Consider the following 143711-nt stretch of genomic DNA (forward strand, 5'->3'; position numbering starts at 1 on the left):
AACTCTCTTTGTTTTTTTAGGTAGATAAGAATATAATTTGCATGTGCTGATAATTTCATCTTTCTCTTGTTGATAACTACACCTCATTCATTTTTGTCTCTTCCATCAGCTAGGACCTCCAGCACCATGTTTAACAGTGGCAGTGATGACTGGCATCTTTGTCTTATTTCTCTAGTGGCTCACTAGTGAATATGATGTTGTCTGATGGCTAGATCTAGATGCTCTTTCTCAGGGGACTGATTGTGCAATGTGACAGTTCTATTCTTATCATGTTAGTTTAGTAATAACATGGTTTTTAAAGTCTTGTAATATTCTGTTGGATATGATTTACTGTTGTTTTATTAAGGACTTGTATGTTAATATTCTGTGTTTTGCTTTTGGTGGCTATCTTCGTTAGATTTAAATATTAGGGCTCATGAATTTCATAAAATAGATGAAGAAATCTATCTTCTTTTATGCTTTGGGGTAGTTATATACCATGGGAGTCATTTGTTCTTTAAAAATTTGAAAGAGGGTGGTGCCTCGGTGGCTCAGTCGGTTGAGCATCTGCCCTCAGCTCAGGTCATAATCCCAGGGTCCTGGGATCGAGCCCTGCATTCGGCTCCCTGCTGAGCAGGGAGTTTGCTTCTCCCTCTCCCTCTGCTCTTGCTTTGTCTCTTGCTTTCTCTCTCTCTCAAATAAAAAAAATTTTTTTGAAAGAGGCCCTCAACACAAGGGTTTGTAAAAATGAAAAAAAAAAATTACAAATAAATAAGAAAAAACCTATCAAGCATATGTTTTTTCAGGTAATCCTTGTGTATCTTTAAAATTTTCCTCCCTTTTTCTACATAGGAGGCTCTTTTATTGTTTTTGTAATTTTAAAAAAGATTTTATTTATTTATTTGACAGAGAGACATAGCCAGAGAGGGAACACAAGCAGGGGGAGTGGGAGAGGGAGAAGCAGGCCTCCTGCTGAGCAGGGAGCCCAATGTGGGGCTCGATCCAAGGACCCTGGGATGGTGACCTGAGCCGAAGGCAGACATTTAATGACTGAGCCACCCAGACATCCCTGTTTTTGTAATTTTTAATCAATGATTTTAGTCATTCTAATAGGTGTACCACTTCTAGGAATTTAAATTATATACATACTTCCACATGTGTGGAATGATAGATGCATACAAAGATAGTCATTGCAGTATTATTTATAATAGCAAAAGACTGGAAACTACAGTCTAGTATTAGGACATTAGTTAAATAAATTGGGGTACATCCAGACAATGGAAGACCATGCAACCTTTAGAAAGGATGATGTGTCAGTTGGGAACCAAACCCTAAGATGTACAATGAAAAAAGCAAGGTGCAGGGCTGCATGTATAGTATGCTATATTTGTGTAAAAAATAAAAAAATATATACTTACACACACATACACTCATATATTAACAGAATATCTTTGCAAGGATACACAAGGAACAGTGGTTTTCTCTAGAGAGAGGTGAATGACTAGGGTATTAGTTTATGTGTCCTCTTGTAACTTTTGGGTCTTTCACTTTCTATTCAAAATTTGCTAAAATTTTTCTCTATGTCTGGGTCCAACCTCAGACTCTTAACATACGAGAAAACTCTATACCTAAATATTATAAAAATCATAGAATCAGGCTCACTGGTTTCATTTGTGTTATTTTTGTGTGATATTCCTGAGCTACATTTCATATCATACAAGCTTCTTTGTAGCCTAAAATCTGGACAGCTGTGGAACATAGTCCTGGTAAAATAAAGTTAAGCGGTGTAGACGATAAGACATGCAAACTGTTCAGAGTAGCCTGAATAACTCAGTTGCTTATTTGGCTAAACATGAGTTAAATGGACAAATACTGAGCATTTGGACTTTTTTTTTTTGTCTCAGAATTAATACACAGCCTTTTCTTGCTTTTCTGTGATATTTTATATTAGTAATCCATTCACATCTAAGTGTTTGAGTCTTACTTTCCCAAACACAGTTTAGAGTATTTCTTGCCTTTTTCAGTGGCGAAAGAACTTTTAAAAAGGCAAAGAGAAATTATCCTTATTTTTAAATGGGAAGAGGTCCTAGTAATGCAAAACAATAAAATACATATAACATATATACATATGCAAAACATATATTTATTGCTTTGCATTACGACAACCTTCTCTTCTCATATGAATGTATATTGAATATACACACACATATTTAGAGTAGCTCTTTTTTTTTTTTTTGGTGTGATGACTTTGTAAGTCCTAGTGATTGTTCTGCCAATATTTATTCCCTACTCCATTTCCCCAACGTATATATATTTTTAAGAGCCATGGACATTTTCTTTAGAGTCTACGGAAATAATTCTTGCCTTGTATATTATATGATGGCTGGGAAGGATTTTTATTTTTAGCATGACATTTTTGTCAAGGTTAATTGTTTTCCTATTACCTGCCTGATTTTTATTTATTTATTTATTTTATTTATTTTTATTTATTTTTTTTTTTTTTAAAGATTTTATTTATTTGACAGAGAGAGATACAGCGAGAGAGGGAACACAAGCAGCGGGAGTGGGAGAGGGAGAAGCAGGCTTCCCGCGGAGTGGGGAGCCCGATGCGGGGCTCGATCCCAGGACCCTGGGATCATGACCTGAGCCGAAGGCAGACGCTTAACGACTGAGCCACCCAGGCGCCCCTATTTTTATTTTTTTAAGTATTTTATTTATTTATTTGAAGAGAGAGAGATAGCGAGAGCAGGAACACGAGCAGGGGGAGTGGGAGAAGGAGAAGCAGGCTCCCCGCTGAGCAAGGAGCCTGATGAGGGACTCCATCCCAGGACCCTGGGATCATGACCTGAGCCCAAGGCAGACGCTTAAGGACTGAGCCACCCATGCGCCCCCTGCCTGATTTTTAGAAATGCGAACAATCAACAATTGTTTTGTTTTTTAATCAACTACACTCGGGGGAGTTATTTTTCTGTAGACTCCAGGCACCAGAAAGTGCTTGTTGAATAAGTCTAGTGGACATCACTCCAGGGAAGGAAGAAAGCAAAGGATGGTCCTGCCTTCCCCAGCCCTTGAAACAGGAACTGTTTTCTGAAAAATGGGAAAAAGAAAGTCAGAGGAAGGTTTGATTTGACTTAAAATTGTCACTTTCCAACTGGGAGAATGTCATTTTTTTTACATTGCTTCAGCTGGGGCTTAAATGGGAATGTATAATGTGGGGTATGAGGCACTATCTCCTGGGTTTTTAAAAGTCACCTACTAAAATCTTTCCAAAAAGGAACACGCCTACTCATAAATCAGTGGAGTTGATTTCAATCTGTACTCTGCATTCTAGAATTTAGACACCAATGAGATGCTAACATAAGCCGTGGTTATCAAGTCTCAGTAATCAAGATAAGTAACATTTTAACGCAAAATTTTTTAAAAAATTGGTAAAGTAGGCCAGCTGCTAACTGCCTATTTCTGTAAATAAGGCTTTCAGGGGTGGGATTAAAATGGGAAAAGAGAGGCAGGATCGTGCAAGTGCAAAAATGCATTCGAAGTTTTGATATATTGCTTATCATGGATTTTTTGCATTAATTTTGATTTTTTTGAAATTAATTTTGACTTTAATAATATTACATTAAAATATTTATCTTGATTATTGAAGTGTGGGTTTTTTTCCGAATCCATAAATTTTGCAAGTTTGCAAAATTTTGCAGTGAGGCACGTGTCACTCACTAGCCTTACCCTAGTATCGGCCCTGTAAAATTACGAGTCAACAAAAATCTATCCATCTTGTCCAACCACGACTCTTACATGTGAGAGAATCAGGCTGCTCCCCTCCCCACTCCCCAGCGTAGAGATGCCCGCACCATGAAGTTTCCTTGCGGCCCCGTGGGTTTTAGGATCCTGTCCTCTGGCTTTCCTTGCACGTGTACTAAAATACTACATTGCATTTGGATTTGTCTTCTCGCCCTGAGCAGCCGGAGTGCCTTGACCGTGTCTGCTTTTGCACTTTGGCTCAAGTTATGAAATGATCCGGTCCTCTGCTCAAAGTTATCCAATTTCACTGCTCGCCAACCACTTCCTCCACAACACCTCCCACAACTGCGCTGACCCGCAGCGATGTCCTCTCCACCAGTGTTCTGCGTCTCAGTCCGGTGCTCGGCACTGGGACGCAGGGTGACGGGACCAGCCCTAGCCTGGGTCGCCGGGGCCGCGGACCCGCCCCAAGCCCAGACCAGCTCTCAGTCTGGCCGCCACATCCTTTCACCGGTCATCGTGTGATCTCGTCTGTGCGCTCCGCTGAGTGCTCCGGCGTGAGAAAGGGCTCCCGCCGCTTCCAGGTTTTTACCGGAGGAGACTGAAAAGCGCGAAAAAGCTCCCCGCACGGTAGTGCGCAGGCGCAGCGGCGCCCGGGGCTTTCTTCAGCCCGGTCCTTGGCGGCGCCGGCTGCGCGCCGGACCCTCGGCAGCCGGGTGGGGGCGCTGCGGGAAAGGCGCCCGAGGCGGGAGGGGGCTTCTTGGAGTGGGTGGTGCAGGGCCCGGGTCACCGTCCTCGGGGGCGGGGACCCGTGCGGGCGGAGGAACGGGGCTAGGACCGGTATGGGGCGGGCGCTGCCCGGGGCGTGCGCAGGGGCCGCGGACCAGATGAGACGGGTGACGGCGGGTGACAGCGGGCGGGGCGGCGGGCGGCGCCGCGTTCACGCCCTCTGCTCGGCCGGGCCGGGAGGGTCCTCGGACTCGGTGCGCGCCTGGCCGGGCGGGCTGAGGCGCACGGGTCGGACGCGGCGCCATGCACGGCCCCCCTGCTTGGCCGCTGCGGCTGCTCGTGTGGCGAAGCCCGGCCGCCAGCACGTGGACCCTGGGCGCCGGCGTCCCGGGGCCCCGGCCTCAGCTGACGGGCCTGTGGCCGGCGCGGCCTTGGGGCGTGGGGCCGAGGCTCCTCCGGGATGCCGGAGCCACGGGAGGCCCGCGCCGCTGGACAAGCGGCTGCCCGGGCGGGCGTCCCAACGGCGCCGGAGGTGGAGCGGGCCTCGTGAGGCTCCTGGGGCTGTGGGCGCGCCCCCCCGGCGCCAGCAGGTGCGGGGCGCTTGACCTGCTAGACGCTCCCCGGCTCCCGCGCGCTGGGCTCCGCGGCGGCCCAGCAGTCGCAGCCCGGGTGGGGGGCGAGGCCTGGCAGCGCGGGCCGGCGTTGCCTGCGGCCGCAGCAACTCCCGAAGACAACCCGCGGCTGCGCCCGGCGGTGGACAGGCGCTCGGAGGCCCAAAAGCTCTTGGGGCTGGCGTATCCAGAGCGCGGGAGGCTGGCAGGTGAGGCTTTCTCTGTCCTCTTCCCCTCCTCTGCGGGTTAGCACACCTTACAGAGCACGTGGTCCCGGGACACAGTGGGGGCGGCAGAGACCCCGGGCCACTTGTAACACTGTGAGGAGGGACGGGCTGGCTTTTTACGTGGGGATCTTTACCAAGAAGTGCTGAATGGGGCGCTTACCTCTCGGTAGCATTGTCAAGCCTTTCAGGTTGGCTGAGAACCTGTTGTCAGTTGTCTTTTATGTTTGTTTTCCTAGCTTGACACACATTATACAAGTGGAGCAGTATCTCATTATTGGAATCCTCGGGTCCGCTCTGCTTTGGCATTGCCAGCTTTCTCAGAATGAGCTGGGTTCCCCCCCCTTTTACATTTTAAAATTTATTCTAGCCAAAAATATACCTGTTTTGTTTTATGCAGTTATAGTACTTCTTAAAAACATTATGTATTACGCTAAGCGAAATTAGAGAAAGACAAAAACCATATGAGCTCACTCATATGTGGAATTTAAGAAACAAAACAGATGAACATAGGGGACGGGAAGGAAAAATAAAATAAGATAAAAACAGAAAGGCAAATCATAAGAGACCCTTAACTATAGGGAATAAATGGAGGGTTGCCGGAGGTGAGGTGGCTGGGGAATGGGGTAACTGGGTGATGGGCATTAAGGAGGGCACTTGATGTAATGAGCACTGGGTATTGTATGCAACTGATGAATCACTAAATTCTACCCCTGAAGCTAATAATACACTATGTGTTAACTAAATTGAATTTAAATAAAAATAAATAAAAACATTATTTGCTTTAGGCAAGTTTATTAAACAGTCAACAATTTTTTGCTATGTGAAGCGAAACAATGGAAACCTTTCAGGTTTGTTTCAGGTGCTTTTTGCCTCCCTGAGTGGTAATCAGGAAGTTACTAGCTCTTCAAAAAAATCAAACACTGGCATGATCAGTGATCCGTGAACTCCAGAAACTATGAGAAACTGTAGATCATAACCCATAACCCTAAATCATAATTGAGTAATTTTTTAAAGAAATCGAAATGAATGTATTTAGAACTATTTTCTATAGTTCCTCATTTTTAACCGTAGTTGGGGAGATGTTTACATGCAAGGGCCTTTTAAGATCTAAAAGTTTTTGAGATTCCCCTAAATCTTCATTTCTTTAATAAATACTTATTGAGCCCGCTCAATATATGGTAGGCCATGGGTTACATTGGCGAGCAGAAAGAAACATGGTTCCTGTTCCTGCTAGAGCTTCCAGCTTTGTGGGGAGGAAACAAATGAAATAATCATATGACTAGAGATAAAACTGCAGCCATGATGAGGGCGAGGGCCTGTGAGGTTGTCAGATGCAGCCCTTGAAGCAGGTGAGAAGCCCACATGCCTTGCTGCAAATCTCTTGACTTAGAAAGGATTTTCTTAGGGAGTCATTTGTGATGTGGAGGAAGGCAGGTGGGGTAGGAATGTTTTACCTCTCGCTGACTGTTGAAGCTTAGGGCAATACTTGGTATCACCGAGGTATAAAGAGAATTTATTTCATTGCTCAGTTGGGCATATGTAGATTTTGATGGATATAAAGATCTTTTACTCTATTAAAAGAAAATTTTGAGACTAGATGATCTCACTGGACTGTGCGCTGCTTGAGACAGGCACTGTGTCTGATTCTGTCCAGTTCTTAGCATGTGTGCAGCACAGAGCAGGGGCTCAGGATGAAGGAATAAATAATCGTCCCACCAGGCCCAGATTGAGGCCCAAATTTAGAGACCCTGAGCACTACAGGGTATGTCTGCCATTCCCATATGCAACTCAGAATGAGTGCAAGGAAAGCCAGTTGTGTTTTATCTCTGAAATATCAAATGCCGAGAAGGTGTTTTAGGTATCAGACTTTGCTGGTGCCCACATGTGCTCAGCCCTATGGGTAGCCCAGCCCTGCCTCTCTCATAACCATCATCCCTGTACCTTCCTTCCATTCCCACACGTCCTACCATGCTAGTATGTTGAGAAGACAGCTTTAAATGAAGCAAGAGCTGTACCTCCTTTTATTTTAAGAAGAGCGATTTTGATCGGCCTCATTGAATAATTGTGAACATATAATCTGAGAAAATAAGTCCAAGCTTGATACACTAATTTATTTTAGACAGATAATAAATACTTATTGTATCTTATGAGGAAATCTGATGAAAAACCCTTACTAGGACATATGGTTTCCTTAAAAGTCATTATATATGATATATTGAAGCCAATGTGGATGTAGACATTTGTGGGATTAAAAGGAACTGGGGTGTCATCATTAATTTGTAACTTATCATAAGAGCAGCCTCAGATGTTGGCACATCTCTCTGAAATGCTGTGGACAAAGAGCTGCGCGTGTGTGTGTGTATCAAGAAACAAAAAAAAGCTGAGCTGAAGAAAAGGAATTCCAGTGTTAATTTGCCAATTTTTAGAAAAACAAATGCAAAAATCCTTTTTCAACGATTCAGCTATACATTTGATTAACAATATTTTCATCTGTCTTCAGCAATTTGCTGAGTATGCCACTTGAAGTCTGTGACCAGAAAACTTTGATCTGAAGTAATTTATATCAGAAACTTTAAAATCAGGGTCTACCATTTGAAATGTTTCCATATGTGTGCAGAGAAGAGTTTTAGCATCGTTCCCGTTCTTCTCCCAAAGGCACTGCAGTCCCCTCACCTGCCCCCTGCCCCTCTTCCCTGCGGCTCACTTGGTATAGGAATTCACGCCATCTTCCTATAGCCGTGGCCTACGAAGTTGCTCTCCAGTCTCTCTCTCATAATTCTTCATCTTATCGCCTCGGCCAGAGGAGTCTTAAAAGACACAGGAGCTCATTGAGGAGCCCCTGTGGATGGACTGCTAGGATAAGAAGTAATTTGTCCGAGCCCCTTGCTGCATCTGGCAGATAGAGGGAGGCCGTGGAGGGCTGTAGCCATCCCACTGAGTTAGGGGCAGGGAACACTGCATAAATTGATACCAGGAGTGAGCTGTGGGTCGTTGGGGAACTGAGGTTATAGTGACAATGCCAACCTGGAGGTGCACACAGAGCCAGCTTGCCTTCCCTACACTTCCCAGGCAGGTTCCTGGTTACAACTGTGCAAGCAAGGTACACCCCCACCCCTCCACCCACACTGTTTGGTTGAGGCCTCTGGAGAACTGGGGAGGGTGCCTCTCATTTAAAATACTGATAAGGACTTGTGTGGTTTGAGATTAGGACCGTTCTTAGAACCTGATGCCCACCAGGAGCTTTTGCTGAATGTATAGTTAGGTTTTATGAAGTGACCAAAAAGAATAGAGTGATAAAACCAGTGAATGCAGTAAGCAAAGAGAGGGTGAGCAGTGCTTAGAATGGCTGTTTCCTGAAGCCCAGATCAGGACAGAGGCTCTACCAAGGACAGTACTGCTGGCACAGTGAGGCTGAACCTCTGAAATTGAGACTGCTCCAGAAAGCCGAGGAGATTTGTTTGCTCTGGATTCTGTAGCTGTGCTATGAAACGGGTTAGAATTGATTTAAGCAGACAATGCATACCATCTTTTATTTTATTTTTTAAAGATTTTATTTATTTGACAGAGAGAGACACAGCGAGAGAGGGAACACAGGCAGGGGGAGTGGGAGAGGGAGAAGCAGGCTTCCTGCCGAACAGGGAGCCCGATGCGGGGCTCGATCCCAGGACCCTGGGACCATGACCTGAGCCAAAGGCAGACGCTTAACGACTGAGCCACCCAGGCACCCCAATGCATACCATATTTTAAAAGAACTTGGTATGAAAAAAAGTAGGGTTCGTTATTATTTTTATGTTGATTACAGGTTGATTAATATTTTGGGTATACTGGATTAAATATATTGTTAAAATTAATCTTACCCACTCTTACTCTTTTAATGTGGCAGAAGATTTGAAAGTACATAAGTGGCTGCCATCATATGTCTACTGAACAGCGAGCGCTGGAGTCAAAGGCAGGCCTCCCACTATTGCACATATGGCCCAGATGCCTCAGTCTTCAGCACATGCTGACAATCTGGAAGATTTTTTTTCTGCAGATTACTCCATGAGCCTGAGCAGTTTCCTAAACTCTGTTTCCTGCTAGTCTACCAGCCCCTGATGTCTTCACTTCCTTCCCTATCCAGCTTAGATGCCAGGTTTCTTCACCTCACCCTCTAACCTGCAATACCCTCTCCTCCTTTGTGCCCCATAATACCCACCTTGCATCCGTGGAGATGTCTCCTAGACACTTGAAAACTCAACATGTCCAAAAACCAAAGTTGCCTTCCTCCCTAAAGCTGCCTTTTCTGCTCTGTCCCTTCTCTCAGAGAGTGGACTGCTGTGTGAACCCCTTTGCCAAATCTGGAGACATTCTTTTTTTTTTAAAGATTTTATTTATTTATTTGACAGAGAGAGAGATAGCGAGAGCAGGAACACAAGCAGGGGGAGTGGGAGGGGGAGAAGCAGGCTTCCCGCCGAGCAGGGAGCCCGACATGGGGGCTCGATCCCAGGACCCTGGGATCATGACCTGAGCCGAAGGCAGACGCTTAACGACTGAGCCACCCAGGCGCCCCTGGAGACATTCTTGGTTCCTTGTGATGGTAACAGCAATGAAGATAATAGCTAATTATTGTTTGCTAGATATTGGGCCCTGTATCAGATGCCTTACATATATGCACTTAATTTACTCCTTGTAATATTTCTATGAAGGAGGTATAACTTTTATTGCCATTTTATAGATGAAGACACTGAGGCACAGAGAGGTTGAGTGACTCACTGGAGGTCAAACAGCTAGATGGCAGAGCGAGGTCCAGTTTAGAACCTGTCCTCCTAACATGCTCCCTAAATCCAACCAATCCTCAGGTCCTGTAGAGCTTAGTTCATAAAAATATCTCCAGTCCTTGTCACCCTCCTTGTCCTCTCTGCCCTTGCCCTAGTTCCTTCCAGTCCCTCTTGCCTGGAGCAGTGGAATAGCGTGTTCTAAGGAGTCTCTGTCTGCAGTCATGCTGGCCTCCAGCCCTCCCCTTTCACTCTGCAGCCAGAGTGGATCATTTAAAATGCAAAGCTGGGTATCACGGAGGGCACACATTGCGTGGAGCACTGGGTATGCAAACAATGAATCATGGAACACTACATCAAAAACTAATCATGTCCTGTATGGTGACTAACATAACATAATAAAAAAAATAAGTTAAAAAAATAAAAATAAAATGCAAAGCTGGGGACACCTGGGTGGCTAAGTCAGTTAAGCGTCTGCCTTCGGCTCAGGTCATGATCCCAGAGTCCTGGGATCAAGTCCTACGTCGGGTTCCTTGCTCAGCGGGGAGCCTGCTTCTTCTGCCTGCCGCTCCCCCTGCTTGTGCTCTCTCTCGTTCTCTGACGAATAAATAAAATCTTTACGAAGATAAATAAAATGCAAAGCTGACTGTAGCACTACCCAACTTAAAGCCCTCTTAGCCTGCCATTCTGCAAATTCCCTATTCCACGTTATAATCAAGAACCCACTACCTCTCCACTTTGTTTCTTAGTACTTCTTCCTTTGCACCATGAGGTCCCAGTTCCAACTCTGTCCTGCAGCCATTCTCCTTCCTGGCCTGCCCCAACCTCCAGGCTCGTGCCCTTTTCTCTACTTCGAATGTAGTAAGATGAAGGCTTTGTCTCAGTGTGGTTCTGCATTATATGATTTGGGTGACCTTGGGCAAGCTCCCTTGCCTCTCTGTGCTTGAGTTACCTTTGAAAATGTGGATAAGAGGGTTTGGGGGAGGATTCAAGGAGATAGTACCTACCAAATGCTTCAGACAGTGGTGGGTACTCATTTTTCTGTTTCATCTTTAGTCCTGGAATGGCACTGGGCTTAGCTGTACCTGCCAAAATTGTCAGATGAATCGTTAAAAGATGGGTACAATGTCTAGCAGGTGATAGGCATGCTGTGCAGCTTCTTTCACCCATCCCAAACCTTTGTTTTTTCATGAGTTAACTGCATTTTAGGGTTTCTGTCCCCCTTCTTTTGAAGAATATTTCTTTCACTTTTTGGATGCCATGATTTAGTAGGATGAGGATAACAGAAAGATACCTGAAGATATCTGTCAAGAGATACGTAACAGTTGCTAGGGTCCCATCAGGCAAGGATATGAACAAGCAAGAGGCTTAACCACAGAAAAAAGTTGGAGAAGGATTTCAGAAGGATTGTAGTATAGTTAGCATGTCAGGTTTAGGGAGGAATCTGAAACGATAGGGTGCAAGTCTAAATTATTCATTAATGTCTAAGACAGTGGTATGTAGTAAAACCTCCATTCACAGGAATCCATCTAAACAAAAGCTGAAAAAAAATCTTTTATTTTACTTTTGTTTATATTCAGTTTGTAGGAAAAGGACACAAATGGCAATAAAACAAATGGATAATCTTTTTTTTTTTTTTAATTAAAAGGCAAAAGGGGATATGCTGGAATGAGTTTGGATTCAACTAAATTCCTTCCTCTTTGTAGTCATTATCATTACTGTGTAAGAACTAGTGTTCAGAATCAAAATCATAGGGCATTTTATTCACAAACTACAGATTCTGATTTGGAATCAAAACTTTGAATTAGAACACTGGAGGAGGGAGGGAGAAATGGACCCTTCTAGCACTTCACATACATTATATTCTTGGAAGCATTTGCCAGAGTGAATGAACAGACTGGAGAGACTAGCTACTGATGAAAGATGAAGCAGAAAGGCTTCTCGGGTTGATCCCTTGTTCCCCAGGACACCTCCTTCTGGAGCATGCCTGTTCACCACAGTCATGTCGTGCGGAATCCCAAGTTAGTTCTGCATGCCTTGTGGGCTTTCAGTCCCTCTGGGCCCTATTGTCAGGAGCGTGGCATTTTGAAACAAGACCCCAGGTCTTATATCAAAATGAAATGGCCCTTGGCCAGGTTTACATTATTCAGTTAAATTGTGATTATGGGATTTTAAGCCAGACACAGGGACTTTCTGGCTCTGTGCAAAGAGTCATTTCCATCTGGATTTTCTGAGGCGCCAGATCTTACGTTCCTATTTAGGCAACTGAGGAACTTTGGTCTGATACTTTTGTGCCTTCTTTGCCAAAGTTCAATTTATTTGTTCGTTCATTCAACAGGTGTTTATTGAACTTCTACTATGTGTCTGTGGGGTGGGGATATAGCAGTGAACAAAGCAGACAAAAATCTTTATGTCCTGGGGCACCTGGCCGGCTCAGTCAGAAGAACATGTGACTCTTGATCTTGGGGTTGTGAGTTCAAGCCCCACGTTGGGTGTAGAGATTACTTAAAAATAAATTCTTAAAGTCTGTTATGTCCTAATGAAGAGATAGACAATAAACAAGTGAAACGTTTAGAATGCCAGAAGGTGGAGGGTGTTAGGAGAAAAATGAAGAGGGAATGAGGCAGCCAGTGTTGGGTATCTGTATTTTAAATAAGGTTGTCAGAGTGGGTCTTCTCGAGAAGAGGATGTCAGAAGGCCTCGAGGAAGGAAGAGCGTGATTGTGTGAAATGTTCCTTACTTAAAAGGCTCTCCTTTCTCCTAGAGCTCTGCCAACTGAAACTGCTGGCACTGAGTTTGCTCTATACTCTTTTTTTTAAAGATTTTATTTATTTATTTGACAGAGAGACAGAGCATAAGCAGGGGGAGGAGCAGAGGCAGAGGGAGAAGCAGACTCCCGTGGAGCAGGGAGCGGGATGTGGGGCTCGATCCCAGGACCCTGAGATCATGACCTGAGCCGAAGGCAGACGCTTAACCTACTGAGCGAGCCACCCAGGTGCTCCGCTCTATACTCTTTTTAAATATAAAAACTATTTTTTAATTGAAGTATAGTTGATGTTCAATGTTATATTAGTTTCAGGTGTATGATATATTGAATTGCCAATTCTGTCTGTTACTTAGTGCTCACCACGATAAGTTTAGTCACCATGTGTCACCAAATAGCATTTAGTACTGTATTATTGACTATATTCCTTCCCTATGCTGTACTTTGGTCTCTGTGACTTACTTATTTTATAACTGGAAGATTGTACCTCTTAATCTCCTTTATCTATTTCTCAGTACTCCCATCCACTTTCCCTCTGGCAGCTACCAGTTTGTTCTCTGTATTTAAGAGTCTAAAACTTTTTATTCATTTGTTTTGTTTTTTATATTCTACATATAAGTGAAATCACATGGTATTTGTCTTTCTTTGTCTGACTTATCTCACTTAGCATAATACCCTCTAGGTCCATCCATCTTACAGCAAATGGCAAGCTCTCATTCTTTTATGGCTAATAGTCGTGTGTGTGTGTACACACCACATTATCCAGTCATGTATGGGTGGACACTGGGGTTGCTTCCGTATCTCAGTATTGTAAATAATACAACCTACACTCTTTTTATTAAGATTACCTAAAAGCAATACCTTTAATTGCATGTTGGCATTAGGCAAAACACAAAGAGAAGCAACTGCTGTTTGCAGGGTGTGAGAGCTCCCCTCTCCCAGGGGTCAGTTCATGTTGTAATCATCTAGAGCCTCACCATGGAATCTGGTGGTGGCACTAGCTGGGTTCCTAATAGGACCAAACTCAAAAGGGATGCAGTGGCATGTCCCCTGCCCCCAAACACCCCAATCTTCCTTTTTTTAAGATTTTATTTATTTTAAGGAGAGAGAGAGTGGGGGGAGAAACAGAGGGAGAGAGGGACAAGTAGACTCCCCTTTGAGTGCAGGGCCTGATGCGGGGCTCGATCTCACGACCCTGAGCTCGTGACCTGAGCCAAAATCAACAGTCAGACGCCTAACTGACTGAGCCACCCAGGCACCGCAACCCCAGTCTTACCTGTTTCTTATTACTCCCCCAGAGATGTTCTGTGTGTATATGAACTTAAGAGCCAATGAGCAAATGTTAACATTTGTGTCTTAGGCTGTTTTCACTTACAGTGTATCTTGGTGATGTCTATACCTGGAGAATTGCCTCATTCTTCTGAATGACTGTGTAATACGCATAAAGTAAATGCTCCTTAATTGATTAACTTGTTTCCCACTGGTGGTGGTTTGCATACTTTGAATCTTTCGCTGGTATAAGTAATGCTGTAATGAACATCCTCGAAGGTACATGTTTTGTGTACACATATGGGAGTATATGTTAAGTTAAAATCTTAGGGGTAGAATTGCTGGATCAAAGAGAATGTACTTTCACATTTTAGCCAAAATGATCACATCACTCTCCATTGCAGTTGTACCACTTTGCACACCCACTGACAGTGTAAATGCCTCTTTTCCCACAGCTTCACCGACACAGTGTGTTATCGAACTGTTTGATCCTTGTCAATCCAATAGATGAAAACTGGTGTATCTTTGTAGTGTAAATTTGCATTCCTCTTTTTGTGAATGCACTTACTTGCCTGGGGTATGTGTTGTTCCTGATTGGATTTTCTCAGTATTTTCCTTTCTGATAAGACTCTATTCCCCTGTTTTTTAGATGTGTGAACAATTGTGTTATTATCTGTTTCCATATCATGCAGGTATTCTGGTGCTTTATTCCCCAAAGCAATAAGATTAAGAAGGAACATATCACATGTGTAATGGATGCCAGGAACAGTATACTATTTCAAAACTTTAAATAGCCTTTGGAAATAGTATACATAATCAAGTGCTTTACCTGCATTGTTTGATCTTCAAGCAAAGACACAGTTAGATGCCGGAGAATGACAATGGATAGCATGAATGTAGGAAAAATGTCATCTGAGCTGAACACCCAGCGCACGAGGCAGGGAGGGAGGTCAGAATGGATCTTCAGATTTTCATAGTTAGTTCTTGTTATTCTTGTCTTCACATGATCAGACCTGGGTAAAGCAAAAGTCGTTTTGTCTGGGTACTTGGGTATGATCAGTGCCTCCCTACAGTCACCCTACTCGTTGTGTCCCTAGAACCCCCTACGTTCTTGCCTTTAGTCAAGGGTCCAGGAGCCAAAGGAAGGAAACTCCCAGCCCGCGAGAGCAGCGTGTGCTCTGGACGGCAGCTCTGGGAGAGAAGCGTGGTGAAGTTGGCCCCCTCCCCTTGCCAAAGTGCCCACGGACCTGAGAGCTGCTTGTGGTTTTTTTTTTAAGATTTTATTTATTTGACAGAGAGATAGCGAGAGCAGGAACACAAGCAGGGGGAGTGGGAGAGGGAGAAGCAGGCTTCCCGCTGAGCAGGGAGCCCGATGTGGGACTCGATCCCAGGACCCTGGGATCATGACCTGAGCTGAAGGCAGACGCTTAACGACTGAGCCACCCAGGCGCCCTCCCTGCTTGTGTTTTTCTAGCCGCAGTTGGGTTTCTGGCCGTGTCCAGTGTCATCACCATGTCTGCCCCCTTCTTCCTGGGAAAGATCATCGATGTCATTTACACAAACCCCACCGTGGACTGCCTCTCCAAGCTGACCCGCCTCTGCCTGGTGCTCAGCGGCGTGTTCCTGTGTGGTGCTGCCGCCAATGCTGTTCGCGTCTACCTCATGCAGACTTCAGGTAAAACGGCCCCCGCCTTGCACGAGCGAGGCATTCCAGAGCACTCGAGTGGCGTCACGCGGGGCTGTCCGGGCTCGAGGTTCGTGTGCTCCAGGCCGTCTGTTCCTCTTTTCCTGCCATCACATTCAGCGGGGACAGAGCCCCTTGTATGGCCAGACGTTGGAGCTACGAATTGTTTTAGGTCAAGCACTCTCTTCTCAACTCTCCCTGTACACGAAGTGAAGTGAGGGACGGAGCCTGTCTGATGGGAGGTTTGCAGACACGGCCCGTGGTCAGGAGGCTGGAGTTCTGAGCCTCCTCCAGGGAATTGTGGAAACCTTATCTGCTCCATGTTTGTGTTTCCCCTTCAGTAGGCACTGGGGCAGGGATTTTTTACAGCATTTCCGTGGTGAGTCCTGGTTGTTAACAGGTGGGGGACTACCACAGTAATCCCAGAGCCCGGGATGCCAGACTCTAAGTCGCTTCTCAGTATTCAGCTAACAAAATACTCTGCAGATAATTAACCAGCGCTTGCCATATGAAAGTTCAATACAGAAAAGGATTGCCAAGGAGGAACAAAATTAGCTTTTGAGAAGTTAATGTAGTAAAGCTTATTTGTAAATAATATTTTTTAAACATCTCTCAGAGATCCTGTATTTTATCCCTGTATCCCCTCCTCCACATCCGCAGTCTGTGTATGGTTGCTAAGAGAAAATCAGTGCTTGTTACCGGTGCACGTCTGCCAATATGCCAGGGCTCAGGTGAGTCTGTTCCCACCAGGTGGATGCAGGCACCAGACATGCCTCAGAGGCTGTGGTGCTCAGAAGAGGTTGATGACCTCGGGCCAAGGTGGCTGCACCCCAGCTGATGCCATTCCTTTTTGCTTTTGCAGGTCAGCGCATTGTGAATAGGTTGAGAACTTCATTATTCTCCTCTGTTCTGAGGCAAGAGGTTGCTTTCTTTGACAAGACTCGCACGGGAGAATTGATTAACCGCCTCTCCTCAGACACCGCACTCCTAGGGCGCTCGGTGACCGAAAACCTCTCAGATGGGCTCCGGGCCGGGGCCCAGGCTTCTGTTGGCATTGGCATGATGGTATGTTGGCCTGGCTTGTGTTGGTACCTTCTAGTCAGGGCTTTGGCCTGTGCCAGGCCTCTCAGTCATGAGATAAGCTCAAGCTGAGCTGTTCTCATCATCCTGTAAGCCACTTAGCCAAGAGTGCTGTCACAGAGGCTGCGCACATGTGGAGATGGCTTCTTCCCGTGTGGCCCCCTGCAACCTTCGTTTCTCCAGAATGACTTATCAGGAGAGTGGACCATTACATTTAGCAAAGATTACATTATTGCCTGGCTTTTCTTTCTTTCTTTTTTTTTTAAATTTTTTATTGTTATGTTAATCACCATACATTACATCATTAGTTTTTGATGTAGTGTTCCATGATTCATTGTTTGTGCATAACACCCAGTGCTCCATGCAGAACGTGCCCTCTTTAATACCCATCACCAGGCTAACCCATCCCCCCACCCCACTCCCCTCTAGAACCCTCAGTTTGTTTTTCAGAGTCCATCGTCTCTCATGGTTCGTCTCCCCCTTCGGTTCCCCCCCCTTCATTCTTCCCCTCCTGCTATCTTCTTTTTCTTTTTCTTAACATTTATTGCATTATTTGTTTCAGAGGTACAGATCTGTGATTCAACAGTCTTGCACAATTCACAGTGCTCACCATAGCACATACCCTCCCCAATGTCTATCACCCAGCCACCCCATCCCTCCCACCCCACCCCCCACTCCAGCAACCCTCAGTTTGTTTCCTGAGATTAAGAATTCCTCATGTCAGTGAGGTCATATGATACATGTCTTTCTCTGATTGACTTATTTCGCTCAGCATAACACCCTCCAGTTCCATCCACGTCGTTGCAAATGGCAAGCTCTCATTCCTTTTGATGGCTGCATAATATTCCATTGTATATATACACCACATCTTCTTTATCCATTCATCTGTCGATGGACATCTTTTGCCTGGGTTTTCTAAGGCTGTATGAAAGAATGTTGCAGAAAAGAGCAACAGGTGGAGGGAGCCCTTTGGGTGCCAAGCAGTTGGGTTAAAGGAAAGATTATAAGTTACATTCTCTCCCTGCCCCCAAAAAGGCAGTGTTATCTTGACAAGACCAAGGAATCATTGCCTTTCCTCTTCTTGTAAGGAGGAGGGTAAATTCCATCCTTCTGTACACAGAAGTAGATCTATATTCCACTGAAGTGAGCTCTCTCTACCCCCACAGCCTCTTTCCTGCCTTAACTGGGTGGCTTGAGTACTGTCCTGTCTGTTTGCCTCACTCATCAGACCTGTGCTGCTGGCCAGGAGAAATGTCATGCAAGCCACATAGGTAATTTTAAATTTTCTAACAGCCACATTTTAAAAAGCAAAAAGAAAGATGAAATGAGATTAACTTTAATAATATATTTTACTTAACCCAATATAAACAAAGTATCACTTCACCATGTAATTTATAGAAAAAATTATTAATCTGATATTTAATATTATTTTTTTCATATTAAGATTTCAAAGTCCATTGTCTTTTATACTTATGGAACATCTCAATTCGGATGCTAAATTTTCATTGGAAATATTTCATCCTCATTTAGATTTATAAAACTTGCCATTGAAAAAGTAGACTGACGTACCAGGTTTTCCAGACATACCTAAAACCTTACCAATAAATGAAGAGAAATAGAGTATTCATTTTTAAGTTTAAATTTTAATTAAAACTAAACAAATTTAGAAATTCAGTTTCTCAGTCACACTAGCTACATCTGAAGTGCTCAGTAGCCATGTGATGCAGTGCATTTTCAGCATTGCAGTTCCAGATCCCTAGAACGAGGACTGTAATTTATCCCATCCCCCAAGTGGAATAGCTTGGGCTTATGTCGTCTTTGCTTCCATGTAGCACTCAATCCAGAGCAGAAGGATGTGTTGCAGACTGAGCTGGTAACATCAGATTATGGAAAGGAAAGGGACTGATACACTTCCTGCCCCACCGCAGAGGGCACCCCATGCAGATGGTTTGCTTGAGCTCCCGTGTAGTCAGGCCCCAGAACCATCAGGCCTGCCCTGATTGCATCATTCCCCCTGCGTGTGTCCTGCTGGCAGCCATCATCCCGAGGCCCTGCTGAACTGCATGACTTGTCTGCTCAGGAGGGATCATTCCATAAATTGAAGGTGCCAAGCTCATTCCTGCTTCAGGGCCTTTGTCACTTGCTCTTCCAAGACCCTATTACACCTGAAATTGTTCTCTCTGTCCCTCTTTTACCCATTTGCTATCTAGCTCTCCCCTTGGATAAAACTCCACATGGGTCAGTTATCTTCCAGGTACCTGGAATAGCGTGTGCTATGTGTAGGCATTCAGTAACGAGCTGTTGAATGAGAAAATGAACGAATGATTGGTTGATCCATCTATTACTGTACATTTCCATGTGCAACTTTTCCTCAGCTTTTGAAGAAAGCCTTTTGCTGATTATACTACTTTCTGTGCAAATGAGATTTGGCAGATTTTAACAATTTGTTGAAAAGATGCTAGTGCCATTAAAAATCCAGTCACCAAATTGCAGGGTTGACAGGAAAACCCACTATGTTATTTCTATAGAAGTTGATTACTTCCTCTTCGAGCAACTCCAGTTGTTGAAACTCCTTATGTTGAGTCCACATCCATCCTGCTGAACCGTCATTCCTCTGAGCAATGGAAACAGCTCTAACTCTTCTTCCACTTGTTAGTTCCACCCCCTGCTGAGAGTCCTCTTTCATCTGTCATTTGATAGGGGTTTTTGTGGTGTCTTTGCCATCTCGGCCATTTCAGTGAGACACATTGCTCTGGTTCTTCAGTGCCTTCGAGGGGATCCAGACTGGAATAAAGAATTCCTGGTGTGGTCTGGTCAGCATGGAGCCGCGTGGGCCTCCTTCCGTTACTCCTGTCCTGCCTTCCTCTCCTCTGTGGTTGAGCAGCGTCGCCTACTGTATACAGCATTGTATCAGCAATGGTACAGGGTTGGAGGGGAGAATATTTCCATCCTTCCTTCAGCAGCTTTGCCATGTTACCCCTGTGTGGCATGCTGAATTTTCATGGAGTTTTATGAAGATTGAAGATGTCCGAAAAGTTCCACCAAAACAGGGTGTACAACTTTGAGACAGCACCTTAAAACCTGCCTGTTAATTTAAACACACACACACACACACACACACACACCCCTATAGTAGGTAATGAGAATGTCTTGCTACTCTGTGTAACAAACACCTTTTGGCTTTTGTTTTTGACAGTTTTTTGTCTCACCTAATCTGGCCACTTTTGTTTTGAGTGTGGTGCCTCCAATATCCATCCTTGCCGTGATTTATGGACGTTATCTACGGAAACTAACCAAAGTTACACAGGATTCCCTGGCACAAGCCACTCAGGTAAAGGCCACTCCCCTGTGTGGTCTCCACTAGAATGAACTCAGAGCCAAGGTACTAGTGGGCACACCCTAAGAGATGTACTTCGGCTTTTCAAAAGCGTACTTACTTTTCCTTAAGTTAGCCCTCAAGATCCTAGAAACCGAAAATACTCTGCCTTCTAGACTACATTACTACCTACATCTTGGTGTAGATCCCACCTGACTGAACATGTATGAACTCCTTAGTGCTTTACCATCACTATTTCTTATAGGATGGAAAAGCTAATTATATTTTGAAAATAGTTTCTGCATGACACTCTGTCCTTTATTAATTAATAAGTGAAGCTTTGTAATGCTATCCAATACTGTATTTTTTAAAAATTAAAATTAACTTACATTTTCATGTTACAAAAACCAAGTGTGTTTGTAATTGAAAGCTTGAAAATATAAAGAGGGAAAATAACACATACAACCCTGTCTCTCAGAATGAATGTTATTAACATTTTAGAGCCTATCCTTTTTATCTATCTTTTTTCTCTGCATAAAAATATATTTCAGTGTCTGTTTATTAGCCCTCCTGTTTGTCTTTCTATCTACTTATATATGGTATGTATAGATAAATATGTATCTGTATGTTTGTATGTATAGATAAATATTTGTTTCCAAAAATAGGATTGTTCATATATTCTGCTTTGTAACCTATTTTTGACTTAGTCATGTATCCTGAGCAGCTTTCTATTGATAGTGTCTTAAAAATGAGAGCCCTGGGGCGCCTGGGTGGCTCAGTTGGTTAAGTGGCTGCCTTCGGCTCAGGTCATGATCCCAGGGTCCTGGAATTGAGCTCTGCATCGGGCTCCCTGCTCTGCGGGAAGCCTGCTTCTCCCTCTCCCACTCCCCCTGCTTGTGTTCCCTCTCTCACTGTGTCTCTCTCTGTCAAATAAATAAATAAAAATCTTTAAAAAAAAATGAGAGCCCCATTTTAACTTGCCTGTAGAAATCTTGAAATGTGACTTTCCTTTCCCTGAAATGTATTTATTATTCTCCCAGCTAGCTGAGGAACGTATTGGAAATATAAGAACTGTTCGAGCTTTTGGTAAAGAAATGACTGAGATAGAGAAATACACCAGCAAAGTGGACCACGTGATGCAGTTAGCAAGGAAAGAAGCATTTGCTCGGGCTTGCTTCTTTGGAGCAGTAAGTAGATCATTTTATTTTATTTTTTTAATTAATTTATTTTTTCAATTAGCAATAATCGCACCTCAGATAAACCTCATTGGCTACGATACTGCCACTGCGCAAAGCTGGTAAGTAGATCATTTTAAAAAGACTGCAAAGGGTGGATGTTATGACTGAAAGACATTTTTATTCTGTGACTTTGCCATGAGTAGAAAATAATTCTATTCCACTTCAAGACTAGGTGTGAGCATTCATAAACTATTTCTGTGAAAGAAGAGGAAAACCGCTACATACAACAAAAGGCAGTGGGTGATGAGACCAAAACAGCATGGGATCAGACAGCTTCCCGGTGTGGTCCAGACCACCTGCATCCGCTTCATCTGGGACCTGGCTGGACGTGCAGATCCTCAGCTTCACTCCAGACCTATGAATCAGAAACTCTGGGGCGGGGGCCAGCAATCCGTTTTAACAGGCCTCCAGGTCATTCTGATGCAGGCAGTTTGAGACCCACTGAGGATTAACCAAAATAACTTCAGTGTATCTCAAGAAAGAAGCATGAAAAAATTGATCACATTGATCAAAACTCAAATACGAAACTGAATAGAAAATCACCATGAGGGGAAATCCATAGCGTATTCAAATTGGAAAGAACTTCAGGTGATTCAATAATGATCATGATTTAGGGACATGGAGGAAGCAGAGGCCCAGATAAGGCAACATTGACCAGAGACCACGCACCTAACAACGCTCAAGGCAGATAAGAGAGACAGGACTCCAACTGCTTATCCAGCTTTGCTCGGGGTGTCACATTAGAATATATAAACACACATATTAACTATATATTCATCTCCTCCTTACGGAGGGAGTTCTTAATATTGTTCTTTCCTTTGCAAACTGACTAGATTGAGTAAAATAGGAATCAGATGGGTGTCTTAGCTTCTAGTTTTCCTATTGATGAGTATATTTTCTTCAGTACTATAATATTTCAAAAGTATTTTTTTATTTGAAATTCAGATTAAAATTTACTATTTGGAAAAATCTTGTTGTGATAGTTAAATGCAAAAAGGAAATTATAGGCCATGTTAATCCTTGTAGCATTTAGGTCTGTGGTTCCCACCTGACATCTCTGTTTTCTTCATTTGACAGACAGGGCTCTCTGGGAACCTGATCGTGCTTTCTGTCTTGTACAAAGGAGGGCTGCTGATGGGCAGTGCCCACATGACCGTGGGTGAACTCTCGTCCTTCCTAATGTATGCTTTCTGGGTTGGATTAAGCATTGGAGGTATATAATTTAAATAGGCTTGAGATTTACAAATTAAAAATCAGGTTATTGTTTCTGAAATAGAAATTTAACTTTCCCATTATACCACCTCTCATCCATTAATTTCCAACTGAAAAAACATTTCCTAGAATGTTAGTCCAACTTGACTTTGAAAGAAGAAATAAAGATATGAATGTGATCCCATGTAGATGGGCGGTTCCTTGGCTGGGAAGTTGAGGATTTTTACAGGCCTCTTGTGGCTCACTGAGCTCAGGGTCATACTGGAGCCGTATTTTCCCACTCGCATATTAAGACCGCTTGTTTGCTTTGGCCCTAGGAGGTGGGGAGGAGGAAGGACAGTGCTGAACAGGTGTGAACACAAACCCACAGTCCTGTGGTAGTGGTAGTTTCCCAACTGACAAATCACTGGGGAATAAAATTCCTTTTGTAAGAAGTCAACCATGTTCAAAATTGATGAACAATCAAACGGTATAAATTAGAAAGTTCATGAAACAGAGTTGCTTGCTTTTGTCAGGAATTTCTCAGAGTTCAGCTTTTGTTGTCCATTCCTGGCTAAAGGGAAGCAAGGTCCATGGAGGCAAATCTGTGGGAAGTCAGTGAGGTTTTCTTTTCTGTACCTCTCCAGCATGCCCAGCCAACAAGGGGCAAGAGATTTCCTGCTTTTTGTTTCCTTTCTTTGAAGACTGAGATAGAAAGGTTAGATAAATAGCCTGAGGTCTGGTCAACGGAAGTCTGGTATCCCACAGTGTCACCTCAACCTGAGATTTTTATTGTCAGGGTTTAAAGATAGAGGCTTTTCCTTAGACATCTGCAGGCAAGTGAGAATATATATTTTCTGGACTGAGATTTCCAGAGATCCCTGAAAATAGCATTTTAGTTCTGCTGGCTGCTCTTTTTTTTTTTTTAAGATTTTTATTTATTTATTTGACAGAGAGAGACACAGCGAGAGAGGGAACACAAGCAGGGGAAGTGGGAGAGGGTAAAGCAGGCTCCCCGCCGAGCAGGGAGCCTGATGCAGGGCTCGATCCCAGGACTCTGGGATCATGACCTGAGCCGAAGGCAGACGCTTAACGACTGAGCCACCCAGGCGCCCCTCTGCTGGCTGCTCTTGAAGAAAAACCTGATTAAGACGGTTCAGGGTGCTGAGTGGCTTGGGAAGTGAGAGGGTCAGTTCAGGAGGAGCTGGTGATGTGGTTAGGTCTTCTCTCCACCCCTGGGTTGAGCCTGCTGGATTGCAGGGTCTCAAATCTGGGCGGTCACGTTCCTTCAGGTCTTCTGGCCTGCCTCAGAGTGGACTTACCTACTACCACGTCCCCTCCCTGTGGCCTTTCTGTTCACATTCCGTGCTTGACCACAGTCAGCTTTCCTCCCCTTTCCTGCCACAAGTTGACTTGATCTTTCTCACTGACACATCATCCTCACCCAAAGTCCATAGTTTATATTATGTTCACTGGTGTTGTATATTCTATGGGTTTGGACATGTATCTATCATCACAGTATCATACAGAATACTTTCACTGCTCTAAAAATCCTCTGTGCTCTGCCTCTTTCTCCCATCCCCTTACCCTTCACAACCACTGATCTTTTTACTGTCTCCATAGTTTTGCCTTTTCCAGAATGTCCTATAGTTCAGATTGACATCTTTCATTTAGTAAATGGCATTGAGGGTTCCTCCATGTCTTTTCAGGGCTTAATTAAAGCTCATTTCTTTTTAGGACTGACTAATTTCATTGTCTGGTGTACCACAGTTTATTTGTCCATCCACATATTAAAGGACATCTTGGTTACTTCCCAGTTTTGGTAATTATAACTAAAGATGCTATAAATATCCATGTGCAGATTTTCATGTGGGCATAAGTTTTCACCTTCTCTGGGTAAACACAAAGGAATGAGATTGCTGGATCATATGGCAAGAGTATGTTTAGTGTAAGAAACTACCAAAGTGGCTGTCCCATTTTGCGTTCCCGCCAGCAGTGAATGAGGGTTCCTGATGCTCCACATCCTCACCAGCTTTTGCTGTTGTCAGAATTTTGGGTTTTCGTCATTCTATTAGGTGTGCAGTGGTATCTTGCTGCTGTTTCATTTGCATTTCCCTGATGACATATGATGTGGAGCATCTTTACATATGCTTATTTGTTATCTGTATTTCTTTAGTGATGTCTTTGAGTTCAGGTCATTTGCCCATTTTTAAATTGGGTTGTTTGTTTTCTTATTGTTGAGTTTTAAGAGTTCTTATATTGTGGATATCTGTCCTTTATCAGGTACTTCTTTTACAAATATTTTCTCCCACTCTGTGGCTTGTCTTCTCATTCTCTTTGGAGAGCTCAAGTTTTTAATTTTCATGAAATCTAATTTATCAGTTCTTTCTTTCATTGATCATGTGTTTGGTGTTTATCTACAAAGTCATCACCAAACCCACAGCCATTTAGGATTTCTCCTATGTTACCTTCTAAGAGTTTTACAGTTTTGTTTTTTACATTTAAGTCTATGATCCATTTTGAGTATTTTTGTGAAGGGTGTGAGGTCTGTGTCTAGATTCTTTTTTTTTTTTTTTTTTTGGCATGTGGATGTCCAATAGTTCCAGCACCATTTGTTAAAGATTATCCTTTCTTTTTTTGAATTGCCTTTGCTCACTTGTCAAAGATTAGTTGACTATATTTATCTGGATCTATTTCTGTCCAGTGCATTTTTAATTTAACCTGAAGAGTTTAATCCACTGTATTTTGCACAAATTTCCACAAATATATGCATGCACAAAAATACCTTAGAAAGAATATTTGGATAGTATTTTTGCAGCATCCTTACTAAGGGAAAGTATTACAAGTATATGTTCTTGCAGTTGACATGGCCTAGTGTACTTGGAGTTTGTTTAAGTCATTAATTAATTCATAGTTCAAAGGTGACTTTAAAAAGAGATGGTTGGAATATTTAACATTTCCAAATTCCTTTTCAGTTTTTAGCCTAGTAAAAGTTCTATTTGTTGAGTGACTGAAAGGGGGGGTTTGATTTTGTGGATATGAATTTAAAATGAATATTGAGATGTTTTATATTCCTTTTAAGTGTTATATTTTATTTATATTGTTATGTTTTTTGACTAGGTAGATTTTCTCTGTAACATTGTGATTTTAATTCAGTTGTTGATTACTATGGCTATATGCATTTGTAAATTCCCAATCAAACATTTAATCTTCTTTAGAAATCAATGAAATTGGAGGAGAAGCTGAGGGCAAACAAGGGTATGAGAGGGAATTTTGAATACGGTAGTTGCCTCAAATCCTTTTTTGAAAGGTAACAGATTTTATATTAAAAGCAAGTTATTGTGACTGTCCGCAGAGGTCTGGGAGTAGCAGATTGTCATTTCCTGGCATCGGTGACAGATATGTTTGCTTCTTGTCCTCAGGTCTGAGCTCTTTCTACTCGGAGCTGATGAAAGGGCTGGGTGCCGGGGGACGCCTCTGGGAGCTCCTTGAGAGAGAGCCTGAGTTGCCTTTTAATGGTGGGTCTCCCATGCGTTTGTTCTTTGCTAGGATTAAACAAATGTGGCTTTGGACAGTTAGACCAACTCCCTGCTCTACCTGCAAAGGACAAGCATGGCAAGGATGTCATCCCTGCCACACAGCAGAGAAGGGTGATCAGAGGGGCAGGCAGTGAGAGAGGAAGGATGGTGCCAGGCCCTGCTGCTGGGCAGAGGATGGCCCTGGAAGCGAGGGGGCTGACCATGCAGTGTGCCTTCCTGCAGGTGATTTGTTACCACCACAGCAGGAAGGAAGTGAGTACCACCCAGGGGTGCACATAGGAAGGGCCCTGGCCAGTCCACCAGATTTGTCTTCTGTAGTGATTCTGATGTTTGGGCGGCGGGGAGGGTGGAGGAAAGGAAGACAGATCACACATATAAAAGCCTCTGAATTTCTTGGCTTTGGATAGTGAGCTAGGGGATGCTGGTGTTAATTGGCTAGAGCCATCTCCTTTATTAGCTCCTTTCCTGGAAGCTAGGTCTGGGGGAGCTGTGTGGCCCGGAGCAGTAACCACTCCTCACTCACTGACTCCCAGGACATTGTGGCTTAGCCCCAGATCATGAGTGAAAGCCCAGCATTCTCCAGTGTGACGGGCTGGAGGAAGTAAACACAGCTAAAAGAGATTGAGCAGCTTCTCCCAAGTCATTAGCAAGGTAATATCAGGCTCTGAAGCTGTTGCACAAGGCGCACCCATTTACCGTCATTCTCTCAAAATATTTATTTAGAGTAGATAAGATAAACCCTGGCCCTGGGGAACTACAGAGGCAGTGGCACAGAGGAAAGGCAATGGGCTTGAAAGCAGACTGCTCCACAGGTGAAAACGAGCTCCACTACCTGTTGTCTCTGAGAGTCAGTGCCTGGTCCTCTCTGCCTCTCAGGGCTGTGAGAATCAGACAAGCGCATATGTAGAGTGCCTTGGACAGAGTGAGTGCAGGGCAGGCTCAAGGTAAGTGTTAGACAGAGGCCTGATCCTGCCGTGGCCAGTAAGAGCTCCTCCTGCAGGTGAGCACAGGAGCTGTGGGCGGGGGCCGTCTGTAGGCAGACAAGTGGGAGAACGGAATTCGGCTGTCAGCTTGATCTTTGCGTTACGTAACTAGTATTCTATCTTGTTTCAGAAGGGGTCATTTTAAACAAGGAGAGCTTCCAGGGCACTTTGGAGTTTAGGAATGTGCATTTCGCCTATCCAGCTCGCCCAGAGGTGCCCATATTCCAGGATTTCAGCCTTTCTATCCCATCAGCATCGGTCACAGCGCTGGTTGGCCCAAGTGGTTCTGGCAAATCAACAGTGGTGTCGCTCCTGCTGAGGTTGTATGACCCCGTGTCTGGTGAGTGCTTCATCACATGGTAGGGTGAGAGGACTCTCCACAGCCCCTCTGCTCTCATGTTCTGGGAGAGGACCAAATTATGCAAAGACCTTGTATGTGAGAATTCTGAAATGCCAGAGGGCTTGTTTCCAGGAAAGAAATCCCTTATACGAAGGTGCCACTTTCAAGAGTATACAGAAGTCCTGTCAGGCCGTTTGTGTATTTCATGTCTGACCTCCTCACCTCTTTGTACTTGGAGCTGATGAAAGGGCTGGGTGCCAGGGGACGCCTCTGGGAGCGAGTGACTTCCTGAATTCTACCTCCTCATCTCCCGTGCTGGTGTGCCCTTCTGATGCCCCCTCTCCTGGGGCGGGCAAGGCTGCTCCACATCTCCAAAAGGGTGCCCACGTGTGGCCGAGCAGCACCGCCCGCCAGCAGCACCGTGGAGTACGTGCTACTCTGTGCCGGCCACTCAGCTTGTAAAGCTCTCTGGAAGCCTTCAGGCTGCGTGCGCCCATGAACTGCCCTGTGGCTAGCGTGCAGACGGGTGATTTGGCAGCCAGGGACTCCCTTCTATGTGACTGCTTTATTGAAGCTATTTTGAGGTAGTAGGGATTTTCTTAATGGGTTTTTCTTGTTCTGGTTTTTACTTTTAACTGGATTATAGCATCTTTTAGAGCAAAGAATATGTTATTTTACTTCTTTATATCCTTTGTTAATTAAGATGTAAGTGACATATAACATATCAGTTTCAAGTGTGCAACATGATTCAGTGTGTGTATATATTGTGAAATGTCTAGTTAACATCCATCACCGCACATAAAGTTTATATCCTTCTTTATATCAGAGCCTGGACTAGATAGTCCATATTAATGGATTTAATTTTGGACTGAGAAAACAATGGTGTTTCTCGGCAAGAAAACAACTCTAGGTAAAAATCACATCATTAATTTAAAATCAGTATGTCTTGTGATCTTTGTATCTGTGCTTTTTGGTTAAAACCATGAGAGAGCTGGTTATATGCCAGATAATTATTTGACTTGCAGATCCTGATCCAGGGAATCACCAACTGTGTTAAAGTGGGTGTTAACTATACTGTTTGCCTCTGGAATCCCTGTTTTGATTCACTCTACTTGCTATAAAATTCTGAATTTAGAAAAATCCTAGCAAGTCAAAATATGAAGCCTCTAGTTTCTTTATCATGGTGAATAAATATCAAGGAGAAAAGAAACTACATGTAAATTCCAGCCTTCGCAGACTGTAGAACACTTGTACTTTTTAAGTCAAAGACCTCAGGTTTTTGCCAGTGTATGAAAGTTTACAGCTGGCTTGTATAATTCCACGCCCCTGACAGAGAAAGCATGGTGTTTCTTAGTCAACGTCATCGTCATCCCCAAGCATTACTGAGTTCCCTGCGTGTTGTAGAATTAATTCTGTTAGCTAGGGTCACGGAATTACACCTGATTATTTAAAAGCTCTGCTATGGTATCAGATTCGTGGCTGTGGATGATGAGTCTCCTCCAGCTGCATTTATGCAGGAAGGGATATTTTAAGGAGTAATAAATGAGCTAAAAAAATCACTGGCAGGATTGAATTTCCAGGACACTCCTCAAAACTTCGCCGCAGAACCAGGCCTTCACGGTAGTTGCTGACATGGTCAGCAAGCTCCAGAGTTAGGCGGCCACTGTCACAGGTGCCAGCTTCAGAATTCCACCAGGACTGCCAGTGTTGGTGCCAGTACGTGGGCATCTCACCGCGTGCCCCTTCCACGTGACTCGGCTTCTGAATCAGCATGGCACAGGTGAATCTTCTCGGGGAGCCGAGTCCCTCCGGAAGGGAAGCCACCGCAGCAAAGCAAGCTGGGTGGATGAACTAGTGGGTGGGCTAGGCAGACTGGACCACTCCTCACCTCTTTCTACTTGGAGCTAACCACTGCAGGGGGACAGTAGACAGGGAAAGGCCGTGAAATACGTTGACTTTAGATGCTGTTTGGAGATTTTGAACATACTTTGAATCTTTAAAAGAACTGAATGTGGAATTTGTCCACCAGATCCTTTCTGTGTTTACATTAGTCATTGGCCCCATGACACTCCATGACTTTCCTCTCCTTTCTACAAGGAACTATCAGTCTCGATGGCCGTGATATCCGTCAGCTAAATCCAGTCTGGCTGAGATCCAAGATTGGGACAGTGAGTCAGGTAAGAAGAGAGGTTTCTATTTTTATTACACTGTCTTTTATATTCGCTTTTATTATGTATCTTTTCCTTAGACTTGAACTCCTCAAAAGAGAAGGAATGGAAGTTCTCCAGATGTGCTAAACTAATCTCCCATCGCATGTTTTTTAGGTTTGTTTTTTAGTGCTGTATCCTCAAGACCTTTAACACTTGAACCAGTTGTAACCGACTTTTGATCCAAAGCTGGGGACTAGTATAACTTTGTAATGCAGGTAGTCCAGAGGATGGGGAGGAAATGATAGAACTTTTTAGCTTTTCCTGACTCTTCCACAATTCCCATTCTCATCACCAGCACAGTCTACTGTTTTATATAATGGGTTTCAGGAATAAGCAAGCAAAGATTATGGCAAGAGCCAGGGTCTCCTTGCAAAGAGGTCGCAGATTTTAAGGCAGAATGTTAGTGTAATATGGTCACTTTAATGAGATCATTTGGTGCAGGAAAATTTTGACACAGCTGTTTATATTTTACTACCAGGCTATGTGCACAGCAGACAAACCTGAGGTTTCCCTCATTTCTGAGCCTCCCCCTCTAATGAACTTCTCCTCAGACCTTACCCTCACCCCACTCCACTAGGTGAGGAGCGGGAGGGGCAGTGATGGGGGCGGCTTGGTAGTATATGGATAGCAGCAGCGCATATTGTTTAGGGATGGAGAAAAGAAGCTGGAAGTTTATTTGCTTTTTTTAGGACTATTCCACAAGGTTCTGTTAAAATGTCATGTTCCCACCTGGTTTGTGTCTATTTCAAAAAGTAATGAATAGAGATGGATTCCCCCTCGATCCTTAGTGGGAAGCCCACAGCTGGGAAATATAGATGGACCCGGCGCCTTCCATACCTGCCAATTCCTAAGGGAGGGAGCTTGCATTTATGAAGTATCAACTATGTGCCAGGCACCTGCCATGGGATCTCATTTCCTATGGTATCATGATGAAATCAATCCTGTTCATGGAAAAGCGTGAATTTTTTAAAGACAGCTGGGCGAATTTATGGAGAATGAGGAAATAAAATCAAAATAGTATAAAGTTGGGTACCTGGGTGGCTCAGTTGGTTAAGCATCTGACTCTTGGTTTCAGCTCCAGTCTTGGGATTGAGCCCTGCGTTGGGCTCCATGCTCAGTGTGGAGTCTGCTTGTCCCTCTCCCTCCCCTCTCTGCTCCTCCCTTACTCACTCTTGCGCATGTGCAAGTGCTCTCTCTCTCTTTCTCTCCAATAAATAAATAAATAAAAATCTTAAAAAAATAGTATAAAGTTGACCCTTGAACAACATGGGTTTGAACTGCATGGGACCACTTATACGTGGTTTTTTATACCACAGTACCGTAAATGTATTTTCTCTTATGATTTCTTAATAATGTTTTCTTTTCTCTAGCTTACTTTATTGTAAGAACACTGTATAGAATATATATAATACACAAGGTACGCGTTAATCAATGTTCATGTTATCAGTAAAGCTTCCAGTCAACGTAGGCTATTAGTGGTTAAGTTTTGGGGGAGTTCAAAAGTTATACTCAGATTTTCAACAGCATGGGGTCAGCACCCCTAACCCTCATGTTATTCAGTGGCTGACTGTGTATTCTTTGAGAGCAATTTAATAGTTTCTTAGATGTAAGTACTGTAGTAAGCTTCACTATATTTCCTAGATATGCTTGAAGTCTATTTTGAAATTTGCAAGAAATAATGTTTTGTTTCCAATTTGCAGGAACCAATTTTGTTTTCTTGCTCCATTGCTGAGAACATTGCTTATGGTGCAGACGACGCTTCCTCGGTGACTGCCGAGCAGATAGAGAGAGTGGCTGATGTAGCCAACGCAGGTGCTTTCATCCGAAACTTCCCCCAAGGATTCAACACTGTGGTCGGAGAAAAGGGCATTCTCCTTTCAGGTACCTTTTTGTTACTGCTTGGCAGCAAAAACTCTTGCTCCAAAGAACTCTGCAGCATTTCATACAGCAGTATTAATTTCTAATTAGGCTTTTGTCCTTAGAGTTTATGAGATTGGACTTTCCCCTTTCTGAAATCTCTTTTGTATGTGGATAGCTCCCCAGTTTCCTTCACTTTGTACCTCAAAGGTGTTCCCAAATTCCCGCGGAGTGTCCCACCGAGTAAGAACTCAGCCACAGCAGCTTTTTTCTCATCTGAGAAAAGAATGTGTTTTGCAACTTGAGATCCTTGAAAATTGCAGAAAATAAGACAGATACAGGGTGGCGGGATGATTTGTCCAGGGAGGCAGGGGCTGTGAACATAGAGCAGAGCTGAAATTGAAGAGTTCTCTGTTCCCCACTTTGTACTTCTTCACATGTTAGACCAGCGGTCCACAGACTCTCCTATAAAGGGCCAGAGAGTAAATATTTTAGATTTTATGAGCCACATGTGGTTTCTGTCACATATCCTTTGTTGATTTTTTTTTTTTTTTAAACAACCCTGTAGGAATGTGAAAACCACTCTTAGCTTGAGGGCCGTGCACAAACAGGAGCTGGTCCTGATCTGGCCCCACGGCACAGTGTACCACGCCCTGTGCTGGACACGGGCAGGACTTGCGGCTGAGGCTCAGTCGCTGTTCCCTGGGATGTTAGAGCACCTTAGAGCGCATCGCATTCTGGGTACCGTATTTTCAGGAGGGAAAGAAAAGACTTGTATTCTATTGCCTTAGAATACAGAAGTGAGACCAATGAGTAGACGTAAAGGGAAATACATTTTTGGGTAAACACAGATAATTTTTTCGTTACAGTTATTGACACGTGCTGCCTTCCATGGAATGAGCGCTCTGTCCCCGGAGGTGTCTGCCTCCGTGTCAGAGTGAAGGTGGCCGGGTTGGACTGGAGCAGTTGTCCTTTCCAACTCAAAACTTTTTTTTTTTTTAAAGATTTTATTTATTTGACAGAGAGAGACACATCGAGAGAGGGAACACGAGCAGGGGGAGTGGGAGAGGGAGAAGCCGGCTTCCCGCTGAGCAGGGAGCCCGATGCGGGGCTCGATCCCAGGACCCCGAGATCATGACCCGAGCCGAAGGCAGACGCTCAACGACTGAGCCACCCAGGCGCCCCTCCAACTCAAAACTTTTTGTTTCAGGTTAGACCACAGAAAATTTAACACAGACATGTTTTGATTCTGTATGATTTTTTTAAACAATAGGCAGTGGATGAAAAAATGTTTTGGATAGATTTGCAAGACTGCAGCAGTAGAATCACACATGGCTATGTAAAAGTGACCTGCTCTGGCATCTCTGAAACACCTCCTTGGGTAGAAAACCAGTTTCAGCTGCTCATGGTGACATTATTGAGCGTCAGGGGGTGGAGCCGGGAGCTACCTCACTCCATCCAACAAGCGTGTCACCTTCTCTCTTGGAACAGATTCTACAAGTCCTTCCCTCTACCCGGATTCTCAAGCTCCCATTTCAGAGTGAAATAACCAAAGGTTTCAGCCCATGCTAATTTTCTGGGGGGAAGAAAGGACATCTAGTGACAGATTCCCAGTGCACTAATTGGCACTGAGGATTTCTCAGAGCTGACCCAAAGCCCTCAGCTGGCTGCTGAGCCAGCCCACCTCAGAGCACTCCGACACCCTCACCAACTTCAGAGGTTCCAAAAAAAAGGGATTTCCCTGGTTCCCTTGTTGTGAGCACGGGGCTGCCTATTTGAGGACAGCTTTTAGGAGCACCACACATTTCAGTTGTAATTTGATTTCAGTTCATCATTTGATGAGCTTCTTTTAAATGAAATAATGTAATGTCCAGTAAGTACTATTAATAAGTATTTCATCCAATAAAACCAACCAAAAAGGATTGTTTTCATCACCAAAAATGTAGGTAGTGAGTTTTCCAAAATGAAGTAAGTCGGGAGACGTCCTGAGTAGTGTTCTCTGAGACTACCAGTTGTAACTTGGGAGTCCCGTCTCCTAGAGTAAAGGAGAGAAGGTGGTGTGAGGCAAAGAGGAGGAAAGGGATTATCATAGATGTTCTTCTGCCTCCCTCTGTCTGTCCCATCTGCATTTACCCACTCCTACCCACCCGCACCCCAAGTTTCTTCCCTTGCTTTTAGTAGAATTTGAGTTCTAAGAGGGCAGATTAAAGTGGCTTACTCAGACCTTGGTTCTGCCACTTACCAACTATTAGACCTGGGACTGGTTATTTTGTGCCTTGGTTTTTCATCTGTGAAAAGGGAATAATTACAGGATCTACTTCATAGGATTTTTTTTAAGATTGAATGAGATAACACCATAATGCTTTTAGACAATGCCTGGTACATAGGAACTCCTCAATAAATGTTAGCTATGATCATTGTTATTAATTTTGAAGTTGATGAGGAGACAATATATTTAAAAAATAGGCCTTTGTTCTACTGTCTATCTCAGATGTGACTAACCAGAAGAAGCTATCTTCAAATTGCCGCTTAGCTTATCAGAAAAACCTGTTACCAAGAATTTTTGTTAAGGCTTTCAAGTTTTAAAAAAAATATATTGTCATTGTCAGGTGGGCAGAAACAACGGATTGCAATTGCCCGTGCTCTGCTTAAGGTAAGCTTGAAGCCATTTGGCCAAAATTTTTTTATTATCATTTTTAATTAGGGACCTTATAATTTGTAATTTACTCTTCTTCTTCCTTTTGTTTGGTTTTTTTGGACGGGAGGGTAGATATATGGTTGATAGTTCTGGTGAAAGATGAGTTGGGAGTTCCACTGAGTACATGTTGTTCCAATTTAACAAGGATTTCTTTGGCATTAGCAGCCCAGTGCTGTGCTAGGGTTGTTGGAGGGAGAAAACTTTAACACATGGACCTTCTGTGAAGAAGTATATGGTCTAACAAGCGAAACAGTGATTATATAAAAATATCAAAACAATACAAGTATGATTCTTTGTATAAACTATAGTCAACTGGTAAACTTAGTAGTATAGACTGGAAATACTTACCCAAGACTCCTAAGAGGAGAGGGAAAGCCATTTTAGCTGAAGGCCCCAGACATTGTAGTTTGCAGGAAATGATAGCCTTCCCCTTTGTTATATAACTACTCTCCTCAGATTTATAGATGATGTTTTTAAAAAACAGCTTTATTGAAGCATACCATAAAACTCACCAGTTTGAAATGTACTCTTCAGTGACTTTTAGTAAATATACAGTTGTTCAGCCATCACACAGTCCAATTTTAGAACATTTCTGTCACCCCAGATAGATCCCTTGTACCCACTTACAGTCTTTCCCCACTCCTGGCCCTAGTCCCAGGCTGCCACCAATGTACTTTCTGTCTGTTCTCATTTGCCTTTCTGGACATTTCAGATAAATGGAATCAGACAAGATGTGACCTTTGCATCTCGCCTCTTTTACTAGTATAATGTTTGTTTTTTCAAGGGGAGAGGGGCAGGGGGAATGGGAGAGAGAGAATCTTAAGTAGGCTCCACTCCCAATGTGGAGCCTGACACGGGGCTCGATCTCGCGACCTTGAGATCATGACCTGAGCCGAAATCAAGAGTTGGAGGCTTAACCGACTGAGCCACCCAGGCGCCCCACGAGTATCATGTTTTGGAGGTCTGTCCGCATCTCCGCCTATATCAGTCCTCCTTTACTCCTTTCTCTTGCTGAACAGTATTCCTCTGTGCGGGCACAACACGGCTCGAGTACCCACTCGCCAGTGCTGAACATTGGGGCTGTTTCCAGGCTAGGGCTATTGTGACTAGCGCTGCTGTGAGCAAGCAGTGTCCAAGTTTCTGTGTGAACATACGTTTTCATTACTTGTCAGCAACTTCCTAGGCACAGCTAGAATTTAATGTGTTAGAGACATCAGCTGACTCTTACCTTGTCTCAGTTTTATGTGATGCTCCTAACTAAACTACAAGCAGGACCTTGAGAGTCTAGACTCTGTCCTACTCACTTTAGATCCTGCCTCACACTGCTGGTTGACTGGCCAACAGGGTAAAACTGCACTGTAAACAAGGTCCAGTCCAGCAATGCCCGCGACAGTGGCTCAGAGAGTCACCTCTGACTCTTCCATTTATGTGCTTACCTCACACAGTTAGGAGTCCGTGCTTTTCTTTTTTGTAGCAGCTTTATTGTGATATAATTTACATCCTATACAGTTCACCCATTTAAAGCGTGCAGCTCAGTGCGTTTCAGTGTAGTCCGAGTTGTGCATCCATCACCAGAATCAATTTTAGAACATTTTCGTCACCCCAGGCAGAGACGCTAGATTCTTTACCAGTCACACATGGCCTCCTCTCTTATTTCTCTATCGACCTCAGCCCCAGGTAAACACTTACCTATTCTCTGTCTCTGTGGATGTGCCTGTTCTGGACATTTCATATAGATGGAGTCCTGCAATATGGGGCGTTTTGTGTCTGGCTTCTGTCACGTAGCAGAATGTTTTCAGGGTTCATCCATGTTGTATCGTGTATGAGTACTTCATTTCTTTTTATTACTGGGAGTTTGTGTTTTGATAATAAAATTGTGTTCCTTTTCAAAGGAAAAGAACATTAAAAACATTAAAAACAATTAAAAATGTTTTTCTTTTTTCAGAATCCCAAAATTCTTCTCCTAGATGAAGCAACCAGGTGAGCATATCTTAATACTCTGTGTGATTGTACAAGCCAAATTCTTCCTTTACCAAAAACTTACTATTCTGTACTTCAAAGCGGTACAACTGAAAATGCAGTTTTTCCCGCTCCCACTTTAAAGTGAACAGGTCTGAATTAATAATGACAGCTGGGAGGCAGTGGACGGGCCGGGTGGGAGGCAGTGGACGGGCCGGGTCAGAAGTGGAGGGTTCTTGGGCACCTGGGTGGCTCAGTTGGTTAAGCGACTGTGTTCGGCTCAGGTCATGATCCTGGAGTCCTAGGATCGAGTCCCGCATCGGACTCCCCGCTCGGCAGTGAGTCTGCTTCTTCCTCTGACCCTCCCCCTTCTCATGCTCTCTCTGTCTCATTCTTTCTCTCTCAAATAAATAAATAAAATCTTAAAAGCAAAAAGAAGAAGTGGAGGGTTCTAGTCTCAGTTCAGTCCCGTTTGTGATGAGCCCCGGGTCACACTCAGCAGCAGCTCCACAGAGTGCTTTCTACTTCTGTGACAGCAGGTCTATGGAAATCAAGGGTCCCAAGTTTCCTTTTTGTAGTATTTTTATAATATAAAAAAATAAGATAGTAGAAGTGTATATATAGTAGAAGTGGTGATCTTGGTCGCGGTGAAGATGCGCTGCTCCTGTAGGGTAACTGCGTGTGTGACAGGAAGCACATGAGCGCGCGGCGTGCGTGGGACTGACGTCTTTGCTTTCTCACACGGTTTCCTGTTTGAAGTGCCCTCGATGCTGAAAACGAGCACCTTGTGCAAGAAGCTCTAGACCGACTCATGGAAGGAAGAACAGTGTTAATTATTGCCCACCGTCTGTCCACTATTAAGAATGCTAATATGGTGGCTGTTCTTGACCAAGGAAGGATTACAGAATGTGGGAAACATGAAGAACTGCTTTCAAAACCAGATGGGACATACAGGAAATTAATGAACAAGCAAAGGCTTAGTTCGGCATAAAGGAGCAATTACTGATAAAGTGAACATGAGAGGCTTTAGAGCAAAACATCGTTGCAGGAAAAAAACTTAGAGATGGTATCTAATCTGTAAATCATACTTCAGGTTATTTAAAATACGCCTATTTTTTCCAAGGTGGGTAAAATATCGTTTTGAGATGTACCTGTTCTCAAGACCTTTTTATTCAAAGTTTTAATAGTTGTAACTTTCTAAATGTCTATAGCACTGAAGTTATTTTCAGGTTTTTTACTTTCTTTTATCCTGGAATACTTTAATTAATATAACATGGCACCTCATTTTTATTTTTTACCCGCTGCTACAGGTTGAAGCTGTTGTCCAATGACAACTTTGAAAAGGGGATTATAAATAAAAAGCTTAATTATTTTAGGTGATTTGCCAACCACTGTGTAATTCTCTTGGTAGTATTCTGCCTACATTGTGTCTCATTTTACTAGAAGATGAAAATTGTCGCTTTTTTTATTCTGATAATCTCCTGAAGTGAACCTGACATACAGACATAGAGGAATAGTTAGCATCACATAGCGAGAAGGGAACATTTATGTTCCCACCTCCTGTGTCTTCAGGGGTATGAAACTTCAGGTATATGTGTTCCTCTGGGATGAGACCATGTTTGGATGTGTGTGGTTTTCAACATTTTTAGCATGTGAAAGCCTGACGAGTTTTAAAAAGGGAAGAAGCCCATCCTTTGAATATGGAAACTTCTATTTTCATTATTCACACATTTCTTACTGTGGAAAGTCAGGCATGAACTGCTAGGTACTATCAAGAGGTAAAAATGAATTTTACATTTAAGTCATCCGAAGGCATTTATTTTGAAAGTTATCTTTTAAAAATTTATAATTCCTAGCCAGATTTTAGGTTTTATCCATTAAGTACTTTTGAAATTTCATTCAATGAAGCAAAAACCTAAATAACTGTAATTTTCCACCTTAAAACATTTGAAGAAAGCTTAGTTCTTCCTATTCTACAGAATATCAAGAAACTTTCAGAACTTGTTATTCTTCTGACAAAAGGACAATAGCTCTTTTTATTTATGGTTATAGTTTTATTCACCCAAATGCCTCCAAATTCTGAAAGCAATGCTGATAACCATTAGATTTGCCATATTTCAAATCAGTGCTGTTAATTTGCTGTTGCCTCAAGAAAAAGTGCTTCTTTTACATTGATGATGCCAGAACCTAAGAAATAACTGTGTTGATGTAACTAAAATGGAAGTTTGCCCGTGTTCTAAGTATTGATGAGTTCACTGATTATGCTGGAAGGAGAAACCACTACTTCATGATAAGCGTGTGGTATTATAATTCATTCTACATAAGGGAATTTATTATTGAATAAAATGAACTCAGTGAATGAATGAACTCCATGTTCTTTGTATTAGGAAACAATACATCTGTGACAATCATTTTAACAAGCTTTACTTGTATTCTTTATACAATTTGCTATTATGATGTGGTTCTCAGAAAGCAGACAAAACACAATTACAAGGTTGGATCTGAGGGAAATCTCTTTGTGCCATAGAAGTATTTACAAAATTGAATTTGATCATTATATTTTTTTTTCTAATACAAAATGTTCAATTGTGTCTTTAGGGAACATTTTATATCCTGGATTAAAATTTATAGAGAACTTTATGTGTGTCTGTCACTTCTTATAAAACTTCATTACATTCAGTTTCTTACTGGAATTTGGCTGTGGAGATTCAGGAATAAAGAAAAAAACTAACATTATAAATAAATAAAAGTAAGTAGTAATTACAAGTTCCTTTCATTTCCTCCCTATCTGATTGTTAATGTCCTCATTTTTGTTTTTATTTAAAAAATTTTTTTTGCTATTTACAAACTGTTAGAAGGTGGGGGAGGGACAGTAAAATATCCCCCAAACTGAGAAGGTACTTAGAGACTGGAGAATGAAGCAGGTGACTCCATCCAATTTACAGAGTTTTATTCAGGGTAACTTGCTGATGGGGGGTCGGGTGGACGACGATCCAGGCAGCTGCACAGCTATTCTCCATAAAGTCCAGACCTTGGTCTACAGATTTCATAGAGCAAGGAGATGTGTGGGTAGGGAGGGCACTGTAGTGAGATCAAAGGGCTTGCATGCACCTAACTGACAACTAACCTTTAATTAGATATTGTGGCGCCATCCATGTGTCGGGAAGGGTAAAGACTCTTATCTCTGACATTCATGGGAGGCCAAAGCAAGCCTCCACACATCCCAGCCTTGGTGGGCATTTCTGAAGTATGTATATTAATCTTCAAGGGGCCTGGAACACAAGAGAGGTCATTGAGCAAACATGAACAAGATGGAGGGCTAAAGATAGAGTCAGTATTGTCAATACTCCTACATAAACATTCTAGTTGCTTCAGTGCAATAAATAAATATCCCCTGCTCCCACCTTGGACAAGGAATTGTGCTGTCGAGTTGATGACATAATGATTATCTGCCCTCAAGGAGCTTCTAGCTTATTTAGAAAGATAAGGCAGATAAAAATCAATTACAAGAAAATAGCTAAATAGTACAGAGGTGGTGTTGCTAACACTGTCACTGTGGATGGCACCACTTTGTTTCCAGAGTGTTTATACATGTTACCATGTTTGATACTTTGACAATCCTATAATTTATTTATTTTTTATTTATTTGACGGGGGGAGGCGCACAAGCAGGGGGAGCAGCAGGCAGAGGGAGAGGGAGAAGAAGGGAGCCCAATGCAGGGCTCGATCCCAGGACCCTGGGATCAAGCCCCACATCAGGCTCCCTGCTCAGCGGGGAGTCTGCTTCTCCCTCTCCCACTCCCCCTGCTTGTGTTCCCTCTCTCACTGTCTCTCTCTCTGTCGAATAATAAATAAATAAAAATCTTAAAAAAGAAAAGAATAGGCAAGTTGTAAATTAATTCAGCATTGATGCTTTATACAAGGAGATATTCACGAAATGGGAGCCAGATCATGGGGGACCTTCAATATCATGCTGAAAATCTTAGCTTTCATCCTACATGCATGGAGAGCCATTGAAGGATATGTATGTTCATATAAGCAATTTAGAAAATAAGCAAAAAAGAAAAATTTAATCACCAGAAATTCTACCTGTGAAGATAAAATTTCATGTTAATGAGCTTAGTGTTTTGTTGCCCACCCTCCCAGGCTCATCTCTATGTGCAAGGCCTTCTCTGACCCTGGACCTGACTGGTTCTCAGGAAATAATCATAAGCTAAATAAACCATTATAGGCTAAACCCTTGTCAGTACATTTTTATAAGCTAAGGCTCTATTTTGGGAAATTAATTTTATTTCATAAAAAATGCCAAAGCTGTTAGAAAATAAATGAAAATAAATGTAAATGTTACAAAACATTAAGTATATTAATGAAAGAAGTATGTGAGAACTACATTGTAAATGTTCCTCTGGGGATGTTTTACGTGATTTTTACGTCTGAGGCATCATGGCAATCTCTATTCATTCAACTCATTCAAAAAACATTGAGCATCCTCTTTTATTTTGTTAGGTCCTATGCCAACAAAGGACCTGTGCCTCCCTCATGAAACTAGCCCATGGGTCAGCAAACTGTGACCAGTTGCCTGATTTGTATGGCCTGTAAGCTAAGGATGGTTTTTACAGTTTGGTTTGTTTGTTTGTTTTTAAAGATTTTCTTCATTTAGTGAGAGAGAGAAAGAGTGCGCAAGCTGGGGGAACAGTAGAGGGAAAGGGAGAGAATCCCAAGCAGACTACATTGAGTGTGGAGCCTGACTTGGGGTTTGATCCCACGACCTTGAGATCCTGACCTGAGCCAAAACCATGAGTCGAATGCCTAACTGAGCCACCTAGGTGCCTCAGTTTTTACAGTTTTAAATGATTTTTAAAAACCAAAAGAAAAATATTTCATAACACATCAAAGTTACATGAAATTCAAATTCCAGTGTCCATACATAGAGTTTTATTGGAACATAGCCACACTCATTCATGAGCAGTTGCAACAGACTACAGCCTGCAAGCTAGAGATATTCTCTGCCCCTTGACAGTTTGCTGACCACAGAACTAGTGAAAACGATATGCATTCTTCCCTGCTCAGAGGACTTTTAAACTACAATGAAATTTAGAGTTATCTCAAAAAGTTCCATTGCCATTAGAGGCAATTAAATGAATGCCTTGAAAATGATTGGGCATGGATAATTTCCATGATGAGTTCTTTATTGTTTCCCTGCCTTTCCATTTTAATAATATCACCATTAATATGTTGGTGATAGTGGAATTCTAACAATTCTACCACAGCTGCAGGAAATAATTCTGGCTACTATCCCATTGTCGATTGCAGTGATTAGTACCACAGAAATCAAAGTTTGGTCTTAACTGAAAGGCAGTACTTTAGGAAGGGTATATAGAAGGGAGGCACATGTTCAAGTTGAGCTTCTCACATGTATACATGTGTCTATGAGACATTTTTTTATTTCAATAAAAAATGGGCTCATAGTGGACATACTGTTTTGTGACCAACCTGCTTTTTAAAATTTTACAACAATATTTTCCTATATCCTTAAGTATTCATTACACACAGCTACATGTATTCTTTTTAACCATATACAATTTTATAATGTGAATATACTATAAATCTATCATTGGACATCTTTATTTTGCTATTATAAACAATACTATTTATTATGATTTTTTCAGATAAATTCTAAAAGTGAATTGCCACCTTTAAAGAGCATATACAAGTTATAAGGCTTTTTGATAGATTATCCTCTCAAAAGACTGTACTAATTTATAAAAATCTCGCCAGAAGTGTATACATCAGCACCTATTTCTCCACAGCCTTTCAACATGAACTATTTTCATTTTTTATGACTTTCCAGCTAATCCAACAGGCAAACAATACTGATAGGTGGTTTGATTTGCATTTCTTTAACTATTAGTGATGTTGAAGATCTTTTCATGTGTTTTTGGTCATTTCTAGTCTTTGACTTAATGCTAGTTCATGCCCTTCATGCATTTCCATTTTTTTCTATTGGGGTAGCTTGCTTTCTCTTACTGATTTTCTTTAAAGAGTACTATTTTATTGGAAATACTGTTTTTCTTCAGTTTGTTTGCCTTCATTCTATGTTTGTTTTTTGACATTCACAAATACAGTCACATCTATATTATCTAATTCTCACAAGTGAGTACTATTAGTAATTTAATAGAGGCTCAAAAAGATGACACAGATAGTAAATAGCAGAGGTGAGATTTGAACCAAGTCCCATTTAATTCCAGAGTCTATACACTCAATTACTACGCCAGTAGTTATCAAAATGTCCCCGGACGGCAGCATCACCAACACCTAGAAACTTGTTAGAAATGCAAATTCTCAGACACTGTGGATGGGCAGCAACGCAGTTTAACAAGCCCTCCTGGTGATGATACATGTTCGAGTGTGAGAGCTACTGCACTACACTATCCCTTCTTCTAGATGTCCCGTATAAGGGACTATATTATTTAAAATGAGGTCAAAGGATAAACAAGGAAATGATTTTTTTTTTTTTTTTAAGGAAATGGCAGCCACTAGGAAAATGTAGAACCCTGGGTAGTGATAAAGAAGTATTTGGGCTGCCCCCAAGGCATAGGTCCTGATACTATTCCACGAGCTGCGGTCTCCGGTCTCCACTGCAGGAGGCTGACATCCATGGACTGCATTCAGGAGCTACAGTGTACCAGGATATTGCAGTGGCGGTTAAGGGTGAAGAATGACTCCAGGATAGAGCTCTTCTTTTTGACTGGGGTAGTTGGCCAGTTTTACCAAGTGGGGCAAGAGGTGGTAGGACAGGGGTCCGTCCCAAAGGAAAACAAGAATTCAGTTTTTAACACGTGGATCGTCAGGAGTCTGAAGGACATGCAGGTATGCAGGTCGAGGTGTCCACTAGGGAGCTGTTTAGAGCCTACAGTTTTTGAGCAAGATCTGGGATAAAGATGTGGACTTGTGGCGTCACTAGCGTTCCCTAGCGTGGATGAGACAGTGTGGAGTGGGGAATGACAAATGTAGAGAAGAACAAATATAACAGAGTGTGAAACCACTGGCAGCTTTTCCGATTTTCTCCCTTCTCAGCGTGGACCAGGGAACCGATACTTCCCAGTTCCCAAGAGGCTCAGGAAAGACCAGCACGCAAAGAGAGGCTCTGCGTTCAGGCTGCTAGAGGGCCAGTAGAGAAGGGCGCCTGTCTCTCCAGTTTCACTTTCCTGAGGTTCCGGACACCCGCCAGCCCCCTAAAACTCTCCACTGGCACCCTCTACTACCAAATCCCGCGGCTGGAGGCAGCACTCTGACGTCATTACCGCGCGCCCTGCCCCGCCACCCTACACACACCGTTCCGACCACACCCCGCGCCTCGGCGCTGCGCTTTTACGTCTGATCGCTCGCCCTCCCCCGCCTCCCCAACAAAGCCCGCCGCTCGGCGCTGTGCTTTTACGCCATTACAGCGCGCTCTCCCACGTCTGGTGTTCAAGCTCCGCGCGCGAGCCGCGCTTCAGCCCCACGGGCGGAATCCGCGCGCCCTGTGTCGCTTCTGCGTTCCGTCATGTTCCCGGCCGTCTCCTCTCCGCGGACACCGGGGCCTGGGACCCGAAGGGGCCCGCTGGGTGGAGTCGGGCCGGGCTCCACGCCCCGGGCGACTAGCAGGAAAGGTCTGTCCTTGGCGTCGGCAGTCAGCTCCCCGGTGCTCTTTTCGCCGGTCGGCCGGCGTAGCTCGCTGAGCTCGCGGTAAGTGATTGTCCCCGGTTCAGTCTGGTGACGGATAGGCTTATGTGACTCGGCGGGCCTGATGGCATAGTGTCTCCAGAAGCCTCCGGAACCGGGGGCGGCGGGTAAGAACGCCAGAATTTGGGGGAAATAGATCTTCTCCATCTTTGCGGGTAGTTATTTAAGCCTCGTTTTAATTTATCGAGCCTTCACTTTGCACTTTTCATGGAATTAGCTTTGTGTAGAAGTGAACAAAATGGATTTCAGTCAGTGGTTACCTGCCTCCTTCTTAGTACCCCTGTTTTCCGGTGTCAAGTCAGTCATGAGTCTTTTCATCTGTGAAAAGGCGATAGCCTGCTTCACTTAAGGCCAAATCAATATGAAATCCTTCGACGATGGTGACAAGGAGCATCTCCAACCCAGGAAAACCGTATAATGCCTAACATAGTTATTGCCATTAATATCTGCTGATTAATAGTTAAGGGAGTTTTGGCCACACAAGTTAACTTTGTAGCTAAATTAATAGGTATAAGGCTTTCCATAGCAGTGAGTTAAGAGTAGTTTTGTTAGCAAATAGAAGCGTGGCACATCAGTCCACATCACCTGTTAAATCATGCTCTGCACCCACCGTTTCATAATTAATCTAGAGCTTTAGAAGGTAACATGTTTCTGGGTAGTTTCCTCTGAATTCGTCTACCAAAAAAGAACTTTGTTTTGCAAGAAAACTTACATTTTGAAAGTGCTCTTCAAAGTGATGATCTTGTCAGTGTTTTCTACTCCTTTTGAAAAAAGTCAGAATAAAAGTTATATTTAATGTGTGGTTTTTAAAATCTTTTCTTACTTTCTAGTGATTATTTAAAGAAAAATCTTTGTTATAACAGTATGTCAACAAACAAAGCTCACTTAATCCTCATGATAAGAATAAATTTTATACTGGTAGCTTTACATTATTTTTTGAATGTTAACAAGGTGAGGAGATACAGTTTCAACTGCTGTATCTGCTGTTGAAGAACAGGTAACAGCAGATACTCATGGCTCTAATACCTTGGTTGCACAAATCTGGGGGTGCCTGAGTGGCTCAGTCCGTTAAGCGTCTGCCTTTGGCTCAGGTCATGATCCGGGGTTCCTGGGATGGAGTCCCGCATCAGGCTCCCTGCTTCTTCCTCTGCTTCTGCCTCTCTCTCTCTATTTTTTTAAGAATAAATAAATGAAATCTTTAAAAAAAAAAAAAGTCTGGTAGATTTCATAAAATTTGCCTGATGAGGGCAAAATGGGTGAAAGGGAGTGGGACGTACAGGCTTACAGTTATAGAATGTATAAGTCATGGGGATGAAAAGTACAGCATAGGGAATATAATCAATGATACTATAATAGGGTTGCATGGTGACAGACAGTAGCTGTGCTTCAATCACTGTTTTGTACATCTGAAACTAATGTAACATTATGTGTCAACTATACTTCAATAAAAAAAAAAAAAGTTCCAGGATTGATGAGAGCTTAAAGATAATCTAACCCAGGGCGCCTGGGTGGCTCAGTCGTTAAGCCTCTGCCTTCGGGTCAGGTCATGATCCCAGGGTCCTGGGATCAAGCCCCGTATCGGGCTCCCTGCTCAGCGGGAAGCCGGCTTCTCCCTCTCCCACTCCCCCTGCTCGTGTTCCCTCTCTCGATGTGTCTCTCTCTGTCAAATAAATAAAATCTTTAAAAAAAAAAAAAAAAGATAATCTAACCCAGTGTTTGTAAAGCTTTTTTGACCACAGTGTAGAATAACTCTGGATTATATTCTGTTTTTCGAAAATGTTGATTGAGACCCTCAAAATGACCCACAATTTGGAAAATACTGATCTAGTCCAACCTTCGTATTTCACAGCTAAGGAAGCAGTTATAAATAGTTTAAGTGAATAGAGCATGCGTCTGATTCCTAGAGCATAAGAGTCAGAAGCCATTTTTTAGATCCTATCAGTTTTTTTTTTTTATTTTTAAAGATTTTATTTATTTATTTGAGAGAGAGAGAATGAGAGAGAGCACATGAGAGGGGGGGGGAGGGTCAGAGGGAGAAGCAGACTCCCTGCCGAGCAGGGAGCCCGATGCGGGACTCGATCGAGGGACTCCAGGATCATGACCTGAGCCGAACACAGTCGCTTAACCAACTGAGCCACCCAGGCGCCCAGTTTTTTTTTTTTTTTTTTAAACAAAAAATATATTATACAGTACACATGAGCCAGAGTTGTTTTTTTTTTTTTTTTTTTTTTTTTTTTTTTTTTTTTACTGTTACACCTAATCATTCTTCTTGTTTATCAGAGATCTTCTCTTTATGTGAAAATATGTACCTTAAAATTAGGATAATGGAAAAATTTTTTTTTTAAAGATTTTACTTATTTGACAGAGCACAAGCAAGGGGAGTGGCCGGCAGAGGGAGAGGGAGAAGCAGGCTCCCCGCTGAGCAGAGAGCCTGATGTGGGACTTTATCCCAGGACCTGGGATCATGACCTGAGCCCAAGGCAGACGCTTAACCGACTGAGCCACCCAAGCGCCACAAGATAATGGAAAATTTTAAGTTATGGTTCAAGGAATGTGGTCTCTTTTCTTTAGAGGAACACCTACACGAATATTGCCACACCACTGTGTAACTGAGTCTATGAACTACGATGTGAAAACATTTGGATCTTCTCTTCCTGTTAAAATAATGGAAGCCTTGACATTGGCTGAAGGTGGGTATCATTTTCCATTTGCCTCTATTAAGCAATTCAGAATGCAGCCTGGCTCTGGCTCAGATTGAAATTTGTGCTTTCTCTGATATACCTTCACTTAAATGGGGTAGAAACAGGTAATGTATTTGGTAATGTATTTGGTAATGAATTTGAGAAGCAGAATGAGTTTATTTTTAGCACAATCACATTACTTCTTTTATGGTTGTAAACTGCATATGCAAAACTCGGTCTGATTTCAAAAGTTGATCGGGTGTATGAAGTTTAGCTTTAAAAAAAATCAAAACACTGCCTCACATTATTGGGTGTGATAATACAGTAAGGTCAAGTCTTACTACCTCCATTTCTGGATCCTGTGTAGTATCCCAGAGGTTATATGTACACATTAGTGTTATCAGTGTGGTGTATCTTTAAAAGATTCTGTTGGCAGAGAATTAGAGTGGAAGTTTGAAAGATGCAGTCACACAAGTGTTAGAAAGGCAGCGGTACGGTTGAGGGGTTGGGTGACTTGAAGAGCAAAGTTCAGAGCATCCTCAGTGATGTTCCCAAGGCATTTTTATTTATGATGCAATTATAGATTTTTGTGATTTTCTGGAACAGTGTTTTTCAAACTGCAGGTAGTAACTGAAATCAGTTTAGTGGCTCATGGCCAGCACTTAAAAAAACAATGCAGAATATCAGAGTGCATTTCATATAATAATGCTTGATAACTTGTTTGTTTTATTTAAATTGTATGTGAATGCATCATGATATAAAATGTAGTTCATACTGTGAATGATAATCAAAAAGGGTTAAAGTACTCCATTCTAGAAAGGAATATTTCTCATCAACTTGAACTTGCCTATCTTCCCTATGAGTCCTTGAGAACTCAGGTACAGTGGTTTTCAGACAACTAAACTTCCACTAACCTCTGTCATGCACTGTTTTTGTTTTATATATTTATTTTTAAGATTTTTTATTTATTTTTGCGAGAGGGAGAGCGCACGCAAGAGAGAGCATGTGCATGCACAGGGGGAGGCGCAGAATCGGAGACGCAGACTTCCCACTGAGCAGGGTGCCTGATACGGGACTTGATCCCAGGACTCTGGGATCATGACCTGGGCTGAAGGCAGACACTGAAGGTGACTGAGCCACCCAGGCGCCCTGCACTGTTTTTGTTTTAAATATATATATTTTTCTTTACTTTTCTAAAAATTTCAGCTTAAATTATATTTAAACCTTTTAACATACTCCTGGTTCATGCCACCAGACTTTTTTTTTTTTTTTTTTTTAAGATTTTATTTATTTATTTGACAGAGAGAGAGATAGCGAGAGCAGGACCACAAGCAGGGGGAGTGGGAGAGCGAGAAGCACGCTTCCTGCCGAGCAGGGAGCCCGATGTGGGACTCGATCCCAGGACCCTGGGATCATGACCTGAGCCGAAGGCAGACGCTTAACGACTGAGCCACCCAGGCGCCCCCACCAGACTTTTAATAACAAGTAGTACACATACTCAGAGGAGAGAGTCCCTAGAAATTAGGATGTTTAAACTGAGGGGTGTGTAAACTGAAAGAACTTTTCCCTATATGGAAACCTACCAAGTGCTGTGTGTTAAGTCAGAGACCTCAAGGGCTTACCAGTAGAGTATTTGGAGCTGCTTTATTGCTTTCAGGAAAAGAAAATATTGAGCAGATATGCTTATTCAGCAAAAAGCCCACACTTAGCCTAGGCACGATTTAGTATTTTAGCTTGTACATTATTGATACCTTTTATCTTGCCCTTCTTTAGGCAGGCAGAGCTCAAATTAATTAAATTTCTAGGGCTAACACACTGAGGTTTACTACCATTGCTTACGACAGCAATATACTAATTTAGTTTTGTCAGTTAATATGGGATGTAACCCACGTGGTGTCTAGGTGGCTCAGTCGGTTAAGCGGCCGACTCTTGGTTTTAGCTCAGGTCGTGGGATTGAGCACTGTGTGGAACTCTGCGCTTAGTGAGGAGTCTGCTTAAGATTCTCTTCCTCTCCTCCCTCTGCCTCTCCCTCGTGCTCTCTCTCTCTCTTTCTAAAATAAATAAATAACTCTTTAAATACCTCTTTAAAAAATATGGAATGTAACCCTTGATGTCTCCATATAGTGAAGTGATTTATCATACTTTTAAAGAAAGTATTCGAAAATCACATTCTTTTGAAGGAACAGTTTTTCCTTGAAATTTTTAATATATTTAATGGGAGAGATTATTATTTCTGTTGCTGTATCAAAATAAAATTACATATGTTACTAAATATTATAGAAAGTAAGATACCTGTTTATAACCAATATTAAAAGATATTAAACCTAAGTCCAAAATATACTGTTTGCCTTCAGATACATTTCTAAATGTGGTTATCAAAGTTAAATGGATTTCTTGTTTTGGATATTTATGATTCTTGAATTACTCGAGAGCATTTTTGATGAGAATGAATCTTTTTTTATGTGGTAATTACTTTTTTATATATATAGACACACATATACACACATATATATAAAGAATGTAGCTATAAAGAAGATCTTGGTATAAGGAATTATAAGGTTTTTTTTCTTCTTTTTGTTTTTTTTAACAGTTTTTCTTATTAATGCTTTAAGTTTAATTACGTACTTTTTTTTAAGTTGATGATCAGCTGACTGTTCACATAGATGAAGGTGGATGGGCTTGTCTGGTCTGCAAAGAGAAACTCATTATTTGGAAGATTGCTCTGTCACCTATTACTAAGGTAATTGCTATTTAGAAAGCTATAAGGAGATAGAGGAGAGGATTACCAACTGGCTCTTAGTTTTTACCCTAAAGCTCTAGAGTTGTTAGAGGACAGTAATCTGAATCTACTCAAACATTATGGATTTGCATTTTTGTTATGATATGAAATACTGAGCATGCATATACATTTTTGTATTGGGAAAAAAAATTTTCTCCCATTTAATTTTAAACTAGATCCATCTTATTTACATTTAATAACATTAGAGACTTCAAAATTTTTAATGAATGTTATAAATGTCATGTCAGTCTACCTAATGAAGTTTAAGGCTAAATGCCATCCACATAAGCTAATGAATTGAGTTTTTTTATTTCTGAGATAGGACTGTTTCACTAAATCTGCTGAATAATGCTTAATAGGGAAAAACAGGGGCATCTAGGTGACTCAGTCAGTTAAGCAGCTGACTCTTGATTTTGGCTCAAGTCATGATCTCGGGGTCCTGGGATTGAGCCCTGCGTCGGGCTCTGTGCTCAGCTGGGAGTCTGCTTCAGGATTCTTTCTCCCTCTGCCCTTCCCCTCCCACCAAATAAGTAAATAAGTCTTTTAAAAATAGGGAAAAAATGATACCAATTTTAGTAGTTATTAGTTTAACTTTCGGTTGTCAAGTTTCTCACATAGGATTATCGTTTGTGTTTCCAAGAACTTATTGTCAGCAACCTAATTTTCCTGTGTGTTCCATATCAGGCATCCTTCCTTCATCAATCACTGATCTGTTGTTACTGGGCCATTGTTCTATTGGAAGGCACTAGTTCTGTTGGAACTGGGGTCTTGTGCTTATCTGAACTCTTGACATCTGTGGCCTTTGTACTGCTGCTGCCTAGAAAGTAGTATTTGTAGTTGAGAGCATAGGCAAGGAGACGTCCTGGGGGCTGTGATGAGTTAGCAGAAGGAGCCTGATACCTGGCTGAGGCTAAGAAATATTTCTGGACAACTTGGTATAATTAATTATTCTGTGGTCATGCTGATTTTAGATGTCAAATAAACAAATCAAGACTAGCCTGGGAGAATTCCATACATACATCTCTTAACCAGTAGACTCTTTTTAGTCCAGAAAGGTATTGGGCTAGTTGATATTCAGTGTCTGGTCTACCTTTTAAGTTTTCCTGATTCTGCATCTCTTAAGATATTTTGTTTTGAAATTACTGAAAGCCCTGATGAAAGCCTGATCAAAAAGATGTGAGAAGAAAGAATATTTATAGAATGGTATTTCCAGCAGTGAATCAGAATCTGAAATATGCAGGGAAAGAAAATAGTGAAGTCAAGTGCATATTCAAAAAACTTGGATTTGATGTGAAAGATTTTTTCTTTGGGTTTCTCCTTTAGTTATCTGTTTGCAAAGAACTTCAGCTGCCGCCTAGTGACTTCCACTGGAGTGCTGACTTGGTGGCTCTCTCTTATTCTGATACTGCAGGTGAAACACATTCTACTCAGGTAGGTGACTTAAATGCTTATTGAAATATATTTTTTTTAAATAAGGGAGTTGTAATATTAGAGGAATCATCCAACCTGATTCGGAGACATAACTGTAAAGCCACAGGAATCAAGGCACTAGTATTGGCAGATAGACACATAGAGAATGCAGATACAGAGGTGGCCCTTTGATCTGTGACAGAGCTGCAACAGCAATTCAATGGAGTAAGGATAGTCTTTTCAGTAAATGGTGTTGGGACCATTGGTCATCCTTATGCAAAAAAAAAAAAAAGAGAGGGGCTCCTGGGTGGCTCAGCCGTTAAGCGTCTGCCTTTGGCTCAGGTCGTGATTCCAGGGTCCTGGGATCGAGCCCCGCATCGGGCTCCCTGCTCCACGGGAAGCCTGCTTCTCCCTCTCCCACTCCCCCTGCTTGTGTTCCCTCTCTCGCTGTGTCTCTCTCTGTCAAATAAATAAAATCTTTAAAAAAAAAAAAAAGAGAGAGAGAGAGGAAGAAAGAATTTCCCCCTAAACCTCCTATCTTATACAAAGATTAACTCAAAAGGGATCACAGATTTAGATGTAAAACATAAAACTATAAATTTTTGGAAGAAAACAGGAGAAAATCATCATGACCTGGGGTTAAACATAGAGTTCTTGGAAATCACCAAAAGCATGATTCATAAAAGAAAAAAATAGATAAATTGGACTTCCTCAAAATTAAAAACTTGGCTGTGTCAAAGACAATGACAAGAACAAGAGACAAGCTACAGACTGGGAGAGAATATTCATAAGCCATATCCTACGAAGAACTTGTATCTAGAATGTAAAATGAACTCTCAGAGTTTAATAAGAAAACAACCCAATTTAAAAACAGGGCACAGGACTTGAACAGATACTTTACCAAAGAAGATAAAAGGTATTACAGAGATGTTCACATCATTAGCCGTTAGGGAAATGCAAATGGAAACAATAGTGAGATATCACAATACACCTATTACAATGACTAAAATACAAAATACTGACACCACCAAGTGCTGGCAAGGATGTGGAGCAACTAGAACTCATACATTGCTGATGGGAATGCAAAATGGTACAGCTACTTGATTTTTGCTTTCCAATGAAGTTGAAAGACACTTGCCATTATGACCCAACAATTCCATTCCTGGCTGTTTACCTCATAGAAATTAAAACTTAAGTTTACACAAAAAACAGTATATGAATGTCATAACAGCTTTATTTGTGATAGCCAAAGGTGGAAATAACCCAAATGTCCTTTAACAAGTGAATGAATAAACAAACGGGTTTCATCCGCAGAATGGAATACTACTCAACAGTAAAAAAGGAGTGAACTCTTAATACAGCAACAACCCAGATGCATCTCAAAGACATGCTGAAGTGAGATAAGCCAGTGCTTAAAGGTTACATTCTATATGATTTCATTTGCTTGACATTCTCAGAAAGACGAAACTATAATGATGGAAACTGGTTACCGGGGTTAAGATGGGGGAAAGATGTGATTATTAAGGGATAGTTAGCACTAGGGAGTTTGGGATGTTTACAGGACTGTGCTGTGTCCCTATATTGGTGGTAGTTACATGGGTCTATACAAGTGTTAAAATTAATAGAACTGCACAACAAAAGGAAAAGAAAGTCAATTTATAGTCTGATAATTTTTAAAATATAAAAAGGAGGGGTTTTGTCCCCCCTAATTTATGTTAAATAGTAAATTCCCCTAGTTTCTTTTTATCAGTGTCACCAGACTCCCAGTTTCAGGGTCCTTTTTACTGTGATTGCCGAGTGTTATGATCTTGTTTCAAGGCTGTTGCTGTCATGGTTGCCACCAGAGAAGGATCCATCCGCTATTGGCCAAGCCTTGCCGGTGAAGATATCTACACAGAGACCTTTGTAGATTTGGGAGGTGATAAGACTTACAGTTTCCTGACAGCAGTGCAGGTATATGATGGGTTTTCTTTCATATTTATTGGAAAGCTGTGATTTGGCTTGGGAGTGATATGTGAATGACTAAAAATTGTTTTGGATAGACCACACAGGCCAGAGAGGGATCAAAAAGAGGCAAGAGAAGAATGTAAGGGTCTAGGAGTTGAACAGTTTGACAAAGGAAAGCCCTTCTAGGACTCTGAAATACCAATATTAGGTCGTAGCCCATGGTATTCATTTCTTTCAGAAACATTTTCTGACAGTGACTTAGAAACCCTTAGAAACACTTCGCAAGTTTACCAAAGAACAAAATGTGATACTTGATTTGTTGAACCTGCAATGTGGTGAACCTACAGTTAAAAATCAGAATTAAAAAAACACCACTCAATTAAAAAAACAACCAAAGTTTCTCTATGTAGAATTAATAGTATCACGTATTAGTATCATGTAATAGTATTCATAATTAAATCATTTTAGTAAAATGACTCTTTTTTTATTCTTTTAGATTTGTTTTAAGGTACAGATGATAGATGATTTGTTTCTGTATCAAAGCATTTTGTGTTAATGTTCTTTATCTTAGTTATAGATGCATAACCTATTTACAATATTTGTTCATAGGGAGGAAGTTTTATTTTGTCCTCATTGGGAAGCCAGCTGGTTCGGCTGATACCTGATAGTTTAGGAAAGATTCATCAACACGTTCTGCCTCAAGGACAAGGCATGCTTTCAGGAATTGGTCGGAAGGTCTCTTCTCTTTTGGGAATTTTATCTCCAAGTAGTGATCTCATCGTAAGTTGATAAAATGATTTTGTTTTACAAGCTTGTTTCTTCATGAAATCAATAAGTTGGAAGTTTCCTACGAAGTTGGTATTGCCTCCGTATGAACACTAGTGTATATGAAGTAAAACTTTAGATCTTTTCAGTGAAGCATTTTTATCGTGATCAAATGAGTTCATACTAATCCTCTCACAAACCCTGTAACTTTAATATTCTTAAATCATACAGATTCTCTTATATGTACATTCTTTGAATTAAAACTGTTATATAAAATTACAAATGTGTTTAAGGACCAGTTTTGCTTTTTGACTTAACCAAAAGTGTGTTCTCCACTCCCATGATTCTGGCTATTTGTGTGGACGACTCAAATCTAGATCTGTCAGCTGGGCTTCTGCCTCAGGCTCTGGAATAGTGAAGGGAGGCAGATGGGAGTGAACCTGGAGCATCTACTCTCTGCTAGGGGCTCTATATTTGTTATCTCGAGTAATATGATGACCTGTAACGTAGAGCGCTTTCTCCCCAGTTTGCAGATGAGGAAATAACCTCAGTGACATTTATGTAAACTGCCTGCGGTTGCACAACTACTCCATGGCAGATACGTGCCCAACCTCTTTGATTGAAAGCACATTTTCTTCTCACTGTGCTGTTTCCTTCTTTTTTTTTTTTTTTTAAGATTTTATTTATTTATTTGACAGAGAGAGATAGAGAGCCTGAACACAAGCAAAGGGAGTGGCAGAGGGAGAAGCAGGCTTCCTGCCGAGCAGGGAGCCTGATGCGGGGCTCGATCCCAGGACCCTGGGACCATGACCTGAGCTGAAGGCAGAAGCTAAACAACTGAGCCACGCAGGCGCCCCTGTGCTGTTTCCTTCTAATTGAGGTTGCTCTCATCATCTGCTTTCTTGATGGTCTTCGAACCTACAGCCTAACATGTCTGAAAACAAATTGCTCATATTCCCTCTTCTCTCACATTTTCTACACCAAAAGTGTGTATAAAACTCATTTCTCTTTTGGCCTGTTTATTTCTGTTCATGACCTGTCACTTTTTTCAGTGACCCTGGTATAAACTCTTCATTGTGTATGTGTTTGTGTGTGTCTCCCCAGCTATAGCAAATTCCGTACTTACCAGGCACTATAGATTTGACTTCTGTCATGTCTCATTTTCATCCCTATCCTTTACTTCCATTGTTAAGCCCTAATCTGCACTCTTGGTAAATTTCCCCTAAGCTCTTGGTGCCAGTTCAATTTACTCTCTGTTGGCTCCCTTATCCCATTAGTGGCCAGAAACATGGTGACAGGAGAAATGGAGAAGATTAGAGCTTTAACTCAAAACAGTCGTGTGCCCAACTAAAAACATAACTGTATTTCATAACCAAGTATATACTTGAAAAGGTGAAATAATCTGTCTACAAACTTACCATTTTCGTTTTCCTATAACACAGCTCTTGAGTTCAGAAGCCATTGATAATATCTTGTTTACTGGGTTTACAAACTCACATTCAGGACTTTGCTCTGTGTCCCTAGTTTTTCATTTGAGCATTATTTCTACTTCTTTTCTAGTTATAGTCTACATTCCAATGTAACAGGACTACTTGTTGTTCTCTGAAAGACCTTATAACTTTCCCATAACTATACTCTTTGTGGGCTGTCTGCTTTTGTATTTCTGCCTATGGAAATCTTACCTTGCCCTCAAGGTCCATTTTAGGATCACTCCTTTATTTGAATACTAAACAAAGTATTCCGCTAGGATTACTAATGGAATACTTATAAAATATATCAAATTTGAGTTTCAGAAAAGTAGTTCATTCACATTAGAACTTAAAAATCTATAAACGTAACTTTTTTCTTCTCTCCTCTCCATACAGCTTTCAAGTGTCCTTTGGGATAGAGAGAGAGCAAGCTTTTATAGCCTGACAAGTTCAAACATCAGTAAATGGGAATTAGATGATTCTTCAGAAAAACAAGCACATAGTTGGGATATAAATAGAGCCCTTAAGGAAAACATTACTGATGCTATTTGGGTAAGGAAAAATAATATTCATCTTTGTAATTCACACTTTTGAGTATATGAGAATGCTCGTTTCTTTAATTGTTTTATTTATTAGAACATATTTCAATGCAGTGTAGCTTTTAGCAATCAGATAAGCAGAAATAGGGCGTTCAACCCCTAGAAATATTGGAGCTCACTGATTTACTTAGTAGTTTTTAAAATGCATATATTATTTATTCAGTAACTATTTGAACTGTTCAGTAGGTGCTGGGAATACAAAGGTGAAAAGAAATGATCCTTACACTCATGGAGCTTATGTTATTGATATTTTCATATAGGGATCTGAAAGTAACTACGAAGCTATTAAAGAAGGGGTCAACATTCGGTATTTGGATTTGAAGCAAAACTGGTAAGCAATTAGTTTGTCATCAAGAATATAGGTAGTTGTTTGGAAAAATAATGTTTATTGTAGAATGATGAGCAATCTTGCTATCTGTTCTTCTAATGCTATTCTCATCATACTTTTATACCTTACTAAATGGTTTTTTGTCCTTTTCTAGAGATGCTGGTTCCTTTGAGAAATACAGGCAGTTCTCAGCTTTCAGCTGCATATTCTTATATTAGTTGTCTGCCCTAGTTCGAGACTCATCTTTCCTGCTCTCATGGCTGGAGCTTCTCTTTCTTCACACTGAGAGATGCCCTCCCTGCTGCTGTGTGTACTCCATGCTGCCATCCTTCCCTTCTCAGTGGAGATACCAGACATACTTCTCCAGCCCTTTTGCTTTAGTAAGCCTATGTTTGTGGTGATATAGAAGAAAGGAAGGTAGGGTGAGGTTTTGTCTTGGCAGTACAAGTGAGAACTCACTCAGGGTTTGTATTCACAGTGAATTTCCTTTTAGAGACAATGCTCCAAGTGGCGCTTAAGATCCTAGGTTAGTCTGATAAAGTTAATTTATCCTGTGTTATTATTTAGTTTTAATACCAAAGGTCATATGGAACTTAAAAACCATTTGTAACATGGCTTCCATGAGAAAGTTCATAATGAGTACAAATATATGACTTGTCATTCTTCAAAACACAACTTACTAGAAGTTAAGAGCAATTTTTATGTGTTTTAGAGTAGTTTATTTAGTAGAACAAATTCTACTTGTTTTTTGGAAGGATATTGCAGTTCTGCTGTATAATTTTTCTTAGGCTCTTGAGAATGTCAGTAAGATCCTTCTTTATAGTTTCTGAAAACCTTATAGGAACTATCAAAGAGGTAAAAATAATAGTATATATTTAATTTCCAGAAGTGGCTTAATTAAATATAGTTTATGTGTTTTCATGTATCTTTACCATACTTTCGGAAATTTAGAACTGCTGCTAGGACACAGCCCACGTGGGCATATGATGCAGACATTTTCACATAGTTTTCAGAATGGAGATGTGGACTGAAAAGAGAAGAGAAGCGTGCTTAAGAATTGCTGGACTGGGTCAGAGACCAGGCTCCTCTCCCTCATTGTTGTCATGCTAACAAGATGCTTGTGGGGCTTATGAGACACAGCTCTTGTTCTCCTAGTGATCCATACAGAGTGTCCATATCTGCATACCTTTCTTCTATTTAAAAATAGAGTTTGTCTTCCTGATGCTCACTGATGCTCCTTGATCTTTTGCTCGTTTTGGCCTGGTTTGCAACCTAGGCATATATTTTCAGGGGACAGGCTTATAAATTCTTTTACTAGATTATTACTGAGCTCAGATAGCCTCGTTTTAGATGTGAAATTGGATTTTTTACGTCTTAAGTATATTATCTTGTATATAGTCATGTAAAAATTTATTGTTAAATTTTTACTAGTTTGCAAAATTTAGATTATCTACCTGTCATCTCTGCTACCTAAAATTGCTTCATGTTTTTTTTTTTAAATGTGAAGATGTTTTTATAAAGATGTCAAATAAAACTGGTCTAGCACCACTCTCTAAGGAATTCTATTTGTTAGACATGTCTCCATGACTCAGTGGCACCCCAGTGATAGTCTTTAGAGTAACTTCAATACAGAGCCTTATCCTAGGTATAATCAACTCTGCCTCTCTCCTTGGTACATTCAAGACCACATTCTCTGGGACCTCACTTGGTTTCTTTTTTTGTTTGTCTTTGTCTTTTTGGCTGTACTTTTCATCTCTGACCTGTTTATTTTGTAACTGGAAATTTGTACCTGTTAATCCCCTTTATCTATTTTGCCTATCCCCTCAGCCATCTCCCATCTGGCAACTAAGAGTCTTTTGTTTTTCTGTTTGTTCATTTGTTTTGTTTTTAAGATTCCACATATAAGGGAGGTCATATGGTATTTTTCTTTCTGTGTCTGATTTATTTCACTTAGCATAATACCCTCTAGTTCCATCCATTTTGTCACAAATGGTAAAAATCTCTTTTTTATCGCTGAGTAATAGTCCATTGTGAGTGTGTGTGTGTGTGTACACTATATCTTTATCCATTCATTTCATTGATGAACACTGGGGTTGTTTCCATGTCTCAGCTGTTATAGATAATGCTGCAGTAAACATAGGGGTGCATATATATTTTCAAATTAGTGTTTTTGTTTTCTTTAGATAAATACCCAGTAATGGAATTACTGGATCGTATGGTATTTCAATTTTTAATTTTTTGAGAAACCTCCATACTGTTTTCCACAGTGGCTTCACCAGTTTGCATTCCCACCAACAGAATGTGAGGGCTCCTTTTTTCTCCACATCCTCACCAGCACTTGTTAATTCTTGTCCTTTTTATTTTAGCCATTCTGATAGGTGTGAGGTGATATCTCATTGTGGTTTTGATTTGCATTTCCCTGATGAATACTGATGTTGAGCATCTTTTCACATGTCTGTTAGCCATCTGTATGTCTTCTTTAGAAAAACATCTATTCATGGCCTCTGCCTATTTTTAAATCAGGTTGTTTGGGGTTTTTTTGTTGTTGTGTAACTTCTTTACGTATTTTAGATATTAACCACTTATCAGACACATCACTTTTGAAATTCCATTCAGTAGGTTTCCTTTTTGTTTTGTTGATAGTTTCCTTTACTGTGCAAAAGCTTTTTATTTTGGTGTAGCCACAAGAGTTTGCTTTTGCTTTTGTTTTGCTTGCCTGAGGAGACATATCCATAAATAATGTTGTTAAGGCTGATGTCCAAGAGATTACTGCCTGTGTTTGCTTTTTGGAGTTTTATGGTTTCAGATCTCACATTTAGGTCTTTAATCTATTAGTTCCTTTTTATGCAAAACATTCTTCTATATCCTGTATTAGCTCTTTAGGTCACTGCCAGTATGTTACAAGTTTGGGCCAGTATTTTTGGATTCCTTTCAAGAGTCCAAGTAGAAATGATAAGAGTCCAGGAGCTGGGTGAAGATCACAGTGGAAAAAGAAATGAGAGCCATGTTAGGATTGCTTGATTTGGAGTGATGTCATTTAGTCACTAGCTGGGTTTCATTTTTTTTCATTTTTTTTTTTTTCTGTTTCTTGTTTTTAGTTGTCAGTAGAGGGCGCTTGCCCCCCATTAATACTTCTGAGACTTGAATGAAAGTTGCTGATAATAAATACTACTGAATGTTTTGGAGGGGTTGAGATTAGAGACCATTTAATTCTTTGTTGAGGGCAACAGGTTTGTTTTTTTTTAAAGATTTTATTTATTTGACAGAGACACAGTGAGAGAGGGAACACAAGCAGGGGGAGTGGGAGAGGGAGAAGCAGGCTTCCCGCGGAGCAGGGAGCCTGGTGTGGGGCTCGATTCCAGGACCCTGGGACCATGACCTGAGCCGAAGGCAGATGCTTAACAACTGAGCCACCCAGGCGCCCCGAGGGCAACAATTTTGATAGACTTAAGAGAAACATATAAGCTTTAAGATAGAAAAATGTTTGTTTTCACATTGAAGTTTCTATAACTGATTGTTAAAAGTAGAAACAAAATGTTCCTCCGGACCAAAGTAAGCTTTAAAGAACAGATTAGGCCAGGGTTTGGCAGCCTTTCTTTGAAGGGCCCCAAACTATTTTAGGCTTTGAGGGCATGTGGTCTTCACTGCAGCTATTCTACTCTTATCAATAATAGCATGAAAGCATCCATGGACAATACAGAAATGAGTGGGCATGGCTGTATTCCAGTAAAGCTTCATTTATAAAACCTCACTTGGGCACAGTTTGGCCTGAGGGCTATGCTTTGCCGGTCCTGCATTTGATGATTTGTTGATCTTTTTTTAAAGTCAGATTTATTGAGCTGTATTTTATATACAGTAAAATTCACCTGTTTTAGTGTATAATTTAATGAATTGACAAATGCAGACTCATTTGATTGTAAGACACAATCACGATATGGAATAGTTCCATCACCCCCAAAATTTCCTCATGTCCCATTGTAATCAAACCCTCCTTCACTTTCAACCCCTGGCAACTATTGATGTGTTTTCAGTCCCTGTAGTTAAACTACATTGCCTTCTTCTGAATGCCCTATAAATGGGATCATACAGTATAAAGTCTTTCGAGACTGGCTTCTTTCACTTAGCATAATGCATTTGATGTGCCTTCAATAGTTTCTTCCTTTTTACTGCTGAGTAGTGGCACACTCTGTAGAATTACCAGAGCTTGGGGCGCCTGGATGGCTGAGTCAGTTAAATGTCCCGACTCTTGATTTCAGCTCAGGTCATGATCTCAGGGTCATGGGATTGAGCCCCGCATTGGGCTCGTGCTCAGCTCAGAGTCTGGGATTCTGTCTCTCCTTCTGCCCCTCTCCCCACTTGTACTCTCTTCTCTCAAATAAGTAAAATCTTTAAAAAAAAATTACCAGGATTTATCTATTAAGCAGTTGAAGGATATTGGGCTTCCAGTTTTAGGTAATTATGAATAAAGCCACTATAGCTATTTGCACACAGGTTTTTGTGTGAACGTAAGTTTTTATTTTTAAATATCTAGGAGTGGGATTGCTAGGTCATATGGTTAGTATCTGTTTATAAGAAACTGACAAACTGACTTCCAAGAGGCTGCAGATCTTTCTTTTTCATTGATTAGTGATGGGCTCCTGATTTTGGCAGCCGCATGGCACCCAGCAGACAATCCATGTCTCATCTATTACTCTCTGATAACAGTAGAAGATAATGGCCACCAAATGTCTGATGCGGTAACTGTAGAAGTCACTCAGTATAATCCACCTTTTCAGGTAAGATTTCTATCTGTAAATTAAATTACAAATGACAATAACATACTGAATTGTTTGTCCTAACCGTTGTAGGGTCAGGTTCTTTTGAGAGATTCACCTGTAGGGCTTGGAAATATTTTTAAATAGCTGGTTTTTAGGCATTGCATTTTGTTTGCCATCTGAGGCTCATTCCTTTGCACAGCCTTAGCTAAAGAGAGATGAGAGTGGAAGCAGCTGATAGCAAGCAGTTGTTTAATATTGTAAATATTGTTGAATAATGATGATGTTCATAAGGAAAAGCTTAACTGTAAATTCATTTCATTTAGCCTTATATAGTATAGTATGTAATTTTGTTAAGTCTTTATTCTTAATATGACTGTAACTAAATACTGTAAGGAAATCGTTTAATTTGTCCTTTTGTTTCAAACAAACCTTATAGTTCTGATTATGCAAGAAAAACATGCTCAGTGTTAAGATTTGTCAGGCAATGCAAAAGAGGTGTAAAGAAATAAAATTACTTCTTTAATAACAAACAGTATATATTTTTAACATTTGCTGATTTCATTTAATTAGGTCATATTTCTATTTCTGCTTCTGATTTTATCTATAAACAAATTAACTCAATTTTCTTGTGCTTGATATCTTCACAGTGAAGTAAGAACCAAAATGTTCACCAGGGGTCACTTATAAAGTATTTGCCAATTTTAAATCAATAATAAATTAATCTTTTTTTCTGACATTTTTTATAGGCTTTTAGTTAAAATCTTAACCACCATGGAATTTTCAAAATTTGCTGAATATTTACAACTCGACAAATGATTTCTCTTAATTGATGTTTATAAACTTACCCTGTCATATTTTGTAAATCATCTAGTGTTTCGGTTTTGACAAGGACAGTCTGAATTATTTTATCACTTTTATGAGATAGTGTATAAAAATATAAATTACAAAATTACACAAGCAAGTATTTTTGTTTTAATTACCATTAAATGTAATCTGACGTTTTTCAGTCTGAAGACTTGATCATGTGTCGGTTGATGGTCCCAAACTTTTCAAATCAGACTGCCTATCTGTATACTGAAAGTGCTGTCTATGTGTGTGCCACAGGAACTGGGAAGTTTTCTCTCCCTCGGGAGAAAATTGTCTTTAATACACAAGGTACAGTATCAGTTTCAGAAAGGATGATTAATGACTCGTTAGTCATTCTTAGCAGTTTTTATTCTCTTTCTGTAAGTGTTGTTTTAAACATGCCTCCAGGTGTTATTGAGACAGTCAGTACCAGAGCAGTAGTAGCTGAAGTCACAACCCTACTGAAATACCAGTTCCCAAACTGTTATATTTATGGTCAAAAAAATAGTAATGTTTTCCCCCATAAGAGGCCAGGAAGCAAAACTCTGACACTAAGAAAAGTAATTGCTTATTCCTGGTTAGGCTAATTTATTCTGAGATGATGTTCTTTAAGTAAGTTTGTCCAGACCCCTAGCTAAGAAGAATCCCAGGTGCTGGACTCATGCAAGGGGGCTGGAATGATGGCAGAGGGTGGGGGGAGTCAGCCAGGAGTGAAAAAAAAGCCAAGCAGACAGTTTAATCAGGATTTTTATCTAAAGAGATCGGACAGAGGGCAAAATCCAAGTGAGGCAACAGGGTGGAACCTAGATTTTCTAGTTTCAACGCAAGAGCCTTGACTTTGGGTAGGGAGAATGTTAATAAGGAATTGAGCAAGCTGAGACTTTTCTTCCCTTCTCCATTGACCTACTTAATACATAAAGATAGAAAGAGGGCAAGAGGACTCCATTGGATTGAAAAAGCTGTCATTCTGAGTTTTGCAGAATGAATAATTTTCTTTTTTGGTTTATTATACTCACTGCTATTTGGAAGGCTAGTTTTTATTTCCCAAACTGAAGGACACAGAGCCTGCTATTTCAAATAGCAACAGGTTCTTGACATTTGATTTGGAATTAAAAAGCTGAGTTCAAAGTAGGAGGAATATTGTAAAGGGAAAAAAAAAGTTCTTAGTGTATCAAGATGATTCTCTGCTTAGGGCAGTAGATTTTAGAAAGCATTTTTTTGTTATGTATGTCTGTGTATTTTTCTTTCTTTTAGGAGATAGTATTTTAGGAGCTGGTTCCTGCGGTGGTTTTCCTATCCTTTTTTCTAGAAACAGTGGGTTGGTGTCTATTACTTCAAGGGAAGGCGTGTCCATATTAGCAGAAGATCTTGAAGATTCCCTAGCATCTTCAGTTGCTGGACCCAGCAATGAGGTAATGTGGTTCCATAAGATTTTAAGATTTTTATCAGGGTTATTTCCCACAAATGTTTTAGTTTAACAGTTTTAAAAGAGTTGTGATGAAAACATAATTCTTTTACCTCCCTCATCTCCTTTGTCCTCCTTTCCAGAAGTAGCTCCTTTTAAGTCTTGTAGCTGTTTCTGCTGGTATTTTTCTCCATATGTCTAAGTAATATCATGTGTTGCCATCTCTTAATTCACCAATATTAGACATCTGTTGATTTCCTATTACAGAAGATAAGGATTTAGGGTAACTTATAGTCCTCCCTCTGCCTTTATCATCCCCCTATAAATTTTTTTCCTTTAATGACAATGTGAATATTACTTATGGTTCACTGAGTCAAGTAATATGCTGATTACATTTCCTTCATTACTCAGCTTTATGTGACTCTTGGAGTGTTTAATGGACTAATTTTATATTTGCTTTCACTCTTCTTTAATATCTGGCCCAACTTCTCACAGCCTCCAGGAGCTCTTTAAATGCCTGTCAGTATGGTTTTCCCCATAGTCAAATCTCTAGAAACTCTGCGTCTACTGTCATCTTGGAACTTTCCTTTTCATAGTCCACAAATCCCCACCAGGACCTGTCCCTGCACCACACACACCAGTTTGCTTGTCTCCTCTCTGCTCTGTCATTGCCATTCCTTCTGGTTTCCATCTTCATGTGTTGTAGTTGGAATCACAGGTGTTCAGGTGGTTGCACTTCTTGCTATTGTGGGATGATTTTGACAGGGAGAGTGGGGAAAAAAAACATTTTTTTTTTTTTCTCTCATCTTGAAAATGAAATACCCTGATCTGGAGATTTGTATCATTCTCTTACAGGAGACTAAAAATAATATCATTTGGGGTAATTTACACTTGAATAGAATGTGAACTATATAGACTATTTCTTTTTTTTTTTTTTTTAAGATTTTATTTATTTGACAGAGAGAGACAGCGAGAGAGGGAACACAAGCAAAGGGAGTGGGGGAGGGAGAAGCAGGCTCCCCACTGAGCAGGGAGCCCGATGTGGGGCTCGATCCCAGGACCCTGGGATCATGACCTGAGCTGAAGGCAGACGCTTAACTGAGCCACCCAGGCGCCCTATATAGACTATTTCTATAATTCAAAATTAAAATGATAGTTTCAACAGAAAGTAACAATTTTTTTTACTTTTATTCCTTTGTAGTCATGTGATTTTTATAATATTGCCTTATATTCTGAAGCTATGTTATTCTTCTTTAAAATTTTTTCTAAATCCTTGTTTGAGTTTGAAATCAACCATTATTCTTAGTAATACACAATGAAATGAATTGTGTAAGAGCAAACCTATAAAAGGTTGTGCGGGTTATGATGAAACCCCCAGATAATTTTACTCAAAATATAATCCCTGAATTATATATATCTTTTTAAAAAAAATTGTATGTCAATCCATATTATTTATTTTTATTTTAATTTTTATTCCAGTGTAGTTAATATACATTGTTATACTAGTTTCAGGTATATAATATAGTGATTCAATAATTGTATAAATTACTTAGTGCTCATTATGATAAATGCACTCTTAATCCCCTTCACCTATTTCACCCATCCCCCACTCACCTCCCCCCTCTGGTGACCACCAGTTTTTTCTCTATAGTTAAGAGTCTATTTTTTACTTTGTCTCATTTTTTTCTTTGTTTACTTTGTTTCCTAAATTCCACATATGAGGGGCGCCTGGGTGGCTCAGTTGTTAAGTGTCTCTCTTTGGCTAAGGTCATGGTCCCAGGGTCCTGGGATTAAGCCCCGCATCGGGCTCCCTGCTCCTCGGGAAGTCTGCTTCTCCCTCTCCCACTGCCCCTGCTTGTGTTCCCTCTCTTGCTGTGTCTCTATCAAATAAATAAATAAAAATCTTTTAAAAAAATAAATTCCACCTATGAGTGAAATCATATGGTATTTGTCTTTCTCTGACTGACTTGTTTCACTTAGCCTTTACTCTCTAGATCCTTCCATGTTGTTGCAAATGGCAAACTTTCATTCATTTTTATGGCTGAGTAATATTGCATTGTATGTATATATCACATCTTCTTTATCCATTTCATCTATTGATGGACACTTAGGCTGCTTCCATAATCTAGCTATTGTAAATAGTGCTGCAATAACCATAGGGGTTCATAATATATTTTTGATTTAGTGTTTTTGTATTCTTTGGGTAAATACCCAGTAGTGGAATTACTAGATCATATGATAATTCTGTTTTTAATTTTTTGAGCAATCTCCACACTGTTTTCCACAGTGGCTGCACCAGTTTACCTTCTCACCAAAAGTGTACAGTGGTTCCTTTTTCATCCATATCCTTGCCAACACTTACTGTTTCTTCTGTTTTTGACTTTAGCCTTTCTGACGGGTGTGAGGTAATATCTCGTTGTGGTTTTGATTTGCATTTCCCTGATGAGTGATTTTGAGCATTTTTTCGTGTGTTGGCCATCTGGATATCTTCTTTGGAGAAAGTCTGTTCATGTCTTCTCATTTTTAAATGGGTTATTTGTCTTTTGGGTGTTGAGTTGTATCAGTTCTTTATGTATTTTGGATTCTAACCTTTTATCAGATATGTCATTTAAAATGAGATTCAGTAGGTTGTCCTTTAGCTTTGTTTCATTTATTGTGCAAAAGCTTTTTATTTTGATATAGTCCCAATAGTTTATTTTTGCTTTGGTTTCCTTGGCCTTAGGAGACATATCTAGAAAAGTGTTGCTGCAGCCAATGTCAGAGAAATTATTGCCTTTGCTCTCTTCTAGGATTATTATGGTTTCAGTTCTCACATTTAGGTCCTTTTGTTTTGTTTTGTTTTAAAGATTTTATTTATTTGACAGAGAGACAGCGAGAGCAGGAACACAAGCATACTTTGTAGTATAACTTGTTATCTGGGATTGTGATACCTCCTCCAGTTTTTTATTTTTCAGGATTCCTGTGGTTATATATACCTTTTTTTTTAGCTTTGTTTTTTATTGTTATGTTAATCACCATACATTTCATCATTAGTTTTTGATGTAGTGTTCCATGATTCATTGTTTGTGCATAACATCCAGTGCTCCATGCAGAACCTGCCCTCTTTAATATCCATCACCAGGCTAACCCATCCCCCCACCCCACTCCCCTCTAGAACCCTCAGTTTGTTTTTCAGAGTCCATCATCTCTCATGGTTCGTCTCCCCCTTCGGTTCCCCCCCCCTTCATTCTTTCCCTCCTGCTATCTTCTTTTTCTTTTTCTTAACATTTATTGCATTATTTGTTTCAGAGGTACAGATCTGTGATTCAACAGTCTTGCACAATTCACAGCGCTCACCATAGCACATATGCTCCCCAGTGTCTATTACCCAGTCACCCCATCCCTCCCACCCTACCCCCCACTCCAGCAACCCTCAGTTTGTTTCCTGAGAATTCCTCATATCAGTGAAGTCATATGATACATGTCTTTCTCTGATTGACTTATTTCGCTCAGCATAACACCCTCCAGTTCCATCCATGTCATTGCAAATGGCAAGATCTCATTCCTTTTGATGGCTGCATAATATTCCATTGTATATATGTACCACATTTTCTTTATCCATTCATCTGTCCATGGACATCTTGGCTCTTTCCACAGTTTGGCTATTGTGGACATTGCTGCTATAAACATCGGGGTGCACGTACCCCTTCAGATCCCTACATTTGTATCTTTGGGGTAAATACCCAGTAGCACAATTGCTGGATCGTATGGTAGGTCTATTTTCAACTTTTTGAGGAACCTCCATACTGTTTTCCAGAGTGGCTGCACCAGCTTGCATTCCCACCAACAGTGTAGGAGGGTTCCCCTTTCTCTGCATCCCCGCCAACATCTGTCATTTCCTGACTTGTTAATTTTAGCCATTCTGACTGGTGTGAGGTGGTATCTCATTGAGGTTTTGATTTGGGTTTCCCTGATGCCGAGCGATATTGAGCACTTTTTCATGTGTCTGTTGGCCATTTGGATGTCTTCTTTGGAAAAATGTCTGTTCATGTCTTCTGCCCATTTCTTGGTTGGATCATTTGTTCTTTGGGTGTTGAGTTTGGTAAGTTCTTTATAGATTTTGGATACTAGCCCTTTATCTGATATGTCATTTGCAAATATCTTCTCCCATTCTGTTGGTTGTCTTTTGGTTTTGTTGACTGTTTCCTTTGCTTTGCAAAAGCTTTTTATCTTGATGAAGTCCCAATAGTTCATTTTTGCCCTTGTTTTCCTTTCCTTTGGTGATGTTTCTAGGAAGAAGTTGCTGCAGCTGAGGTCGAAGAGGTTGCTGCCTGTGTTCTCCTTTAGGATTTTGATGGACTCCTGTCTCACATTGAGGTCTTTCAACCATTTGGAGTCTATTTTTGTGTGTGGTGTAAGGAAATGGTCCAGTTTCATTCTTCTGCATGTGGCTGTCCAATTTTCCCAACACCATTTGTTGAAGAGACTGTCTTTTCTCCATTGGACATTCTTTCCTGCTTTGTCAAAGTTTAGTTGACCATAAAGTTGAAGGTCCATTTCTGGGCTCTCTGTTCTGTTCCATTGATCTATGTGTCTGTGCTTGTGTCAGTACCATACTGTCTTGATGATGACAGCTTTGTAATAGAGCTGGAAGTCCGGAGTTGTGATGCCGCCAGCTTTGCTTTTCTTTTTCAGCATTCCTCTGGCTATTCGGGGTCTTTCTGGTTCCATACTAATTTTAGGATTATTCCATTTCTTTGAAAAAAGTGGATGGTATTTTGATGGGGATTGCATTGAATGTGTAGATTGCTCTAGATAGCATTGACATCTTCACAATATTTGTTCTTCCAATCCATGAGCATGGAACGTTTTTCCATTTCTTTGTGTCTTCCTCAATTTCTTTCATGAGTATTTTATAGTTTTCTGAGTACAGATCCTTTCCCTCTTTGGTTAGATTTATTCCTAGGTATCTTATGGTTTTGGGTGCAATTGTAAATGGGATCGACTCCTTAATTTCTCTTTCTTCTGTATTGTTGTTGGAGTATAGGAATGCCACTGATTTCTGTGCATTGATTTTATATCCTGCCACTTGACTGAATTCCTGTATGAGTTCTAGCAGTTTTCGGGTGGAGTCTTTTGGGTTTTCCACATAAAGTATCATATCATCTGCAAAGAGTGAGAGTTTGACTTCTTTGCCAATTTGGATGCCTTTGATTTCTTTTTGTTGTCTGATTGCTAAAACTATGTTGAATAGCAGTGGTGATAGTGGACATCCCTGCCGCGTTCCTGACCTTAGGGGGAAAGCTCTCAGTTTTTCCCCATTGAGAATGATAGTCACTGTAGGTTTCTCGTAGATGGCTTTTATGATATTGAGGTATGTACCCTCTATCCCTATACTCTGAAGAGTTTTGATCAAGAAAGGATGCTGTACTTTGTCAAATGCTTTTTCTGCATCTGTTGAGAGGATCATATGATTCTTGTTGTTTCTTTTGTTAGTGTATTGTATCACGTTGATTGATTTGCGGATGTTGAACCAACCTTACAGCCCAGGGATAAATCCCACTTGGTTGTGGTGAATAATCCTTTTAATGTACTGTTGGATCCTATTGGCTAGTATTTTGGTGAGAATTTTTGCATCCATGTTCATCAAGGATATTGGTCTGTAATTCTCCTTTTTGATGGGGTCTTTGTCTGGTTTTGGGATCAAGGTAATGGTGGCCTCATAAAACGAGTTTGGAAGTTTTCCTTCCATTTCTATTTTTTGGAACAGTTTCAGAAGAATAGGTATTAAATCTTCTTTAAATGTTTGGTAGAATTCCCCTGGGAAGCCATCTGGCCCTGGGCTTTTGTTTTTTGGGAGATTTTTGATGACTGCTTCAATTTCCTTAGTGGTTATAGGTCTGTTCAGGTTTTCTGTTTCTTCCTGGTTCAGTTTTGGTAGTTGATACATCTCTAGGAATGCATCCATTTCTTCCAGGTTATCTAATTTGCTGGCATATAGTTGCTCAGAATATGTTCTTATAATTGTATTTCTTTGGTGTTGGTTGTGATCTCTCCAGTTTCATTCATGATTTTGTTGATTTGGGTCATTTCTCTTTTCTTTTTGATAAATCTGGCCAGGGGTTTATCAATCTTGTTAATTCTTTCAAAGAACCAGCTCCTAGTTTCGTTGATCTGTTCTACTGTTCTTTTGGTTTCTCTTTCATTGATTTCTGCTCTGATTTTTATTATTTCTCTTCTCCTGCTGGGTTTAGGCTTTATTTGCTGTTCTTTCTCCAGTTCCTTTAGGTGTAGGGTTAGGTTGTGTACTTGAGACCTTTCTTGTTTCTTGAGAGAGGCTTGTATTGCTATATACTTTCCTCTTAGGATTGCCTTTGCTGCATCCCAAAGATTTTGAACAGTTGTGTTTTCATTTTCATTGATTTCCATGAATTTTTTTAATTCTTTAATTTCCCGGTTGACCCATTCATTCTTTAGTAGGATGCTCTTTAGCTTCCATGTATTTGAGTTCTTTCAGACTTTCCTCTTGTGATTGAGTCCTAGTTTCGAAGCATTGTGGTCTGAAAATAGGCAGGGAATGATCCCAATCTTTTGGTACCGGTTGAGACCTGATTAGTGACCTAGCATCTATTCTGGAGAATGTTCCATGGGCACTAGAGAAGAATGTGTATTCCGTTGCTTTGGGATGGAATGTTCTGAATATGTCTGTGAAGTCCATTTGGTCCAGTGTGTCATTTAAAGTCTTTATTTCCTTGTTGATCTTTTGCTTAGACAATCTGTCCATTTCAGTGAGGGGGGTGTTAAAGTCCCCCACTATTGCTGTATTGTTGTCAGTGTGTTTCTTTGCTTTTGTTATTAATTGCCTTATATAATTGGCTCCTCCCATGTTAGGGGCATAGATATTTACAATTGTTAGATCTTCTTGTTGGATAGACCCTTTAAGTAGGATATAGTGTCCTTCCTCATCTCTTATTGTAGTCTTTGGTTTAAAATCTAATTTGTCTGATATAAGGATTGCCACCCCAGCTTTCTTTTGGTGTCCATTAGCATGGTAAATGGTTTTCCACCCCCTCACTTTCAATCTGGGGGTGTCTTTGGGTCTAAAATGAGTCTCTTGCAGACAGCATATCGATGGGTCTTGTTTTTTTACCCAATCTGATAGCCTGTGTCTTTTGATTGGGGCATTTAGCCCATTTACATTCAGGGTAACTATTGAAAGATAGGAATTTAGTGCCATTGTATTGCCTGTAAGGTGACTGTTACTGTATATTGTCTGTGTTCCTTTCTGGTCTATGTTGCTTTTAGGCTCTCTCTTTGCTTAGAGGACCCCTTTCAATATTTCTTGTAGGGCTGGTTTCGTGTTTGCAAATTCCTTTAGTTTTTGTTTGTCCTGGAAGCTTTTTATCTCTCCTTCTAATTTCAATGACAGCCTAGCTGGATATAGTATTCTTGGCTGCATATTTTTCTCATTTAGTGCTCTGAATATATCCTGCCAGTCCTTTCTGGCCTGCCAGGTCTCTGTGGATAGGTCTGTTGCCAATCTAATGTTTCTACCATTGTAGGTTACATATCTCTTCTCCTGAGCTGCTTTCAGGATTTTCTCTTTATCTCTGAGACTTGTAAGTTTTACTATTAGATGTTGGGGTGTTGACCTATTTTTATTGATTTTGAGAGGGGTTCTCTGTGCCTCCTGGATTTTGATGCCTGTTTCCTTCCCCAAATTAGGGAAGTTCTCTGCTATAATTTGCTCCAATATACCTTCTGCCCCTCTCTCTCTTTCTTCTTCTTCTGGGATCCCAATTAGTCTAATGTTGTTTCGTATTATGGTATCGCTTAGCTCTCGAATTCTGCCCTCGTGATCCAGTAGTTGTTTATCTCTTTTTCTCAGCTTCTTTATTTTCCATCATTTGGTCTTCTGTATCACTGATTCTCTCTTCTGCCTCATTTATCCTAGCAGTTAGCGCCCCCATTTTTGATTGCACCTCATTAATAGCCTTTTTGATTTCGACTTGGTTAGATTTTAGTTCTTTTATTTCTCCAGAAAGGGTTTCTCTAATAACTTCCATGCTTTTTTCAAGCCCAGCTAGTATCTTTAAAGTGATGATTCTGAACTCTAGATCCAGCATCGTACTAATGTCTGTATTGAGTAGGTCCCTGGCAGTCGGTACTACCTCTTGTTCTTCTTTTTGAGGTGATTTTTTCCGTCTTGTCATTTTGTGCAGAGGAGAATAGATTAATGAGAGAACAAAATGCTAACAGGGTAACAATGGCCCCAGAAAATATACTCTAAACAAATCAGAAAAGACCTGAAGCCGGGGGAAAAGAAAGGGAAAGAAAGAAAAAAGAAAAAGATAAAAACAAAAACAGAACAAAACAAAAAAAACAGAATATGATCAGGCTGGTGCACAGATCAGTGCCACATACTAGATTTTGGGTGTATTTTGGTCTGTTAGAAGAAAGTGCCTCCCAAAATTTTAAAGAAAAACTTACGTATGTACAAAAATAAGGGTTGATATGATGAAGGGATGGAATATGACTGTAAAGATGAAAATTATAAAAAATTTTATAAATGGAATTGATAAGTTGTTTGAAAAAAGAAAGAAGAGGATTTTAAAAAAAGAAAAAAGAAAAAAAAAGGGAGAGAATGTGATCAGGCAGGAGAGTAGAACAAAACTATACACTAGAGATTTAGGGTATATTTTGATCTGTTAGAAGAAACTATCTCAAAATTTTAAAGAGAGAACAACTTATATATATAGATGCCAAAAATAAGGGTAACTACTATGAAGGGGTAGAATATGACTCTAAAAATGAAAAATAAAAATGTTTTTTAAAAAAAGAATTGATAAGATGTTGGTTGAAAAAGGGAAAAAAAAATTCAAAAAAAAAAGACAGTTAAAAAAATTAACTTTGAAAGACTAAAGAATCATGGTAAAAAAGCCATGGATTCTATGTGCATTATTCCCCTAGTGCTAGAGTTCTGCTATTCTCATTGATTGGTAAACTTGGTCTTGGCTGGCTGTTCTTGCTGATCTTCTGGGGGAGGGGCCTGTTGCCGTGGTTCCCAGTGTCTTTGCCGGAGGCGGAATTGCCCTGCCCTTGTCCTGTCCTGGCTAAGTAATCTGCTGGGGTTTGCTCTCAGGAGCTTTTGTTCCCTGCAAGCTTTGTGTACAGCTTCGGAGGCTGGGAGGACGAGAGTGAAAATGGCGGCCTCCCAATCTCCACCCCAAAGGAGCTGAGAACTCGGGGCCCCGCTCCTCAGTGAGCCCCCAGAGAAAAGCCGTCAGTCACTCCCGTCTCCCCGGTCTCCGGCCGCACTCTGTGCTCACCCGGCCTGTGACTGAGCGTTTCTATCTCTGGCATCCGACTCCATGTGGAGTCTCCAAACCCAGCAGATCCCTGCAGTGCGCTCCCGCGCCGCTCCTCCCAGGGGAGGAAGGGGAGTCTCCCCGGATCTGCTGCTTGTTGGGTCCCTGCTGGAAGAGCAGTGGCCTGACTGTGCTGCGGATCACAGTTTATAGCAACCCCGAGCTGAGAGCCTGCGCCTCGGCTCCATCTGCAGCCGGCTTCTCCGCTCCGATACCTGGGCGCTCTGCCGCACTCAGGCACCCTCTGTCTTTCTGTGATCCCAAGGGTCCTGAGACTACACTCCCACGAGGGCTCCACGCCCCCGCTTAGCCACTGGAGCGACGTCCCTTAGCAGAGCCGACTTCTAAAAGTTCTAATTTTGTGCTCCCCGGCCCTATCACTTGCCAGAAGTGGCCGATGGAGGCCCCCCCCCCCCCCCCCCCCCGCCATCTGTCCTCCCAAATATCGCCTCGGATTCACTTCTCTGCACATCCTACCTTCCAGAAAGTGGTCGCTTTTCTGTTCAGAGAGTTGTTGCTATTCTTTTCTTCGATCTCCTGTTGAGTTTGTAGGTGTTCAGAATGGTTTGATCCCTATCCAGCTGAATTCCTGAGACCAGAGGAAATCCAGGTCTCCTACTCCCCTGCCATCTTGCTCCGCCCTTCTATATACCTTTTTGATAAGACTTTAGTCGATCATTTAGTCCATTTTATCTTGTTGCAGTAAATGTCTTAAGTAGACTGCTGGTATATGAAGAACATGGTAAATAGCTTATGTGTCTGTGTTGTTGCTGTCATAGGTGGGTCCGGTTTTTAGTCCAACAATTCGGTATATTCTGATACCTTCACCTCTAAATTACAGTTTTTTATTTGACAGAGTATGGTTTTTGAGGCTTCTACAAAGAATGAAACCATTGCCCAGGAGGATAAAACCAAATTGTTAAAAGCTGCTTTTCTGCAGTACTGCAGGTATGAAAAGTTTTTAAATGATGGCTTAATTTATTTTATGTCTGAGGACACATTTTACTGATATATGCTACTTATTTGTGGACTGGTGGGAGCAAGGTGGAGGAATGATGCCACCAAAGAGAAAATGTTTTTCTGTGCTTCTCAGTGCTTTAACAAACTTAGTCTGAACTTGGTAGCCACAAGAGGCTTCCAGTTAATCTAGGAAAAACATGATGTCACATACCCTCTCCACTTAATGGATAACAATGTGCTGTTAAAAATAATGATCATGAAAGACATCTAGCAAGCATGTTTTATGTATACTCTGAAGGCAAATAAGTTGCATACAAAGGTTTATTGATGTTATAAAGAAAATAGACTTGGCCTATTCATTGGGTTTTGTTGCATACAAAGTCACCAGAGAACATAGTGGCTCGTTTAATACAGCTCATGATTCTGCCGTCTGGCTGTTTGGGGTTGGGCTCAGGTGGCCATTTTATGGTTCTCATCTGGATTCACTGTCCATGATCAGCTGCCAGCCATCCCAGCTAGACTTGCTCACATTTTGGGGGCTCTGGTCATTTCTCTGCTCATACGCCCTGTCATCATCTAGCAGGTTTACATATCTCAGGGTTCCAGGAGTGGCAAGAGAGTAAGCCTCAGTGTACAAGTGCTTTTCAAATCTCTGCTTGGGTCATATTTGCCAATATCCCATTGGCCATAACAAGTCACAGGGGCGAGCCCTCCCTCTCCCTCCATGGGAGGGTGCTGATAGGGAGTGTGCATATGGAAGGGGAATGATACTCAGTTTGCTACACTTGCTGACCTGATGCTTCTGGTTTGAAAGCCAATTCAGTCATTTGTTTGTCCTAGACATTTATTCTGCATATCCTGTACCTTCCTTAAAAGGTATAGTAAATTCACATTTGAATGAACACTAAGGAAAATTGAGATCTAGCCTTTGCTGTGCCCCAAGTAGCTGTGTGAGACTTTGGACAGATTGCTTAACATTTCTGGAATTTTGTTTCTTCCTTTGTGAAGTGTTGAGTGGGGTGTCCGTTGGACTGTCTGAAGGATCATTAGTTTATCTGGCAGATCTTTATTTTAAAGTTATATTCAGAGTTTACTACCTCCATATCCCCCAGTTCTCAGCTTGTGATCCCATAGTCTCCCACTCATAGTGGTATTTGATGCATAGGAGCTCACTCCCACAGAAGGGATAGCAAGTAAAGTTTTACAGTTCTGTGCCATCAGGGCGCCTGGGTGGCTTAGTCAGTTAAGTGTCTGCCTTTGGCTCAGGGCATGATCCCAGGGTCCTGGGATCGAGCCCCGCATCAGACTCCCTGCTCACCGGGGAGTCTGCTTCTCCCTCTCCCTCTGCTCCTCCCCCTGCTTGTGTACTCTCTCTCTCTTTCAAATAAATAAAATCTTAAAAACACACACACATAATTCTGTGCCATCATAATGATCTACTGAGCTTAGTTTCTCATCCAGAAGAGGGCACCATTAGACAATTTCTTTTATTCTGTTTTTAAAATATATTCTTTTAGGGGCGCATGGGTGGCTCAGTCGTTAAGCGACTGCCTTTGGCTCAGGTCATGATCCCAGGGTCCTGGGATTGAGCCCCACATCGGGCTCCCTGCTCCGCGGGAGGCCTGCTTCTCCCTCTCCCACTCCCCCTGCTTGTGTTCTCTCTCTCTCCGTATCTCTCTCTGTCAAATAAATAAGTAAAATCTTAAAAAAAAATATATATATATATTCTTTTAATTTTGCTCTCTTGCATGGTGTTCAGTCTTACTGCCAAGATTTGGATTAAAATACTATGATCCTGTCTTGCACAAGTTGGTACTTTAACAATTTTGACAGACCTGTGGCATCTCAAAATTTAAATGATAATGGAGCAAGTTACTGTAGTCCTTGTGTTAGTTTCCTGTGGCTGCTGTAACAAATCACTACAAACCAGGTGACCTCATAGAAATTTATTCTGTCACAGTTCTGGAGTCCTGAAATCCAAAATCAAGGTATCAGCAGGGCCATGCTTCCTCTGAAGGCTCTAGGGAAGAATCTTTGCTTGCTTCTGTCCTAGCTTCTGGTGGTTGCTGGCAATCATCAGCATTCCTTAGCTTGCACATGGATCACTCCAGTTGTCTCCCTTACCACATGGCCTTCTTCCCTATGTGTCTGCCTTTACATGTCCTTCTAATAGTGACACCAGTCATTGGATTTAGAGCCCACCATAATTCAGTATAACTTCATCATAACTTAACTGATTATATATTCAAAAACCTTATTTCCAAATAAGGTCACATTCTGAGGTTCTGGGTGAATGTGATTTGGAGGGATGCTATTCAACCCCATATAGTCATTTCTAAATGTTCTGTAGGGGAAGATTATTAAGCATGAAGAAGAATCCCCTGACCTGAAGTCCTGAGAGTATAGTAACCTTAGGAATAGGGTCATGGGTCTCTAGCACAGCTATGCCTTCAACTTACCCTGTAAGGTTAACAAGTAACCATTTCTGGGATGGTGTGAATCTATTAATAGTCTTAAAGAATTGGACTCTTCAAAAGTGGAATCATACTTTTAAAGCAGGGTTTTGCTACCTCATCACTGTTGACATTTGAAGCCATACAATTTTTTATTGTGAGCTATCCTGTGAATCATAGAATGTGTAGCAGCCATCACTGGCCTCTTCCCACTTGGTGCCAGTAGCATCCTTCCCCAACTGTTGACTACCAAAATTATCTTCAGACATTGCCAAATGCTCCCTGGGGGTTGAAATGAGTAGATGGCACTCAAAAATGTTCTGTGTTTAGTTTTTTGCTGAGGTTAATATTGCTATTTCTATGGCATGGTTTCTTTGAAATTAATTTTTATATTATTTTGATTTTCACTTGACTCAATATAAATATAAGATCTTTTGCTCATGAGAGCTTTAAGAAACTTATTCTGTTAATTGAAATAGTTAATTATTGATTATCATGCTATAGTCAACTTTGTATTCCCATAACCTGTAGCATAACCAGGTTTCTAGCTCAGCTTGGCCTAACACTTTTAGGTGGTTTTTCTGTGTTTCTCTATTCAGTTCCTTCTCTTGTTCTACCAAGAGTCCATTTCAGTGCTTTCCTAACTCTCCTCCACCTTTTCCATTTCTCTGCCTCTTCTCCCATACCTAGCAAGAGGACTCAGCCTCCTACTTCACAGAGATAATAGAAGCCATCAGATAGCAACTCCCTGGACTTAATACCTACAAACTTACCTGAGCCTCAGCTATTTTTCCTCTTTTGCTCCCTATAAAGTAGGAAGGGGTGTTCTTTCTAAGAAGAATCCCTGTCTTTTTTGGTTGTTTTAAAGATTTTATTTATATATTTAGAGAGAGAGTGTGTGCATGAGCGAGCAGAAGGGAGGGGGAGAGGGAGAGAAAATCTCAAGCAGATTCCCTGCTGAGCACAGAGCCTGACATGGGGCTCGATCTCACACGACCTGAGCTGAAATCAAGAGTTGGATGCTTAACTGACTGAGCCATCCAGGCGCCCCTCTTTGTTCTTGTTTTGAATGCCACAGTCTTCTGCTTCTCTTGAGACTATGTTCTTTGTTATTCCTCTTCTGTGTCTTTGACCTCTCTTGTGCTGGCTTCTTCTCACCAGCCATTAATCATATTTACTGTTTCATTTAAAAAAAAAAACAGGGGCAGGGCGCCTGGGTGGCACAGGGCAGGGCGCCTGGGTGGCACAGTCGGTTAAGTGTTTGACTCTGAGTTTTGGCTCAGGCTGTGACCTCAGGTTTGTGAGATGGAGCCCCCTTTTGAGCTCCATGCTCTGTGCTGAGTCTGCTTGGGTTTCTCCCTCTCCCTCGGACCCTCCCCCCCACTGTGATCTCTCTTTCTCTCTCAAATAAATAAATCTTAAAAAAAAAAAGACCAGTCTTTGACTTTGTGTCCCCCTTTGATCTACCACCCCTTTTGTTTGTTCCTGTTTATAACGAAACTGCCTGAAAAGTTGTCTACCTTTGCTGTTGTCTATCATAATTTTTCTCTCTACTCCCTGATTTTTTTCTCCTTCCTTGACCTCATTTGCCAAAGAAACACTGATCTACCATGCTCTAGGCCATTATATACAAATGAAGAATGTTCCAAAGCAGTTGTATATTCTACAGGCATCTCAGTTTCAACATATCCACAGCCCTGCTTGTCTTCTCCGAAGGGTATTCTTTTCTTTTTTACCCCCTGTTTCTGCCACTGGCAAAAATGTCCTACCATAATCCATTCAGTTTCAGAGCAAAAATATATCAGATCCAAGCAGTTGCCAGTATTTACCTTATATCTCTTTTTTTTCCCAAACCTGTCACTTGTCTCCATTCTCTTCTGCAGCTATTGCTGGTGGAGACTCCCTTCTTCTCTTGTCTGAATTTCTGCAATAACTTCTTAACTGGGTTTTTCTCGCTCCTGTCCAGTCCCCTATTTCCTTATCATAAAATGATCTTTTGGGAAAAATAGAACAGATCGTGACACTTTCTTCTTAGTGCCTAAGAAGTGCCTTCTTAGGCCTTCTAGTGCCTAGAACTCCATAACATGGTGTATGAGGTTTTATGTACTCTGTCGTTTTTTTTTTTTTTTTTTAAAGATTTTGTTTATTTATTTTACAGAGAGAGACACAGTGAGAGAGGGAACACAAGCAGGGAGTGGGAGAGGGAGAAGCAGGCCTCCCGCAGAGCAGGGAGCCCGATGTGAGGCTCGATCCCAGGACCCTGGGATCATGACCTGAGCCGAAGGCAGGCACTTAATGACTGAGCCACCCAGGCGCCCCCTCTGTCGTTTAATTCATGGTGTTGCTGAGAGTCTGCCCTGGAAGCCTTCTTCCCTCTTTCTTTCCTGGGCGATCTCATCCTCCCCATGGCTTCAGTTCTTTGCTAAGATACGGACATACATACTCACACGTGTGACGTGTGCTCTCTGCCACCGTGTACCCCTCCCCATAGTCCCCTCAGCCTCGCTGCTCCTCTTCCTTAGCTGTAGGCCTCTGCTTATGCACCTCTTCCTCCAGGAAGTTTTCCCTGCCCCTCAGACAGTTTTGGTTTCCTTTCTGTGTGCTCTGTAGCAAGCGCTCTGTTCTTTTTCTGTCACAGTGTACATGTAACTACTTGTTTAACTCTCTGCTCCTTGTGACACTGTGTCCTTTGTGAAGTCTTAGAGTGTTTTTTAATGTCTTGTCATTCTGCCTCCAGTGCCTAGCATATTGTAAGTACTCAACATATATTTGTTGAATTAATAAATGCGTAATAGTTGTCTCCCTTTTAAATAAATGTTATTAAAAGTAGTTAACTGGGCGCCTGGGTGGCTCAGTTGGTTAAGCGACTGCCTTCGGCTCAGGTCATGATCCTGGAGTCCCGGGATTGAGTCCCGCATCAGGCTCCCTGCTCGGCAGGGAGTCTGCTTCTCCCTCTGACCCTCCTCCCTCTCATGCTCTCTGTCTCTCATTCTCTCTGTCTCAAATAAATAAATAAAATCTTTAAAAAAAAAAAAAAAAAGTAGTTAACTTTGGGGCACCTGGGTGGCTCAGTTGGTTGAGCATCCGTCTCTTGGTTTCCGCTCATGTCATGGTCTTGCTGGTGGTGAGATTGAGCCCCATGTGGGGCTCTGCACTCAGCGGGGAGTCTGCCTGAGATTCTCTCCCTCTCCTCTTCCCACATGCTCGTTCTCTTTCTCTCTCTCAACTAAATAAATTCTCTCTCTCAACTAAAATAGGGGACTGTCCCAGTTAACTTTTTCTTTTTTAAAAGATTTTATTTATTTATTTGAGAGAGAGGAGGAGAGTGAGCACGAGAGAGAGAGAGAGTGAGCATGAGCAAACACCAGCGGGAGGAGAGGCAGAGGGAGAGAGAAGCAGACTCCCTGTTAAGTAGAGAGCTGGATGTGGGGCTCGATCTCAGGACCCCAAGATCATGACCTGAGCCGAAGGCAGACACTTAACTGACTGAGCCACTCAGGCACCCCTGTAGTTAACTTTTTCATGGTGAATTTTGAAAATGGTTTGCCTCCTTTAATACTTTTATTTTCCAATTTTATTTCAGAAAAGATCTAGGTCATGCTCAAATGATGGTTGATGAGCTCTTTTCACCCCACTCTGATTTGGATTCCGACTGTGAACTAGACAGAGCTGTTACCCAAATCAGTGTAGATCTGGTGGATGACTACCCAGCCTCCGACCCACGATGGGCTGAGTCTGTCCCTGAGGGTAAGAACTTTTACTTTTCATATTATGGAGTGATCTATTTTGAGAATATTCTGGTTCTTTTATTAAAGCATCTCTCGAAGCATGTTTTTTTAGTTTATGATTTTACTATTTTTTAAAAGGTTATAACTTACCTTATAGTAGATTTTGAAAGGGGCTCAGAACAGATCTGCAGGATAAAAACTGAAGGAATATTGGGGCAAATCCTGCTTGTTCTATGTGAAGCAGATTAATTAGCCCTACTTAGCTTTCTCACCATTTTATTTCTAAAACGAAATTGGTGGCATATGTAAGCATTTGGCACCTATTTGCTCCCAAATTAAATGACAGTTTTGGTATAATCACTGTATTTGCCTAATAGAAATTATACATTTCCCTGAGAGTGGCAATGAGCAAATCTCAATGTATAGAAGTGGGCATATCATGTTTCTGCCCTGTGCTTTCCTTTCTGCCCTGGGTGACTGTCCTTCTCACACTTCCACTGCAGCATCATGGGCACTCGGTATTCCCAGGTACCAGCAAACTGTCTCAAATGTCCATTTCTCTCTCTAAATTCCTACTTAGCAAGTTTGCTAAACCTCATTAGAGGGTTAGGAAGGAAACATCAGTGCTTATGTTTTTTCTTTGACTTCATTTTGAGCTGGCAAGCTTAGAATGATATAAATGATTAAACTAACAATAACAGGGTTTGTGTTTTGAATAAATATGGTATGACTCCCAAAATTTTCCTCTAAATTTTTTAAACTCTTGGGTAATGTTACAAGTAGTTGCATTAAAAGATTGGTAGTTTCCTTTGGTATATTTTTTAACTTTTTATTTTAATAGCAGTAATTATTGTAAAGCCAGTATGTTATGTGTTTAAATTTTGTTACTGTGTTTCAACAGAAGCACCTGGGTTTAGCAATACATCACTGATTATTCTTCACCAGCTAGAAGACAAGATGAAAGCCCATTCTTTCCTTATGGACTTTATTCACCAAGTAAGCATCCCAGTTGCTATGAACAGGGATGGCCAGGACACCTGGCTTTACTGTGCCTTTTGTCAGCTCTCTCCAGGATAACGGGAGATCCTTTCTTATTCTGAGGTGTTTTGTGGGGTCAGACCTGACTAGTGTTTTCCATTTTCTTTGCTGACTTCAAAGTAAATAAGTCCAGGGCTGGTGGGGGAGAGGGAGCTATTCAAGTATAAAAGCTGCACAGAAAACAGGCTAAAAAGAAGAAAAACAGTGTATTTCCACAGAAATGTTTCAACTTTCTTTTAACATTCTTTGATACCTGTGTGCTTTTAAGTAAACTTAGGTTTTCATGAATTGCCTTTGTATTATTGAAAAGATAGTGAAGAATATTAAGGCGATGACAGATTTTGATATATGGGTTTATAATTTTGAAGTGCCATTAGAATTGATTCCTTATTTAAAGTTTGTGGTTTTTTGTTTTGTTTTTAATGGAGTATCCTCATTTATATTGGGCCTAAAATTAGAATATGTTTTTACTGCTAGACAGAATTGTTACACAGTATCACCCATCTCTGCCTTGTTGATCAGTGGTGGCTCCCGGGCATATTATATATCCAAATGAATGCATTTAATCTCACTTTTGCTTACTTTTTCCAAAATCAGTAATGCCTTCATGTTAAAGAGATTCTGATGCTGTCTAATAGAACTTTCTGTGGTGATGGGAATGTTCTATATCTGTGTTACTCAGTAGCCACTAGTCACAGGCGGCTGCTGAGCACTTAAAATGTGGTTGGTACAACTGAGGAATTATATTTGTTCTTAATTTATTTTGATTAACTTAAAAAAATTTAAATTATCACTTTGGTGGATAGTGGCTACCTTATTGGACAGTGCAATTCTAGATGATTCCAGAAACACCTTGATTGTTCTTAATTCCACATTCTGCTTCAGTTGTAATGTATGGTTTGGCTCCTGTCTACTTTTATTGTCTTGGCAAGGGCACTCCAATCATTCAAGTCTCTCTCCTTTTTTTTAAGTGGTTTAGATAGACTACAAATTAATCGGGGGAAAAACACAACATTTTCTTCTAATGTAATTGTTTATTTAGTCAAGTGTATCAGTTAACTATTAATACCTAACAAACCACCCCAAAATGTGGATTAAAACATTTCTTTCGGGTACCTGGGTGGTTTTTCTGTGGATTTCAGCTGGGACCACTCCTTGAACTGCATTTAGGATAGGCTGAGCTGGAAGGTCCCCAAGCTTCTCTTGCCTGACATTTGATGTCAGGCTGTCAGCTGGGCCACATGGTTCTTCTCCTCCACTTAGTCTCTAATCTTCCTTTAGGCTGAACTGGCTTCCAGTGGTCTCAGGGCAGCCCTCCATGGGGATGAACTTAGAAGCTGTAGTCTTCCTCAGGTCTTACGTTAGATGTCACAAAATGTTACTTCCACCAAACAAAGTGACATTGGTCAAAGCAAGTCACCAGCCCAGCCCAGATGAAAAGGATTGAGAGATGGATTCTACCTCTTGATGGGAGGAGTGCCAAAGTCATGTTGCAGGAGGATGTGCATACTGGGATGGAAGGAGTTCATGCCTTAATATGCCACACCAAGCCCACACTAATTTATCAGAGGGTTGAGAGAGCCATGGAGCAGGAGCAGTTGCCGTATCTCTTGGCACAGCCTCCCCAGGCTTCAGAAACCCTGCTGGAGTCATTCAACTCTTGGAGGCAGTGTCCATTGCAAGGTAATATCTAGCTGGATCTAAAAATCCCATTCTGGCTATACATTTATGTTTGAGTTACCTTTAATATTTTAGAGCATATTATTAATTGTTAATTATTATTAATGTAAATAATTGTATAACCAGATACTTGTATCTAAAGAAATACTTTTTTTTTTTAAGATTTTATTTATTTATTTGTCAGAGAGAGAGAGAGAGCACGAACAGGGGGAGGGGCAGAAGGAGAGGCAGGCTCCCCGCTGAGCAGGGAGCCTGATGTGGGACTCGATCCCAGGACCCCGGGATCATGACCTGAGCCGAAGGCAGAGGCTTAACAGCTGAGCCACCCAGGCGCCCCTAAGGAAATACTTCTGAATATGAGGCTCTCCTCAAGCCAGACTCCGTGCCAACGAGGCCATATCTCGTGCTAAAGGGGATGAGAATTAATATCCAGGCCTCAGGACAGTCCCTTTGCCTCTGGTTTTCTGGCACTGAGGGAAGCATATGTCCTCACACGTAGTGCGGCGAGGCTTAGAGGCAGGGTGTTACTGTGCTTCTCTTTGTCATGGGGCCTGAGCGATGTTCATGGGTAGACATCACTTCACCGGCAGTGCTGCCGCACTGAGGCAAGCAGAATTCCCTCATGTAAAAACTACATTTTCAATATTTGTGAGGGAACCAGGAAGAGAATTCAAATCAGAAAAGACAATGCAACTCTTATTTTAAAATAACCAGGTGAACAGGGTGAATGAATAAACTAAGACAGATTGATCCAGCAACCTATTCCATGGTCTTAAAAATAATGAGGAAAAAAAAAGTGTATCTAAATGTGTTGTGAAAAAATAAGATGCTATCAAAACAAGGTACAAAACAATATATATAGTGTGACCCCTTTGTGTTAAAAAAAAAAATGTCTCCTAGCATATGAATGCCACAAAAGCATATAAAGATAGCAGGGAAATTTAACTGCAGCTCCAGTAGGGAATGGGCTGGGGACTTTTACCTCTCTGTACTATTAAGTTTTCTAACTGTGCAAGCCAGGCTCTCCACTTTCGCAGTGTGGTGGAGAGATTTCCAGAATGGTGACCTACCACAATCTTGGTCACTTCTCCCTTTATCTTGTGTTCTGTGAAGGAAAAGCAGGAGGACTCTTTCAGACTGCCCTAGCTAGGTAGCCTGCATTGTAGCTCTCAGAGTCATGAAAGGTTGTAACTAATATCCCAAAACAGGCAGCTAGCACTGGGAAAGCCCCTGTGGTTTTTCCCACGATTTTCCAAGGTTCTTCATTTCTAGGGTGTTGCTTTATTATCAAAGGAATTAAGAAAGCAGATCTTGCACTTGAGCAGGTAAGAATCACACCTGTCTTTTCAAAGGTAGCAGGTACATTGAGCTTTAGGAGTGTCACAGAGGTCTAGAACCCTCTATTCGAGGACTGTTTAAACACTGAGCGGATGCCCCCTCTGCACCCCCATGCCACCTTAGTCAGGGTTGGCTGGGAGCTTAGTGCCTGAGTCACTCCTGCAGGCTGCTAGGCATAGACCTTCAAATTCTGCCTTCTTGCACATCCCAGTTGAGTCTTCCCCTTCACAGAAGCCTCTTTGATACCCCTAACTCACTGATGGTTGCTGTTTTACAGAGTAGAATTCATCAGGTTTAAGTTCTCCTGCTCTAACTACAGACTGACAAATGGATCATGAGTCTACACCCTCACTGCCTACAGGGCCCCTTGGGGTCTGGCTTGAGGAACGACTTTAAAGGGACCAGTGTGAGTGAAATAATGCCAGGAATCTGACAGGGTTCCAGTTCTCTTTGCAACATGGGGAATCAAAGGTGGCAAACCAAGTACAACTGAGGGTTCTGGTGTCCACATTATGCCAAGCAAGCCCTGCACTGTTGATTGAGCCTCAGGGGGAGTAGCGTGCCTTTGTTAAGTGTTTTGTATTGTTCTCTTTCATGGGTCAGAGCTTCACACCCTCTTTCCTGGCTTTGGTATTCATTTGGGATGGTAGATGATGTTCCTGAGAGCCTTGAGGTCTGACCTACAGTATTATCCTTCATTCTGGCCCCAGTTTATCAGACCCACTCTCTTTTGGTTGTATTCTCTGAAGGAAGGGTTCACGTGTGCTGTCCTCTTAGTCGACAGTCTTTATATATAATTGCTGTAGATTCTCAGAAGTCAGGGTGCAGCTTTTCTTTGAGCAGTTTCATGAGTGAATTCAAGCAGCAAAGTGGCAAGAAATGGTTCTCCAGCCAAGAGAGGTCATGTTCATCCTCTTATTGTCCAGATTCTCTGCTCACAGTGGTAGTCAGTGAGAGGTGCTGCTGGGCGTGGCACCCTGGGCACACAGCATTTTCATGTCAGGTCACAGTGTAGAAACCATCTTCTCGGGTGCCTGGGTGGCTCAGTCGGTTAAGCGTCTCTCTTTGTTCAGGTCAGGATCTCAGGGTCCTGGGATCGAGCCCCACATCAGGCTCTCTGCTCGGCGGAGAAGCCTGCTTCTCTCTCTCTCCCTCTGCTCCTCCCCCTGCTTGTGCTCTCTCTCTGTCTCTGTCAGATAAGTAAATAAAATCTTCAAAAAAGAAAAGAACGGTCTTCTCTCATTAAAAAAAATGAAAGAGCATTTTTCCACAGAGAAAAAGGGAAAAGACCCACGAATGTCATCTTTTATTTTTTGTTTTCAGTTGGCTGGTATTGCAGTTTTTGTTCTTTTTTTTTTCTTTTTTTTAAGATTTTATTTATTTTTTCGACAGAGAGAGACACAGCAAGAGAGGGAACACAAGCGGGGGAGTGGGAGAGAGAGAAGCAGGCTCCCCGCCGAGCTGGGAGCCCGATGCGGGGCTCGATCCCAGGACCCCAGGATCATGACCTGAGCCGAAGGCAGATGCCTAACGACTGAGCCACCCAGGCGCCCCACAGTTTTTGTTCTTGACACGCGTGTGTGAACCACACTTCCAAGACACAAGTTGTTTTGGCTTTTCACTGTAATTACCTCTTGTTTCTCCATGATTCTGATGATTGTTGTATGGGAAGCAGCCTTCTCCTGGGGCTTCCCATTTACACACTGTAGGGCTATCTTTATACTTTAAAAAAAAAAGAAGAAGAAAGAAGACTGTCACTAACCTCATGGGGGATTTGCAGAAAACCATTTTAGCCCATTTAGCAAGAGGTAGATTCCTTATTATTTTCTTAAGCTCATTGTAATAAAAGAAATTAATTCAGAAAAAAAAAAAGTTTTCTAACCATGTGTGTTTTTCACCCATGTCAGTAGGACTTCTCTGGGGATTTGGGGCATTGTTTATTTTGTTTACTGTGTACTTTATTTAAAATAAACCTCAACATACAAAAATCAAGTCACTCAGTAATAAAGTGTAGAAGAGTATTCAGTATTTACATGTGTCTCTTGGCTTCTTCCTAGTTGGGTGTTAACACTTTATCAGATGAGAAAGCTAAGAACTCCCAGAGTAACACATCAGAAATGGGCATCAGGCACAGGTAGTAGTGCAGAGGATTAAAGACTCTCCCACCCTTCCCATGACTTTAAGGTTCTGGAAATTAATCACTAAAGATGGAGACTGCTGAGTGTCTAGTTCACAAAGATCTAGAATCTTGGGGAGTTAGGTAGAAAAGAGCAATTTTACGCTTTTGATAACCATAAATAATGAGAAATAAGATAGAGTAGTGGAATGACCCTAATCTCAGAAGAGGAACATCTATACCTTGTTATAGGTGCTAGTGGCTCTGGTTGAAGTTGTGTGTGTGTGTGTGTGTGTGTGTGTGTGTGTGTGTAAAATGGTGGAAAGGAGAAGATAGCTGAGGAACTTTCTTGGGGACACCTAAGGCCAACGGCTCTGTACCCATTGTGCTTCTGGTGGGGATAAGCCTGCATTATTTCGTGTGTTACTGTAAATGTTTCCTAAGAACATGTGTTTGTATTTTCCCCAGGTTGGCTTATTTGGACGTCTTGGCACTTTTGCAGTAAGAGGGATGCCCATGGCAACTCGACTGTTGCTCTGTGAGCATGCAGAAAAGTTATCAGCCGCCATTGTTCTCAAGAACTACCACTCCAGGCTCTCGGACCTGCTGAACACAGCAATAATGATTGCTTTAAACAAGAGGGACTGTGAAATCCCATCCAACCTGACTCCAGCAGATGTCTTTTTTAGAGAAGTAAGAGGAGTTCTTTTACCTTTAATGTGGCTTCGTAGAGCTATGCCATTTGCTGATCATGCCTCGAACAGGAAAAAGATTGAGCACAAAAAAAATCTCATTGAAATTTTAAATAGGACTCCATGTTTATTTAGCACATTCCCTGTAAGTTAGAGCTTGCAAAATTGACTAAGTCTTCTCTACTGTCTGCTGGATGTTTTCTTTTTGCCTCTCCGAATCCACTCTTGACGCTGCCCCCTCTAGAGGGCATCTCGTCAGTGGGTTCCTTTGCCCTCCTGTTGTCTTTGATAACGGTGACGCAGTATCAGGCCGGGAGTGGTTATCTGTTATTATTTGCTCTATCAGTTATTCCCCCAGCCTTGTTCCTTCCCTGCTTCCACTGCAGTTTGCAGGGCCTTCTGTCAGAGACTGAGGCTTCTCGCTGGCTGCTCTCCATGTTTCCAGTACTGCTTCCGCTCAGTGCCCCGTCACGCCCGGCCTTCGTAGTGGCTCCCCTCTTGCTGGCTGGATGTTGCACCTTCCTCTGTAGACCCCCTGGCCCCTGGATGTTGCACCTTCCTCTGTAGACCCCCTGGCCCCTGCCAGCACCACCACAAACTGGCCCTTCACTAAACTCTGCTCACTACCTGCTAGGATCCTACTATCTGCCTTGCTTTTAAAATCAGATTTATTTTCCAAGGGAAAGAAAAACCTGCTGTAAACATCAGAGGAAGAAAAGATTAAGATGCTGGCCAGCTGGTGGCAGCTGACTATTATGATAATAGCATACAGCTCTTGTTCTTGTGCAGCTTCTTACAACCTCATGCAGGGGCAGGGGAGACTTTACTCCCTCCCTATAATTGTTTTTTACATTTGGGGAACTTTTAACTCTATTTGGTCAGTTTCATTTTTATTTCCTTCCTACCACAGTCTAGCTACAATCTAGCATCTAACAGGCTATGCCAGGAAGTCCTTTTTTCTTCTTAATACAGTTGACCCTTGAACAACATGCCAGTCCCCTTGCACAGTGGAAAATCTGTGTATAACTTCTGACTCTCCAAAAACGTAACTACTGGGGCGCCTGGATGGCTCGGTTGTTAAGCGTCTGCCTTCGGCTTGGGTCATGATCCCAGGGTCCTGGGATCGAGCCCCGCATTGGGCTCCCCACTCTGCGGGAAGCCTGCTTCTCCCTCTCCTGCTCCCCCTGCTTGTGTTCCCTCTCTCACTCTCTCTGTCAAATAAATAAAATCTTTAAAAAAAAAAAAAACTACTAGTAGCTTACTGTTGACCAGAAGCCTTACCAATAGTTAAATCAATACACATTTTGTATGTTATATACAGTATTACATACTGTATTCTTATAATAAAGTAAAGGAAATGTTAAAATTTACATAAGGAAGAGAAAATAAATTCACAGTACTGAATTCACAGTACTGTACTGTATCGAAAAAAATACGTGCATCAGTGGGCCCATGCATTTTAAACCTGTGTTGTTTAAGGGCCAGCTATGTTTCATGTACTGTAACCTAAAAATAATTTAAGACCCTGAACTGTGTTCAGGTTTTCTGTTGAATCCATAAATGTATTTAGTTCTAAGAATGCCTTGTTCTTATATATTTGGGTTAGTTTTTTGTCTAAGGATGTAAGGCAAAGCACTTTTTTGTTTTATTTTGTTGTTGTTGTTTTTTAAATCTAGGAAATATCCCCAAAATCTGAATGAAAGAAAGAAAAACAGTTTACCTCAAATTCCGTGATCTGACCAATCTGAAAGGAATCTGTGCAAAGCCCTCACTCCCCCACCTCCAGCCAAGCTTACAGACAAAACTCACAGGTGTCTGCACTTGGCCCTAAGTCTTTGTTGTGTAAGAAGGGGAGGAGAGTGATGGTGTCAGAAATAGAAGTGGGCAACGAAGGGCTAATAGAGTAGAAGGTCACCTACATATTGGATAAGAGTACTGTTTGGGAGGGAGAGGTTATGTCATGCCAGAGCTTGTCCGAAGTAGTGAGGGCTATCCCTAAAACCCTGCAGGAGAACTGTCCAAGTTAACTGTTGGGAGTGTCAGGTGCTGGGGTCAGTCCAGGGAAAGGTGAAAAGGTCCTGGGATTCTGGGGAGATGGGAATAGTAGGGAATGCATCCTTAAGGTCTAAGACAGTGAAGCACATGGTGGAGGGTGGAATAGTGGGGAGAAGGGTGTATGGATTGGGGACGATGGGTGGATAGGGAAGACTGCTTCATTGATAATTCTGAGATCCTGAGCAAGTCTATAAGAACCGTCTGGCTTTTTGACTGGAAGGATTGGAGTACCGTAAGGAGAGTTAGTAGGTTTATTTGAGGAAAGGAATTTGGAAATGAGGGTTGTAAGCCTCTCAGGGCCTCAGGTTTGAGAGGCTATTGGGGTTTGAAGGGGAAAAGGTAGGATCCTTAAGGTGTATAGATTCCTTTCACAATCACAGTGTTGTAACTTTTGTGTTCTTTTTTGGTCTTTGTTCATACATAATTTTACATGGCAAAGCAAATTTTTAAAAAAAGTTACTAACAAATTATTTGAAAGAATTGAGTAAGAGCCTGATTCCTTTTTCTGCATTTGGATCCAAGTGGAAAGCATACTAGTTAATTCAGTATACCTGCATTTTCCAGTTAACTGGAAAAAAAAAAAAAGGATCTAGAAATTATCAGTTGGATACATAATTCATGAGTAGTACCTTAGGAATATGATAGAACAAAACCAAAAATGTGATTGGTTCTTCAAAAGAACACTCCATATGGAAAATGGTAATGTTTAAGACTATTTACATCACCATTTATCTTAATTCCTCATGACGTTTACTGGTCTTAAGTTTCCTTTGGGGTGTAGTTCTGAATCTTAGGGTTCCATAGAGTTAACTGCTTAAGGGATAGACTGTTGGGTCAGCATAAATAGTATTTGAAACCACTGAGTACGTAACTTTCTCGTGGTGAAGGTGTTTAGCAATTTATTTGACATTTCATTTGCTTTATATATATATTTTTTTTTTTTTTCAAGATTTTATCTGTATGTCAGAGAGAGAGATCACAAACAGGAGGAGAGGGAGAGGGAGAAGCAGGCTCCCTGCTGAGCAAGGAGCCCGATGCAGGACTTGATCCCAGGACCCTAGGATCATGACCTGAGCTGAAGGCAGATGCTTAACCTGAGCCACCCAGGCATCCCTGCTTTTATATTTTCTGCTTTTTTATGTCATACATGCTTTCTTACCATTTTCACATTAGCGATATTAAGAAATTCTTACATTTAATCTTGCAAATTAAATGAGCCAAAAGTCTCTTGCTGGGGCTATTAGGATGCCTTTGACTAACACCTGAAATAGAAAAGGAATAACAGGGTTTAAAAGATGATTTTGTTTGGGCCATATTTTGCATATGCATATATCTTGTTCCTTCAACTAGCTTATAAGCATAAGGGTAGCAAACCTCATTTCTGTTATTTCTTTGCATGCCCAATTATATGCAAACTCTAAATGTATTAAGTAAATATCCACTTAATAAAGGGGGGAAAGTTTAACCATGGGCTGAAACCGGAAACAGGTGTTTCAGTGCTTAAAGAATATTTTTGCCTCATTACCTTCATGTGTTAATAATGACAAAAAAATTAGAAAAGAACAGAAGGTATATACATTTTACTCTTGAACAATGCGGGGGGTTAAGGGTGCTGACCCCCCAAGCAGTCAGAGTGTTTTAAAAAATCATAAAGAAGAGAAAATAAATTTACTGTATCTATCAAAAAACATCCACGTGTAAGTGGATGCATGCGGTTCAAACCTTGTTGCTCAAGGATTCCTTGAACAATATTTTCTCTTTCTACTTCCTTTTAAATTTATTTTCACCATCAGCTGTTTTATTCTGGCTAATGAGCTGAGGGTATTCCTTGATGAGAAAAGCCCCTTGAGTAGATTCTGGGCAGTTGTAATTATTACCATCACCATAATTTTTGTTTTAAGTATTGCCTTCTCTGTACTTCCCCAGGTGTCCCAGGTAGACACCGTCTGTGAGTGCTTACTAGAGCATGAGGAGCAGGTCTTAAAGGATACATCATTGGAATCTGTTGAATGGGCTGAGGTGGTCATCAATGTGAACAGTATTCTCAAGGTACAAAATTACAGTGAAGATTTCAGCAAATCAAAGACCAGAGTGTGGATAGAAGAGAAAGTGGTTTCCATATTCCTATTCTGTATCGCCAGTAATTTATAAGTGTTTAGCATGTAATTCCAAAAATTTAGAAAAATGCCATTTTATTAATCAGCCGAACATTTTGAATGTTTGCCTTGTGCGTATTAAGTGTCTATGATCCTGAGTTCTGTTTGGTAAAATAAACCTTTTATTTGGAGAAGGATATATATATATCATTACAAATGTATTAATGTTATACTAACTAAATAAATCACTCAAAAGCTTACTGTTTATATTACTGATTAAAATGTTCCATTTAATCTTAGCTAATGGTCTTTATAGCGATGGTTTCCCTACTCTGGTTACTATAGTTTTCCAAAATTGAAATTAAATTTCAATGCAGAAAGAACCAAAAAGTAATTTTGCAGACCTGTGCCGAGTATTTTTTAGTATTAATAGACTTTGGTGTTTGAAATTACCTTTAAAAATACTGGGGTTCATCGCTTTCTGCATATGCTATCACATTGTTTTTCTAGGACATGCTACAAGCTGCTAGTCATTATCGACAAAATAGAAACTCCTTATATAGAAGAGAAGAACCACTAGAACAGGAACCTGAATATGTTCCTTGGACAGGTGAGATTGCAAGCACTGAGCCCAAATATACTGATTTATTATTAGCAGTCATTCAAAATATATTCCTGATGACCCATTTTTGGAAGCTGTATTACTCCATTAGTGTAGATTTATAAGTGAAATGAAAAATAAGTGCTATCTCCAGAATGAGCAATTCTTGTGAAAATTGCTTTATTCCCTTGAATAATTTATAGATCTCTCTATAATGTATTTCACTAGTACTTATTATGTGTCCACTAGATTTTATTTACTTATTTATTTTTTAAGTAATCGCTACCCCCAACGAGGGGCTTGAACTTATGACCCCAGGATCAAGAGTCGCATGCTCTAGTGACTGAGCCAGCCAGGCGCTCTATGTCTACTAGATTTTAGGGCATATAGTTATTCAAAGAAGCAGGTCCTGGCTCTGGAGGTGCTGACTATATTTAATGTTGATTTAATACAAAAAGGTAAGTGGAGCAGCATTAAAGGGGTTTAGAAGGAAAAGGGATCATGTTTACCTGGCTTTGTTGAGGAAGTCTCCCATATAGAAGATGGGATTTGAGCAGGACAGAGAGGTATCAGCTGAAACCCTATTTGATTTATTTTTCCAGCAGCAGTGAGGTGATAGTATTTAGGCAGTTGGTCTTTCCCTTAGCCAGTATAGAACCCTTACTTACCGTATTACTTTGTGTGATTTCACAGCAACAAGTGGTCCTTCAGGCATCCGAACAGTAATAGAACGCCAGCATGGAATTGTCCTGAAAGTGGTTTATCCTCAAGCAGACAGCAACCTCCGAAACATTCTGACAGAGCAGCTGGTAGCACTGATTGATTGCTTCCTGGATGGTTATGTTTCCCAGCTGAAGTCTCTGGACCGATCTGGTGATCAAGAAAGATATAACAGTCTGGAAATGGAATACCTACAGAAAAGATCAGATCTCTTATCTCCACTTCGTAAGTGCATGGTATTTAGCCAGGGCCATGGGTCTTTAAATTTGCAGAACAGATGAAGGAGTCAAATCATTAATGCAGCGTATTCAGTGTACCATCATTCATCCAACCATAACCAAGAACTTAAAGCATATATGTACAGCTTTCTGTGTTCATTTGTTCAACCTTGTTTTCAAAACTTCCCAGGTACAAGTACCATGCTGAAGAGGATTTGAAAAGGTAAATTAGCAACAGATGGAGACTGCCCTCCAAGAGCTTGTCATCTGAGACCTTTACACGAATAACTAGTCTGCCCAGTAGAGCATGATGAAGGCTATTCAGCAAAGGACATGCTCTTTTCATAGTTAGGATGAGGAGGAGGGGTTGTACACATAGGAAGGGAATAGCTTCATAGGTAGGCAGGAACAAAAAGGATTAAATTTGCCTCTTTAATGAATTTATGTGGATTATGAAACTAAATGCCAGTAACTGGAAGGATTTCTATTCCGTTATTTTTAGAGTATGGTATGAGTTAAAGGTAAAATTTCGTGTAATATTTTTTATCACGTGTTAAGTTTTCACTGACAGGATTTTTTTTTTTCCATCTGTTCTCATTTTTACAGTCACACTAGGCCAGTACCCGTGGGCTGCTTCATTAGCAGAAAAGTACTGTGACTTTGATATCTTAGTACAGATGTGTGAGCAGACTGACAACCAGACCAGACTCCAGCGCTACATGACCCAATTTGCCGATCAGGTAGGTAATGAACGCTGGGGACGTAGGCAGTAGATCCTGTAGTAGGTTTTACCATTTTAAATCTTACTTGGGTTTTTAGGAAGATGATATACAATCTTTTTGCAGTTAACTTAGATACTAATTTGTGCATTGTTTCTTTGTAAATTGGCAGACATTTCCAAATATTATTGAAAGATTCTTTGACCTTTGAAGAATGTGTTAAAACTTTAATTTCTATTCTGATATTTCCAGTTATAATTAAAAGTAAATAGACGAATATTGGGAGAGTTTTAAAACTTTGAAAAAAGATCTTGGGAGCACGGGATGCTGCAGCTTTTGGAGAGCTCAGCTTTCCTCGGTTGACATGCTTATTTTTTTTAAAAAGTTCTCATTATGACACTCTCTAGATGAATTATAGTTGCTTCTTAAAGCCACTTTATTCAGTCAGTTGATCTTCATGTAAAAACTGATTTTTTTCCTACTATAAAAGTGACATTGTATAAAATTCAGAAAACCTCTAAACCAGAAAATTTTAAAAGTCACTCACAATTTCACCACCCAGAGAGAACCCTTTTTATCATTTGGTTTATATTGTTCTAGTCTTTTCACTGTATAATATTACAGACAAACATGTTTTGCCAGTTGCTTATTTCCCTTAATATATCACAAATATTTGTCCTTATCATTAAGTATTTCACAACAATGTTTTTGATGGTGTTATGGTATATTGTGAACTTGGTGTAACTTACCGTATTTGACCAGGGCCTGATTGTTGGACACGGCTTATTTAGTATTTCACAATAGTGCTTAAGTAAATACTTTTGTGCCCATCATGATTTTTATTCTTATTGTGGATTCTAGCCCTTTGTCAACATTTTCCATCCATTTTAGCATTCTTTTATTTTCTTTAATATGTTTAGTAATTATTTAAAAATCCTTCTGTGCTAACTCCAAAATCTGATCATTCTCCAGGTGGTTCTGTTGTCTACTTACTAGTCATATTTTTCTGCTTTTTATGTCTTGTACTTTTTTGTTTTATTTTGGATATTGTGTATAAAGGAACCTTAAAGGTGGAAATGAATGCTATTTTTCTCTGGGGAGGCAGATAGGGTGAGAGGCAGGTCACTTGATTCATCAAGAATAGAGGTGGGCCAAGGCTTGGTTGTGGCTTTTGTTATATTCATTTCATTTCTGGTTTCGAAGTCTTGTGGGATTGGTATGTTCGTTGAAGAATTCCTTCTTTAGTGGAAACATCTCTTACATACTGTGTGACTGTAGGACATTTTAGTCTTCCTTTCCACCCTAGGCTTCCAAACTTACCCCAGCATTCAGCAAACGTCTGGTGGGAAAAACCAGCTAGGCATTGAGGGCCTCTTTAGATTCCTATTTATCATGCCAGTCTGCATGGCCTTTTGGCACAGAATTCAATCCTTGAGAATCTTTCGTTCTGCACTGTCACATAGAACTTTCTGTGACACTGGAGATCTTACTCATATATTCTATGATAGGACATAAGGCCATTGAGCACTTGAAATGTGAGTGTGACTGAGGAACTGAATTTTAAAATTTTAACTAAGTTTAAACAGCTACATGTAGCTAATGGCTACCATACCACACCACGCACATCTAAAGTTTACATGATCTTGAGCAAGATTCCCTTTCTGAATCTGAATTCCTCATTTATTAAATGAGATGACTAAGTTTTTTTTAAGGCCCTACCATATAGAAAATAAGTATTTAAGGATTTCTGTTCTGCAGTCTAAGACCTTTGAAAAAAATTAATATTTTATTATAAGAAATGTACTTTTTAAAACTGTATTACTGAATATTACTGGATTCTTTGCCCTGTTATTTGTAGAATTTTTCAGACTTCCTCTTCCGTTGGTATCTGGAGAAAGGAAAGCGAGGCAAATTATTATCTCAGCCCATTTCTCAGCATGGAGAGTTGGCGAATTTTTTGCAGGCTCATGAACATCTCAGCTGGTTACATGAAATTAACAGCCAAGAATTAGAAAAGGTAAGAAGGGTTGAGTTACATGGAGCAGATTTAGGCAATTTTTTACTTGATTAGTGTAGTTTAGTGATTAAAATACTATTTAGAGATTATTTTATTATTTATTTTTTTAAAGATTTTATGTATTTGACAGAGACAGCGAGAGAGGGAACACAAGCAGGGGGAGTGGGAGAGGGAGAAGCAGGCTTCCCGATGCAGGGCTCCATCCCAGGACCCCGGGATCATGACCTGAGCTGAAGGCAGACACTTAACAACTGAGCCACCCAGGTGCCCCTAGAGATTATTTTAAATATGTATCTCATATTCTCTGACATAATTTAAATAAAGTGTTCTTTTTTATTTATGATGGCATTGCCATTACTTTTAATGTCTCAATAAAAAAAGTACCTTTTGTGATTTGACTACTATTACAGTAAAGCACAAAAATTTTATTAATGTGTAAATAACAGTCTGTGGCCTTTTTTTATGAGTATTTTCTTAAAAATGTTCAAATTATGAGTAAAAACAGTACCCTAATTAGTTTTAAAGTTTGTCCTTGACAAGATGTTGACGTGAATATATAATTGTTATAGAACAAATGTTTTATACGTGTTTCTTTTCCCAGTAATTAGTGTGGCTGGTTAATATTTTATTGAGTAATTACTCTCGGTATATAGTACCAGTCAGGTTTAGGTTTGCTAGTATTGGATCTGATCTTTCATTGGTATCAGTAAGGGGGGGAAACAGTTTTGGGTTGTACTTAATATTTCAACTTGAATTAATACTCAGGATCTTACCATTTTTCATATTTTGTTTATTGTAGGCTCATGCAACACTTCTGGGTTTGGCAAACGTGGAAACTCATTACTTTGCAAAGAAAAAAACCCTTCTTGGTTTGAGTAAATTGGCTGCATTGGCTTCAGACTTTTCAGAGAATATGCTGCAAGAAAAAATTGAAGGTAAAAGAAAGGATTTGAACATCAGTCATGCTATCAATGAACTCCGTGCATTCCTATTATCATTTAATAGGGTTCATTAGACACAGGACCTGTCTCTCCTTTAAGAGGAGTGATTTCAGTGTCGTTAGACCCTTACTCAAGTATGTTTTTTGGGATTCTGTTTTTTAGAGAAAACTTGTATGTTAAATAAGAATTCCTAAGAAGGATGTTACATGATTTGAAGAGTGCTCTGAGTACATCCGTAGTGATTCATATTCTAAGAACAAGAAGAACTGCAAAGAAATCTTGACCTTTACTCAGTGGATTTTATTGTAGATAGTGGTAATTTTGAAGCTCCTGGTTTCAGAATTCAAAACTTTTTGGTGTCATAATTGTATACAACTATTTTGTTATATTGTAGGTTGAGAAAATGATTGGCTATATTGTTATTTTTGAGAACCAAGGGGAAGGGAAATGAAATTTAGAAGGAAGATGAGGAAGAACCCTGTACTATATTTGAATTGGAGATAATCAGATGGAATCATGATTGTTTAAAGTATTTCTTGGCTCTGTTCACTGAAAAGGCCTAAAATCAGTGACACTCCAGTAGCATGAGTATACCTAATCCTATACGTTGGCTTCTAACTACTATTTCTCAGTAAAAGGAATTGAGGATTATTGGAGAAATGATCTTGGGAAGTCTTGTTTAGCCAGAAAGCAGGGTTAATGTAGAAATGTCAACACAACAGCCTCCACTGGCCAAGTTTGGGGATAATTTGAACACCAAAAAGAATGATAGTAAAGCATTTTATTTCACCGTTTAAAAAACGGTTAAAAACAAAAAATCCATAAATCCACAGTGATACCCAAAAGGGGAGGGGTCAGTGAAATGCTTCTTTACAAAAAAAGAATACCAACTAATGTAGAATAGGACTTGGGAAGTCATCTTACAACCATGATGACTAAATTAGTCATCAAAGGATGCTAAAACCATTGAGTTTAAGGATTAGGGGAAGAAGATCGTGTCATGTTTTCAGAGTATTATTACACAGATCTAATAGATACCATCGTCAGCAGTGAGACAAACTCACATTACGTGCTTCCTGGAGTGATGTAATGTGGCAGTATAGAATACCACCTGTGTTACTTTCATGCTAGAAATGGTCAACCTGAATCTAACCACAAGGGAGTGATTACATATATCCTGTTTGTGGGGCATTTTACAATATAATTGGCCCAGACTTCAAAATTCAGCAGCATGAAAGGCAAAAAAAAAAAAAAAAAAGACAAGAGGCTGTTTTATTTATTTATTTATTTATTTTTTAAAGATTTTATTTATTTATTTGAGACAGAGAGAATGAGAGACAGAGAGCATGAGAGGGAGGAGGGTCAGAGGGAGAAGCAGACTCCCTGCCGAGCAGGGAGCCCGATGCGGGACTCGATCCCGGGACTCCAGGATCATGACCTGAGCCGAAGGCAGTTGCTTAACCAACTGAGCCACCCAGGCGCCCGACAAGAGGCTGTTTTAGATTAAAGTAGCCTGAGAGCTGTGACAACCAACTACAGTGTGAGATGCTTGATCAACTCCTCAGTCATCCCCCAAATAACCAACTATGACAAACATTTCGGGGATTACTGGGGAAATGAGAACATAATATTAGATGACATTACTCTATTTGTGTTAAATTTTTCAGACTGGATAATGATACTGTGGTTGAATGCCCTTGTTCTTAGGAGGTATATGTTAAAGTATTTAGAAATGAAATGGCATGAAAGTCTGCAACTTCTGTATTACTTAGTGGGGGAAAGCAAATAGGTAGGTTGGTAGGTAGATAGATAAAGCAAAGATGGCAAAATGTTAATAGCAGGTAACTCTAGGTATACAGTGTACATTGCATTCTTTTTTAAAATTTTCTGTAGATTTGGAATTTTTCAAAATTAAAATTGGAGGGGATCTTAGCTTATGTAGTCAGAAGTGAAGTATATGCAAATATTGGTGTTTGGTTGCAGGGCTTAGCCAGAGTCCAGCTTCTGAGGTATGGATTCTAATTATACTGCTGTCATTTTTTTCTTCGGGGAGTGGGAATAGTGGAAAGAATCTGGATGGAAATTGGAGAGATCTGGTTTCAGTTATTTTCTCCAGCTTACTAGCTTTGTGACCTTGGGTACCTTCTGAGCCTCAGTTCCTTGGCTATAAAATGGGTAGTTGTAAGGATTGGAGACACTGTTCCTTGAAAAAAAATGTTTTGCATATATTAAGTCCTTAATAAATCATTTAACTTTTAACTTTTATCATTTAACTTTTATTATTAAAATTATTATTCACGGGCGCCTGGGTGGCTCAGTCGGTTAAGCGACTGCCTTCGGCTCAGGTCATGATCCTGGAGTCCCTGGATCGAGTCCCACGTAGGGCTCCCTGCTCAGCAGGGAGTCTGCTTCTCCCTCTGACCCTCCCCCCTCTCATGTGCTGTCTGTCTCACTCTCTCTCTCTCAAATAAATAAATAAAATCTTTAAAAAAAAAAATTATTATTCACTCCTTAGGAGATTCTTCAGTCTTTCATTTTTAAGTACTAGCAGTGCCTATTGTTCTAGAGAAGTGTGTATATATTCTGCAAGGTTGGCTGATAGTCTGACATGGGAAACCATATTTTAGCCTGGTCACCAGAGATAGACTATGTTAATCAAACAAGGTTTTATTTCTTGCTTCCCCACCCACCAGAAATCGTTAGAACTCTGGTCACCGTTTTGATTTGATCACTTCTTAACTTTCACTTTCTTAAAACAGTGGGAGTATTTTCAGGTGTCAGTAATTACCTACAGACTATCAGTGTATATGGTCATAGGGAGTAGACTTTTAAAAAATAACTTACTTTCTGGTTATATGAATAATTCTTATGGAAATTTATAAATTACCAGGAAGAACACAATAAAAAAAAGTTGTCCCTATAATCTCACTGCCTCAGAGATTACTACTGTTACTATTTTATGTATCCTCCCAGTCTGTTTTTCTAGGTACGGAAATTGCACAAAAATGATTTGTTTGATTGTTATAAAATTAGGATCACATGGAGTGATGGCAGTATTTGAGCATATTTGTGCTTTGGTCACTGTACGTTGCTGTGACCGCTGTGTTTATGAGGCTGCATGGCAGTTCTCGATCCTTTTCCCCTGCAGCCCAGCACACTTCCCTGGGCAAAGCCTGGGAATGGGCTGCAGCCTGGATAGCCTCACCCCGTCACCTCATCCTGTTGAGATTACCGTTGCTAGTTAAACTAGCAATAAACGCATAAACTTCCAGGTTTTGTTTTTCCTGGAATATACTCATGGTGGCTTTTAAATAGATCATTTCCCTTAGTGAAAGATTATATTAGAAACTCTGGTGGGAGTTACTGAGTTACCATAAAATGGGACTCGGTGACCCCCGATTTGAGGGACTTGTGCCTGATGAAGTAGCCATCTGTTCTACAACTCCTTCAAACAGTAGAGTGTTATTTTCATAGCTCTTCTCTCCCCTCCTATTTCTGGTGACTGTGATTGTTTATATGATTTGAATCGAATATGTTTTAACATCAGAAATCAAAAGTTAGCAGAATTAATAACATTTTAAGATCACCAAGTACTGATGAGATTACCTTTAGAGATGTTCCTCTTTTTTTTTTTTTAATTTAGATTTGTTTTATGATAGAAGAGTTTACTCCCCTCCCTGCCTCTCATTTTGCATTCTAGAAATGGCTGAGCAGGAGCGCTTTCTCTTGCACCAGGAGACCCTGCCTGAACAGCTGCTGGCGGAGAAACAGCTAAGTCTCAGTGCGATGCCAGTGCTGACGGCCCCTCAGCTCATCAGCGTGCGTGCTTTTCCCATCCTTGCACCATTCCTCAGTCTCAAAACAGCATCAGTATTTCTTGAGTCAGATGGTATAGTTCCTATGAGTAGTCATCTCCCCGCTTCCTGTTTTTCTGGTAACTTTCCCCTTCCCCCAGAATAAGTTGTTAGAAGCTGCTTGAGAGCAGGATGCACATTAGCAGAAAGTAGTGGGTCAGCCTCTGCCTCCCTGTAGATCTCCACCTGTTCCTAGAGGTGCTCATGCCGGTGACCAGAAGAAAGTACTTGTATTTTCTTTTCCGGCATAGGACATGTAGGTACCGCGAGGTACAGTTCAGGCTGTTCCGTAAGAAAAATGGTTTAAGGAACTGGATTTTCATAGCCTATAAGTACCATCCTCACCCTTTTCCTTTGGAACATAACACATTCTTAAGGGCATAGCTAGGTTATGCTGCAGCCTGGGTAAGATACTGTTGTTGTTAAGTACACGTGTAGCCTTAACTCTGCTTCTCTCTTTGCCTTTCAAGAAAGCATTGCAAATGCAAGAGCGATGTAGGATCACTTTGAATTTGCTCTAATTTTATTAAAAAGAAGACAATTCAAAAACTTGAATATTTTAGACATTACTAGTAACAGATTTCCTATAATTGAGCTCACAACGGCCTCTCCTTATATAGCATATTGCAAAGAATATGCTCAAAAGAATACTAAAATATGTATACTATCTTGAGCCTAAGAATATAAATTTACTGACATTCTAAAAGTACATATACCAAGATTTGCAAATTAATTAGTTTATTATGAGGATAGATGGAATGTGATTTCCAAAGATGATAGTCTTCTTACCATAAAATAAAAATACCTTTGATTTACTTAAAAAATGACATATTTTCTCCATAAATTTCTCTAGTCTTGGTTATAGGATTACTTAAAATAATCCTCAACCTTATTTGAACTTTCTATAGCTGTATATATGTGAAGAAAACAGAAGAGCTAATGAATATGATTTCAAGAAAGCTTTGGACTTGCTGGAATATATTGATGAGGTAAGTAGAATCACTTGAGATGATCACAGGCAAGTATCACAGTTTATATATATGGTTTTTGGTAGAAGTGAATACCTATAAAAAGAGAAAAAAATACCTCTTTTAGCCAATCATGACAGTGTGTTAATTTAGAAAGACTCTCTGGTTCAGCTATTCCTAACTCTTGGAATGTGTGTAGCTCTTTAGAAAAGCTGTCAGGAGATTCCCTTTCTTGATAATTCTCACACATTCCCAGATGTCTTTTTCTGTGCATGAATAAAAAACACGGCTTTTCAGAGTCCTGAGGTATTTTTTTCTCTTTCATTATTAAGTCATTATTAGTTCCTCAGTCTGATATATTGCTTTATCAATTTATTCTTCACAGTATTCACCCTAAGAGGAGCTGTTTCTCAACCTTCTTTGGGCGGGGGGGGGCTTTAAATGACAATTCTGTAGGTTAAATAGTTGGCCCTGCAATTGATAGATTTTTAAAATGTAGTGTATTGGCTTTTATGTTACCTTGTTTAAAATCTTAACCCTTTCAAGTTTCCTGATAAAATCAGATTATCACAGAATAATCAGAAACTGATTCTCACACAGTTTAATTGGCTTATGCTTCTGAGTATTCATGTCTTAAATTTTTTAAAATTATGAATTAAGGTAAATCAATCGTATTTATGCAGAATTAGTTAACATAACTCAAATTTAAGCATTTATTTTTTTAAAATCAGCACTTAATGAGGATTTTTTTTGTTTTACTATAAAGGAGGAAGATGTAAATATAAATGATCTAAAACTGGAAATCCTTTGCAAAGCTCTTCAGAGAGATAAGTAAGTTCTCATAGCATGAATCTAAGCTATGGTTTTAGAAAAGGACTCTTTAGGAAGATTATGATATCCTATATCAAATGGTTTTGTAACCTAATTGTATTCTAACATAATTATAAAAATTATATTGTGTGCATTAGTAATCTAAATTTTTCATTCAATAATTAAGGAAGAGTTTAAGGACTTAGGACCACTGGTATAATAAATCTCTACTTTTGATTTTATTTATTTGAGCGAAAGAGAGTGGGGGTGGGGTGCAGAGGGAGAAGGGGAGAAAGAGAATCTCAAGCAGGCTCCACGCCCAGTGCAGAACCCAATGTGGAGCTTAGTCCCATGACCCTGAGATCATGACCTGAGTCAGATGCTTAACCGAGACACCCAGACGCCCCTCTACTTTTGATTTTAAAATTTGGACTGTCAATTTGCACAGAAATATATATGTTCCTGATTTTCACAGAAGTTGGGCCAGTTCTACCAAACAAGAAGCTGCATTTTGTTTTAAATAAAAAGTTTATTAGAGTATCAGTACTCTCTTTAAGTTACTGAGACATCTTTTTCATGATCATCTCCTTCCTGAGAAGGGAGATATCTATGGGAAATGGTGGCAAAGAAAGGTGGTGGCAGTGAAAGACTGAGAATAATCAGTTGGGGGGTTGAATTATTTCTAGGAAAAGAATTTTAGAGAACGTGACTTGAGTGCTAACACCCTTTCCTACTTACAATTTTCCTTTTTATATGGTGCTGAGAAATTGCAGTAGAACTATTTTTACTAAAGCATTTCTCCCTCTGATCACTCCCAAATAGTTAAAATTGTTGTTCTGTTTGGTCTTGGAGGTCACTCTCTGAAGCATCTAGCTCTGCCCACTTGATTCTCCTTCCTAATCTTAAAAAAGTATGCTGTCATTTGACTGGAATTCCTTGTCATGCTTCACGTTTAAAAACTTTAAGGTATTGGGGCGCCTGGGTGGCTCAGTCGGTTAAGCGTCTGCCTTTGGCTCATGTCATAATCTCTGGGTCCTGGGATCGAGCCCCACGTCAGGCTCTGGGCGGGTGTGTGTGTGTGTGTGTGTGTGTGTGTGTGTGTCCCCCCCCCCCATGCTCGCTCGCTCTCTCAAAATAAAAAAAATGTATTGGGGGAGCATTTAAGGTATTGTGGAATATATTCATTGATTACAAAGCAGTGGTTGTGTGTGTGTGTGTGTGTGTGTGTGATTCAGGAGTAGATAATCTCACTAGATAAAGAAAACTTACATTGTAATAGACCCTGGTTACCATTTTACTTTTATGAAAAGCATAATATGTTACAATATATTGTAACTATTACCTGTGCTCTGAAGATCTACTTTGGAGTCTTTACTAGATTTGTTGTCTATTTATAGAATTATTTTGGGAAAGATGGTTTGCTACTTTGTTTTGACATCAAATACATATGGTTATGTTGGGTGAATAGCTACCTGAGTGTAGCATTTTGTATCTAAAATAGAGACTCTTAAGTATATTCAACATTCAAACCTCCCTTATTTAAATACTTTGAAACAGTATCACAAAACTCAAGATTCTCCACCCCTGGCACAACCAGCAAAACAAAACTACAGTAGCAAACAGAAGTCATTTATTTCAGATATGTCCATGATTTCATTTTCTTCTCATTGCAATTTTGTTTTCTAGCTGGTCTAGTTCAGATGGTAAGGATGATCCAATTGAAGTATCTAAAGACAGTATATTTGTGAAAATCTTACAGAAACTTTTAAAAGATGGTAAGTGGTTTGTTAATATTGGAAGTTATAGCATCACTCCTCAATTTCAGAAATTTCAGAATAACGGGGATTTGCCAAGGTGTCAATGCCAGGGTGATTTAAGATTAAACAGTATCATACTCAGAATTAGATTTATTTAAAGTGAAGGAAGGGTTTTTTTCTTTCCTCTCCCAATTGGGAGAGCATGTGTCAAGGTGAAGTCTCCATCCACATGGGTCCTGGTGGACTCCAGTGGGCAAAGTCTCCATGCTGATTCAGGATGGACAAGGAATGAATTCAGATGTTGGTTGTGACACCAAAAATCTGTATGATAGAAGTAGCCATTTCCTTTAATTTTTCAGTTAACTCTTGTGAAGATTGAAAACTTGAAATAATATATAAATGAAAAATAACTTTTTTTTTTTTTAAGATTTTATTTATTTAAGAGAGAGAGAGCATGGGAAGGGGGAGGGTCAGAGGGAGAAGCAGACTCCCTGCCAAGCAGGGAGCCCGATGCAGGACTCGATCCCGGGTCTCCAGGATCATGACCTGAGCCGAAGGCAGTCGCCCAACCAACTGAGCTACCCAGGCGCCCAAGAAATAACTTTTTGATATATAACCGACCATACTAAAGTACAAATTACAGAATGCTTTTACACATCCATTTTGGACATTAACACTCTAAAATTCATCTTAGGAACAAAATAAAAAGGAAAAGAAGGGCGTATGTTTTGCACCTAAAACAGCAAAATTCCATTTGCTGATTGAGACACAAATTAGGTAAAGAAGCTTTTATGGATAAAATGCTATTCTCAGGGGGGAATCTGAAGTAGAGGATACAGTTGAACCTTGAACAATGTGTGGATGAGGGGCACTGACCCCCCAGCATGGTTGAAAATCCACATATAACTTTTAACTCCCTAAAAACTTCACTACCATTAGCCCGCTATTGACCAGAAACCTTACCAGTAACATAAACAGTTGGTTAACACATATTTTGCATGTGTATTATCTACTATATTCTTGTAAGATAAATTAGAGAAAAATTGTTATTGAGAAAATACATTTACAATACTGTACTGTATCGAACAAATTTGCAGGTACATGGACCCATGCAGTTCAAACCCGTGTTGTTTAAGGATCAACTGTATTTACTTTCACCTTTTTTCATATTACGGGGAGCTTAATATAGGGAGAGTGTTAGACTAGAGATGAGCAGTTTTGCATATTTTGTACATGTGTGGTTCATATTTATTACAGAATGTTCTATCAAAATGTGTGATACTAAATTTAGGCAATGCGCAAATTAGGCTTAGTGTTTACCAGTAATCTTTGCAGATATAAGGATACTCTGTTTTATACCAAATGGAAAAAATACGTAGTGATAAGTCACTGTAAATTCAGCTCCTCTAAATGGATAGGACTTTTATCCATCATACTAACATTTACACAGATTTGGAAGTTTCCTATACATATATATGCAAGATACATTATTTAATCTACATGAAACATGATGAACCCCATCCCTGGTACATAGTAGTCACTCAATAGACATTTGTCCTTTGAATGTCTACACGTATTTTGCAGATTCGTAGCCCAAACTCCTCTGTAATGGATTGTATTCTGCAGTCTTCTATTTTAGAATCGCTGGCTTAACCAGGGGACGTGAAGGGGGACCCTTAGAAAAGTGGTGTGAAACTAACCACACCAACCAGTATTCTGAGGTGAAACAGAAGCAAACTCTCAGCGTTTGCGTGTCAGAAGCTTTTGTTTTACAGCCCATCTGATGGTCTCTTAGCATTACATTTCAGACTTGTAGTCTCCTTTTGTAAGTGATCCAGTGAAAATGTAATTCTGTGAATAGATTACTTGGAACTTGCTCATAATTGATCTGGACTTATATTTTGAGAAAGGGATACTTGATCATCCTACCATGACAGATTTAATAGTGCATTCTTTTTCAAAGATGAGTAATAACACAAAGGTTAATTAAGCCTTTTCATTGTCACAAAAATAAAAATTAAAAATGAAATAATGAAGGGATATAGCAAAATAATCTGTCTTTTGTTTGAAAGTATTTGAAATACTTGAAATTCATAAAGAGCTGAAATGCACCTGTAGGACTTTCTCTTTTCTGTATTTGGAAATGAAAAAATAACTGGATATGATTGATTTCTCTGTACTGCTGGAGGGATTTTCCAGTTGAGCCTAATAGATTATTAGAAAGCATTTGGACCCAAATCCAATGTTTTCCGTGAAGTTTGTTTCTCATAAAAGTGCCACAGTTGAATTGCGGCTAATTAAGTGTTTAGTGCTATTTAAAGGTGACTTTGCTGTTTTTGTTATTCTTAGATAATAAATCATAGATGAACAATAGGAATGGAAAGTTGTGATTGTACAGAAAGAATTGTTAAACTGTGACCAAAGGACAAAAACAAGTAGAAACTATTATAGAAATAAATAAACATATATATACAAATGAAATGTATATATACTTATAACAAGAAGTTAAATACATTTATTTTTGGAAGCTTTTTAATAATATAGCTACTATATACAATAGCAAATGTTTTTAAAGGACAGATCCTAACGGTAGAGAGATATAGATAGCCTCATATTTCATAAGCTCTGGCAGCCAGCAATTACTTCAGTTTGTGGAAAGAATTGATTCCATAGATATATTTAACTTACCCACATGGAGCTTTTCAGTTTGCTTTTAATATTATTGAGATATATTATACACAAAATTCATATATCATTACATGGACTTTAAGTTTTTTTCTAATTAGCCACCACCATTTAATAGTTGAGAAGTGTTCTTACAAAAGTCTTAACTTTCTTGGGGCGCCTGGGTGGCTCAGATGGTTAAGGGTCTGCCTTCGCTCAGGTCATGATTCCAGGGTCCTGGGATCGAGCCCCATATCAGGCTCCTGGCTCAGCAGGGAGCCTGCTTCTCCCTCTCCCTCTGCCTCTCCCCCTGCTCATGCTCTCTCTCTCTCTCCCTCTCTCTCTCTCTGTATATATATCTGTGTCTCAAATGAATAAACAAAATCTTAAAAAAAAATCTTACTTTCTTAATTCTAAGAATCAAAATATTGGCCTAAACTGGACTGAAATATTGTCCTGGCCACAGTCAGCAATCTGCTGAATGCTGTCCGCTTTGGGTGAGGCGTTGGCTCTTAAGTTTACCAAGATCCCCGAGGCCACCTTCCTCATATCACTGGGCAGAGTTTCAACGCCTGCTGTGAAGAAAAGAAATCATCAAATATTAGTTCTAAACAGAGGGCATGCACAATAAAAATAGAAGCCAAGTAAGATGTTAAAATTTTTTTAAAGATTTTATTTATTTATTTGACAGAGAGAGACAGCGAGAGAGGGAACACGAGCAGGGGGAGTGGGAGAGGGAGAAGCAGGCTTTCTGCTGATCAGGGAGCCCAATGTGGGGCTCGATCCCAGGACCCCGGGATCATGACCTGAGCCAAAGATAGACGCTTAACGACTGAGCCACCCAGGCACCCCAAGATGTTTAATTTTTTTAGAGAATTGATCTTTTAGAAATTAATGTATTTTCAGAAGTGTAATGCTGTTTTACAGACAAAAAGTATTTGAAGTATTTTAATTATAATAAAGGATCTATAAATAGTTCAGATTTCACCTCATAACATTTATTATAACCCAGATTTTTATTATGTAACAGTTAAGTACAAAAAATGGTGCTAGGCACTTTGAGGGTATTGAAAAAAAAACTCTATTTGATTTTGAGAATCTTATGCTAATGTGACAAATTATAAAATATTGCCTTATTAATTGAAAATTTTTTTTCAGTTTTCTTTATCAAGTGAGAAAATTGTACATACCGTTTTGTAACTACACAGATCCTAATTCAACAGTTTCATTTCATCAGTGCTCATTGGCTTTCCACCTTTATAGCGGTCTAACGAAGAAATGATTCTTCACCTGTCTCATTTCAGACTGTAATACATTTTGAGACACTGGAACTAGTTTTCATGATACTATTCTACTAAATTATTTCCCTATATATAATTGGATATATACTTAATATATATAATTGTTGAAATACTTGAATATATGATTATTACATATTTGTTTGAAATACTTGAATATATAATTGTTGGAATATATAATTGTTTGCAATACTTGTTTTCAGGTGATTATTAGTTAAAAACTTCCACATTGAAGAAATGACTTAAGCTGTGGAGAAAAATGAAAGTATTTCAGGTCTTATTAAAGACTTTAATCAGATTGGCTATTTTGACCACTAGGGGGAAAAACACTCAAGCAACCTCTTCTAAGTAAAGAATGTCCTGTCGTTAGACCTGCAAGTATATTTGGCAGTGGAAGGAATTTAGAACAGAGTATTTCCCAATAGTGGAGTGACATTATATTTTAAATAGAAGCACAGATGTTATCATTAATCATCTTCATTCATTGGGGAGTCTTATGAAAATAAAAAAGGACTTTCTGTGTTTGTGTTTATAGGCATTCAACTCAGTGAATACCTGCCAGAGGTGAGAGACCTCCTGCAAGCAGACCAGCTTGGAAGCTTAAAGTCTAATCCTTACTTTGAGTTTGTTTTGAAAGCAAACTATGAATATTATGTTCTGGGACAAATGTAACTTTTTCTAAAAATGGTCACTGTCCCTGAAAATTTGTGTAAGCATGTCCTTATAAAAATCTTAGGCCTTAAACATCTAAAAATTTGTAGTTTTATAACATGTATTGATGAATTTTGTATACTTTATTTGAAAGCTGCTACAAAACAGCTGTGTGACTGAATGTAGTTTTGGTTTTTTGTTACAAGATATTTTCTCTCTTTTTTCCATCTAAAATGTATCACTTGTTATTTCCATGCTTGCTACCCTTTCTTTCTCTTCTCATTCTGTCGGGGGTTCTGGAGTTCTTACTCTGGTTCTGGCTACTTGTATGCACAAAGCACTTCTCGGCCTCAGTTTCTATAACTTTAAACATGACAGGATTGCACTGATTGTCTCTGAAATGGCTGTGACTCTGCACTGAAGAGAATCAAGTATTTGGTGTCTGTTCTGGTTAGAACTAGTGGGAAATATGTAGTAAGATAGATGTCAGGTTTGCTGACTTGCTATAGGACTAAAAGACTAAACAAGGCATAATTCATGTGAGCTTGAGAACTGGTTAATTCATTGGGAAAATATTAAACATTTCTGTGTAAATAATAGAGTATTAATGAGAGGAGTGAATAAGACCTGTGTTTTCTAACCTATCTGTAAGTTACCATATAATAAGTTTATAGTATTAATGTTAGTTACAATCTTTCAGTATGGGGATTCAATTAGCTTCATGTATTTTCAAGGTGATTTACACTGAATTCCAGCTTTACCACAGTCTAACTAATGTAAAGCATGTGTTATGCTAGAAGCCATTATAGGTTTGTTTTTTTTTTTTTTTTTAAGATTTTATTTATTTATTTGACAGAGGCACAGCGAGAGAGGGAACACAAGCAGGGGGAGTGGGAGAGGGAGAAGCAGGCTTCCCGCCGAGCAGGGAGCCCGACGCGGGGCTCGATCCCAGGACCCTGGGGTCATGACCTGAGCCGAAGGCAGCCGCTTAACGACTGAGCCACCCAGGCACCCCCCATTATAGGTTTTCTTAGTATGGCATCCGATTTACTGAAAAGTAGTGGTTCTCAAAGCTTCGTTGTTCTGACCAATGTCATCACTCAGTTTTTATCAGCTTTAAATAAAGACTAAAGATTGGACAGGGAGTTGCTGCATATTCAGATTTTGGCCCAGTTGAATGCTCACTAAACAACTTGCTCCGACAGCTGAAAAGGTCAGAAGTTAAATATGGTGAAGAGAGTCCGGTTCCTGGTTTCACAAAGGACAGCCATCTGTGCCCTCTTCCCCTCTAGGCTTCAAATCCAGCCTTTGAACACATTGGCAAGAGGAGGCTAATGGAGCTCATTACATTAATAACCGAAGGAAAGACACTAGCAGCCTTGTCTTTTTTTTTTTTTTTTTTTTTGCAGCTTGTGTGTGGGGACAGCATCAGGGTCCAAGTTAGGAACCTTTTGAAGGGTGCTAAGGCAAGTTGAACTTGTCAGATGGTGGATAAGAAATTGCTAAGTTTTTATCTTATAGGACATAGACATTAACAGTTCTTGCCTGTATGATCCTTTTCGGTAATGTGCTCTGGGGACGCAGGATTGTGCCCCCTTCAACATGCTACCACAAATCTGATAGCCCTAGTGTGACAGGAAAGCCAGTCTGAGAGTGACCCTGGCCCTGTTGATGGCATGATTTTGCATCACTGCTGTCACAGTGTAATGCATAGTCTTATTTTGAGGGAGGGGAAGGCTCGCTCTTCTAGCTGTATCTCGTCATCAGTAGCCTAGCACCAAAATGGTTGGATTTTTAAAAATTAATAATAGTAAAATTAAGGCCTAAGATTTTGAATAATTTTTCTAAATTTTAAAAATTTCACAACATAGTCTTTATCAAAGAATTGATTTTTACATAAATTGAGTAATTGATAAAGACACATTATAGAGGTGAGCATGTTTTTTAAGGAAAGAGAAATTTTACTGACTTGGGAAGGTTCCCCCCCCCTCGCCCCCGTCCTTGCTTTTCTCAAAGTCACAGCTTGCAGCCTTGATTAAATGAAACAGTAATGTGTTTTTGAAAGTGAACAGCCAGCTTTGTGTGCTGATATGTTTTAAGAATTTGTAAATATGGGATGCCTGGGTGGCTCAGTCGGTTAAGCGTCTGCCTTCGGCTCAGGTCATGATCTCAGGGTCCTGGGATCGAGCCCCGCATCGGGCTCTGTTCAGCAGGGAGCCTGCTGCTCCCCCTGCTTGTGCTCTCTCTCTCCCTCTCAAGTAAATTAAAAAAAAAAAAAAAATCGTGAATGTGTCAAGGATGAAGGCAGAACTGGATACACATAAGGGACTTGCTGAAACCCCAGTGAAGTAAAAGGCTACTGATAACCTCCGTTGTAGGGATTTCGTTTTTTGAAGAAAACTTCAAAACTGGATTGTTTCTTTTACTTTGGGGTCTGAATCAGAGTCCTGAAGTATATCGCCCACCAGGCACACGAGTCCTGCGGGTAGATCGTGCAGGATGTTTCCCCTTTGAGGCCGATTGCTTTCTCTAGAACAGGAATGGAAGGAAAGCCACACCATAATGTCGTCAGACTCACTTCTTAATCTATTGTAATCCAGCATATTTGTACATGTTGAAGCTGATAACTACAGAAATATTAATGTAGTTCTACCTGCTTATTCCTGGACCTTTAATTTGGAGAATGCCTGAAGAGAAAAGAGTTTTACATATTTCTATGTAAAATCCACTCATTAGATACCAAAATATAATTTAAAAAAATAATTTTGTGTAATTCTAAAAATTTAAAGATTTTTATTTGAGAGCGAGTATGAGTGGGGGGAGGGCAGAGGGAGAAGCAGACTCCCCGCTGAGCAGGGAGCCCCACACACGGGGCTCAGTCCCAGGACCCTGGGATCATGAGCCGAAGGCAGACGCTTAACCGACTGAGCCACCCAGGTGCCCTAATTAATTCTTAAGTTAAAAAAAAAACTAGAAAATGTGAAACCTATTTTTTAAAAAAGGAGATGGAAGAAGATAAAGCCCTATAATCCCACCAGCTAGAAATAGCTTAAGTTACCAGTTTGAAATGTATCTTAGGGACACCTGACTGGCTCAGTCGGAAGAGCATGCAACTCTGATCTCAGAGTCATGAGTTCAAGCCCCATGTTGGGTGTAGAGATTACTTAAACTTTTAAAAAGTGAAATGCATCTTGGACAGTTTGGGACTGTGCATACTGTGTATTCTATAACCTAGTGTATATTGTGAGCATCTCCACGTATCCTTAATCCAGTGTTTCCCAGTCTTTTTCCCATTGTCATTCCTGAGGACTCTTTTTAGATAGTTTTATTCTAATCACTCCACCCGCATCCCCCCCCAGCAAAGTTTAATACTGCAGATATACTGTATATTTTTTTATGTGCTGTGCTTCTGGAGGCCACAATCATTGTAATACCTAATTTAAGATTTTTTTCACACCCTGAAGAAACAGTTCCCCCCCTTCAAAAATGCATGTCTTCACAGTTCAAGATACAATTTTTTAATGACTGCATGATACTTTACCACATGGCTGTGCCATGCTTTATTTAATGGTTCTCTGCCTCCTTAACGATCTGAACACTTGAGTTAATGGTTTTGGTTTGGGTTGGGTTTTGTTTTGTTTTTTTTTTTGGGGGGGTTGCCTTTTTAGATACTACTAGAATAAATCTTTGTACAAAAATCTGTGTGTACTCCACATTCCTGTAAACTTACATGACTCTTCCTGTTCAGTTTGTGATGATGCTGACATGTTTAGCAAACAGTTGTAATAATTTTGAATGTCCTTTGCTCCCCTCTTCTACCACCTCACCCCCCCTCACCTCCTCCAAACACTCCGAAGAAAGATACTGTGCCTATTTATTGAGTGTTTATGTCCCAGGCACTTAAGCTAGTTTTAATCTTCAAGTCAATGTTAAGGAGTAGGTAGTATCCTCAGTTGAGAATATGGAGTCTTTCTTGAAGTGAGCTGTTCAAGGTCACGTAGCCAGTTAGAAGGGGAGGAGGGTACACCCAGAAATACTTTACTGCAAAGTGCAAGCTTTTAACCCACTTATTATGCTAGATACTAGGAGGTAGTGGGGTGGGGGGGGCGGAGAGCTGATGGCTCCAGTGGAATCATTAGGCCAATAGAGATGGCCAAGGCAGAAGCCATGACTTGATTGCAGGATGTCTTTGGCCCCTCGTTGGAAAAGATCTCTTGAGGATCTCTTATTTTCAGAACCAAACCAAGTGTTGGGAAGTATTAAAGGAAGGTAGAAAGCAGGCCCTGCCCTGCCCTGACTACTCCTAGTGGGAGAGTCACCCAAGCCCCAGCTTTGGGACCTGGGAGTGTGGTCTAGCTCATTGGGCCTTGCTTTTCTGATTCTTAAAACTGAATGACTAGTACCTATCTTATTTACCTCAGAATAATTAAAAGCCTATATGCTTTTAACAATATGAAAGCATATGAAGTTTTATGAATACATATTTGATTTTTTTTTGAGAGCGAGAACGAGCGGGGGGAGGAGCAGACTCCCCATTGAGCAGAGAGCCTGATTTGGGGCTCAGTCCCAGGACCCCGAGACCGTGACCTAAGCCAAAGGCACACAATGGACTGAGCCACCCAGGCGCCCCTGAATTCATATTTGAATCGATAGGAAACGACAGAAGGTTTAGACCCAGCGATAGTGGGGTCTGCAGATGTGTGAGGAGCTCAGGGTATAGGGCTGCGGAGGAGGGAGCTGTGAGGCTACAGCTGAGTAGCTGCACGAGGGCCCTGTCAAGTTTCAAGAGCGGGGCTGCACCTGAAAACTTAGAAGCAGGCACTCTCAGGCATACCCTACATGACTGAGCTTTACTTAGTGATAGTTCTCAAAAGGGTATGCAGGCAGTCACCCGCTTATCAGGGGAGAGCAGAGCACTGGTGTGTTCCCCAAAAGTGTACATGTATGGAGACAGTTTTTCCACTCACCTGTTAGGTCTATCCCCTAGGCCAATGAGAATTCAACTATACCAGAATGGGACTGGGTGGCCCCATAGTGACCTGTCAGAGACTATTTAAACAGCCCCAACCGTGGGCAGAAAGCAGATGTCTGGCCCGGTGTTCTCAGGCCCCCTCTCCCCAAGGTTTGCTGTACTAGCAGTCTCCTCCCTCCTGAGTGTTTTCTTCATAGCTTTGTGTGTTTGAAGCTCATAGACTCTGGGCTTAGAAAAGCTTGCAGTAGAAGAGAGAAGAACTGCACCACTGAGCAAGAGTTTTGAGAAGTATTGACAACCCCGTTCCCCTTTAAAATATCAAATTCTTAGGTATTCTTCCTACTTTGAGGGCAAAATTTAAGCTTTTCTGTTTATATTGTACCTATAGTGCATTTGCCAGTTTATTTTTTTCTAGTCTCTTCACCACCCACTGACAGCAGGACATGAGGTATTACAAATGAAAGGTAGTTTTCTGTCAGTCACTCATTCTCTAAAATAATTGAAAAAGTTAAATGCGAAACCAAGGTTGCTTTTAGCTGACCCTTTACACTCACTGCGTAAGCCCCATACTAACCAAACTATTTTCTAATTGACTGATGGTTTTAGGAAGGGCTGCCATGATGTGGGCTACAGAGGAGGGTTGCATGTGCTTTTCTGTCCCTCCTCCAGAGAATCCACACCTGTCCCAGTTGCCGAGTTCCACTACCAAATGTGAATCACAACTATTTTGGGAACACTTAAGCACATCAGAAAAATGAATGATTCCATTCTCGTTTGTCCCACGTCACTGATGTACCCCCTCAAAGCATGTCACTGAGTTCATCACAGAAAATTGTGTCTCCCTGTGCCTTCTACATCAGGGTTAGGACTGCGCTCGCTCCCCTACCCCCTGCCAAAAAAAGAGAAAATGTGAGACCGGCACCAACTGGATAACCTCCTCTGACCCTCACTCCACCTTACCATAAGTAGATCCAAGTCCTTCTAGAAAATTTGAAAGGCATATCCCCACATATCAGTGATATAAATAGAACTGCTTCAGCAGCCTCTGGTAGATGGTGACTTCAAGATGCACTGGGAAGCGGCCTGGCCTTGGCAAGGCATCATCCTCTAAATATAAAGATGAGTTTGTTCAGCCTTTGCAGAAGGAAAAATTGCTACCCATCCTAGAGTGTAATGTCCTTGTCCTCTTTACTGGGAGAAAGGTCGAGTAAGGTTTCATTTAGTAAGGGTGCTTCACCCATTCCACCACCAGGAAGTGGGATCTCAGCTCGGCCCACCCAGCCTGGGGCAGGTCAGTCCGGGAGAAAGAGAACACCCCCCAAATTCACGCCCTTCGTGAACGCCCGGGTGCGCTGCGCGTCAGAGGCGAACGGCTCCGGGTGCCCTGGCTTTGTGCCTGCCGCTGTCAGAGCCGCCGACCCGGCCTGTCCCCGGGAGCCCTCCTCCTCCTCCTCCTCCCCGCCTCTCCGTCCTCTCCTCCCGCCGCCAGTTGTCTGGCCCGCGACAGCTGCTCGCCCTCCCGCCGCCGGCTGCCCTCTCCGCGGTGGGGGCGGGGGCCGACTTGGGTCAGCCCTCTGAATTGGGGAGCTCAGGCGTGGAGAGGGAGAAATGAAGTTTACTGGGGGGGGTGCGGGGGGTCTCCTTTCTTCCCTTCCTGGGACACCCGGTGTGACTGCTACGCCCGTCCTCTCTGTCCCACCGCTGGAACACGGCTCCCTCCTCCCTGTAGCCGCGCGTGGGGTTTCGGGGGTCTGAGTAAAGCCAAAGAAGGGTTGAAATGTGGGAGGCCCCCTCCGGAGCGCCCAGTGCGAGCAGAGCGGACAGGGTGGGGAGGCCTTGCGGACAGGTGCAGCTCCGGGAGCGCAGGCGCACACACGCACCTACTGGCGCGCGCGGTGACCCTCGCCCCACTCCATCCCCTCGGGCGGGCAACTGGGCCGGGTCGGGAGGGGCCGACAGTCCGGGGACACGCTCCATATACGGCCCGGCCCGCGTTACCTGGGCTCGGGCCAGGCCGCTCCTTCTTTGGTCAGCTCAGGGGACCCGGGCTGGGGCCCAGGCCGCGGGCCGGCTGGGGGAGGGGGCTCTAGTGCCCAACACCCAAATATGGCTCGAAAAGGGGAGCGACATTCCTGCGGGGCGGCGCGGGGGGGCGGCGCCCGCGGGCTATATAAAACCTGAACGCGAGGACCAGCGGCCACCGCAGCGGACACAGCCGAGAGAAGCCTCGCTTCCCTCCCGCGGCGACCGGGGCCCGAGCCGGAGAGCAACAGGTGTAGCCACCCGCCCAGGTAGGGCGGGAGTGGGGGAGGGGACGGGGACAGGAGAACAGTAGGACAGCGGGACAAGGTGACAGGGCACCACCGAGGGGAGCCTGGAGAACTCCGGGGTAGAACCCAACCGACTCGTTTGATCAGCCCCAAGGCCTACTTTCTGCCCTCCTGCGTCTTGGTCCTCAGAGCCACACGCGCTTTATAGAGGAGACACGACACAATCAGTTTTGGGAAATGTCTCCCAATTTATCCCCAGCCCCTTTGGGCTCCGCTACCTGGCGGCTTAGCGTGTGCCAGGTAGATTAAAGGTTTTGCTTTAGTCGTCCCAAGGGCAATACCTCCCCAACGAACCTCCCCCGAAGATCATCAGGAGCCACTATTCTCTGGGTTGGCCAGCAGGCGAAAAGGTGCCTCTGTTCTGAGCCTGGAATGTCAAGAGGGTCCGGAATGGGCCATTCCTTCCGGGATGGAGCACCAAGGCCCCTCCCACGGCCATGTCTTTGCCCCCGCACCCGCACCCGCAAGCTTGCGCAGCGAGCAGGTATCGCCGGCCCTAACCTCCTAGGCGAGGCCGCGGAGGCGCGGAGAGGGTGGGCGCCAGCGCCTGGCTCTAGCCGCGGGTAGGCTGCAGGAAGGCAGAGAAGTCTCGGCGGACCCTGGGCCGGGGCTCCCGGGGTGGAGAAATCCTCCGTGTGGTCGCGACGACGCGACGACGACCCTGTGCCCCTCTCCCTCTCAGGGCAGCGCAGCCCTGAGCCTGGGGAGCGAAGTTCGGGACGGGTCCCTTCGGCGGCTCCCCTGGCGGGCTCCGCGCCGTTCCCGGCTGGGGGCGTCCGTCGGTCCCCGGGAAGGGAGGGCTCTCGGGCCAGCGCGGCCGCTGTGCTGACGCGCCGTGTGTCTCCACGGCCTTGCTGTCCTTTGCAGAAACCAGACACCATGTGTGACGAAGACGAGACCACCGCCCTCGTGTGCGACAATGGCTCCGGCCTGGTGAAAGCCGGCTTCGCGGGCGACGACGCCCCTAGGGCCGTGTTCCCTTCCATCGTGGGCCGCCCTCGCCACCAGGTCAGGCTGCCGCCCGGCGGACCAAGCCGGGTCGGGGTCCCCGTGGAGCCGGGCCCCGGGCCACTGTGAGCCGCGGTAACGTGCGCGTGGTGTCTCCGCTCCGCAGGGCGTCATGGTGGGCATGGGTCAGAAAGACTCCTACGTGGGCGACGAGGCTCAGAGCAAGAGAGGTATCCTGACCCTGAAGTACCCCATCGAGCACGGCATCATCACCAACTGGGACGACATGGAGAAGATCTGGCACCACACTTTCTACAACGAGCTCCGCGTGGCCCCCGAGGAGCACCCCACCCTGCTCACCGAGGCCCCCCTCAACCCCAAGGCCAACCGCGAGAAGATGACCCAGATCATGTTTGAGACCTTCAACGTGCCCGCCATGTACGTGGCCATCCAGGCCGTGCTGTCCCTCTACGCCTCCGGCCGTACCACCGGTGAGTGCGCGCGCCCGCGGCCCCAACCCCCGCTCCCGCCCGCGGCCAGCGCCGGCCGGGGGGCGCCCGCTCACTCGCCGCCCTGTCCCCCGCCCCGCCCCGCGCGCAGGCATCGTGCTCGACTCTGGCGACGGCGTCACCCACAACGTGCCCATCTATGAGGGCTACGCCCTGCCGCACGCCATCATGCGCCTGGACCTGGCCGGCCGCGACCTCACCGACTACCTGATGAAGATCCTCACTGAGCGTGGCTACTCCTTCGTGACCACAGGTGCGCGGCGCTCCGGGCACCCGGGGCGGGGTGGGTGGCGCGCGGGCCCCGGGGCCCTGCGCTGAGGGCTCCTCTCCTGCCCCCCGCCCCCCACAGCTGAGCGCGAGATCGTGCGCGACATCAAAGAGAAGCTGTGCTACGTGGCCCTGGACTTCGAGAACGAGATGGCGACGGCCGCGTCCTCCTCCTCCCTGGAGAAGAGCTACGAGCTGCCCGATGGACAGGTCATCACCATCGGTAACGAGCGCTTCCGCTGCCCGGAGACGCTCTTCCAGCCCTCCTTCATCGGTGAGTCCCGCTCGCGGGCCTCGCCAGCAGCCCTGGGGCCGCGCCGCCCAGCCCCGCCCGGCCCCCGGGTCGCCCCCCGCCGGCTCACGCTCCTCCCTGCGGCCCCCAGGCATGGAGTCGGCGGGCATCCATGAGACCACCTACAACAGCATCATGAAGTGCGACATCGACATCAGGAAGGACCTGTACGCCAACAACGTCATGTCGGGGGGCACCACCATGTACCCGGGTATCGCCGACCGCATGCAGAAGGAGATCACGGCGCTGGCCCCCAGCACCATGAAGATTAAGGTGGGCGGCGGCCCGCGCCCCCTGCCCGCGCGTGGGCTCAGGGCTGCGGCCTTCACCCTGCTGACGTGCCACTGTCTTTCAGATCATCGCCCCACCTGAGCGCAAGTACTCGGTGTGGATCGGCGGCTCCATCCTGGCCTCGCTGTCCACCTTCCAGCAGATGTGGATCACCAAGCAGGAGTACGACGAGGCCGGCCCCTCCATCGTCCACCGCAAATGCTTCTAGACCCCATTCCACCAACAGCGCTCGAATTCTCCTCAGGACGACAAATCGGCTCAGGTTGCAGGTGGCTGACCTCGAGCCACCGCGCAGCAACTTCGTCTCTAACAACTTGAGTTGCTGCAGCCGCAACGCGACACAATGTTTATAAAGTGTACATACATTAACTTATTTACCTCATTTTGTTATTTTTAAAACAAAGCCCTGTGGAAGGAAATGGAAAACTTGAAGCATTAAACTCAGCCATTCTGTCTGTTGCGTAAAGTTGTTTGTTGTGTTTACTTGCGGGGGGGGGGGAGGAAGAGGGGCCCCATCTTCTTGTGTCACTTTTCACAACACTCGGAATGAGTGCGCTCCGAGCCACACCATTAGTTAAGTCTTCCCATGCTCACGGTCCCTGCCCCCCTCCCCCCCATCAGATCCATTTCCAAACACTGGCAGGCCCGTCGAGGGCCCGACCTGGCCCTCCGGTGTGTGCTGAGGAAGCTCTCCCTCTCCAGGGCGCTGCACTGAGCCCCAGGCTCGAGGGGGGCCGCGGGCGGGTGGCTCTGGCCGGCCACCGATGCAGGCATCGGGCGCTGTCCGCGGTGCTGGCGCCCGAGAGCCGCTCCCCCTACGGCCGGTCGGGCATTCCCTTAAGGAAATCAGTATTCCCTCCTGAATCCCGAGATCTAACTGAAAGGGCTGTGTTCTGCATTTAATGAACCAGTTTTCATTTGTAAGTGAAGACAATCACTTCTCTTCGGACCGGGAAGTCCTTTGCTTCATGCCAAGGTGATGGTGGTATAAAAATGTGCCTCTTCCGGTGTGGGGCTGGGGAGGGGCCGCGCCCAGAGGTGGGAGGAGGGTGAGGAAGGGCCAGATGAGCGGCCCAGAAAGGACAGCATATGCTGGGCATGCACAGACACCGAGGGCAGCCCAACAAGGAGGTGTCTGCAGGGAGTGGAGCTGAGACTGGCACTGGAAGAAGAGGGGTAGCCAAGGGAGGAGGAACACCACCCCCTCCTTTCCACCACTGGCCATATTCTAAAGACACAAAATATACTAACAGAGGTGGAATTTCTATGGGAGCGCACAGTACCTACTTGTTTAAAAGCTAGCTTAATGTTTTCTAGTCAAGATGACCAAGGACAGTGGTACCTGAATAAAATAGATTCTGACTCAAAGAAGGTAATAAGTTTGTAAGTAGAATCAACAATATGCAATGTTATAAGCCACATAGCCATATGTTTATTCATTGTCTCCTTTTATGGCCTATTGAAAAGTTTCTGAAATCCTTGAGGCCTCTAATGTGGGAATACTGCCAAACCCAGATATCAAGAAAATCAGTAATTCAGTAGAATTTAAAATTTTAATAAAACAAGTCTATGATGCCATGTATTATTGCCCCATGAAAGGTGGATAAATGTTAAAAATGGCCCAAGTTCTAGTCTCTTGGAGGAATCTAGGTTTTATTGATAATGACAAGTATACATAGGCATATCTAAGCAAATCACACCCACGTACACACAGACTGAATAATTCATGTAGCCAGAAGCCTGGAAAAATGTCAGAGTTACATGAGTTAACTAATTGTCATGTTAAGAGTTTTCTAACCAAAACCCAAAATCACTTAAGTATTTCAGTAAGGTAGGTAAGGAGATAATGACCCATTTCTCCTGTGATCATAATCATTACATGACTCATGGTCATTTAGAACTCACAGAAGTTTTCAGTATAATCTGGTAGCCTTTCCTTGTGCACTACCTTTGATACTGCTCGTCTACTGAAAAAATGTGCAAATATTATTAATTGTGTGGTTTCACTGGGAATGTGCCAAATCTAAAAATTACTTTCCTTACCAACACGTCTCTAAAAACAACAACAACAACAACAAAACATCACACCTTTTATTAGTGTTCTGTTAGCTTTCCTGCTTTCCTATTAGGTCATGATTATAGGTATTTGGTAAATTGTATTACCTATATTTGTCCTGAAATAGGATGTTGGGTGTGGTAAAGAACGAGTCGTTTGAAAATGTGTATCTAGAGCATATACAAATGTTTGTGCTGGGTGAGAGGAGAAAAACTGAGTCCAGCAGCTCTAAGAGTGTTTGTAGTAAGAGGAATCAAGAAGTCCCTGTGTGGTGGCAGTGGAGCAAATAATGTTACATCCGATTCCCCAACTGAACAGCCATCTCAGAGAATCAGTTTTTGGAGCAGTGATAGAATTGAAAACAACAAACCTCCCCCCCCCCCGCCCCCCATTGCTTATGGTGTGTTTCCTTAGACGTGGCAGTGGGACTTATCAGGGATCTTATTTCCTTCTCACAAAAGCTTATGAAGTCGCCACCAATTTGTTTTCACTAAATCTATATGACTAGTGTTCAGTTGAGGAAAGAAGGATTAGAGAAGAACATGAGAAGAGAGAATGTGTCAGGATTAAAAAGGATTAAGGTTGAGTGGGAGAAAGGAAAGGACCCCATACCACAGTACACCCTAGGCTCCATCATTTAAACCTTTGGAAGTTCAAATTGGACCATCGAGTATCAAGGTGCCTCCCAGCTGCATCTGTCCCCTGACCTATTACCCCAGATGTGGTAGAACCCACAAAAGGTTAATGAAATATTTTGTTGCCCACGTACCATGTGTAAGGGGTACAGAGAGGGCTAAGAGCTTGGTGCCATGATCCCCAATATCACCGGGCACTTATGCCTTGACTCTGATTACCACAAAGCCTATCGGAGCTCCTAGAGGCGGGGCGCACTCTGCACTGTGAACCATTCGATGCTGTGGACACAGTGGCTGTTTTGTAGCCTGTTCAGCAACCTGCCACTATGAGGCTGGCTCCCTCCCGTTGTTTTCTGACAAGGCTCCATGGGCTCCAAATATTGGTTCTTATGGGGAAACACATCCCTCATTGTGCTCAAGAGGGTCTGCCCTGCCTCTGGTGCTGGGGACACAGAGTAGCACTGCCTCTTACCGGGTAGTGCCTCAGCCCCGAGGACTGGAGGTGGAAATGGGCTCATGCCACAGAACGGCACTGCCATGTGGGCATCGGCTTACCTACCTGACTGCCTCCTTCTCCTCTTTGTCTCATTTCTGTCACTTCCATTTCCTTTCTGTCCTGTACTGTCATTTGGAAGGCATCCATTTCAGCACCATTGATATGTCATAGTTCTAAACCTCATCACTGTGCAGAGTTGCTGGTGACTAGAGCTGGTCTCAGGAATGGCAGATTCTTTGTATCATGGGCCAAGGGGCAGCCATAATACCCTTGGATCCTTATGCTACCACATCTTCTCTTCTTTCCTTCATGGCACCTGTATGAGGATCCTGTGGTTGCTGTAACAAATTACCACAAAGCAGGTGGTTTAAAACAACAGGAGCTAACTTTTTCACAGTTCTGGAGGCTACAAGGCCAAGACCAAGGTGGTGGTGGGATTGGTGTCTTCTGAGGCCTCTCTCCTTGGCTTATAGATGGCTATCTTCTCCCTGTGTCCTCACTTTGTCTTCCATCTTTCCATGTCTGGGTCCAAATTTCCTCCTTATAGAACATCAGTCTTGCTGGATTTAGTGCCCACCCTAATGACTTCATTTCAATTTAATTACCTCGTTATAGACACCGCCTCTGAATACAGTCACATTCAGAGGTACTGGGTGTCAGGAGTTCAACATATGAATGGGGGAGGTTTGCACAATTCAGCCTCAAATAGGGGCAGCAAATTGGCCCACTATAGTACCTAAGAAGCCCTATAACAACTCATTTGTATTAACATTAGCAGTTCATTTTAATAAGTCATGAATCTCTTACGTTAATATTTTGTCTATGCTATATGAAGCACTCTCACATACATGAACTGATTTTAACTTACAAGGTAGCTAGGATAGAGACTATTATGCCACTTTTATAAATGATAAAACTGAGACTTCAAGATTGAATGACTTGCCCAAGTTTATAAATTAGGAAAAGTGGTAGAGCAAAGACTTGAACCTGGAACTCTTGACTCTATTCTTTTATTTTCAACCTTGGTATGTCCTTATACTTTATATGTATTTCTTATAAGCAGCATGTGATTAAATATGCAGGATATTTTCCAGCAGGATAATTTTGTCTTTTAATCAAAACACTTGGTCCATGTATATTTGATGTAATCACTGACGTATTTGGATTGAATCGATGATTTAACCAGTGGGGAGCCTGCCATGGGGCTCAATCTCACGACCCTGAGACCATGACCTCAGCCAAAATCAAGAGTTGGACACACAGGTGAGTGAGCCACCCACGTGCCCCCATTCTATCTTTTTAAACCCCCAGATATTATCATTTGTTATACATCAGCCATGGCTTTAACCTCCTCAAGATACTATAATTGTTTTATACAGTTTAGATTTACTTGTATATTAACAATTTTCTTTGCCCATTTCTTGCTTTCTATGGATCCAAGTGGGATCATTTTTTGTTGCTGCTTGAGCACACAGTCTTTAGAATTTTTTTATGAGAATCTGTTGGTCGCAATATCTCTCAGTTTTTGTTTGTCTATGTATGTCTATTTCTCCTTCATTCTTGAGAGTATTTTTTCCTGAACCAGAATTCCTGGTTGACAGTTACTTCTTTCACCATATTGAAAATGACATTTCTCTATTTCCTGAGTGCTGTTGTTGCTGTTGAGATGTCAACAGTCAGCCTGGTTTTTTTTTTTTTTTAATTTTTTTATTTATTCATGAGAGGCACAGAGAGAGAGAGAGAGGCAGAGGGAGAAGCAGACTCCCTGCTGAGCAGGGAGCCCGATGTGGGACTCCATCCCAGGACCCTGGGATCATGACCTGAGCTGAAGGCAGACGCTTAACCATCTGAGCCACCCAGGTGCCCCAGCCTGGTATTTCTTTGAGGCAATCTGTATTTCTCTCTCCCCACCTCTCAGCTTTTTTTTTTTTTTTTTTTTAAGGTTTCTCTTTGCCTTTGATATTCTGCAGTTTCTCTGCGATGTATCTAATTGCGGGTTTCTTTTTTACTTATCTTCTTTGGAATTCATGAGCTTTTCGAATATGTGGATTGGTGTCTTTTCAACAGGTTTGGGAAATTATCAGCCATTATTTCTTCAAATACTGGCTCCAGTCCCATGTTTTCTTTCTTTTCATCCTGAAGAATTGACAAATTTGGCTTCACCAAAATTAAAATACTTGCTCATCAAAGGACATCATTAAAAAAAATGAATAATCAAGTCTAGTCCCGGGAGAAAATATTTGCAAAACATACCTGACAAAGGTTTGGTATCCAGGCTATATAAAGAATCCCTGCAATTCAATAACAAACAGATAAAAATGCAGTAAAATGGGCAAAATATTTTGAACAGACACTTCACAGAAGAAGATATGCAAATGGCCAGTAAGATAAGCACATGATCACACTTGTTAGGATGGCTATTGTCAAAAACAAACAAACAAACAAACAAAGAGAACAGAATAACAAGTGTTGGTGAGAATGTGGAGACATTGGAACTCTTGTACATTGCTGGTAGTAATGTAAAATGGTGTAGCCTTTGGGGAAAATATCATGGAAATTCCTAAAAAAAATTAAAGATAGAAGATATGATCCAGCAATTCTACTTCTGAGCACATACGAAAAGAAATACAAGCAGGGACTCAAAGAGGTATTTGCACAACCATGTTCATAGCAGCATGATTCACAATAATCAAAAAATTGAAGCAGCCCAAGTGTCCACTGATGGATGATAGGATAAACAAAATATGGTATATGTGAACAATGGGATATTATTCAACCTTAAAAGGGAAGGAAATTCTGACACACACTACAACATGGGTGAACTTTGAGGACATTACACTAAGTGAAATAAAACAGTCCTACAAAGGCAAATACTATATGATTCCACTTATATGATATACCTAGTGTAGTCAAATTCATAGAGGAAGAAAGTGAAAGGGTGGTTGCCAGAGGGTGGGAGGAGGAGGGAAAGAGGAGTTAGTTGTTTAATGGGCACAGAGTTTCAGTTGGGGAAGATGAAAGAGTTCTGGAGATGGATGGTGGTGATGGTTGCATGATAAAGTGAATGAACTTAATGCCGCAGAACAGATGGTTAGAACAACAAATTTTATGTTATGTATATTTTACCCCAATTTTAAGAAAAGATAAGCACACGAAAAAGTGCTCAATATTTTTAGTCATTAGAGAGAGACAAAATTAAAGAATGATCATATGCTACTATATACCTACTATTACAGCTAAAATTAAAAAGACTGACAACACCAGATGTTGACAAGCATATGGAGCAACTGGAATTTTCATACTCTGAGTGGGAATACAAAATGGCACCATCACTTTGGAAAACATTTGGAAGTTTTTTATAAAACTAAACATACATCTGCTCTAATAACTGATAATTCTATTGCTAGGAATTTACCCACAAAGATTAAAAACATATATTCACGAAAGGACTTGTACAAGTATGCTAATAGCAGCTTTATTCATAATAGTAAAAACTGGAAACAGCAAGGTGCCTGGGTGGCTCAGCTGTTTAGGCCTCTGACTCTTGACCTCAGCTCAAGTCTTGATCTCAAGGTCATGAGTTCTAGCCCCATGTTGGGCTCCTTGACCAGCATGGAGCCTACTTAAAACAAAAAACAGAAAAAACTGGAAACAGCTCAGGTATCCACCAGTAGGAAAATAAGTAAGTTGCATATAGTCATATAATGGAATACTATTCAGCAATAGAAAGGAGCAAACTACAGATACACACAACATGAATGGATCTCAAAAACATGCTGAGTGAAAGAAAATGTACACAGAAGCCTATATATGTAATATTCCATTTATATGTTATTTGAGAACAAGCAAAACTAGTCGATGATATAGAAAAAAACAGAACAGGGCACCTGGGTGGCTCAGTGGGTTGAGCGTCTGCCTTCGGCTTAGGTCATGATCCTGGGGTCCTGGGATCAACTCCCAGGTTGGGCTCCCTGCTCACTGGGGAGTCTGCTTCTTCCTCTACCCCGCCCCCCTGCTTGTGATCTTTCTCTCTCTCTCGGATAAATAAATAAAATCTAAAAAAAAATTTTTTCTTAAAAAAAAACCCAACAGAACAGTGGTTGTCTCTGGGGAATGGGGTAGAGATTGAGAAGTGGCATTTGGGAAATTTTTGGGGTGATAGAAATGGTCTATATTCAGATAAATATAAATTCTGTCAAACAGATCAAGTTCAGTGAGCATACAATTAAGCTCTGTGTATTTCATTCAATGCACATTTTAATCAAAAGAAAAAATTGCAAGCAAAAATAGAATATCAGAACTTTTTTTTTTTAAAAGTAATCTCTATGCCCAACATGGGGCTCAAACTCATGACCCTGAGATCAAGAGTCACACGCTAGGGCACCTGGGTGCACAGTTGGTTAAGTGACTGACTCTTGATTTTGGTTCAGGTGGTGATCTCAGGGTTGTGATGTCAGGATTGAGATCTCAGGGTCATGAGATCAAGTCCTGTGTCAGGCTCCATGCAGTGTGAAGTCTGCTTGAGACTCTCTCTGCCCCTCTTCTCTGTGCATTCTCATTCTCTCTCTCTCTCTGAAATAAATAAATGAATCTTAAGGAAAAAAAAAAAAGAGTCGCATGCTCTACTGACTGAGCCAGTCAGATGCCCCAGAATATCAGATATGCTCTACATTAAAAATTTTTCATTACTTTTCATTTTAGGGAGTTTATCTGAATTGCATTGTGGGCAATTCCTCTAATTGATCATCCAATCTACTAATTCTTCCTTTACTTAATCTATCATTAAGCTCTTTTGTGGACTTTTAAGTTTCTGTTATTAATTTTTTCCCTTATAGAAATTTTTAGATATTCCGTTTTGTTTTTTTCCAAATCAACAAGGTCATGTTTTTATACTTTCTGTTCCCAGTGGATATTTGTTAGCTTTTCTCTTACTTCCTTAATAAAGCATCCAAAGGTGTTTTTTTTTTTTAAGATTTTATTTATTTTTTTGAGAGAGAATGAGAGAGAGAGGGAGAACAAGCGGGGGGGAGGGGCAGAGAGAGAGGGAGAAGCAGGCTCCCCGCTGAGCAGGGAGCCTGATGCAGGACTCGATCCCAGGACCCTGAGATCATGACCTGAGCCGAAGGCAGACGCTTAACTGACTGAGCCACCCAGATGCCCCTGCATCCAAAGGTTTTTTGTTTTTGTTTTTGTTTTTTTTAACAATGTGGACCTAACAATCCCAGTAACTGGAGTCTTCGAGTTTGTGTTACCTGTTGTTTGGGTTCTTGTTCATACCACCTTGTTTCCATGTGTTTCCTTGTTGACAGTGTCATGTTCACCGTCCTTGAAGAATCACTTGTAGAACACTTGGAAACCTAGAATACAAGTGCCTGTCTCCAGAAAGGATTTGTATTTGCTTGTGCCAGGGATCTCCTAGGATACAACTAATCTGAAACGATGATAAACTTCACAGCCTGAGGTCTCTGGGTCCTCCCAGGTGATACAAATCGGGACCGCAGGTACCTGTGAGGACCCAGCCATGGTCACAGTTTCTCGAATATCTCCCCCCCCACACCAACACCGCCACCATGTGCTCTGGGTCCAGGCAACTGACCTTTCAGACGCTTGCGTGTCAGCGTGGGGTGGGGTTTACTTCTGGTTCACTCCTTCCCTCTTCCCCTGTGGGCTAGGCCTTCAGCTTCAGGTAGGAAGGCCCCAAGCTTTACAAAGTTGTTAACCCCCAAGTGTAAGGAAATCTAGATAAGCAAACACTCTCAGGGCAAGAGCTGTTCCTAGAATTACTGCACTTCTGGCTTCCCTTAGATTTGGGCCCTAGTAGTGCTTTAGTATCTTGTCAACTCTTCAGTGCCTGTAAGATTTTTAAAATACTTTATCTGGCTTCTTAAAAGTTGTTTTCAACAGGAGTGTTGATTCTGAGAATTTAGCGTGCCATATTCTCTAAAAATAGAATTCCACATCTCTTACTTCTCAGGCTTGGCTTGAGCCACCTCTGAAGAACAGCACAAATCTCCTATGTAGTCTTCAGGAATTTTGCCCCCAATTCTGCTGCCTTCTTTTAAAGCTTTTTTATTTTTTCCTCTGGGTCTAAAAATGCTCTGGGTCTGAAATATTCCCCAGGCTGACAGGTTACCAGCTGGGAGGTGCCTGGAGCCCTGGCAGCCCAATGCTAATGTGCCATGTGTCAACAGGGATCAGTTGAACCATGAAAAAAAAAAAAATGAAGGGCAAAAGAGACAAAGGAACTGGGTCAAAGTGATAAGTCGCCCCACAACTTCTGCAAGTGAGTGGATGGGTGATTTTTTTCTGCCTTTTTTATACCTCAATATTTCTTCCAACTTTATTTTTCTTCAAGAAACATGTATTATGTTAATATTAAAAATAGTCAAGTGAAAAATGGGAGAAAAAAAGTCCAGAAGAGAGGAGGCCTCAGTAGTCCAAGGGGGGGAGGGGGGGCTGGATGGTATTTCCAAGCAGCGGGGACGGGTTTGGGCAGAGCCACTCACAAGCCGCCTGGTGGCCAGAGGCTGGGCTCCTGAGACAGACGGAGGAGCCCGGGGGTTTGGGCTGGGCAGGGCATCAGAGGACCACTGTGTCCTGCATGGTCCCCAGGGGGCAGCAGCTGAAAAGAGGACAACTTGCTCCTCTCATTCCCCTGCACTGAGCTCCAGAGCAGTCCTGGGGGAGCTGGGCAGACAGCAGTGAGGGAAGAGTCTCCGGGGTTCCAGAGACTGCCTTCTGGTCCTGGCTCCGTCTCTAGCAGGAGTGGGGAGAGCCGCCGTGGCTGCTGGCCCCTCATTCCTCTGACAGCGTCAGGAGCAGGACAAGCTGGTGAGCGAGCAGAACGGGGACAGGCAGTGCCGCTGAAGAGCGTCTCCACGCCCAGGTTCCCTGCAAATTCCACCGAGGCCCCGGTTCACGCTTGGCCCTTCCTAAGCCAGAGTGCTCTGAGTTCTCCCCTCCCTCCGGCCCTCCCCTCCTGTCCATTCCACAACGCGTAGTTGCCCAGTATCTCTTCCACTGTAGGCACCGAGAGGGAATCGCTTGACTGTACTTGAACTTCTTCAGTAAATGCTTAAAAGGGATGCCTCGTATCCTCCACATCTATCTCTGGAAGGTTCTCTGGAACCTGGGTTTTTCTCTGCTTTTTTTAAATTAACATATAATGTATTTTTTGTTTCAGAGGTACAGGTCTATGATTCATCAGTCTTACACAATTCACAGCACAAACCATAGCACACACCCTCCCCAGTGTCCATCACCCAGCCACCCCATCCCTCCCACCACCCCCCTTGGGTTTTCCTCCACTTTCTGTTTCAGACTTCCAGAGTGCAGGGCGGAGCAGGCAGGTGGAGGGCAGGGCTGCAGGGGTAGGGCCAGGCCCAGGCAGGACGTGTGCTCAAACCGCCAGGGACACAGAGGCTGAACCTGCCTGCCCGGCTCTGCCTCCCGACGGGGGCCCCGTATTTCTTCTTGCACCACACTGGCACTGGAGGCCAGGAATCTGAAAGCCAGGGCCTCGGCACCTCTGAGACTTCGGGACTTCACCGGGAAGCCACAGTCTGGCCTGGACCGGGATGAGGGTGGGCGCTGTCCTCACAGCGGGCTTTCTCTCTTCTTTCCCTGCCCCCTGGGTGCCCCCTTGCCGCACCCTCACCCCAGCCCTGTGCCAAGTGGCTGCATTTTTTCCAAAGGGCAACGTGGACACTGCGAGGCAAACATTTCTCGAGGCCACGGGAGGATACAGGGTCATGGTTCACAGCCAGGGAAGTATCTTTTTCCTCCACCCGACTTCCTGGTTGTCCAAGGATACAGGCGTGGGGGCTATCCTTTTCATAAGTCTGAGAAGTCAAGACATCCAAAATCTAGTCCCCTCATTTTCCAGAAGGATCCAGAACCCTGTAATTCCACTATTAGTTGCTTATTGGCACACCCACCAGTCAGCAGTTAATTTGTGATTCATTCAACCAACATTTACTGAGCATTTACTATGCACCGGGCACTGTGCTAGGAGATAAAAGGGTGAGCCCAAAGGCTCAGGGTCTCAGCGCTCAGGGGGCTCACAGTATCAGGGCGAGGGGAGACATGTTAGCACAAAGCAATGTAACTCTGTAAATCTGGCTCATGCTGACAGCATAGGAGAAGTCAAGGGCCACAGAGGGGTTCGATGAGCAAGGGCAGGTTGAGGTGCCTCCGAAGGGTCACTAGAACTCAGCAGGTGAAGTGCGAAGGAACAGCTCCTCCATGACAGGGCTGGGGTTGAAGGTGGGGGCCCCCAGCCCGGAGGACAGGTAGCTGCAGCTGGGGGGTGCAGAAGGAGCCACACCCGGCTTGAGCAGACCCTCCATGGCAGAGGATATATTTTTTCTTTACTCTAAGAGTGATGGAAAGCTATTGAACCATTTTAGGCAGAGAGAGAGAGAGGGAGAGACAGAGAGCCTGGCATCACAGGGGGCAGGGGGAAAGACTGCATGACAACTCTCAGGCCTCTGACTCACATTAGCATGCTCGCTGAGACAGGGGAGCTAGTGAGCTGTGGCGGGTGTGGGACCCCGGGCAGATTGGCAGTGCCGGAGAAGGAGCTGGGGGTGGGGAGGGGGCAACAGGCCTGGGCCCTGAGATGGGGGTGTGGCCTGGGCCTCTAGGATGGAGTGTGGCCTGGGCCTCTAGGATGGGGTGCTGCCTGGTCCCTGAGATGGGGGCCTGGGCTCTGAGATGGGGTGCTGCCTGGACCTTTAGGATGGGGTGCATCCTGGTCCCTGAGATGGGGGTGCGGCCTGGGCCCTGAGATGGGGTGCGGCCTGGGCTGCAGCCTTTCCACTTCCTCTCAGTCTATTCCCACCTTGGAGCTGGCCAGGAGGATCACTGGAACTGGAGTATTCTCTGCAGAAAACCCAGGAAGACCACAGGAGAATGAGAGTTTGTGCTATGTTGGCGTTTCCTCCCATCTCAGGCACGAAGGCTGGGGAATCTTAAATGGTGAGTGAGCCTTGGGGGAGCCTGCCTCAAATAGCCCTGCTTTATCCGGTGTCTGCTCGGAGGACCTGAGCTCTGGGCGCCGGGGAGGGGAGGGGAGGCGGGGGAGGAGAGAGGACGGAGGGGGAGGAGCAAGGTAGGGACTGGGCAGGGGAGGAAGAGGAGTTGGGAGAGCGGACGGGGGCCCGGGCAGAGGAGGAGGGGCGGAGGGGGAGGCCCGCCGCCGCCGGCCCCGCGGTGAGTCACGGTACCCGCTCCCGCCGCCTGCCTCTATTTTTGTATCAGCGCCTGCTCGTATCTGGCTCGCTGAGTAAGCCTCCCAACGGGTTGGGGGGGGGGGGTCTGATGGCCGAGGATGAGGACCGAGGGAATATTGGAGAAGTCGCAATAGGAATTACGAAGCGATCCCTCTGTCTTGCTAGGAGAGCTTCGCCTTTTTAGTAAGCAGGCGCTCGGAGCCGCCGCGGCCCCGGGAGGGAAGGCTCGCCAGGCCCCGGGCGGCCGCCGCACCGATGATCCCGGGTCCGGCGCCCCGAGCGGCCGCCTGGGCTTCGGCAGCGGGCGTGGCGGCGGCTGCGGGAGGGGCTTGAGAGGCTGTGCCGAAAGGCACTTGACTGTGAGCCCCGGCAGAATAGGGCTCCTCAGCGGCCGGCGGCCAGGCTGCCGACCTCGCCGGGCCGCAGCGGGATCGCAGCCGGTCACAGACAAACGCCCGAGCCCGGGGCTGGAGGTCAGATCTACGGCCGGTTACCCTGTGCAAGTCATTCCGTTTCTCTGAGGCTCCATCCCCTCATCTGTGAAACGGGGGTGGTGTGCCCAGCCTTGCAGGGTTGGAGGATGACAGCAGAGTGACCAGAGATCCCCAGTGTCACTGTCCGCTGTGCCGAGGGGGAGGCCGGTGGGCCCAGTCTTGAGAAGAGCTCCGCGCCCCAGTGCCTTCTAGAGAATGAGGGCTGCTTTTCTTTGATTTGCGGTGCGAACAACAGCCTTTCTGAGGCCACTGACAGGGGTCAAGGGCAAGGGGTGCGCTGCCATGTGGCTTTGAGCCTCCCTGGATTATCTTCCGTCTGGATAATCTCCAGGGTGAGAGTTGTTGAGCTATTTGAGCCCTGCCTTCTGAAGTTAACTTGTTTGCATGAGATCATGGGGTGAATACCCATCATGTCAATCCTGGTGCTTTACAGGTACTTGGAGGAGGAGAGTTAGGGTTTGCTCTTGCCGGGAGGAACTGGGTGAGCTGGGAGCCATGCATCCTTCTTGCCATGCTTTGCAAGGGGTGGACAGCCTGAACACACTCGAGCCCGTGTATCCCCAGGCTCCCAGCTCCTGGGCCTGGTGGAGAAGAGGCATGAGCATTTCTGGTCGCTCCATGGCAAGAATCCTCACATTCAGAGCAAGATCCTGGTGACCCAGGGCGCCAGGACCTGTCTGTGCACTGAGGCCTGGGACCACACAGGCTGAGCGCCAGACCCCAGCACAGCCCCGAGTGCCCTGAGGGCCATGCCTCCAGGAGCAGGTGCCTGGCCATGGGCACAGACCTCCCCTTTCTGGGGCCTCCCAGAACAGGCAGCTGTCCTCTCCTTCATACACTCTGCCTGACCCTAGAAGGAAACAGAGGGACACTGACAAGTGGCCTGGGTTTTTTTCCCCCTTTCTCCTTGCACAAGTAAGCACAGCTTTAAACTCAAACTTTAAAGCCAAGAGTGGCTCTGGGAGGCCCTGGGGGAGAGACAAGAGCTTCCAGACCATGTTGGGAACGCACAAGGGGCCAGCCAGGCTCAGTGCCCGTGCTGTCCTCTCCTGCCCTGCCCTCCCCTGTCCCCTACCTATCTGAGCCGAGGGTCCCATTCTCCTGGACAATGCCTTGGGTGCCTGGCTCGCCCATGTGCTCAAACTAGCGCGGCCCCCCCCCCCCCCCCCCCCGCCCCAAGCACCTGCACCTTTCCTGACAGGCATCTGATCCTTTCCCTTTCCTGTGTATTCTTAGTGGCCCCAGGGGGAAAGGCAGCCTGGCCTTGCATGGCTGGGACACCCCCCCCCCCAGTAACGTGGCCCCAGAGCCCACATGGTTCCTTCCCCCAGGGCTGGCTCGGTGAGGGTCTGCTGGTGGGGTCTCTGCCCTTCTTGAACCAGAGTCAGGGCATCTTCTTTTGTGGCCAAGGAGCAGCCTGCTCAGGAAGAAAGCTACAAGTGTTCCCATTCTGCAGGTTTGAAAGACAAGGCCGAGGGTTGATCACAAAGTCCCAGGCTGTTACTGCATCAGGACGCCTGCATCTCTAGCCTGTTACTTCTCCCAAGCCACGAGCCACGGAATGCCTGGGGAGCATGGTGGTGGGCTTGGTGGAGATGTCTAGGGCAGCCCTGGAAACGTGGAGCTGACGGGCCTCTTTGGGCGGAGGGTATTTCTCTCTTAGATCCCTTCAGGCAGAGTCAGCGTGCAGGACAAAGCCCACCGCCTTCCTTAAGCAGGTTTTGAACTGTTCCATCTTCCTAGCGGCCTCCGCTCACTCTATGCGCTGGATTTTCCATTTCGCAGGGCTCGCTACCCTCTGGGAGCTGGAGATGGCTCCGGAGCCTGCGGACAGGAAGGATGGTGTGGGGAGAGAACAGGCTTTCTGGGCCGGGCTCACTGACAGCTCACCCCACTTGCCTGCCACGGGCCACATGCCTGCCATTCCCCCTGGCGCTCTCATCCTCTCAATATAGGGTGCTTCTGGCACACTGGGCGGGGGCCGCCAGCCTCAGGGCCAGACACCCTGCTGCTGGAGGGCGAGGCCAGTGGGGACAGGCTAGGGCAGGCGTCAGCTTGCTCCCTCTCCTTGCATGGCCACGGCCTGCAGCCTGTCTTCTGATTTGTGTGTATTATTAGGTCCCAGGGACTCCGGCGGCTGTGGCGGAGCCACAGAGGGTAGGGCGCCACCCAGCCTGCCGAAGGAATTTATCCCCGAACCTGAGCTCTTCTGGGGGTCCTCCAGCCTGGCTGGGAAAGCAGGCCCCCCGCCTCTTCCAGGAGGGTTGAAGAAGTGCCTTGGGTACTTTTATCAGTGCCTTTTCTTGCTGTGCCCCCAACGGCCCCAGCGCGCATGGACCTGCTTTGCCCAGCTGCCCCCCCCCCGTTCCCCCCCCTCCGGCTTGTTTCGGTTCCAGAAATTAACCTAGTTTGCGGCTGATGGGGGCTTCATGGCCTTCTCTCCCCAGTAACATATGAGCATGTTTACTAGGGCGGTTAATGTCATGACAGCAGAGTTAATTTTGGAAATTGGGACCACACTGCCCTGGAGGTGCAGGCCGGGGCCCCTGGCAGGGCACCAAGTCCCCCTGGGCCCCCACACAGGGCCCTGAGCCGCCCAGCTTTGGGAGGGAGGGAGGCACGCGTGTTTGCTTTCGGCCCCAGCCCCACACGATCTGACAATGTCCGGCAGCCCGCAGAGAGGCTGAGCAGCTCTGCCACCAGGCGACGGGAAGTGACAGGCGTCTTTAGGCAGTGGGAGAAGAGGACAGGCGCCCCTCTCACTGGTGGCGTTTAGCCAGAGAGGAGCTGCCCTCCGCCTGGGCAGGGGCTCAGAGCCGAGGCCGGCCTCACGGCCTCACGCAGCTCTGGTTTGACTTTCCTTCCTTCCTTCTTTCCTCCCTTCCTCCCTCCCTCCCTCTTTCTTTCTTCCTTTCTCTTTCTTTCTTCCTTTTTCTTTCTTTCTTTCTTTCTTTCTTCCTGTCTGTCTTTCTTTCTGTCCTTCTTTCTTTTTGTCTTCCTCCCTCCCTCCCTCCCTCCCTCCCTTCGTTCCTTCCTTCCCTCCCCTCTCTCCCTCTTTCTTCCTTTCCTTTCTTTCTTCCTCTCTTTCTTTCTGTCCTTCTTTCTTTTTGTCTTCCTCCCTCCCGCCTCCCTCCCTCCCTCCCTTCCCTCCTCACTCCCTCCCTCGCTCTCTTTCTTTCTTCCTGTCCTTCTTTCTTTTTGTCTTCCTTCCTCCCTCCCTTTCCTCCTTCCTTCCTCCCTCCCTCCCTTCCTTCCTTCCTTCCATCCTTCCTTTCTTCCCTCCCTCCTTCCTTCCTTGACAAAGAGCTTCATTAACCTTCGTTTCAAACTTTATTCCCAGGCCTCTTCAGCTTAATGAGCTGCAGAGGATGAGTGGCCCATAAAGAAGGACGGGAAGCAGCTGACGTGTCCAAGGGGCTCCAGCTTAAGAACATTAGAGAGGTAGATTTTATCAGCTCCACGAACGGAGGAGTGAAGAGCAGTCACAGAACAAACTAGCAGCTCCCAGTCCCTCCTCTGTTTTGTCTTCTTCAGAAGTTGACACGATTCCGTTCACCTCATTCTCAGAAGGCTCACCGAACCTCACGGCCACCGCTCCGAAGCTTGGTTGGAATACACGCGGACAGTTGGTCACGGGGGGCGAATTCCCGAGAAGCCATAGGAGAAGCCACGTCTGCGGAGCTGGGGGGGATGTGGAGATGGGGACCCTGGGCCTGGACCCCTTGGCCCCCGTAGGATGCACGGGTGTGGGGCCGCTCTCCCCAGACAGCCAGGTCCCCCACAGCAGGACCCCATCGGGCCACTCTCACCGGGCGCTCTGCTCTGACAGCCTCGGGGTGCCCCCACCTCCGCCTGGGCTGTGCTCCCGGCCGGATGGCCTGGGATTCTCCTGACTTCACTCTGGGACAGTCCCTCCGTGACACAGTGCTCCCACCGCGGGCCTCATCTTCCACATCTGCAACACAAGGGGCAGAATCGTCACCTCCAGGGTCCCTCGCTGCCCAGAAGCTCTGCACTCCTGCCTACGATCGCTGTTATAGCTCGGGGACACACCAGGCTCCTGAGACGCGCCTCCCCGCAGAAGCTCTGTGCCCTCCCCGGCTTGCAGTGCCCCCGCCCCACAGCGAGTTCGTGCAGGGCTGGCCCCTGACTGTGGAGGGACTCCGGTGTCAGGCCAGCCTGTGCCCTGTGGGCGGGGGGAAGCCAGCTGCGGAGAAACTCCCCTCACATAGGGTCGGGGGCAGTAAATAAAGGGCAGGTTCGAGTCCTCAGCTGGAGCTATGGCCAGGAACTGGGGTGGAGGGAAGACGGGGGGCAGTGGCAGGAGTTCTGCAGGGTGGAGATGGCCCAGGCACTGCTTTTCAAGATGAGCTTAGACTTGGGAGAACTCTCCATTTCTCCACATCTTTAGTAAAGTCGGCCATACACAAAGAGCTGGGTCCGTTTGCTTCTGTGTTGAGAATTGTTTAGGTGGCCGTCAAAGCAGGTCTGCGACCAGCCTCGGTGGGCCTGGTGCAGGCCAGACGGGCCTGAGCGGAGAGGTAAGGCAGTGAGCGTTCGAGAATGCAGGCCTCGCACAGATTCGGCGTGACAATAACGTCAGAAGGAGAGCTTAATACTCGTGCTGCACTTCGAGACGTTTCCTGAGCAAGTAAGTGTGATGTGCGTGTTTGGTGCCTTCAGGATATATTATTTCAAAGCTCAATTAGAGTTGTTGGTTTTTTTTTAAACGCTTACTTTGGAAGAAATTTCGATTTGCAGAAAGGTTGCAGGGGAAGTACATAGAGCTTCTTTCTGTATATCCTGCCCCCTGCCCCCCTGTTGTTCCTATCTTCATATCCTTCATGTCCGCGAAGGAACCAGGCTTGGTGCGTCACTATCACCTAAACTCCAGAAGTTATTTGGGTTTTAGCCGTTTTCCCACGAATGCCCTCTCTCTGTCCCCGGATCCATCCAGGGCACCACGCTGCATCTAGTTACCATGTGTTCTTACTCTCATCTGGCCTGTGAGAGTTTCTCAAGTCCTTTCTGTTTTTTGTGGGGTTTTTTTGTTTTTTTGTTTTTTCCATGAGCTTGACAGTTTTGAGGAGTACTGGTCAGGTATTTTGTAGAAGGTCTCTCAATTTGGGTTTCTCTCATCTTTTTCTCACGATCAGACTGGGGTTATGGGTTCTTGGAAAGAATACTAAAGAGGCCAAGTGCCCTGCTCATCACATTATGTAGAAGGTTGCATGAGATGGTGTGCCACCCCTTCTGACATTTGTGCTCACCCTGTGGCTAAGGGGATGTCTGCCAGGTTTCTCCACCCTAACTTACTATTTTTTACTTTCCCTACAATATTTTTCAGAGCCCAGGCTTAGAGCTTAAAGGAGGGGGCTAAAGGTCCCCCCACACCCTGCAGCAGGGGGGGGGGTCTCTCCGTACATAGTTTAGAATCTTCCATAAGGCGGAACCACCTCTCTTCACCCGTTATTTTACTAATTCAGTCATCACTTACATATACACACTCTGGGTTATAATCCAATGTTATGTTATCTGTTTTCTTGTCAAATCATTCCAGCTTTGGCCATTAAGTGCTCTTTTCTTTGACATCACAATACTTTTGTTTATGGAGCACTTCCTTACTTTCTCCTACTGCAATATGCTCCAGGCGCGTGTTGTGTTTTCCCTGCCCTAGAAGCCATCACATCTCCAAGGAGTCCTGGTGCCTTTTATTGGACAATGATATTTAGAAACCAAGATCTGGGCCACTGGTGTGCTCATTGTTCCTGGGGTGTTCATTGTTGTTTCTAGGACCTCTTAGCAGGCAGAGCTAGGGAATAATGATGTGTATATTAACCCATGTATACATACATCTATAATTATCTCCATATATACATTTCCATATATGTTAAGTTAAACGTGAGTTCTTACCGGTAGTGGTACTAGCTCAGAGAAAAATACGAACATGAAAACAAGAATCTCCATTCCTGGGGTGTAGAGGGAGGATGTTGGATTTTCCACAGGATGGAATGAAGGTTCAAGCCTATCTTATTTCAATCTTAGGAGACCACAGGGCCCCAGCTGACATCTGGATGACAGAGAGGGCATTTCATTACTTTGCATTTTCACTTTTCAGCCAGTTGTCTGCCATTATATAGATACAGATGGAGACAGACTTAAATGACACATCCTCACATAAGGAAAAGGAAAACTCCCCCATTCCAGAGCCAGCTCTGTCAACGGTAGGAAGGCAGCGCTGTCCAAGCAGTTGGGTCTTTGTCTTCTGGGGCATGTCCTTCTCTCAACTCTCTCAACTTTTCCCCCTACTCTGCTGGTGGGGCCTTGAAACTTTAGATGCTGGCACCTTCAGCATCTTATGACCCTCGCTGGGTCTCAGAGCCCCCTTGCTTGTGTGGAGAAGTTCCACAAGGGTCACGAGAAACCCGGTCTTCACTCCTTGAGGAAAAAGCCAGTTCAGTCTGCCCCCAGCACAGTCTGGCCCAGGCAATGCTGGCTTTCTGGTTCCTCAGTCTGAAGGTGGCCGAGGCTTTACCGTTATGCTGAGGTCTGCCTTCAGCTTTGGGGCAGATGGCAGTGACTAGCAGCCAGCCACCACAGCCTGTTTGAGGGGACTTTGTGGCAGGTGGTGGGGCATACCTGGCAGCCGGAGCCCAGTTCCCCTCCCCGGCTCCCCTTCTCTGCATGGGCACAAAGGGCTGTACTGCTTGAGCTTCGGATCTCCCTCTTTAAGTCAGGATAGAGGATACATCTGAGGGACATGTAGGGCTCATAGATTCTGGAAGCTTCTAAATTAAAGGGAAAGGAATCTTGGCTTGAAGCACCAAGAGTCTTAAGAGACGTGACTTGTAAAACAGAGAAAGGTATCATAACTCTGCCTTCTGCTTTAGGCTTCTTACACCACGCCTGTAAGAAGCCTAAAGCAGAAGGCAGAGTTATGATACCTTTCGTATGTGCTGATCCTGCAGGGAACTGTGTGCTCTTTGGAGAAAGAAGTGGGATTTTAACTTAGAGACAGGTAACAGGCACTTATTGGACTGTGTATCTAGTACTCTGCTGGCCACTGTGTATCCAGCACTCTGCTGGCCACTGGGGCGGGAGAGAGCAAGGGAAAGGGAGACATCTGTCTTGCCTGACAAGCTTACCATCTCCTGGGGAAGGTGAGATGCACCAGAAACCACACCAGGAGTATGCATCTTGGCCTGTGAGGCCTCTGTGGGCCGCCCACTCATGACCAGGGCTTCCCAGAGACTGTGGGAGCAGGCCGTGAGTGGCATTTGGAGCAGACCCTGAGTATGAAGGTCGTGAATCCTAGAGGTCACTTCCCAAATGTGTGATCTTGGTTCACTTCACCATCTCAAGTCTCCACTTCCTTGTCCATAAACTGAGGAAAATATTCACAAGAATATTGTGAGGATTGATGTGATGTCTGCGTAGCCTTAGCTGGGTGTGAAGTACCATTCAGCGCCTGGTAGTAGCTATCACTGGTCGTTAAAGGAGAAGGCCCGATTCTTTCAGTTCTGTCTATTGGCTCCTGTGTCAGTTAGATCTACCCCATCACTGTGGGATTTTTTTTTTTTTTTAAATCACTCCCTTACTTTCTGGCCCTACAAGATACTTCCCCGTGTATATTTTCTGCCCCAGTCCTGGAATCAGCCATTTCTCCAGGGAGTTCTGGTTCCTTTTTTTGGAGAATGGTTTTAGAACACAAAGATCTGGGTCTGGCTCTGCTTATCGCTCCTTGGGTATCATTGCTTAGAGGCCCTCTCAGCTGACAGAGCAAGAAAGTATTTACGTACCGTAAACCTTGTCTACACACAACTCTAAGTATCGCTATATCAAGCAATCTGTACATTAAAGGAAACGTGAGTTCATACTGATGTTTCCAGCTGCAGTACATTGCCACGTGTTTTGTAGCCACCTTCCCTCGGCTCTGTAACCTTCCCTCCAACAGGGGGAACACTGAGTCCCACTGTCATCCACTTACTTAATTGTTCTATCCCAGTATACATGTGTGGTGGTCTCAGAATTATGAAGCTGTGGCCCATGGGAAGCCCCATATTTATCAAGTATGGTAAGGAAAAAAGAAAGAGTGATTTCACAGTGGAGAAACCTGACAAACATAACATGCCTCCACCAGGTGACCAAGTTAACATCCACAGTGTTAGGTCAGGCTGATGGGGCATGTCCTGAGTGCGATGTGATGAAAATGGTACTTTACGTTGGTGGTCTTCCTCCAAAAAATGCATAACCTCAATATAATTATGAGAAAGACATCAGACACATCCCAACTGAAGGACATTTTATAAAATACCTGGCCCAGTACTTCTCAAAACTGTCAAGGTCATCAAAAATGAGGGAAGTTTGAGAAAATGTTACAACCTAGAGGAGCCCAAGAAGACATGAGGATTAAATGAAATATGGGATCCTGGAACAGAAAAAGGACACTGGGTAAAAACTAAGGAAATCTGAATACAGTGTGAACTTTAGTTAATAATAATGTATCAGTATTGGCTCATTGATTTTAACAAATGTACCACACTAATTTAAGATGTTAATAATTGGGGGAACTGGATATGACGTATATAGGAACTTTCTATACTATCTTCACAACTTCACTGTAAATCAAAACCCACTCTCAAATAAAAAGTTTACTTAATGGGGCACCTGGGTGGCTCAGTCGTTAAGCGTCTGCCTTCGGCTCAGGTCATGATCCCAGAGTCCTGGGATCGAGCCCCACATCGGGCTCCCTGTTCCGCGGGAAGCCTGCTTCTCCCTCTCCCGCTCCCCCTGCTCGTGTTCCTTCTCTCACTGTGTCTCTCTCTGTCAAATAAATAAATAAATAAAATCTTAAAAAAAAAGTTTACTTAAAAAAATGGGTATTAAGGAGGGCACGGTCTGCATGGAGCACTGGGTGTTATGCACAAACAATGAATCATGGAATACTACATCAAACACTAATGATGTAATGTATGGGGATTAACATAACATAATAAAAAAAAAAGAAAAAGAAATAAATAAATAAAAGAGAAGGTCAGGTCTAAGATGACATGCTCTCAAGGCATCTTCCAAGATGCCTGCTCCCTTAGGAATACAAGTACAACCTTGTGCCCTTCTGGTCTTGCCTGAAATTGGAGCAGGCCAGGCAAACTGGGCTCCTGACCTGTTCTCTTGAAAGCAGAAAAGGCGAACAGAATAACAGCCCCCAAAGATGGCCATGTTGTGATCCCCAGGACCTGTAACCCTGTTAGCTGCTGTGGCCAAAGAGACTTCACAGATGTGACTAAGGTAAGGACCTTGAGATGGGGAGGTTACCCGGGATTATCTGGGTGGACCCAATGTCATCACAAGAGTCCATACAAGAGGGAGGCAGGGGTCAGAGTCAGAGAAGGAGTTGAGACGGTGGCGGTGAGAGCAGACACGCTCTGATGTGATGCAGTGTGTTGCAGAGAGAACCAGGAGCCCAGGATTGCAGGTGGCCTCTAGGGAAATGGACTCTCCCCTGATCGCCTCCAGAAGGCACGCAACCCTGCCAGCCCCAGGTTTTGAGATCCATTTCAGACTTCCGACCTCCAGAAATGCAAGACGATATGTTTGTATTCTTCCGGCCACCAAATTTGTGGTAACTTATTACAGCCATGATAGGACACTAACACAAGTGTCTTAAGCAAAGTGATCCTTTCTGGGGCTGACTTCCCTCTTCCAAGCATGGACCGAACTTCCCACAGAAGCAGGAGTCCATGTGGTAGAGGGGGCATGTTTTCCTTAGGATCTGTATCACAAACATGTGCATTACATACAGATTACCCGGGGAATTAACACTGACGCTTATGCCGGGTTTCCCCCACCTCCACATCAACAGCAAATTTATTATCTGCAACCTTACTTGATGGAAGCAAACTTGCTTTCCTTTCTTTGAAATTCTTGCCAACTTCCCTTTGGAAGGCAGTAATTATCTGCCTTTGCTATTTAGAGCATTTTTAGTTTTTGAACGTCAGGATGACAACAGTATTCTGTAGATAAATTCTTTGCAGCCTGAGGATTTATTTTCTCACGTTGCTTTTCCTCTCTAAACAATAAAGTGTCTCAAGGGAAAGGCAGCTTCCCAGAGCTGGGCATGCAGGACTGTGATGATTCTGTGTGTGCACGTGTCTGTGAGGGTGTGGGGTCCATGTATTCTAAACCTCTCCAGAAATAGATGAGCCAAACTTCCCATGAGATTGAAGAGGCTTTAAAAACAACAAACCTACTTTACTCTCTGTGCATCATAGCTGGTTTAAAATTGAAGCAGAAATATGTACCTTTAAGAAAAGCTCCTCCGTCAGCAGAGGCCTCCAGAAAAAGAAGTCCTGGGTCATGTCACAGATGTAGCTAGTGACAATGCCTACATCCTACATCTCCCCTACATCAGTAAAACGGCACTTTCGAGTTTATAAAGCGGCAGTTGCACACATCATCTAAAACCTGTAACGTAGGTGTTATTATTTTCATTTTATAAATAAGAGCTGCTTTTTTGGTCTTTTCTGAAAGCTTGAGATATGGCAGGGGCTGTGCTAGGCTTCTTACCTAGTGTAGTGGTTGGGGACCCAAACTGCCTGGATTTGATTACTGGCTTCCCCCTCTTACCCTCTTACCCTCTCCCCTTACCAGCTGAATGGCTTTGCCCAAATCGCCTAGCCTCTCTGTGCCTCAGTTTCCTCCTCTATAGGAGGGAATAATTGTATTTATCCTCAGGGAATTGCCATGAGAATGAGATGAGATAATGTTTGTAAGGGTCTTAGAATGATGCCTACCATGATGGAAGCCCTCACAGCATCCTTTTGAAGCAGGTATTTGTCCTGAATCCATGTCAGATGTATCACTGGCCTCACTCTGGGGCCTAAAACTGCAGTTGGATTAGCTTACGTCATCTGCAGTCTTTGACTGATGGCCGGCTGATTTTCAACAAAGGGGCCAAGGTAATTCAATGGAGGAAAGAACAGTCTTTTCAACAAATGGTTCTGGGACAACTGGGTATCCACATATGAAAGAATGAAGTTGGACCCCTACCTCACACCATACACAAAAATTAACTCTGTTGCCAGCTTCTATGTGGGTTTTTCTCATTCACCTGATGTGTAGGAGTCACTCAGCTGGTCCCCCTCTCCACCCAGAGGGCATTGTTCCATATGGGGCTGTAGATTCAGTGTATCCATGGGAGGAAGTGAGTTGCCATCTTGAACTGGAACTCCAAAATTAAAATTTTAGGCTTCAGATGATACCATCAAGAAAGTAAAAAGACAATCCACAGAATGGAAGAAAATATTTGCAAATTATATATCTAATAAGGGACAGTTTTGTGCTGATCTTAACTTACCAATAACCAGTGTTGTGGTTGGACTGGCCTTTATCTTTCTTATTATGATAGCAAGATGTCCTTCAGCAGCAACCATCAGGAAGCTTTGAAAAAATAGGAGTTTATTACTTACAACACCTAGATATTACACAGCATACTTGGGGCCATATAGTGAGGTTGAGGGTGGAGAAAAGTGCAGTCCTGGGGTTCTGCTTTTATTGGGGTTGAGGGTGGGGGCCTAGGGTTTCACAGGCTCAACCTTTATTGGTGAATTTAAAGCATAAGAGTGGGAATTGAAAGCATAGGAAGAGAAGAGACAAGTGACCTAAATGGCCAGTTATCAAAATTAACCAAGATCTCTAAAACAACAGAGCCTCAGTGGGCAGAGGTGGCCTGGCTCTTTATCTAATCATGTGGCTGGCAATATGTTTATTCAAGATAGCCATCTTTGAATTGGATACCTCATTGAAATGGATGCTTAAGCTATCAAAGCTTAAGTCAGGTACTCACATTACAAAAAAGAAAAAAAAAAAAAAACACAATTAGGGCTTACACTACAGAGCTGTGTATCCAGAACAGATAAATAACTTAAAATTCAACAATAAAGAATAAAAAACCTAATTAAAAATGGGGAAAGGATTTGAATAGACTTTTCTCTGGAAAAAAATACAATGACAATGAGCACTTGATGCTCAACATATTTGTCATTATGGAAATGTAAATCAGAACCACAATGAGATCCACTTCATACCCACTAGGATGTGAATAAAGACAGACAATAACAAGTATTGACACAGATATGGAGAAAATGGAACTCATTCCCATTGCTGGTGGGAATGTAAAATGCGGTAGCCACTTTGGAAAACGGTTTGTTGCAGTTCTCCAAAAAGTGAAACATAGCATTGTCATATGGTCCAGAAATTCCACTCCTCGATTTATATCCAAAAGATTTGAAAACAGGTACTCAAACAAATACTTGTTCATGAATGTTCATAGCAGCACTATTCATAACAGCCAAAAAGTGAAAATAACCCAATGTCTATTAAGAGATGAATGGAGTGGCGCCTGGGTGGCTCAGTCGGCTAAGTGTCTGCCTTCGGTTCAGGTCATGATCCCAGAGTCCTGAGATCGAGTTCCGCATCGGGCTTCCTGCTCAGCAGGGAGTCTGCTTCTCTTTCTCTTTATCTCCCTCTGCCCCTCCCCACTGCTCATTCTCTCTCTCTCAAATAAATAAATAAAAATCTTAAAAAAGAGAGAGGGAGAGAGATGAATGGATAAGGGCACCTGGGTGGCTCAGTCGGTTAGGTGTCCAACTCTTGATTTTGGCTCACGTCATGATGTCAGGGTCATGAGATGAGCCCCAGGTGGGGTTCTGTGCTCAGCGGGGAGTCTGCTTGAGATTCTAGCTCTCTCCCTCTGCCCCTCCCCTGCTTGCACACGCACACTCTCTCTCTCTCTCAAATAAATAAATAAATCTTAAAAAAAGAGATGAATGGATAAACAAAATGTAATCTATCCATACAAGTGGAATATTATTCAGCCATAAAGAAAAAATTAAGCACTGACACATGCTATAATGTACATGAACTTTGAAAAACTTACTCTAAGTGAAAGAAGCCAGACATGAAAGGTCACATATTGTATGATTCCATTTATATAAAATATCCAGAATAGATAAATCCATAAAAACAGAAAGTAGGTGGTGGTTGCCAGGAGCTGGGGGTGGGGAGGGGAGTAATGGGGAGTAACTGCTTAATAGGTAATGGGGTTTTGGAGTAATGATAATGTTTTGGAACTAGACAGAGGAGGTGGTTGCATGATAGTGTAAATGTACTAAATACCACTGAATTGTTCACTTGAAAATGGTTAACTTCATGTTATGTTAATTTCATCTCAATAAGAAAAATTAGGATAGTAATTATCCTTGGGGGGGATATGGTGATGGAAAGAGGATGCTGGGGGCTTCTGGGTTGCTGGTAATGTTGTTTGTTAATTAGGATGTGGAACATGCAAGGACACTGAATGTGTGAAAATTTGTTGAGCTGTACATTTATGATCTGACACATTGCTGGATGTATATTACATATCTATAAAAAGTTAAAATGGAAAAAAATATGCCCAGGGCGCCTGGGTGGCTCAGATGGTTAAACATCTGCCTTCAGCTCAGGTCATGATCCCGGGGTCCTGGGATCGAGTCCCACATCAGGCTCCTTGCTCTTTGGGGAGCCTGCTTCTCCCTCTGCCTCTCTCTGT

The 143711-nt window shown here is 42.7% G+C and overlaps 3 protein-coding genes and 1 pseudogene across 4 annotated transcripts; 3 read left to right on the top strand and 1 right to left on the bottom strand.

Annotated features, from left to right (window-relative positions):
- The first annotated feature begins 4752 nt into the window (after nucleotides 1-4752).
- On the top strand, nucleotides 4753-38766 carry ABCB10 (ATP binding cassette subfamily B member 10). Its single transcript, XM_021696153.2, has 13 exons — nucleotides 4753-5269; nucleotides 15549-15749; nucleotides 16621-16823; nucleotides 20035-20169; nucleotides 21195-21341; nucleotides 22470-22605; nucleotides 26006-26101; nucleotides 27236-27445; nucleotides 29543-29622; nucleotides 31356-31536; nucleotides 34122-34165; nucleotides 36156-36190; nucleotides 36929-38766. The coding sequence occupies exons 1-13, from the start codon at nucleotides 4753-4755 to the stop codon at nucleotides 37158-37160; spliced, it is 2217 nt and encodes a 738-aa protein (XP_021551828.1). The 3' UTR covers nucleotides 37161-38766.
- On the bottom strand, nucleotides 21368-21450 carry LOC123325274 (annotated as a pseudogene).
- Nucleotides 38767-43587: 4821 nt separating the features above from the next.
- NUP133 (nucleoporin 133) lies at nucleotides 43588-108459 on the top strand. Its single transcript, XM_021696074.2, has 26 exons — nucleotides 43588-43896; nucleotides 46465-46583; nucleotides 49211-49314; nucleotides 50677-50784; nucleotides 52582-52716; nucleotides 53320-53490; nucleotides 55341-55496; nucleotides 55804-55874; nucleotides 60499-60646; nucleotides 61636-61783; nucleotides 62729-62886; nucleotides 73083-73174; nucleotides 79223-79386; nucleotides 80269-80363; nucleotides 86008-86232; nucleotides 90213-90335; nucleotides 90893-90992; nucleotides 91677-91928; nucleotides 92528-92661; nucleotides 94499-94657; nucleotides 95457-95592; nucleotides 99299-99417; nucleotides 100361-100441; nucleotides 101187-101251; nucleotides 102917-103005; nucleotides 107485-108459. The coding sequence occupies exons 1-26, from the start codon at nucleotides 43715-43717 to the stop codon at nucleotides 107619-107621; spliced, it is 3471 nt and encodes a 1156-aa protein (XP_021551749.1). The 5' UTR covers nucleotides 43588-43714; the 3' UTR covers nucleotides 107622-108459.
- Nucleotides 108460-114776: 6317 nt separating this feature from the next.
- On the top strand, nucleotides 114777-117675 carry ACTA1 (actin alpha 1, skeletal muscle). Of its 2 annotated transcripts, XM_021692290.1 has the most exons (7): nucleotides 114777-114863; nucleotides 115770-115910; nucleotides 116017-116341; nucleotides 116451-116612; nucleotides 116709-116900; nucleotides 117010-117191; nucleotides 117274-117675. In XM_021692290.1, the coding sequence occupies exons 2-7, from the start codon at nucleotides 115782-115784 to the stop codon at nucleotides 117415-117417; spliced, it is 1134 nt and encodes a 377-aa protein (XP_021547965.1). In that variant the 5' UTR covers nucleotides 114777-114863; nucleotides 115770-115781; the 3' UTR covers nucleotides 117418-117675. The 2 variants fall into 2 exon arrangements, with proteins under 2 accessions (XP_021547965.1, XP_044771969.1); XM_044916034.1 differs by lacking the exon at nucleotides 114777-114863 and having other exon boundaries at nucleotides 115782-115910; nucleotides 116146-116341.
- The last annotated feature ends 26036 nt before the right edge of the window (nucleotides 117676-143711 follow it).

Source organism: Neomonachus schauinslandi, chromosome 6, assembly GCF_002201575.2.
Source record: "Neomonachus schauinslandi chromosome 6, ASM220157v2, whole genome shotgun sequence".
NCBI lineage: Eukaryota > Metazoa > Chordata > Mammalia > Carnivora > Phocidae > Neomonachus > Neomonachus schauinslandi.

Coding starts and splice junctions, on each gene's coding strand:
- ABCB10 (XM_021696153.2), top strand. CDS start 4,753: ATGCACGGCCCCCCTGCTTGGCCGCTGCGGCTGCTCGTGTGGCGAAGC. Junction 26,102..27,235: donor GCCTGAGTTGCCTTTTAATG/GTGGGTCTCCCA, acceptor ATCTTGTTTCAG/AAGGGGTCATTTTAAACAAG. Junction 34,166..36,155: donor TTGCCCGTGCTCTGCTTAAG/GTAAGCTTGAAG, acceptor TTCTTTTTTCAG/AATCCCAAAATTCTTCTCCT.
- NUP133 (XM_021696074.2), top strand. CDS start 43,715: ATGTTCCCGGCCGTCTCCTCTCCGCGGACACCGGGGCCTGGGACCCGA. Junction 55,875..60,498: donor TTGGATTTGAAGCAAAACTG/GTAAGCAATTAG, acceptor TTCATTGATTAG/TGATGGGCTCCTGATTTTGG. Junction 100,442..101,186: donor TGCTGGAATATATTGATGAG/GTAAGTAGAATC, acceptor TTTACTATAAAG/GAGGAAGATGTAAATATAAA.
- ACTA1 (XM_021692290.1), top strand. CDS start 115,782: ATGTGTGACGAAGACGAGACCACCGCCCTCGTGTGCGACAATGGCTCC. Junction 116,613..116,708: donor CTACTCCTTCGTGACCACAG/GTGCGCGGCGCT, acceptor CGCCCCCCACAG/CTGAGCGCGAGATCGTGCGC. Junction 117,192..117,273: donor CCAGCACCATGAAGATTAAG/GTGGGCGGCGGC, acceptor ACTGTCTTTCAG/ATCATCGCCCCACCTGAGCG.